This window comes from Mustelus asterias, chromosome 25 (assembly GCF_964213995.1).
Source record: "Mustelus asterias chromosome 25, sMusAst1.hap1.1, whole genome shotgun sequence".
NCBI classification, from domain to species: domain Eukaryota; kingdom Metazoa; phylum Chordata; class Chondrichthyes; order Carcharhiniformes; family Triakidae; genus Mustelus; species Mustelus asterias.
In genome coordinates this window covers 22,364,918-22,509,096 of record NC_135825.1, presented here as the reverse complement: position 1 = coordinate 22,509,096, position 144,179 = coordinate 22,364,918, and the positions used below count along the sequence as shown (strand labels likewise).

The 144,179-nt window shown below is 44.7% G+C and overlaps 1 protein-coding gene across 1 annotated transcript; it reads left to right on the top strand.

The window, feature by feature from the left end:
- Nucleotides 1–63,941: 63,941 nt before the first annotated feature.
- On the top strand, nt 63,942–128,345 carry cd34 (CD34 molecule). The gene is made up of 5 exons (XM_078242265.1): nt 63,942–64,250; nt 91,547–91,621; nt 93,754–93,953; nt 117,813–117,953; nt 125,242–128,345. Exons 1-5 carry the CDS (start codon nt 64,181–64,183, stop codon nt 125,440–125,442), a joined length of 687 nt encoding a protein of 228 aa, XP_078098391.1. The 5' UTR covers nt 63,942–64,180; the 3' UTR covers nt 125,443–128,345.
- Nucleotides 128,346–144,179: the final 15,834 nt, after the last annotated feature.

Sequence of the window (144,179 nt, the reverse complement as noted above, 5' to 3'; positions counted from 1 at the left end):
CCTAACCTGGGGCAACAGTCGTCGGAACTCTGCAAACAAGTCACTCATTTTGATTAAACTTAATGCTTACTTTAAAACTCACTTGGCTCAGAGATTTGTACCGGGATTTGTTTAATTCATAAAACATTTCCGTAAATCCTTTGCTGGATGGCCCCGTGAACAATGGTGTAACAAATTCCTCTCAAGGAACTGGAACATTTTGATGTTGGAAGTTGTAATTGGGTTATCGCATTATTTGATAAGGTGGATCCTTTCTCGAAATAATCTCTAATTAAACATCTTTCTTGTTCAGTTTAATCAAAAAATATAATAGATGATCCTCCCGGAATTTCATGCATATTATCATCTTCCCTAATTTAATTCTTCATTTGGTGGAATTAGATTCCAGCGGAAGTGGTATCGATATCAGTGAATAGAAAAAACACACACATTAAACACACAGAGTACATTTATGCTGCTAACCACAACTTGAACCCTGAGGAATAAGAATATTTAATTTTCAGATCTTTGGTGGTTTGAAAAAACAAATCCAACAACTTTTCAAGAATTGGCTGCAAGTGTTTGATTTTTTTGATTTGATTTATTATTTTCACATGTATTAGTATACAGTGAAAAGTATTGTTTCTTGCACGCTATACAAAGCATAGCGTTCCTCAAGAAGGAAAGGAGAGAGTGCAGAATGTAGTGTTACAGTCATAGCTAGAGTGTAGAGAAAGATCAACTTCATGCGAGATAGGTCCGTTCAAAAGTCTGATGGCAGCAGGGAAGAATCTGTTCTTGAGTCGGTTGGTATGTGACCTCAGATGTTTGTATCTTTTTCCTGACAGGAGAAGGTGGAAGAGAGAATGTCCAGGGTACGTGGGGTCCTTAATTATGCTGGCTGCTTTTCCAAGGCAGCGGGAAGTGTAGACAGAATGGATGGGAGGCTGGTTTGAGTGATGGATTGGGCTACATTCACGACCTTTTGTGGTTTTTTTGTGCCAAGAAATAAGCATGACTCTTTAGGGTGGCATGGTGGCACAGTGGTTAGCACTGCTGCCTCACAGTGCCAGAGGCCTGGGTTCAATTCCAGCCTCGGGTCACTGTCTGTGTGGAGTTTGCACATTCTCCACGTGTCTGCGTGCTTTTCCTCCGGGTACTCCGGTTTCCTTCCACAGTCCAAAGACGTGCAGGTTAGGTTGATTGGCCATGATAAATTGCCCCTTAGTGTCAGGGGGGGTTAGGAGGGTAAATATGTGGGGTTACAGGGATAGGACCTGGGTGGGATTGTTGTTGGTGCAGGCTTGATGGGCCGAATGTTCACCTTCTGCAGTGTAGGGGTTCTATGATTTTAACTATGATTCTGAAGCTTGTGAGATGGTTTTCTTACCTCGTTATCTTCACCTTTCATTCTGCTGCCAAGTCCGCATTGCTTGATGTGCTTACTCATTGGGACCAGAGGATAAATATCATTGCTGAAAATGAGATTAATGAGAAGTAACCAATAACCTTTCCTTACATTTACTATGGGTGGGATTTTCCGGCAGTGCTCATCCCAAGTCTGGAGAATCCCACCCGAGGTCAACAGACCTTTGTATGTTCCGTCTCCTGCCTGCTTCGATTCCCATAGTGGGCAGGATGGGAAAATTCCACCTGAAGACTCAGTTTATCTCACTTGTTGCCACAGGAAACTCCCGAGTACAAACCTTGATGTTTCAATTGACTGATATATTTTGTGGATAACATATGCAATGCTATAAGGAGGTTGTGCAGGTGTAAGTAACGGGTAATGATCAGGTGCCACCTCATTGCCCCGACTTTAATGAAATGCACAACGTAGAATATTAGATTCAGGAACAGTTCAGATTCGTTGGAAAATTTCAACAGATCTGACAGCATCTGTGGTGAGGGAATAAAGCTAATGTTTCCAATGGGTATGTCTCGGAGGTACCTATAATCCTGGGCGGATTCAAAATATGAAGGGTGGAACATTAATTGGAATCCATGTGGGCTAAGTCAAAGCTTGGGACAATCACTAAGGAAGGAGATGTGAAAGCAAGTTTTGGTAAACATCTTATTAAACACGTGGTAAAAAATACTAAGTAATGAAGGTGAAAGAGACAAACAGAAATCCTGTCAGAAAGAAGAACCGAATTTTTTCAAGATAGGCATTCCTGGAAAATAAGTGGCAGTGAACTAAGCACTAACATAAATAAATAAAATAGCATTGATGCTGTAGATCTGAAATAAAACAAAAAATATTGGAAAAATGTTGAGTTCTGAAGAAGAGTCATATAGACTCTAAATGTTCCTCTCTCCACCTGACAGACCTGCTAAATTTTTCCAGCACTTTCTATTTTTATTTCAGATCTCGAGCATTCACTTTTTGCTTTTATTAAAGAATGGGTACTTTCTCATGAACATACCAACACAATTGAGATACGTCTCACAACCCTGTGTATCACACTTCAGGCACATATGTAGCATTACCAGAACAGTTACAAAATATCTCCCAGCTTTCCAACAGGCTCACTTCTCCCCACCTTGATATATCAAAACTCCTAGTGTCATTCAAAAATTGTTCCACTCAGCTCTGGTTTTCTGGAACAAATTTTCACTAGCAAGGCCTGTCTTGGTGACTTCCTGTTCCTTGGATCTCTAAGAGTCCCAACTGTTCTCTTCCTTTCAAACAGAAAACCAATTCTTACCAGCATCCTGCTTGGTTGTTAACACAAGAATAGTCCTTCTCTACTTTTCCACAACGGCATCTTCTTTGTCTCTCTGCCCCAAAAATAGCATTAAAATTATCCTTGTTCTGAGAGACACTGTATATGAAAGTTGTTATGGCTGTCACCTGACATTACAAGAGGTTTCTGTTTGAGTTTCACTCCCTCATGACAGCCAGATCATATGGGCATGCCTCCGAGCAGATGTTTATTATTTCCCACCTTAAGTTAAATGGGACATTTAAAACGTGACTGCCATCCAAAGCTCAGCATGCATGATAATTCGCTATTCAATTCACTTTTTGTTTTCTCTGCCTTTTGGCTAAGATCAAGTGCAGTATGAAGAGGATGCTGCGCTTGGTTGCGGTCATTAGGTTACATTTAAGCTTCATTTTCATATGAAGCAATTTTTAAAAGCGGCATCTCGGCCTTTTGGCTAAGATGCAAATGAGATCAAGCCTTGGAGGAGGTGAGTCTGCACCTACTCCAATCAGCTTGGCTCACGTAGATCAGGCCAAAGACAGGTGTGGAGGCCCTGTCTTGTCAGCTTGGATCAGAAATGTCTCAACTTGTTGAGACTCTGAATTGGACTTGATTTGATTGAATTGGAAAAGTATTTTAAAAATAGCTGCACTTCAAGGTTTTAAACATAAAATGACCTCACGGTGTGATTCTCAATATGCTCACTAAAGACAAGACAGACTTTATGAAGGCGTGAGAGAAATCTAGTAATTAAAATGAATTAACTGATGGTGTTTCCCCTTTTGTATAATCCAGCACATCACTAAAAGTCTCACCTGGATCTCAAGGGTAGGATAAACAGTCTGGAAGATACAGGCATTTGGGATCTACTGTGATATGTTATATGAGAATAAAGTAATTTAGAGCTAGGATTCTAGGAAAGAACCAAAAATATTAAGAGGAATATCCTTTGCTGAATATCATAAGCTGGTCACATTTATAGGTAAACTATAACTATAGCAGATTTATGTATTTTATACCCAGCCTGGAACTGCAGTGCATCAATATTGTTTTCATATTATTATCTGCTCAGATCTTATTTTATCTTTTCAGCAGAAAAGCCAGTTTTAGTAAATCAATATTTGTTTAACTATTTTACTTTTTTATAAAGCAAGGAGCCAATATACTGATAATTCCAGGATATAAATAAAGCAAACATTCTTGACCTGAATTGCAGAAAGAACAATTAACAGCAGTGACCTGCAAGAACAAAACAGCCAAAGCCAGTATTTTGCCACAAGCACACATCTCTGAAATGAAACAGCGCAGATTAACCTTTGTGGTTATTGACTGTCTTCAGAAACTGGTCTATTCCTTCACTGCTAAATGTGATTGTGACGTCCAGTTCAAACCGTAAAGAACAGCACTTGCCCCGAGCATGTTTTTTGAAGCATTGTTGTTCATTAGAGCAACAGCTGTAAAAGATAAAGGGTGGTGTTACCCTTTTAGGGAATTGTAACAAGAGGCTCAATCCACAGGAGCGCCCTGCCCAGATGCATTGAGCTGCCATGTTGGCAGTCTTGCTGGTTTCCACCACAGATGTTAGATCCAGTGGGGCTTTCTTCAATACGGTTCATGTCCTTTTGTCTCCACTTTAACAAGAAGCATACCGCATCATTTCCAACCACAAGAAAGTTCATCTTGTGTTTGTTTTTCGAATTTTTGAACAGACCAGTGGCCAGGTTATATTGGACATGTGAGGCAGTTTGGTTCTGCATTCACACAAGCCACTGTGTGGCAATTAGCTCCTATCTAATTGCGCAGAGTGCAATTAGATTAGACGTAGCTTCACACCATAAGGCTCATCTTAACTCCATTCCAGTGCAAAGTAAAGATTGAAGCATTTGCTGGCAATGTAATGAAACAACTTGGAATTTCTTCAACTTGATTTAAAGGTGTATATTGCCCCCGGTTCATTGGTGTTACTTTCGAAGAAGTCTATTTGTAGGAAGCATGAAGAACATAAGAACTAGGAGCAGGAGTAGGCCATCTGGCCCCTCGAGCCTGTTCCGCCATTCAATAAGATCATGGCTGATCTTTTCGTGGACTCAGCTCCACTTACCCGCCCTCTCACCATAACCATTAATTCCTTTACTGTTCAAAAATTTATCTATCCTTGCCTTAAAAACACTCAATGAGGTAGCCTCAACTGCTTCACTGGGCAGGGAATTCCACAGATTCACAACCCTTTGTGAAGAAGTTCCTCCTCAACTCAGTCCTAAATCTGTTCCCCCTTATTTTGAGACCAGGCCCCCTAGTTCTAGTTTCACCCGCCAGTGGAAACTACCTCCCTGCTTCTACCTTATATATTCGCTTCATAATCTTATATATTTCTATAAGATCTCCCTCATTCTTCTGAATTACAATGAGTATAGCCCCAGTCTACTCAGTCTCTCCTCATAAGCCAACCCTCTCACTCCGGAATCAACCTAGTGAATCTCCTCTGCACCCCCTCCAGTGTCAGTATATCCTTTCTCAAGTAAGGAGACCAAAACTGTACATAGTCCTCCAGCTGTGGCCTCACCAGCACCTTATACAGCTGCAACATAACCTCGCTGTTTTTAAACTCCGTCCTTCTAGCATTTGCCTTCTTAATTACCTGCTGCACCTGCAAACCAACTCCTTGTGATTCTTGCACAAGGACACCCAGGTCCTTCTGCACAGCATCATGGTGCAATTTTTAACATTTTTATACTCAAGTAACTTGAATCTTTTCAATGTTAGTGGAGATCCAATAACCTGTTAACTCAAGGTTTTCTCTGCGTTCTTCTTCGGAACCCAGGCATCAGGGTCAGCTGGGGGTCAGAGGTCCACATTGTGCGGCAAAAGGTCACTCATTGTGATTTTTCTCAGACTGGCCAGTTAATGCTTTGGGGTCCATCAGAGGCCTTCCAGAAAGCAGCAACAGGATACCATGGCAGGTAAGTGAAAGAGAGACAGAGAGAGAAAGAGGGCACCCCAACATGGAAATGCCCTCTCCCCAACTTTTGAGAATTTGAATTAAAAAATAGATTTGGCAGCCAGACCAGCACCGTGGTTGCTTGTTTCTTTCTTTGGGCTGTTCTTACATTCTGACCTCGAAATTCATATCCACAGAGGATGTTCAGAGACCAATTCTCCGACCGCAGCTTCAAGGCAAGCAATGTGTCAGGTGTCTGAAGACCCAACAACCTGTAAACTCAGGGTTTTCCCTGCGGGTTTCCCCACAAGCAGGCTTCGATTAACAATTAATTGCAGGCATCTCTGAAGGGTTTGTGAGGAAAGTCTGTCACTTGCTGCAGCCACAGCTTCATGTACGAGCAGGGCAAGGATCACATTGCCTGAGGCTATCGAAGTGACTGGCCCTGAATTTCAATGTACCTGCCAATGTACCTGGAGGGGGTGCAGAGGAGATTCGCTAGGTTGTACCTGCCAATCTGCTGCCGGACATAACTGACATCGGAGGTCGCTGTCTACACGGAGACATCGCCTTTCTGCTGACCATGGGGGGATAGGTGGACTGAGAAGGATTATTTGCCAGGATTACAGGCACCCCCCAGGGTGACATCAACTATATGTTGCTTTTTGCACATGTCTACACTGCCATGGATCTAAACCAAAAGAGATTCCACTCCCTCAGTGTGCAGCTCGTGTGTCGTCCGAATGCATAAATAAAAGCCAACAGAAAATATGCTTTCCAGTTCCCGTATGTAAAATAAATCATGCCACCGTGAATACAGTAATAAATTAATCGCTCTTGTGCATTCCTTTAGTGCCTCGGGTCCTACTTCAACCAATGGCTACAAAATGGGTGGTGGAAAGCTGTTGGCTTTTAGTGGAAAATTGTCTAAACGGTCTTGGGGAGGGAAAAGAATCTCAAACAGTTCCAGAAGGCCGGGTTGCACCAATCTATTAACCTTACTTCTCATTTCCATGCATTCACACACATGCACACTCACCCTGAAATAGGTTCTTTTACTTCTCCCTTACTCTGATCTTATCTAATAACTTACTATTGCCTACTCTAGTTCTATCATGCTCTCTAAATATTCTATTTACCATGATACTACTCTCTGATATATCCTCCTTATCAGTTAATAATTCCCAACTTTGCACTGCTGCTTTTTCTCCGCTCCACTCAACTTTCTCTCAAGTTCCCGTCCAATGTCAAACCTATTTCTTGCAGGAATTTGAAGACTGCTCTCATTGGATGGTCATAGAATCATCAAATCCCCACAGTGCAGAAGAGGCCATCTGGCCCATCAGGTCCACACCAACTCTCTGACAGAGAAACTTACCCAGGTCCTCTCCCCCGCCCTATCCTCATAACCCCACGCATTTTCCATAGCTAATCCACCTAACCTACACATCTTGGGACACTAAAGGGCAATTTAGCATCGCCAATCCACTTAACCTGCACATCGTTGGATTGTGGGAGGAAACTGGAGCACCCGGAGAAAACCCACACAGACACGGGGAGAACTCGCAAACTTCACACAGACGGACACCCAAGGCCGGAATTGAATCCGGGTCCCTGGAGCCGTGAAGTAGCAGCACTAACCACTGTGCCACCGTGCCACCCTAACGTTCTTTCCTTGATGAACCATGTGAGAGAATGTCATCCATTGGGAATATTGTTCCTTCCATGCCTTCCAGGGTCTGACTCATCGTTTTGGAATATCTCAGGTATAGAAGCAATTCCAAATGGTAATCTGTTAAAATGATAACGACCAAACCGGATGATAATAGTGGATAGTAATCTGGATTCTTTGTCCAGATACAACTGTCAAAAGTTTCTGTTAGCCTTTTGCCCCAATGGCGAGACTTACACCCACTGATGCCATCGGGTGGCTCTTGCGCTCTTCTGATTTGTTTGAGTTACGTCTACGCAAATTCTAATAGAAGCATAATGCTTTGCTATAGTGATCAACCCAGAACACAACTTCGTCAATGTGACTACTGGAGAGACAACTCCTTGTTGGAACATGCGTTCAATCTATCTCTGGACTCTGTCTAAGAGTGGGTGAGTGACCACCCTCATTGTGAAGAGATATATAGGCTTAGCATTCCCCTAGGGGGATATGTAATATTCTGTTTCCAGCTTTCCAATGCTTGAAAATAGGGATGGAAATTCCTTTCTGAATACAGGGGTCACGAGAAGGCCCTGGCAGGTAGGATTAAGGAGAACCATAAGGCGTTCTATAAATATGTGAAGAGTAAAAGGATGAGACGTGATGGAATAGGGCCTATAAAAGGTGAAGGCAGGAAAGTCTATACGGAACCAGTAGAAATGGCAGAGGTGCTCAATGAGTATTTTGCTTCGGTTTTCACAGAGGAGAAGGACCTGGGTGGATGTACTGCGGGCGTGCGGTAGACTGAAAGGATTGAGTATGTGGACTTTAAGAAAGAGGTTGTGCTGGAATCTTTGAATGGCATCAAGATAGATAAGTCGCCGGGTCCGGATGGGATGTACCCCAGGTTACTGTGGGAGGCGAGGGAAGAGATTGCAGAGCCTCTGGCAATTATCTTTGCGCCGTCGATGGAGACGGGAGAGGTGCCGGAGGATTGCGGATGTGGTTCCTATTTTCAAGAAGGAGAATAGGGATAGCCCAGGTAATTACCGACCGGTGAGTCTAACCTCAGTGGTTGGTAAACTGATGGAGAAGATCCTGAGGGACAGGATATATGAGCATTTAGAGAGGTTTAGTATGCTCAAGAATACTCAGCATGGCTTTGTCAAGGGCAGATCGTGCCTTACGAGCCTGGTGGAGTTCTTCGAAAATGTGACTAAACACATTGACGAAGGGAAGGCGGTAGATGTGGTTTATATGGATTTTAGCAAGGCGTTCAATAAGTTCCCGCATGCAAGGCTTCTAGAAAAAGTGAGAGGGCATGGGATCCAAGGGGCTGCTGCCCGGTGGATCCAGAACTGGCTTGCCCAAAGGAGGCAGAGAGTGGGTATAGATGGGTCTTTTTCTAAATGGAGGTCGGTCACCAGAGGTGTGCCCCAGGGATCTGTTCTGGGATCCTTGCTGTTTGTCATTTTCATAAATGACCTGGATGAGGAAGCGGAGGGATGGGTTGGTAAGTTTGCCGACGACATGAAGGTTGGTGGGGTTGTGGATAGTCTGGAGGGATGTCAGAAGTTACAGAGGGACATAGATAGGATGCAAGACTGGGCGGACAAGTGGCAGATGGACTTCAACCCAGATAAATGCGTCGTGGTCCATTTTGGTAGGTCAAATGGGATGAAGGAGTACAATATAAAGGGAAAGACTCTTAGTACTGTAGAGTATCCGAAGGACCTTGGGGTCCGGGTCCATAGGACTCTGAAATCGGCCCCGCAGGTGGAGGAGGCGGTTAAGAAGACGTATGGTGTGCTGGCCTTTATCAATCGAGGGATTGAGTTTAGGAGTCCGGGGATAATGATGCAGCTATATAAGACCCTCGTCAGACCCCACTTGGAGTACTGTGCTCAGTTCTGGTTGCCTCACTATAGGAAGGATGTGGAAAAGATTGAAAGGGTGCAGAGGAGATTTACAAGGATGTTGCCTGGATTGAGTGGCATGCCTTATGAGGATAGGCTGAGGGAGCTCGGTCTTTTCTCCTTGGAGAGATGAAGGATGAGAGGAGACCTAATAGAGGTGTATAAGATGTCGAGAGGTATAGATCGGGTGGACTCTCAGAGGCTTTTTCCCAGGGTGGAAATGTCTGCTACGAGAGGACACAGGTTTAAGGTGCTGGGGGGTAGGTACAGGGGAGATGTTAGGGGTACGTTTTTCGCACAGAGGGTGGTGGGCGAGTGGAATCGGCTGCCGTCAGTGGTGGTGGAGGCGAACTCAATAGGGTCTTTTAAGAGACTCCTGGATGAGTACATGGAGCGTAATAGGATGGAGGATTATAGGTTGGTCTAGAAGGTAGGGATGTGTTCGGCACAACTTGTGGGCCAAAGGGCCTGTTTGTGCTGTAGTTTTTCTATGTTTCTGTGTTTCTATTACTGGACTGCTCATCAGTAATTTCATCAACCTTATAAATTAGCTTCGACTGCAAGCATGCATTTCAGCTCAACAATGATAAATCTTGGTTCTGTATAACATTCCAGTTCAATCATTTATTTATCTTCCTATCTTAATCTTGCCATATGTTAGCCTATTAGCTGTGCTGCAGTCCCTCCTGCACCATGTAACTGGATTGTGGAAGGATGCAATGTGATTTTTTTTAAGCTATTTTACTTCATCGGATAATGCTGAAACATTGCAGCTGCTTAAATTCTGTGTGGTCATCAACTTCTAATTTAATGCTGCAATAATGATTTTCTGTTTCGATAAGTTCTCAGAAGGAGATCATTTGTTTCTTGTAGTGACACTTCCGCCTCTTAGATTTTACTTGGTTTCATTGTTACCTCTTCCTTCCTGAGCTGTGCGAACTTTGGATCAGTGAGTATTTTTAAACTGTCGTTTTTTCTAATCCTTCGTGGGACGTGGGCATCACTGGCTAGTCAGCACTTATTGCTCATCCCTAGTTGCTGTTGGAGGGCAGTTGAAAGTCAACCACATTGCAGTGGATCTGGAATAACATGTAGGCCAGACCGGGTAAGGACAGCAGATTTCCTTTCCTAAAGGATATTAGTGAACCAGATGGCTTCTTCTGGCAATTATTTCAGAGTCATCATTAGATTCTTAATTCCAGATATTTTTTATTGAATTCAAATTCCACCATCTACCATGACGGGATTCGAACCTGGGTCCCCAGAATATTAACTGAGTTTTTGGATTAATAGTTTAGCGATAAGACCACAAGGCCATCACCTCCCCTAACCTCCACAGTTACGATACTCAGCTCCCCCTGCTGGACATTCTTCTCACTTGTGTCGGGATTTCCACCCTCACACACAAGTAGCATCTCAAGATGGCAGCTGATGTGCTTTTTCACAATATTATGGGCTTTTGCATCATTATCCTTTCTCGTTTTTGTCCAACATGTTGAATTGCATCACTCGTTATTTTCCAAGGGATATCACGGGGGCGATTCTCCCAAAAGTGCTGAATTGGCGGGAAAACTGTTCTAAGTCCTGACTGTTTTGTCAGTTCAACTTCTCACCTGAATCTCTGCATTCTGTGCAGTGCAGAGGTCCCAGTCGTGAATCTCATTAAAAACCCGGGGAGGGGGCGGGGCCTATTCTCGCCGAGTTTGACAGTTCTGGAACTCTGGGCATGCGCAGTGGCCCCGATCTGTCAGACTCTCCATTTGCTGGCTAGCTCAATTGCTGGCCAGGCCGGGACCCCCGCAATGCTGCCCCTCCAGTGCCCCCCACAGCCTGATCGTGGCCCCTACAACAATTCCCGAGCCAGCCACAACTTGCCCCCCATCCCGGAGTGCCCCGATGCACAGCTCACCTGCCCCCCCAGCAGTGGCAATTCCCCCCCTCACCCCCACCCACATTACTCCGGCAAACACCCCGCCGCTGACACCTCCTCTTCCCCGGGGTCAGACCCCTCCTGGAGACAGGCCCCCCGCAGCAGACCAATCCCCCCAGCCAACCCCAATCGCTGCCCTCCCTCCATCCCTGACCGATCCTGTCTGCAGAGTGGCAGTGGGACCCCTCACCCCACCCACAATAGGCCCCGTTCCCTTGGCACTGCCCGATGCCCGATGGGCAGTGCCAAGGTGCCCCCTGGGCATTGACACTTTGCCCCTTGGGTAGTGCTGCGTGCACAGGCTGGCACTGCCAGGGTGCCCATGCCCATGGAGCACCACCCCCCTGCCGCCCAACCCCCTGGGGGGGCTCCGATTGCCACTCCCTTCATTCCGGTGGGGTCTCCCGCTAGCTCCCAAAATGTGGGGAGCTACTCTCAACCCCGCTGGAATGACGTACTCCTGGCGGGGAGGGAGATTCAATCGGGACCTGAAAGGTCCCGATAATGAACTAATAAACATATTTAAAACATATTTTTAAAATATTCAAATTACTTACCTGCCCGCCGGTTTCCAGCGTGGTCTGACCGGCAACTGTTCGCCGGCTCTGGGAGATGTGCATGTGTTCCCGATGCATGTGCAAATCCCCGTTCAAGACTGGCGACGCGCATCTCCCACCGCAACCTGACAGAAAAGTTGCGGGTCACGATGGGAGAATCACGGCCCACATGTCTCACAAACAACTGTTCTGCTTACCTTCTGCACTCAGATATATCATGCTCTTTGTACTGTCTTTATGAGCTAAATCTTCCCTTGTTTTCAAAAGGTCAAATAAAATCACATCTAAGACCCCAACTGCTATATAATCATGTATTAATTCATCTTTGAGGATTCCATAATTGCAATCTATGAGTCTGCACAAAAATTAACCCATTGGTTCAACTGGCTTGTGCCTCCTCTTATTAAATTTGCTCTCTCAATCATCAAATTTTTTTGAACGCTTGGGTATAAATCAAATGCCTGGAGGACTTCCACATATGAGATTGAAGCTTCATCCATGACCTGTTTTCCAATAACAGCATCTTCAATGGCTCCTATTGAATAGAGAAATACAGACTCAAATAAAGCTCGGCACATTTCAGATAAAGCTCGGCATTTTTCAGATAAAGCTGAAAGGTAGGGCAGTTGATGTCATATACATGGATTTTAGTAAGGCGTTTGATAAGGTCCCCCATGGTCGGCTTATGATGAAAGTGAGGAGGTGTGGGATAGAGGGAAAGTTGGCCGATTGGATAGGTAACTGGCTGTCTGATCGAAGACAGAGGGTGGTGGTCGATGGAAAATTTTCGGATTGGAGGCAGGTTGCTAGCGGAGTGCCGCAGGGATCAGTGCTTGGTCCTCTGCTCTTTGGGATTTTTATTAATGACTTAGAGGAGGGGGCTGAAGGGTGGATCAGTAAATTTGCTGATGACACCAAGATTGGTGGAGTAGTGGATGAGGTGGAGGGCTGTTGTAGGCTGCAAAGAGACATAGATAGGATGCAAAGCTGGGCTGAAAAATGGCAAATGGAGTTTAACCCTGATAAATGTGAGGTGATTCATTTTGGTAGGACTAATTTAAATGTGGATTACAGGGTCAAAGGTAGGGTTCTGAAGACTGTGGAGGAACAGAGAGATCTTGGGGTTCATATCCACAGATCTCTAAAGGTTGCCACTCAAGTGGATAGAGCTGTGAAGAAGGCCTATAGTGCGTTAGCTTTTATTAACAGGGGGTTGGAGTTTGAGAGCCATGGGGTTATGCTGCAACTGTACAGGACCTTGGTGAGACCACATTTGGAGTATTGTGTGCAGTTCTGGTCACCTCACTATGGGAAGGATGTGGAAGCGCTGGAAAGAGTGCAGAGGAGATTTACCAGGATGCTGCCTGGTTTGGAGGGTAGGTCTTATGAGGAAAGGTTGCGGGAGCTAGGGCTGTTCTCTCTGGAGCGGAGGAGGCTGAGGGGAGATTTAATAGAGGTTTATAAAATGATGAAGGGGATAGATAGAGTGAACGTTCAAAGACTATTTCCTCGGGTGGATGGAGCTATTACAAGGGGGCATAACTATAGGGTTCATGGTGGGAGATACAGGAAGGATATCAGAGGTAGGTTCTTTACGCAGAGAGTGGTTGGGGTGTGGGATGGACTGCCTGCAGTGATAGTGGAGTCAGACACTTTAGGAACATTTAAGCGGTTATTGGATAGGCACATGGAGCACACCAGGATGATAGGGAGTGGGATAGCTTGATCTTGGTTTCAGATAAAGCTCGGCACAACATTGTGGGCCGAAGGGCCTGTTCTGTGCTGTACTGTTCTATGTTTCTATGTTATGTTTCTATAAGCTCGGCACAACATCGTGGGCCGAAGGGCCTGTTCTGTGCTGTACTGTTCTATGTTCTATGTTCTAGTAACCTGATCCCTTTGGCTCTTTCTTTATGCAAACCTGAAGCTGTTCAATATTTGGAAAAATCTCTTCTTCCAATTGTCTCAGCCTATTGCCAGCCTGCAGTACTTCGAATGTTTCTGGGAGTGGCAACGCATTCTCCATGCTTACCCTAAGCTTCAGTAGCTTGGCTTGTAGATTGTGATCTGTAATCATGTTGTCTGAACTCTGGGTCTAATTGTCCGCTTACACCTGCAGTACCCATAATTTTCCATTCTCAGGCAAGTCTTCAAATCATTCTTCTTGTCCCTTTTCCAAGGAATGATAGGTCTTTCAGGTCTGCAATCTTTACTAGGAGATTTTTTTGGTCTTTACACTCTGTCTGCTGCCATCATGTTTTATCTTGAGTTTGAGGTCCCGATGGTATTTCTAAGATGGATACAACAGATTGCTATTCATAAGAAACAATGTTGTTTATTTACAACTCTGTAAACATTTCAGTACTCTGTGCAAGTTTGTATTTCTGTTTCCACCAGATCTCAGTCCCTTAGTCATGTGACATTGCATCGGAGTTACATTAGGAATTACACCAGTAGCGGCTGCTCCTGATGTTAACCCTTTACCGCTCAGTTATGGATGGACTGAGGAAGATGGGTCAGTGAGAAAGGGGCAGTTGGTAGCAAGAAAATACTTCACTATAATTGTTCAATAGGCTGAAGAATAAAGATATATATTGAAATGTATAAAAAATGACAGTGCCTTAAGCATTAATCATAGAATGCAGAAGGAGGCCATTCAGCCCATCCAGTCTACACCAACCACAATCCCACCCAGGCCCTATCTCCATAACCCCATGCATTTACCCTAGCTAGTCCACGTGACACTAAGGGGCAATTTAGCATGGCCAATCCACCTAACCCGCACATCTTTGGACTGTGGGAGGAAACCGGAGCACCCGGAGGAAACCCACGCAGACACGGTGAGAATGTGCAAACTCCACACAGACAGTGCCCCAAGCCGGGAATCAAACCCGGGTCCCTGGCACTGTGAGGCAGCAGTGCTAACTACTGTGCCACCGTGCCACCCTTAAATGATCTATTACTGGAATGTTTGCACTTCTGATGAGCATAGTAATTGGTCCTGTTCATTAATGGAACCCAACAGCAAACCCTGCCCCCTCCCCTAGTTAAATCAGTTATTAAACACCTATTAAAAATTGGACATGAATATCAATAGTCGCTTCCACTTCATAATATAATTAATTGAGCTCAAAGTTGGAAATGATCAATAAGTCTACAAAATTTTTATTTTATTAGATCCTACCTGTTGTTTAATTTGTGCAGTATTGATTAGTCTGGCTTCATAAATAAAATGAGAACATTTCCACTGTTAAAAGTGCAATTAACTTAATCCATTCAGTCCTCTATTAAAAAGGAGTGTTAATTGTCACGGTGCCATGGATGCTACAACTCAATTGCTAAATATATGTGAATGAGATGCCATTGGTTTATCATCATTCATGAGTATGTGGTACAGTTTTTGCTCCTAACTCATGCTAGGGAATGAATACACTAATGCCAGCAGTGTTCCAGTCTCTCGCCATGGTGATGTTTCATCACACATGAACCTAGAGAGAGTGAGTTAAATTATCCATAAGACCATAAGATATAGGAGCAGAATTAGGCCATTCAGCCCATCAAGTCTCCTCTGCCATTCGATCATGGCTGATAAGTTTCTCAACCCCATTCTCCCGCCTTTTCCCCGTAATCTTTGATCCCCTTACCAATCAAGAACCTATCTATCTCTGTGTTAAATACATTCAATGACTTGGTCTCCACTGCCTTTTATGCCAATGAATTCCATAGATTCACCATCCTCTGGTTGAAGAAATTCCTCCTCAAGGTCATCCCTTTACTCTGAGGTTGTGCTGTTGGATACTAGTCTTTCCTACTAATCCACTCTATCCAGGCCTTGCAGTATTCTGTAAGTTTCAATGTGATCCCCCCTCATTCTTCTAAACTCCATCGAGAACAGACCCAGAGTCCTCAAACACCCCTTTTATGTCAAGCCTTTAATTTCTGGGATCATTCTCGTGAACCTCCTCTGGACCCTCTCCAAGGCCACCACATCCTTCCTTAGATACGGGGCCCAAAACTGCTCACAATATTCCAAATGTGGTCTCACCAGAACCTTATACAGCCTCAGCAGTACATCCCTGCTTTTGTATTCTAGTCCTCTTGAAATGAATGCCAACGTTGCATTTGCCTTCCTAACTATCAATTCAACCTGCAAGTTAACCTTAAGAGAATCCTGAAGCAGGACTCCCAAGTCCCTTTGCACTTCCAATTTCTGAATTCTCTCCCCATTTAGAGGATAGTCATTTGCCTCTGTTCTTCCTACTAAAGTGCCTCACACTTAACCATGTTGTGTTCCATCTGTCACTTCTTTGCCCACTTTCCTAACCTGTCCAGGTCCTTCTGCAGTCTCCCCGCCTGCTCAATACTACCTGTCCCTCCGTCTATCTTTGTATCATCTGCAAACTTAGCCACACTCCCCTCAGTTATCATTATCCCCCCTACATGTCGAGCACTGCCTGCAGTAAATCCGGATGAGAAGCTCAGGCACCTAAAGCAGAACTTGCCTGATGTTCCATCCATTAACATTAATGTTTGGAAGAGAAAAATGAAAATCTACCACAGTGATTATTGGTGGGTTATTTAACGTGCACCCACTTTGTCATCTTCAAACTCGTTGGACTTTGGAAAATCTCCACAAGATTGCATCATCACTGATTGGGATATTTCCGAAAAACTTGGTGTGATAACCAAGATTCCCTGGGAAAATGATCTTAAATAATTTACTGTCTGGTTCAGGACCACTAATTATGTTGTATGGTTGACAGAATTTAAACCCCAGTTGCTTACTAACAGAATGAAGTCACAAGATTCTACGTTTTTTAAACAAACAGAAGTATTTTACAATACAAGAGTCAACAAAGCGAATAGTCAATACAAAGAACAAAGAACAGTACAGCACAGGAAACAGGCCCTTCGGCCCTCCAAGCCTGTGCCGCTCATTGGTTCAACTAGACCATTCGTTTGTATCCCTCCATTCCCAGACTGCTCATGTGACTATCCAGGTAAGTCTTAAACGATGCCAGTGTGTCTGCCTCCACCACCCTACTTGGCAGCGCATTCCAGGCCCCCACCACTCTGTGTAAAAAACGTCCCTCTGATATCTGAGTTATACCTCGCCCCTCTTACCTTGAGCCCGTGACCCCACGTGATCGTCACCTCCGACCTGGGAAAAAGCTTCCCACTGTTCACCCTGTCTATACCCTTCATAATTTTGTACACCTCTATTAGGTCTCCCCTCATTCTCCGTCTTTCCAGGGAGAACAAGCCCAGTCTACCCAATCTCTCCTCATAGCTAAGACCCTCCATACCAGGCAACATCCTGGTAAACCTTCTCTGCACTCTCTCTAAAGCCTCCACGTCCTTCTGGTAGTGCGGCGACCAGAACTGGACGCAGTATTCCAAATGTGGCCTAACCAGCGTTCTAAACAGCTGCAACATCAGACTCCAGCTTTTATACTCTATACCCCATCCTATAAAGGCAAGCATACCATATGCCTTCTTCACCACCTTCTCCACCTGTGCTGCCATATTATCTAGATATTATCTATCTAGCATGTTAACATCCAAAATCAACATGAGGTAAACAATAACTAACAGGCAAACTATGGTTGAACACAAACCACAAACTGAACAACAAATTGCAGACGCAACCAAGATAAACTCCATGATTTTTCTCTCAGCCCATCCAGACATCAGTGACAACTGTGAGTCATAAAAATATCCTTTAAACTCAGTCTTTCTCATGAAGGATTTCAGCTCCTTTCATTCAAGGATATTGTCTCTGATTTCCCTTCAATAATTGTCCCAACTTACACTGCCCAAATGACTACTCGCCGCGCAGTTGCTCAATCTCTTCTCCCATGACTGCATCCCAGTGGATTCACAAGGCTGCACCCCAACATCTAATCACTGACATGATCGCAGCTCTCCAGTTACGTTGACCAGAATACCACTGCTTGCACTATTTCTTTACCCCAACTCCCAGCTTCACAGAGCAAACACCACCTCAGCTACACTGAACTGACACTGTTTGTGATCCTCCCGGAGTCCCAGGTTCCCAGTTGCGCAGTTATCAACTACTTATTGCCGACTTATTTGTGCCAAATCCTGTCCTATGAATGCTCTCCTTGCTACGTTGCACACAATCCTGTGATAACATATTTGCACTGCACAATGTTTCCCTGGTTGTGTTTATGCACCATCTCTGAGCTTGTGTGACCTGTCCCCCTGCCGCTGTCCATACTTACACTGGAGGTTGAGAATGCTGGGAGTTGTAATTCTTGGCTCTGAAAACACATAACACAAACCCAGAAACACAGAGTCCCTCACAATAATGATCCTTCTTCCTTATCAAATAATATAACAGAAAGAAACGTCTGTCTCAGATGACCTAGTTTATAAATTACAGACATATCTGCATCATATTTGCACGTAAGAAACAATACTTTTTGTTGTATTCCAATACATGTTACAATAATAAATCAAATCAAGTTTATTTCATTTTGATTAATGCAACAAGATCCTAGCGACCCCTCCCTTGATATATTCCTATTTAACAACCCCCTCTGCTCCATCCAGTCAAAATTGATCATAAAGGAGCAACATTCTGCAGGAAAACATGGGTGACTCATTGGGTGTGTCTGAAATAATTTAATGTAGTTTAAGCATTTAGAACTTTAATTTTCAAAAGGTCAGAATGCGAAAGATGTATGAACTCACCTCACAAATGTGACAGATGACATCATTTCCCTCTAACATCTGATGTATGTGAATGGTTTTAAAAACACTTCTCTCTTTATACAGCCAATAGTAGTATGTCTGTAAAACATTCACAGGGCTTTTCTTTATTCATTCGTGGGACCTGGCTGTTGCTGGTTGGCCAGCATTTATTGCCCATCCCTAGTTGCCCTTGTTCAGAGGGCAGTTGAGAGTCAACCACATTGCTGTGGCCCTGGACTCACGTGTAGGCTAGACCAGTTAAGGATGGCAGATTTCCTTCCCTTAAGGGACATTAGTGAACCAGATGGGTTTTTCCAACAATCAACAATGATTTTGTGATTCTTACTTGCAGATGTTTTTTATTGGATTCAAATTCCACCACCTGCCATGGCGGGATTTGACCCAGGACCCCAGAGGTTAAATTGGAATGAAATGGCTAGGACATTTTAGAAACTCTTTGTTGGTTTCAATGCTGAATCACAGTATCTTTAGATTGCAGAAGGAGGCCATTCGGCCCATTGAATCTGCACTGGCTCTCTGAAGGGGCATTCCACCTAATCCCACACCCCAAACTTACCACTTAACTTTTCACATTATTTATTTTCAGATAGCAATCCAATTTCATTTTGAATGCCTTAACCGAACCTACGTTCACCATCCCCTCAAGAAGTTCATTCCAGACTCCAACCACCCTTTGGGTGAAAAAAGCTTTTCTCTTGTCGCTTCGACTCTTTTTACCCATTCTTTGAATCTGTGCCCTCTAGTTCTTGATGCTCTCTTGAGTGGGAACAGTTATATTTACCCTGTCCCTACCCCTTCAGGATCTTGAATACCTCTTTCAAGTCTCCTCCCAGTCTTCTTTTCTCCAAGGAAAATGGATGCCTGGATTTAAAACACGGGAAATAAAAGCACAAATAGATCATGAGGCCTCTATGGCTATTAAATCAGGTCATGACGGAACAATTCCTACGTCAGCTTCACCTTCCTGCGCTATCCCCAATTCCCTGGCTTCCTTTTGTACCGAAAGTTTTATCGATTATTTCATTTTCTTTGAAAATTCTGTATAGCCATTGTATTGGAAGTTGCCAACCAGCTTGGTAAATGTATCCAGGATGCAGAATTTAATTTGCATAGAAAGTACTTTGTGTGCCAGGTGTACCTCTGCCAGATATGATATAAAGCTACTCATCCATTCGAACAATGCGCCCACAGTGCCAACTTCAGAGGCCCTCCCTCAACCCTCTATCCCATGTTCTGCCATGCATCATACCAGCAATCTTTGCAATCTACTTTAAGGTTATTTGGCAGTACTAACGGATAAATTATTCCAAGCAATGCTTAAACCTGAGGAACATTGTTCAATTGCTTCAACCAGTGTAGCACTTAAGTTGGGCACAAATACCCAAAGAAAACATGGATCTTCCTCGCTACTGATCTAAATAAAAGGCCATTGGTTTTATATTCACCTGCGCACCAGCTGCAGGAGACCTGGGCTGTTGGAACCAGCAGCTGAAGATCATTAGAAAAGACAAATTGGGCAGGTTAATATTGTTAACTTCACTTGAGCTTAGTGTCGACTGGGTTCACTGTGCCTCAAACCCTTACGCCCACTAAATACATTTCACCCTTCAGTCCAGGCTGGATGAAAACACAAGCTGCAGAATTGAAATGATATTTTGCTCACATTATAACGCAGGCGGGTAATCAAAATGGGCTCCCGCCCGCCAAAATATGCCGTAGGGAGGGCAAAAAGTCCCATGGCATGAAGAGCAGGGGAGTTTTCACAATGTCCTGGCTAATGTTTAGCCCTCAGTCATCGCCACATAAAATAACTCATTAGCTGAAAAGTGCTTTGCAACATCCTAAAGACGTGAACGGTGTTTTTAGAAATGCGAGTTCCTTCTTTGTGACAATCACTTTAATGTGCTGGCTGTGGTTGAGTGTCTGTTTGGACTGTGCAAAAGCTGTGATTCTCTGACTCTGTAGCATGTCGAGTTAATTTAATCTCCGTTGCTATGGTGCAGGGTTCAATCCATATGTGTTTAACATTTGCATTATTCTGCTTCAGCCTGTGAGATCATGCCCCCAAATGGGACCCCATTGTATCAATGAGAAACAGCTGTTTTAGGCATGATGCAATGTTGCTCACATTTATTGGAACAAAACATTCACAAATGCTCACGTAATGCGTTTGTGATCTCCTAGCGCAGATACTTTCCCATGTTCTTGTCAACAGCATGGGGAAGAATGGCAGCCATTTTATCTTGTATTTCTCACCACAACATGCTTTCCTTACCTATTCCTCTCACTTCACACCAGGAACAACAGTTGGATCCCTGCCTCTGTCTTTCTTTCTCTCTCCTTCTCTCTCCCAACTATCAACAATTACATTCGGCATGGCATTTACTTTTCTTTACTGAATTTGGAACAGCACATTTTTTAAAAGGTGAAATGAATCCAATTGTGAAATTGCTATTTTGTAACAGATATTGTTAAATCTGTTTTACTGAGGTTTCTCCTCAATAACTGCTCCACAGTCAGGCGTCAAGTAATACAGCTCTTTATTCAGTCTACTCGGTCCACACTCCAAACAGTGACTGTCCACACGGGGCAGTTCTCTAAAGCTTACCCCACACCTGTGGTCACATGAGCCATCCCCTTAAACATACATAACACTGAACAAAGAACAGTACAGCAAGGAAACAGGCCCTTCGGCCCTCCAAGCCTGTGCCGCTCATTGGTCCAACTAGACCATTCGTTTGTATCCCTTCATTCCAAGACTGCTCATGTGACTATCCAGGTAAGTCTTAAACGATGTCAGCGTGTCTGCCTCCACCACCCTACTTGGCAGCGCATTCCAGGCCCCCACCACTCTCTGTGTAAAAAACGTCCCTCTGATATCTGAGTTATACCTCGCCCCTCTCACCTTGAGCCCGTGAGCCCTCGTGATCGTCACCTCCGACCTGGGAAAAAGTTTCCCACTGTTCACCCTATCTATACCCTTCATAATTTTGTACACCTCTATTAGGTCTCCCCTCATTCTCCATCTTTCCAGGGAGAACAAGCCCAGTTTACCTAATCTCTCCTCATAGCTAAGACCCCCATACCAGGCAACATCCTGGTAAACCTTCTCTGCACTCTCTCTAAAGCCTCCACGTCCTTCTGGTAGTGCGGCAACCAGAACTGGATGCAGTACTCCAAATGTGGCCGAACCAGCGTTCTATACAGCTGCAACATCAGACTCCAGCTTTTATACTCTATGCCCTGTCCTATAAAGGCAAGCATACCATATGCCTTCTTCACCACCTTCTCCACCTGTGCTGCCACCTTCAAGGATTTGTGGACTTGCACACCTAGGTCCCTCTGTGTTTCTATACTCCTGATGGCTCTGCCATTTATTGTATAACTCCCCCCTACATTAGTTCTTCCAAAATGCATCACTTCGCATTTATCTGGATTAAATTCCAGATAACTGTATCATCATAACTCATCACTGTAAGCAACAACCCCCACCAAATATCGCAAACATGTCATTGAGCTTATCCAAGGTAGCTCCCATGGTTGTCGATTACACACAAATCATTTCTGGCCACTTCGAGTGTGCATCATCGGCCACCAACAGCATCTGACCTTCTACTAGTCCCACAAGATTTATGTGAACATGCTCCCAAGGCCCCTATGGCCATTCCCATGTGTGCAATGGTGACACAGTTGCTTTTCAAATCTCGGCACACAAGCCGCACAAGCCTGCTCTCTGCTCAATGCAGGCGTCTATTTTCAGCCTTGACACATAACTGTGGGCCACCTCTTTCATTTGCACCACCCCTGGGCGCCCTTGATGCAATTGTTCCAATGCTCTCCACCTCAAAGACTAGGAAATGATGACCGCATGCCCCACAACAAACAACCATCTTGCGCTGACAATTCCCACTGTCGACTTACATGTGGGGCAGGATTTTGCCTTGCTCAAGCGAGACTGGAAATTCCGACCTGAGGTTAATGGACATTTCCATTGTCCACCCCTTGCCCGCTCTGATTCCATGGTGATGGGGCAGTCAAATTCCGGCGATGGGTTCAGTTTTGGATGCTTTAGTCAGCTTGTTAGCCCACTGTTGACCAAATCAAGAATTTGACTCAGTAGCTTGTTTCACGTTAGCAGCTGTCATTTGCTGGTACCTTATCCTCTCGTGAGAAATACATGATCTGGATAAGCTCGTCCAAGGGGCTCTCTCTGACACAGCAACAGTAGTCTGGATAACTCATCCGCATTTGCATGCTGTTCCAAATGTTGACAGTGCATTTCATACAAGTTGCCCAGCAATATCAATGCCCACCTCTGCAACCAAGCTGAGTTGGGCCATAGATGGAATCCCCAAGTGAGCTCCCAAAATCTTGGTCAGCGGTCCATGGTCTGTCAGCAAAACAAAACTTCCTGCCACACAGGTAGTGGTAAAACTTAGTGATGCTGAAAATGATACCCAATACTTCTTGTTCTATCTGAGTGCAGTTCTTTTCCGCCTTCGAGAGTGATCTCAATGCAAATGCAATGGGCCTCCTTTCTCCATTGGGCGTCACATGGGATATCACCGCTCCTACACCATACAGCGATGCATCACAGGCCATCTGCAGAGGTAACTTGAGTTAAAAGACCCCAGACTCCTTCAATGCCTTCTATGCCTTCTCATGCTCCGGCACCCACTGCCATGCCTGTCCCTTCATCAGAAACCGAAACAGGGCTTTCAAAACTGTCACCAAATCAGGCAAAGATATGCCATAATAGTTTGAGTTCCAGGAAAGACCTCAACTGGGACAAGTTTTCTGGTCCTGGCACCTTCATTATGGCTCCTAGCTTCTTTAGTGCCTTATGCAACCCATCACCGTCGTTAACTTGACATAAATACTCAGCCGAGTCTTCAAATATTTCGCACTTACCTTTCCTAATCTGCAGCCTCTGTTCCTGCATCTCTTCAAAGTCTCTTTTTGATTCAACAAATGTTCCTCATCTGTGGAACCCATCATCAGGATGTCATCCAAGTAACTTTGGACCCCTGGAAAACCACTCAACACCTGGTCCATTGATCTTTGAAAAATGATTGGGGCCGACGTGATCCCAATAGGCAGTCATTTATAATGGAATAACCCCTTTTGGGTAATAATGGTTAACGTTGGCTGGGAGTCTTGGTAAACTTCAGACCTCCAGCAAGGCCATTAAAAGGTCTTCAATAAAGGGCAACAGTGTTGATCCACTCATAAGTCAGGGTTCACTGTGACTTTAAAGTCTCCACATAGCCTCACTGAATCATCGGTCTTCATTACAGGGACGATGGACGTGGCCCACTCTCTCATGGTCACTGAAATAATATTTTTTTCACGTCACAGGTGGATAGGGTCGTAAAGAGTGCCTTTGGTACATTGGCCTTTATAAGTCGGAGTATCGAGTATAAAAGTTGGAGTGTTATGGTAAGGTTATATAAGGCATTGGTGAGGCCGAATTTGGAGTATTGTGTACAGTTTTGGTCACCTAGTTACAGGAAGGATGTAAATAAGGTTGAAAGAGTGCAGAGAAGGTTCACAAGGATGTTGCCGGGACTTGAAAAGCTGAGTTACAGAGAGAGATTGAATAGGTTGGGACTTTATTCCCTGGAGCGTAGAAGATTGAGGGGAGATTTGATAGAGGTGTATAAGATTTTCATGGGTATAGATAGAGTGAATGCAAGCAGGCTTTTTCCGCTGAGGCTAGGGGAGAAAAAAACCAGAGGCCATGGGTTAAGGGTGAAAGGAGAAAAGTTTAAAGGGAATATTAAGGGGGGCTTCTTCACGCAGAGAATGGTGGGAGTGTGGAATGCGCTGCCGGATAAAGTGGTAAATGCGGGGTCACTTTTAACATTTAAGAAAAACTTGGACGGGTTCATAGATAAGAGGGGTGTGGAGGGATATGGTCCAAGTGCAGGTCAGTGGGACTAGGCAAAAAATGGTTCGGCACAGACAAGAAGGGCCAAAAGGTCTGTTTCTGAGCTGTAATTTTCTATGGTTCTATGGTTCCAATACCCCCAAACCTACTAATCTCTTGAGTTTGGCCTCCACTTTAGGTCTAATTGCATACGGCACAGGATGTGCTTTCATGCTTTTCGATTATGTACCTGTTTTCATTTATAGACTCAACTCCTTTCATCTCTCCCAGGTTCCATTAAACACCTTCTTACATTTTTCCAAGATGTCATTCAGACTCGAACGAGCCTCAGTTGATTCACCTCTTCCCAGTTTAATTTCAGTTGTATCAGCCAAGATGGTCTGAACAATACGAGATAATCACCTTTCACCACAAACAAAGGCAGCTGCACACACTGGTCTCTCAGCTGTACCTTGGCTGAGACATAGCCTTTCAGAGGAACTAACTGCTCCGTATATATCCTCTGGATGATGTTTGTAGGCTTCGGGGGATGGTACTGCGACTTTGCTTTGTATATTGACTCTGGAAGCAATGACACAGCCGCCCCCGTGCCCACCTCCATCTTTACTAATTTGCCATCAACTTTTGGCATCACCCAGAACCTGTCCACTTCACCTCACACTGACGGGATATTTAACTTCAACTGTGGCTTCTCAGCTTGCTCTGTTCTATCTGCAGACCCCATGGACTCCTGGGCCTCATCTCCATTGGCCACTTGCCTCTTCCTTCAGGGTTTGCCTCCTGACCGTTTCAACTTTGCACTCTCCTGGGACATCAGTACTCCACAGTTTCAGGCAACTTAACCTGATTTCTGGCAGTTCCAGTACTGAGCTCCTTTTGCCCAATAACTGGACTCTTCGTGACATCCATGACAACAAAGGAGATATTCCTTGGTCCCTGACTGGCTCCTCGGTGCTTCTGATACCTTGTGTACCCTGGTATTACATCCTAAATGTGTTCCCTCCCTACCAGCCTGTTCCATTTAGATGGCAGTCTCCAACACCTTCTTCAAATCCAACCGTGGTTCAGCCAACAGATTGCTTCCTACTGGAGGCCACATACAAGCCGGTCCCAGAACACATCTGACAAGAAAGCCCTGAAGTCTCAGTGCTCCGTGAGGCTCTGCAAGGATGCCACAAATTTAGGGATGGTCTCACTCTCCATCTGGTCCTATTTGTAAAACCTGAACCGCTCTGCAATCGGCAGCGGTTTTGGTGCAAAGTGCCTCTCCAGTACTGTACACAATTCTTGAAAAGATTTTCTGGCTGCAGCAGGCATCTCAAAACAGCAAATGTTTTGCTCCCCATTGTGTTCAAAAAGACCGGCACCATACGGTAATCTGCCACCCTATTCGTGGTGACAGAAATGCTGAACCACTCAATGTAGGGCCATCCAGAATTATAGCCCCTTCAACGAATGTCCCAATCGACCTGAATTTTCCAGCCATTTTGTTTTATCGATGGCAGGAATTTTCCCACCCCCGGATTAGGCCTGAAGCCTGTTTTTCCTGCGTTAACTCCTGCACTCGCTTCTCCCGAGTGCTCGGTATTCCCACATCTGCCGACTGAGTCACTTCGATCACCCGCAACTCGATGCCACCAATGGTCATGCGGACTGACTTTAAACCTTTGACGGCTTCCGAGTTTGTCCACTCACTGTCTCCCACCATGCCCTCTTAACCTCGTGGTCCTACCCATTCTCCGAGGGTTTCCTTCTCTACTGTGCACTGTGGATCTCCAGACGGTCCTTGTTGAAGGTTCCTGTACTTCACTTTATAGGCCGTCGAAACACGCCACCTTTGTCGCCAGTGTTCAATCCTGTCGTACTGAGGCTCCTTCTCAATAACTACTCCATAGTCAGGCGTTGGGGAACACAGCTCTTTATTATGTCTACTCGCTCCACACTCCAAACGTTGACTGTCCACATGGGGTGCTTCCCAACAGCCCACCCCATACCCAAGGTCACATGACCCATTTCCTTAAAGGGGCTTTGCCCCAACATACATAACCGATATGGTGAAAGTTATTGTAATGTACAAGTATGGAAGCCTGGTGTTTATAGCACTGGACTGGCAACCCATGGAAAATCGGGGCGCCAAATTCAATAGAAATTCTGTTATACCAGGAAACAGAACCAGAATGGTCATCCAGATCACCTTCATGAACCAGGTGTTTGGTTCATTAGCTATAAACCCGAGGCCTAACACCTGTTGGAAGTCCTTTTCCAGTGGCCTGTTAGAAAATGTCACCTGGAAAAGGAAGTTAAAAACATGGATGTGGAAAGGAAAGGAGCAGCAATGCCCCACATTGAAACTGAGGGCAATTCAGCTTTCTTCATTATTCAACTTCTTGAACAGAGTAAAATTTGTTACTTTGTTCTTCATGCCTTCCTCAACATTCCCAGTCGCCCCACAGAATTCTCCTCGATCTGACCTCCATCTAATTTCAAGGATAAACTCCTCTCAATGTTAACAATGATTACATTAAAGCATCCTCATATTTTTGCCACATCCTTTCTCTTTGTTGTTTATTCCATTTCATTTCCTTCATGTGTTTCCTATAATGGTGGTTTGCCTAAAACTGACCTCTGTAGACTTCCTTTGACTTTCCATGTCTGTTTTCCCTTGAAAGCATCAATGCTATGATCACTTGGCCCAGAAGTTCCTTTGTTACCACTTAATTTATTGCCTCCTATTTTTCAGGTCATGTTGAATCTAGTATTCGAGTATTGCCCCTTGCCGGTTCACCCGCTCGCAATTTCACAAGCAAATTCACAGAAAGAATAAAATTCAAAGTCCATCTAGTCCACTTTTTACCATCCTGGCAATTGCATTATACAATGTTCATGGAGACAGTTACTAATTATAGCAATCAATTTTTATCTCTAGACAACAAACCCAAGCATGAGGATAATAAACATCTACTGATAGAGAGCTTTGGGAACCATAGCTTCAAGGCCACCTATTTTTTGTTATTTACCAAGGTGGGGAAGGGGCCTGTGATTATAGAATCCCTACAGTGCAGAAGGAGACCATTCGCTCCATCGAACCTGCACAGATAACAATCCCAACGAGACCCTATCTCCGTAACCCCATGTATTTACCCAGCTAATCCCCACAGACACCAAGGGGCAATTTAGCGTGGCCAACCCACCCAACCTGCATAGCTTTGGACTGTGGGAGGAAACCGGAGGAAACCCATGCATCATGGGGAGGACATGCAAACTCTACACAGACAGTGACCCCAAGCCGGGAATCGAACCCAGGCCCCTGGCACCGCGAGGCAGCAGTGCTAACCACTGTGCTACAGTGCTGCCCCAAGGGGGGAGCATTAAGATGGGGAAGGGGACTGTGATTCTAAAATGTGAACCTTCTAAACGCAGGGATCAAAGGGTGAAATTGAGATGATGTGATAGTTTTTACCAGCCACCATAGAACTCAAGCAATGGTGTTCATGGGCCTTTTTTATCTGAGCATAAGACAAGACGAAACAAGCTAGTAGACGCAGCCTTCTCATCAATTCCTCCTCAGATCAAAGGGCTCTGCGTACACCCGCAGCCCCAGGTATCCCATTAACCCGGTAAGTTGCCATTTACTCTACTTCGCATTTTGCTCTGATCCATTGAATTTTAATTCTTTATCGGTTCAATTATTTAATAAAAATTACACTTTTCAAAGTATTATTACAAATATGAAATTCATAATGCGAAAAGGTGAAATTCAGTTGCCTGAACGGAGTGCAGTGTGTGGAACAGATTTAGGGCTATGAATGGTCAGAAATAATTGAGCAGATTTTGAAATTGTGTCTATGCTCGCTGTCGAAGGCGGTGTATTCTGTGATGGATTTGAAACATTAATGTATTTGATCCTTATTTAGCTTGTTGTGTGCACTATGTTGCAAACCCTCTACTAAGAAACCCAACCATAGTAAATGTAAGTAAATGTGATGTTAATGAACAATCGATTCAGTTCCAAAATGACAGGTGTGCCGTGGAATTGTTTGTCTCACTGAAGTGCGCCCATGTTACTGAAAAGGCTGGTAATCATTGCTCTAGCTTACTTCTAGAATCATAGAATCCCTACAGTGCAGAAGGAGGCCATTCAGCCCATCAAGCCTGCACCGACAACAATCCCACCCAGGCCCTATCCCCATAACTCTCTGTATTTACCCTGGGACTAAGGGTCAATTTAGCGTGGCCAATCCATCTAACCCTCACATCTTTGGACTGTGGGAGGAAATCGGAGTACCTGGAGGAAACCCACGCAGACACAGGGAGAATGTGCAAACTCCACACAGACAGTGACCCTAGGCCAGAATTGAATTTGGGTCCTTGGCGCTGTGAGGCACCAGTGCTAATCACTGTGCCCCTGTTTAACTTGGTATGAATTACAAGAACACCATTTCATACTCCTGTTTGGCCAGTTGAATACTTCTCTTGCCTTTCTCAGCCTCGATTCAATTCCTTGATGGTTTGCATGGATGTGCTTCAACATCTCTCCTCTCAGCTCCTCAGGGATGATGACTCTGTTTCCTTTGTATAAGGTACCATCTTTGGCTATCAACTCATCTTGGTATGCCCAACATGTTCTTATAACCACAAGTGCGTCCTTGATGTTTTCAGTCCTTCGATTCATCACTACCTCCTGTGACAATTGGAGACATTCCTGAAAGGCATCCAGACTGTAGTTGGAAACTATTGCTTTCATCCAACTTCACTTTCCAGTAACTGTCTTTCGCATCTACGATAGTAAAGATCTTTGCCTTAGCAAGTTGTGGCAACATTTCTTCAATGATTGGCTTAGAGTAGTGAGATCTCTCCAGTGTTTTATTTAGATTCTTAGGTGAAGTTTTCCTGATCTGCCCGCCACGGGAATTGTAGCGGACGGAACAGGACCATACAAAGGTCTGTTAACCATGGATGGGATTTTCTGGTCTTGTGGCTGGAAAATCCTGCCCTTAGTATTTAAGCACACTCTAAGCTTTCCAGGCTGTTTCACTGCAACCCTGCTGCTAATCCAGTCTGCAGGACTTGTCACTCCTTCAATTACTCCCTTCTTTTCCAGCTCTTCTATCTGTTTTTATAGGTTTGTCTTGAGGGCAGCTCTTCCCGGCAAATGCTGAATTGGTCTGACACACTCATCTACTTCAAGATGATGTTCTCCGGGTGGACATCCAAACTATGTAAACACATCTTTATACTCCTCTTGGATCTGATCAGCAGTCAAAGATTTTGTGTGCTGTGACACATTGTAAATCTCTGTCGGCTTTTAGGGTTACCAGTCCAGACTTTAGATTTGCTCCAGCTGAGATGAGCAGCTGTTCTATATTGCCTGTAATCTGGAACCCCAGATCTTCATTCTTGTCATTACATTAGGCTCTCAGACTAATCTTTCCTCTCTGTATGGGTATTGTACCATCATATTGCCTCCATCTTGTTCTCAAGGGCTTCGTTTTTGGGTCACCACGTTGAGCCGCTTTCCATAGATCTGTGAAGTTCACAATGATGCATAATGCATGATGTCTATCTGACCTTTCATGATGTCTCGACGCTCCCCCTCTGTGGTCATCATTCTGACAGACACAAACCATTTATCACCTGTAGACTTGACGTGGACAACCTGGTGTATTATGTATAGTCCTCATCAGACTCTTGTGCTGATATCTCTCCAATGGCTTGTCTTGCTTCTTTCTAGCCAAAAACCTGTGTGCAAAATGATTCAGTTAAGCTCCTTGCAATTAAACATGGCTTTCCTCTCACTAGACAGTCCTTCTTTTCATTTGTATTATGTCTTCTGCAGTATTTGCATCCTACCCTTTGTCCGTAATTGTTCTGCTCTTTTGGTCTGGAATGTCTCTCAGCGTCATGTATCTGCTGGTCTGTTCTGCTGTACATACGCTCTCTTGATTTTCCACAACCTCTGTGTTTCTGCATGCCCACTTTTCTTGAGAGTAAACTTGCTCTCACGGTTGGATCTGTTATGGCACGGCAATTCTACCTTTAATGAGATCATCTTTTAATTGCCCCAATTGACATGATTCTGTGAGCTCTTACTGAAGTCACATACTGATCAATGGACTCATTTTCACCTTGAGCTCTGATGTTGAACACATACCTTTCATGAGTTACGTTCACTAGAGGTTCAAAGCGTGTTTTCAAGGCTTTCAAAATGTCCGCAGTCTTTTTTTCTGTTCTTTGGATATATTTAGGGTGGAATATGACTCGTGGTAGACTCTCTCTAGCAATGTTAAAAATGTTGCTACTCATATTGGATCCAGTTTGTTATTTAAATATTTTGCAATCTCATAGTTTTGCCATTGCAAGCGGAAAATGTCCAGTTCTGCCACATATTTTGTTTATTTATTTAACCTTTATTTAAGCAGATAAGTCAATTGAGAATCAATTCTCATTTACAATAAAGACCTGGTCAAAAGGTTAACATCACAGCAACAGAAATTACACAACATTACGATTCATTTAAATACTAAAAACAATGCAATATAAAGTAGCAGTGAGCTAGATTTGCTTAAAGCCAGATAAATGACAAAATAACCATGACAGACAAGACAAACAAACCAAAGGTGCTCTCATTTGTCATTGGGAATTCTTACAGTGAGGAAAATACCATCAACTCTCCACCCGATGCCACCATTCCTCTGAGCCAGTGCCCATTCTGGCCACACTCTTGGTGTCAGCGCTGCGACCACTCCCGATCCCAGTGCTCTGGTCACTCCCGGGGCCAGTCCTGCTCCTGCTGTCAGTGCACTGGTCATTCCCGGTGCCAGTCCTGCTCCTGGTGCCAGTGCACCGGTCACTCCTGGGGCCAGTCCTGCTCCTGGTATCAGTGCTCTGGTCACTCCCAGTACCAGTCCTGCTCCTGGTGTCAGTGCTCTGTTCATTCCCAGAGCCGGTCCTGCTCCTGGTGTCAGTGCTCTGGTCACTCCCGGTGCCAGTGCTGCTCCTGGTGTCAGTGCTCTGGTCACTCCCAGAGCCAGTCCTGCTCCTGGTGTCAGTGCTCTGGTGACTCCCGGTGCCAGTCCTGCTCCTGGTGTCAGTGCACTGGTCACACCTGGTGCCAGTCCGGCTCCTGGTGTCAGTGCTCTGGTCACTCCCGGTGCCAGTCCTGCTCCTGGTGTCAGTGCTCTGGTCACACCCGGTGCCAATACTGCTCCTGGTGTCAGTGCCCTGGTCATTCCTGGGGCCAGTCCTGCTCCTGGTGTCACTGCTCTGGTCATTCCTGGGGCCAGTCCTGCTCCTGGTGTCAGTGCTCTGGTCATTTCTGGGGCCGGTCCTGCTGCTGGTGTCAGTGCTCTGGTCACTCCCGGGGCCAGTCCAGCTCCTGGTGTCAGTGCTCTGGTCACTCTTGAGGCCAGTCCTGCTCCTGGTGTCAGTGCCCTGGTCACTCCCGGGGCCGGTCCAGCTCTGGGCGTTGGCGTTCCGGCCGCTCCTGGTTACTCACCCATTACTTTACTTTCAATCTTTAACTTGTGTTAGCTTTTCCTTGTCTGTGATTGTTTTAGCAGCTTATAGCAGTTTGGGACAATTCTGTGTCCCTCTTTCAGCAGCTGTGACATATCTTACAGCTTCTCAAAACTCAATCTTAGCTTCACTAATGACATCATGTTAACGAGTTCCAATTCTACAGTCTTTCTCGAGTGGTGCCTTTATGGAAGTGAATATAAGATGGCTGCCAGCAGTGAGTCCCTCATGGCAGGTCCAATGACGACAGCAAGCCAGATAGAGATGTAGTAATGATCACATTTTAAAACCCAAACAACAGCCACCTGCAAACACCCATTTGCCGTTGCATGTACAGAGCATCTCGGGTTGAGACCAATTATTTGTAACCATGGGATCTCACCTGACCCCGAACTCAGTTTCTGACTCAATGGGCAGGATTCTCTGGTTGTGCGCATCCCAAGAACGGAAATGCTTGCCCGACTTCAACAGACCTTTGAATGGTCTGCCAAATTTTCCGTTTTGCCCACTATGATTCCCGCGGTGGGTGAGATGGGAGAATTTCAGCCGATATCTTCTCCATTACTGAAACTACCTTTATAACATCTCTGTCTATACTCCTGCCACAGCTCATCCACCATCTGAAATCATAATCCTTGTCTTTGCCACCTCTGGACTCAATCATTCCAATGCTTTCTTGACTGACCTTCCATCCTTCAGTCTCCATAAACATCAGCTCAGCCAAAACAGCTGATCACCTATCACAGACTGTCACAATCCATTCACTGCAATCTGCCCTCAACCTGAAGCTTCCACTTTAAAATTTTCATCACAATGTTCAAATCCTTTATTCCCCTGCTACCCTCTATCCCCGTTATCTCCTCCTGCCCGACACTATTCCAAGGGAACTTCATTTATCCATCTCTGATACATCCCCCATTCCATTTTCTCTAACACCATCTATAAGCTATCACCTCTCACATTTTCTTCTGTCACCCATCTCTATCCATCAATCTCTCCTTCTGGGAGACCTCTTTGATTAAACCTTTTAGTCGCCCCCCTCCTAATATCTCCTCCCTTGTGTCAATTTTTGTTCAATTACATGTCCTGGGACATTTTCCTATGCTAAAGGATGTAAGGTATTGTTGTTGAAGAACCAATATGGCAACACAAAGAATCTCGGAAAAATATATTGTTTTTAGAACATAGAACATAGAAGAAATACAGCACAAACAGGCCCTTCGGCCCACAAGTTGCGCCGGTCATGTCCCTACCTACCTAGGCTTATATATAGGCTTACCTATAACCCTCAATCCTATTAAGTCCCGTGTACTCATCCAGAAGTCTCTTAACCCTATCGAGTTTGCCTCCACCACCACTGACGGCAGCCGATTCCACTCACCCACCACCCTCTGAGTGAAAAACTTACCCCTGACATCTCCTCTGTACCTACTCCCCAGCACCTTAAACCTGTGGCTTTCTTTTTGGCTTTCTTTATGTGAGATAATGATTTCCAATTGTTGGATTCCTTTTGAGTGAATGAATATAAATGCTTCTGTTTATCAGTCATTACTCCTTCGTGGCCAAATATTTTTTTCCATCTCAATTTATTATCATTTCATTTTTGGCTTTCGCCACCTATGTTATTCCGATAAGTTTCTTACTTGTATCTTAGCACCAATCGCCTGTATTCCTGACTTCATTGCAATTAGAAAATTATGCATACTGCTATCAGAGTAAGCTAAATTTATTTATTATTGTCACAAATAGACTTACATTAACACTGCAATGAAGTTTTGCCACACTCCAGCATCTGTTCGGGTGCACTGAGGGAAATTTTAGCTTGGGCAATGCACCTAACCAGCACATCTTTGGAGTGTGGGAGGAAACCAGAGCACCCGGATGAAACCCACGCAGACACAGGAGAATGGGCAAACTCCACACAGTCAGTCATCCAAGCTGGGAATTGAGCCCTGGCACTGTGAGGCAGAAGTGCTAACCACTGTGCCACCGTGGCGTAGTTTATGTGGAGCCAGTTTTATTTGTGTGTCTCTGACAAAATGTTTTCTGGAGTGGAAGTCTTTAGTTACATCAGATGATGGAATTTGAACTCAATAAAAAAAATCTGGAATTAAGAATCTACTGATGACCATGAAACCATTTTCGATTGTCGGAAAAACCCATCTGGTTCACTAATGTCCTTTACGGAAGGAAATCTGCCGTCCTTACCCGGTCTGGCCTACATGTGATTCCAGGGCAACAGCAATGTGGTTGACTCTCAACTGCCTTCGGGGACTAGAGATGGGCAATAAATGCTGGCGAGCCAGCGACACCCATGTCCCCCTTGCTGTGGGCTGGATTTACTGGCCTCTCTGCAATGTATTTTCCAGTGGCAGAGGCAGCCCACCATTGGCCGGCAGTGGGATCTTCCAGTCCCGCTGATGTTGACAGGGCTTTTCACTCCCCTCACCCTCTGCTGCCAGGAAACATGTTGTGGAGGAGGGGAGTCAATATCGGTGGGACTGCAAGATGCCGCCAGCTGGAAGGACTGGAAGATTTCGCCCAGTGAATTTTTAAGGAAGAGTTACAGCAGTCAGCAAAATTTGGGAAAGGAAAACAAAATGACAACAATTGTACTTCAGAGAAAAAGTGGCAAGATTCAAATGGGAAAACTTCCATCGTCATTACTAGAACAGTAACCTGGTGAAGTGAATGGGGCAGCAAAATGGCACAGCGGTTAGCACTGTTGTCTCACAGCACCAGAGACCCTGGTTCGATTCCAGCCTTGGGTGACTGTGTGGAGTTTGTATGTTCTCCCCGTGTCTGCGTGACTTTCCTCCAGGTGCTCTGGTTTCCTCCCACAGTCCAATGACATTCTGGTTCGGTGGATTTGCCATGCTAAATTGCCTCTTTGTGTTCCAAGATGTGTAGGTTAGGGGGATTAGTGGTGTAAATATGTGGGGTCACGGGGTAGGGCCTGGGTGTGATACACTGTCGGAGAGTTGGTGCAGACCTCATTGGCCGAATGGCTTCCTTCTGCCCTGTAGGGATTCTATGAAAGCCACTGGAAGCTAAGATTGTGGGTGTTCTGTAACACATACTCTGCCAGTTTACTGTCTGAGTGGTAAAGGTGAATATTTCCCCCATTACCACACATTGGTTAGAATGACAATCTTCGTTACAGTGAAAATTCTATTTTTTCTCCACTCCCAGGTAGTTTGTGATGCGCGATTAAATCACTCAGGAGGCTAGATTGTACCCGGGAAATAAAGGCTTTTATTACTGACAAGAATGGAGCACACTATATACAATACAATCCCAGACTAAAGGGTCTCCAGGCAGTGCAGTGACCTTTATACTTCCCCTGGTAGGCGGAGCCAACTGGAGTGTACCACAGAACAATATCAACAGGTAGAACAGCCCAACCCTAACCCCAACAGTGACAACAGTAACATATCTACAAACCCCATAGTGCTGACCATCCATGGCTCAGCACTCATAGTGGTAACCAACTATGGTTCACCACAGTTTGTGAGGCTCAAAGTTAAAAATCAGTGCTTTAAAGTGTTTCAAGAAAGTTTGTTTATTAAAGATGCTTCAGCTTTCCACATGGGACAACCTTTTCAAATCCCAGATCAAAATGACTAATTTCCTGATTGCATGTGGTTTTATTCATCACAAAGTGCTCCATCTGTCTGAAGCACAACTCCCCTATGTTTAGGCTTGTTTCCCAATTGCAGCTTGCAGCTGGAAATGTGTAAGGACTGACTTTCACAAAAAAAAGCCATTTAGGTCCAAGTTGAGCTTTGCTTTTGGCCAAGACCATTCAACCAGCCAAGCTAGGATAAGCTCATATTTCTGGCCTAGATTAAAACGTATTCCCAGCTGGTATTGATCGTGTTGTGTTAACCACCTAACTCTTCTCAATAACTGAGTTCTCAGCTGGGACATTGGGCGCAGTTTTCCTATTCACCCAGCAGAAAGGCGCAAGCTCAGCATATCAGAGAGTCGCTAGTTAAATTGCCTTCCCAGCTGAAAGGATTTAGGGTCAAAGTGGGAAAGCTGTAAATTAGAAATATAACTAGCAGAACTACAAACAATAAGCAAACGTTATTAGCACAACCATAATGGGCCAGTTCAACATCGACTATGAGTGGGATTTTCCTGTTGCTCCCAACCAGAGACCAAAAGTTCCCACCCAAGGTCAACGAACCCTTAAATGGTCCACCAAATTTTCCATTCTGCCTGCAATGATTCCTGCAGTAGGCAGCACCAGAAAATTACCCTAACATTTTTAAAAATGTAAGTTTTATTTAACTCTCAAAATGACCTTCATCCATCAAGGTTACTTTTTGAACAAGGGAAGAGGGTACTCAGTAGAGCGCATACCTCTACCATGGTCTTTTAACTCAACATTCTCACAATTATATAACACTTCCTTGATGAGTTCCCCTACTTATTTGATTCTCTGTAACTGCAGAGGTGAAAAAGGGAATCATTTTATTAAGAGCTTCCATCTCACCGAGGGGGCTTCAGGCCAATCCACATCCAACAATCTGCTCTGAAAACTCTGCTCACATTTTGACAGCTCAGACAATCCACAACATTACCTCCTCACAGCTTCCGTGGAGGAGATAACTGAAAACAAGGAACTATGAATGACTGATGCCTGGATACCCTGAAAACTAAAACGATCCCACTTTTTGAATCCTGCAGCAATTATGAGTTTGCAATTATATCACTGTCACTGCTGTATGGTATTGCAAGAGGATTTGAATACTTGAGTAAAGAAGCCTTCCTGCACTTGTATAAAGCCTTGTGAGACCAAACCTGGAGCAGTATTGTATATTGTTTTGGTCCCTTTACCGAGGGAAGGACATACTTGCCATGGAGGGAGTGCAGCAAAAGTTCACCAGACTAATCCTTGGGATGTGCGATTGTCCCATGAGGAGAGATTGAGGAAATTGGGCCTATATTTTCTCGAGTTTAGAAGAATGAAAGGTAATCTCATTGAAATATACAAAATGCTTGACAGGGTAGATGCAGGAAGCATGTCCCCCCTGGCTGGGGGGCTTCTAGAACCAGAGGACATAGTCCCAGAATAAGGAGCAGGCCATTTATGACTGGGATGAGGAGGAATTTCTTTCCTCAAAAGGAGGTGAATCTTTAATTCAGAGGGGTGTGGTGGATTAGCCATTGAGTATATTCAAGACAGTGACCGATAGACTTCTAGATATTAAAGATATCAACGGACATGATGATAGTGTGGAAAAATGGTGTTGAACTGGAAGGTCAGTCATAATTTTGTTGAATGATGGAGCAGGATCAAGGGGCCGAATGATATTCTCCTGCTCCTATTTCCTATATTCCTATTCTTTTTATGCTCTCAATTAATGTTTGAATCCCGACATCAAAGCAACTTTCTTTTGTTTATTAATATGATATTGGTGTCTCTGTCAAGGCCAGAATTTATCGTCAACGCTAATTTATTGTCAAACTACAACAAACAGCATGCTGCAGGTGCACCTACCGTGCTGCTAGGGAGGGAGTTCCAGGATTTTGACCTAGTGATGATGAAGGAATGATCAGAAAGTATCGTAGAATCTTAACAGTGCAGAGGCAGGCCATTCGGCCCAGCGAGTCTGCACCAACCACGATCCCACCCAGGCCCTATCTCTGTAACCCTAGCTAATCTCCCTGACACTAAGGGCCAATTAATCATGGCCAATCCACCTAACCCACATATCTCTGGCTGGACTGTGGGAGGAAACCGGAGCACCCGGAGGAAACCCACGCAGACACGGGGAGAATGTGCAAACTCCACACAGGCAGTCACACAAGCTGGGAATCGAACCTGCGTCCCTGGCACTGTGAGGCAGCAGTGCTAACCACTGTACCACCATGCCGCCCGTGCCGATGATATACTTCCAAGTCAGAATGATGTGTGACTTGGAGGGGAACTTACAGGTGGTGGTCTTCCCATGCGTCTACTGCCATTGTTCTTCTAGGCAGTAGGCATCACAGGTTTGGGAAATGCTGTCAAGGGTGCATTGAGGTGTTTCTATGGGGCATTAGGCAGATGGTACACATTGCACCCGAAGTGCAACAGTGGTGGATGGCGTACCAATCAAGTGGGCTGCTTTCTCCCAGATGTTGTCGAGTTACACTCATCCAAGCAAGTGGAGAGTACTCCAGCATAATCCGGACTTATATCTTGTAGATGGTGGACATGCTTTGGGTGAAGGAGGTGAGTTACTCCTCACTGAATACTTAACCCATGATCTGTTCTTGTCACCACAGTAGTCATGTGGCTGGTTCAGTTAAGTTTCTTGTGAATGCTGAATGTCTCACCCTCCCCAGGATGCTGATGGTGGGCACGTTCAGTGGTGGCATGGTGGCACAGTGGTTAGCACTGCTGCCTCACAGCGCCAGGGACCTGGGTTCAATTCCGGCCTCGGGTGACTGTCTGTGTGGCGTTTGCACATTCTCCCCGTGTCTGCATGGGTTTCCTCCGGGTGCTCTGATTTCCTCCCATACTCCAAAGATGTGTGGGTTAGGTTGATTGGCCATGCTAAATTGCCCCTTAATGTCAGGGGGATAAACAGGGTGAATATGTTGGGTTACATTGATAGGGCCTGGGTGGGATTGTTGTCGATGCAGGCTCGATGGGCTGAATGACCTCCTTCTGCACTGTAGGGATCCTATGATTCTATGATTCTATTCTAGGATTCTAGGATTCAGTCTTCAAATGTCAAGGGGTGTGGTTAGACTCTCCATTGTTGGAGATGGTCATTAGCCTGTCACTACTTGTTCTGAACATTGCTACTTGTCAGCCCATGCCTGAACGTTGAGGTCTTTCTGCATGCAGATATGAACTGTTTAATTATCTGAGGAGTTGCAAATAGTACTGAACATTGTGTAATTACCAACAAACATCCGCACTTCTGATGTTGGAGGAAAGGTCATTGCTGAAGCGAATGAAGAAGGCTGGGCCTCAGCACTATGCTGATGAACTCCTGCAGCAAAGTCCTGGGATCTACAACAGCCACAACCATTTTCATCTATGCTAGCAATGGCTCCAGCCAGTGGAATGTAGTTTCCCGATCCCATTCGCTTCAATTTACAAGGATCTATGATGTCACATTCGGTCAAATGCTGCCTGATGCTTAGGGCAATCATTCTCACCTCATCTCTGGAATTCAACTGTTTTGTCCATGTTTGGACCAAGTGATAATGAGATCTGAAGTTGAACACTCTTGCCAGAATCCAAACTGAGTTATGTTGAGGTTATTGGTGAGTCAGTGACACTTGATAGCACCACTGAGAACATCTTCCATCCTTTGGCTGAAAACTGAGAGTTTGACTGATGGGGCAGGGACTGAATAGTGTGGATTTATGCTGCTTTCTGTGGGTAAGACATACCCAGGAAATTATTCACATTATTGGGTAGAAGCCAAACTTGTAATTGTACTAGGACTGGCGAGAGGCATGGCTAGTTCTGAGGATAAGTCTTCAGCACTACAATCGGATATTGCCAGGGCCCATTGCCTTTGCTGTTTGACGTTTCGTCACTATCCGATTTTAATCACCCCAGCACTGTTGGTGTGCCTTCAACTGACTGGGCCATAAACTCTAGAATTGCCTCTCTAAATCTCTCCTCCCCTTTACCTCAATCTTTTCCTCAGAATAGAGCTTTTGCCCATCTGTCCTAATATCTGTCCTAATATATGTTCAAGCGATTTGGTGTTAAAATTTTCCCATTAAACCTAAATAGCTGAGGGCACTCCCTAACAAGGTTTAGGACAGGAGCTGTAGAATTCAAGGTATATAAAAATTGTCCAACCAAGGCACACACCAATAAGAAAAGAAATAAATAAAATCTATGATACAAAAGGGTCCAGAGGGGCACTTTTTTCACACAGAGATTGGTGAGCGTCTAAACAACCTGCCAGAAGTGAGTACAATTTTGCCTTTTAAAAAGCGTTTAGACAGTTACATGGGTAAGATGGCTATAGAGGGATATGAGCCAAACGCAGGCAATTGGGACTAACTTAGTGGTTAAAAAAAAGGGGTGGCATGGACAAGTTGGGCCAAAGGGCCTGTTTCCATGCTGTAAACCTCTATGACTTTTTGACTCTACTCTAATTATCTTACACACTCGGGAAAATAAAGCATCCAGAAATTTGCGCTCTCATTGTTTAGAAACATTAATGGAACCCATGTTCTGTATTATGTTGAATTAAAACTTGACATTAATAACTCAGTCTCGTTGCACTAACTCTGGAACCTGAACATTGTTGTTAGAGTCCATGGTGCCTTCAGAATCCCTTGGCTAAATCACAGTCTATCACGGTTTATTTAACAGTCAATATTCTTTCAATGAGATAAGTTCAATAGCCTGAATTTTTCACCCATCGGGCTTGCACACTGGGTGGTCGCTGAAACGGGTGTGGAACTCGTTCCTCGTCATAGAATCATAGAATCATAGAAACCCTACAGTGCAGAAGGAGGCGATTCGGCCCATCGAGTCTGCACCGACCACAATCCCACCCAGGCCCTACCCCCACATATTTACCCGCTACTCCCTCTAACCTACGCATCTTAAGATTCTAAGGGGCAATTTTCTTTAACCTGGCCAATCAACTTAACCCACACATCTTTGGACTGTGGGAGGAAACTGGAGCACCCGGAGGAAACCCACACAGACACGAGGAGAATGTGCAAACTCCACACAGACAGTGACCCGAGCTGGGAATCGAACCCGGGACCCTGGAGCTGTGAAGCAGCAGTGCTAACCACTGCGCTCCCGTGCCGCCCTTGGTCATGGTTGGCCCCAGAGTGCAATTTCACACTGGCTGGCCAATTAGTGGGCAGGCAACGGGTGCGAGGAAAGGCTGAGCACTGCCAGGGAGAGTGGGAAGAGGGCGGGTGCTAAGAAAAGGACATGGGGGCAGGAACTTCTAATGTGTTCCCTCGGGGGTAGTGGGGATGGGGGGGTGGGGTGCCGGGGTGGTTGAGGGTGCAGGAGGAGGGAGACACTCACTGCGGAGCTGCCTCAGGGAGCTACAGACCCGGGAAAAATCAATAGCAGCAGAAACAAAATGATGCAAAGAGTGCCTCGTCAACACATTCAAACACAAAACTCAGTCCCCACACACATTTTTAGATTTTATTTCAGCCCGGCCAGTTCATCCCCATCCTGCATCAAGGTTGAAACCGCAATGTAGCGTAGCATAGCATCCTACAGTGCAGAAGGAGGTCATTCGGCCCATCGAGTCTGCACCGACCACAATCCCACCCCGACCCTAGCCCCATAACCCCATTCATTTACCTTAGCTAGTTCCCCTGACACTAAGTGGCAATTTAGCATTGGCCAATCCACCTAACCTGCACATCTTTGGACTGTGGGAAGAAACTCGAGCACCCGGAGGAAACCCACGTAGACACGGGGAGAACGTGCAGACTCTGCACAGACAGTGACCCAAGATGGGAATCAAACCCGGGTCCCTGGCACTGTGAGGCATCAGTGCTAACCACTATGCCAGTGTGCCGCCCAATGTAAGGGCTGCCTGGCCAATCGGCCCGTCCGCCAACTGCAAAAGCAGACGGGCCACGTAAAATGGCGTCCAGGCTAAATTGCCATCTTAGTATTTTATGGGTGCATTTCCGACTCACGCACTCATTCTGACCAAATATTGCACATCCCGAACAGCATTAAATTCTGGCCAGTACTCAGCCAGTAAAAGGAAGGTTTCCACTGCACGCTGGCTGCAGCCAACTTGTGAGCATATCTTATATAAATATCCTTATACCACATCTCGTACACAGAGGAAGCTTCTCCCTGTGATTCTTTTCTCAGTAAAATGTGATGTTCTTTGTGCCAGTTAAATATTTCTGTTCCAACATATTAATTTTGGTTTGAGTCTGCCAGATAGTGGCACTTAGAAGGATCGTAGCTGCGGGATAGATTTCTGATTCCAGTCATTTTGTTTTTACAAAAGGAGTTAAATATTTTAAAAGCAGGAAGTAAGATTGTAAAGGGATTTTGTAATCCCGGATGTAGGGTTTGGGGGGGGTGGGCGGGGAGGGAGGGGGGGGGGGGGGGTGGGTGCCCATTGTAGCAATGCCGAGCCTTAAGTTGGTCATAAAAAAAGACATTGCCTTAAAAGGACAAAAAAGAAAATCAGTTTAACATCCAGGATAAAGAGGAAAGAATCAGAGGAAATGACTGCAAAGTGGTGGTGAGACAGCATCTTGCCAATCGCCTATATTAGTGCTCTAGTCATGTGGGTAGCCATAGGTGGGCACAGGCTGCCAGTCAAAAAGGGCAACTCGGTGGGCCTGATAATGCAGACGTTGCAGTGAATATAGTGCAGGGAGTGAGTTAAATTAAAATCCAATGTGATCAGCCCGGTGCAGAGGCTAAGAGATATAAAGGATCCCAACAGCAGATTAAAATCAAATGTTTGGCTCGACCTCTTTGATGTTAATCATAATCACTCTGCGATTGCAAATCACCATTTGAATTTCACAAGAGACATCGTGTGTTCAAAAAATATAAGGCAAGCTAACTGAGCCGTGATGGTACGAATTAGCAGAATTCCATCCCCACCCCCCCGCAAAATTACAGCTCCCCCCATTCTAGACTCCTTTACAGATTATAGTAGATCTGGATGTGATCATTCCCGGTAAGACAGTCTCTTCTGCAGGTATGCAACTTTTGGTAGACCCTTACTTTGTCCAGATATTAATTCTGGATTGCTGATAGTTGCTGCGAATAAGGGTTAGTATAAATCTGGACTTTGGGCACGGATCCAGAAAGCCTTGTTTCCATGAACCTGAATCCAAAGTTTTTAACATTACATCAGTGAGCAATAAACCACCACGCAGTTAACATCTCAAGTCCATCCTGAGAGCATATGTGGAAATAATTGTAGTTTTGACCATGCTTCTTACCATAGGTCCAGCTCTTTTATAAAGCCATGGGCACTTTGGGATCAATAAACATTCGATCCCTCCATCACTTACGAACATTAGCAGCCTTGTGTACCATCTACAGGATGCACTGCAGTTCAACAATGCTCCTTAGGCAATGCTTTTCAAACCCACGACTGCTAAAGGGATGAGAGCAGCAGATAAATCGGAACACCACCACCTGGAAGTTCCCCTCCAAGCCACTCACTGTCCTGACTTGGAAACATATCGCCGTTCCTTCACTGTTGCTCAGTCAAAATCCTGGAATTCCCTCCCTAACAGTGCTTACACCACAGGGACTGCAGTGTTCAAGAAGGCAGCTCGCCATCAACTTCTCAAGAGCAATTAGGGATTGGCAATAAATGCTGGCCCAGCCATCGACGCCGACATCCCACAAATAATTTTTAAAAAATCATTCAGAAGGGACGCGTAACAACAACTTGCATTTATGTAGCGCTGTTAATATAGAAACATATCCTAAAGTGCTTAAAATCAAGGTAGACTCCAGTGCAGTACTGAGGGAGTTAGCATTGTTGGAGGTGCCATTTTTGGATGAGACTTTAAACTGAGGCCTTGACTTCCCTCTCAAGTGGATGTGAAAGATCCCATGGCACTATTCTGAAGCAGATAGCTTTTTGATTTACATGTAAGACAAGGGTTATGTCAAGCAGTCAGAAGATTGAAGCTAAGGCCACAATCAGATCAGCCAAGGCCTTTGTAATGACTTCAATCAGGCTATTGAAGTTGGCCTATTGGAATATGAACTCCCTGATTAAGGAGTTAATTGATGGACCAATCAGGGAATCTTTCCTGAGTATTTAACCGGGAGTGTCTGTTCCTCTGGCACTCCTGAAGGTAAACCGCTGACTGATAGCACTCTGTGTACTGCTGTTGGAATAGTAAATAAAGGGATTTTGGTGAAGGGACTTCTGCCTCTGCAGACTTATTACAGTCTTATTAAAAGACAGAGCAGACTCGAGGGACCAATTGGCTTACTCCTTCTCCTATTATGTAAAGAACTTACCCCCAGTGTCCTGACCAATTTCTATTCCTAAATCAACATCACTGAAAGTGACTGTCTTCTGGTCATCAGCGTATTGCTGTTTGCGGGAGTTTGATGTGTCCAAGTTGCGGCATTGGCCATATTACAATGGTGACCACACTTCAAAAGATACTTCATTGGTTGTAAGGGGCTTTAGGACATGCTTTCCTTGTGGAAGGAGCTATATAAATGCAATCTTTCTTTCCTCACAGAAGCATTATAGAATGAAAATCAAGTAACCAACTTGTGAACTGTGTGCTACTCAAGATAAATGAATATAATAATAGGTAGTGACTCACTGATTCCTGTTCACTTCCCCCACACTAAACTGCCTGGAATAAAATTAATTTCCAACACTTCATTGTATGCAGGAGATGGTGGCACAGTGGTAATGTCGCTGGTGCTAGTAATCCATGCTAATGCTCTGGAGACATGGGTTCAAATCCCATTATGGCAGCTGGTGGAGTTTAAATTCAATTAATAAAATCTAGTTGCATTCATGGCGATTGTGAAATTATCAATGATTATCATAAAAACCCATCTGGTTCATGAAAGTCTCTTAGAGAAGGAAATCTGCCATCCTTCCCCTGTCTGGCCTACATGTGTTTCCGCTCCCACATCAATGGGGTTGACTCTGAACAGCCCTCTGAACTGCCACTCAGCTTAATGGCAATTAGTGATGGGCAGCAAATGCTGTCACTGCCATGACGCTCACATCCCTTGACAGAATAAAATAAAATGTGCCTTCTCTACACCAATACCCAGGATCAATCATGTGTTTATCTCCCTCTTTTACCTGGACTCAGGCATATTGCCATAAGCAGTTAGACTCTGCCTCATTTAATTGTGGGAGCAATCACACTATTTTCGAGTTACGTGTCAGTTATTGCTCCACCCTTCCCACTAGAGTGAGTTAATTCCACTCTACATACCGTGAACCCTTTGAATAAGGTGACGTTCCATGCCTATGAGTTAACCAGATTCTCCAGTGAATGAGTTGTTTGCTGCACTCACGCTTCCTGTGGTTCATACTATTTGACCATTGGCAGCTTGGATCAACGTTCCTCGATTTATTTCCTTGGAGGTTCAATTCCACTTCTGTAATAGTCAGTGTCCTCTTGATCAGCCTTGCTGGGCACGTTTATGGCTCGCCCAAGTAGAAATTGTTTTGCTGCCCAGAGCTGGGATTTTGTCCACTCATATATGGACCCATTTTCATCCACCTCGCGTTTCTCAGGTTTGTGCATTTTGATCAACATTTATCCAACATCCTAATGGGTTCAATCGATCACAAATCCATCATGCAAAAAGCTATGATTAGGTTCCAGGACCATAGCCTGTGATACATACTGTCTACACTTCAGGAAGGAGATTGGCAATGCATCAAACCATAAAGGATTAATCACAGCACTATGCATTACTCATTTAGAGAGAGCTTTCAGCCTAAAGGTTATAGTTTCTTCTTTATCTGCGGGAAGGTTAATTCGTATTAGGTAATAATGATGGAAATGACAGACCTGAATGAATTTTACACAGTTTTGGAATGAAGTGATTTCATTACTGGGTCAATAAACAATAAAATCAGTCAATCATAGTCAAAAAACCCTGTTACATTTCACAATTTCACACAAGGCACCCCAATGCTGCGTAAATGCTGGAAGTTTGGTTAAATTTGTTTGGAGTGCACCAGATTTGTGCAAAATGGCTAATCAACATTTTTAACCCATGAGCCCATGGGATTGTTCTCTGCTACCGTTGTCAGAACTACTCAAAAGACAAGAATATTTTTATTATTCTGAGATGTTCTAATATTTTCCTATGAATTCCTGCCGGGATCACAGTTTCCAACTGATCCCTACCTTTTCCTGAATGTCTTTACAGCCTTGTGTGATAACCCTACATAATAAATATATGTTGATATGCATTCACAGAAAAACTAGAAAATTAGGACATTGTTCAGGAGTTGAAAATAAATTCATTTAACATGTGAGTCATTGTGATGACTAATACAATAGCTCAGGCTGGGGCGTGGACTTGACTGATCTAGGCCTAAATCCCACTTTCCTCTGTAGTTTGGACTCATCAGTACTTTTACATTTCATCTCTCCAGCTCATAGTTTCCTATTCCTCATTCTTTAATCCTTGATCCTTCATTCACTTCTCTTTGGCCTCCCAGGCTCCCAGTCTGAGTACAGCAAACATCTTATGCATTCAACATTAAGTTTAAGTTCATTTATTAGTATCACAAGTAGGCTTACATTCACACTGCAATCAAGTTACTGTGAAAATCCCCTAGTTGCCACACTCCGGAGTCTGTTTGGGTGCACTGAGGGAGAATTTAGCATGGTCAATGCAACTAACCTGCACATAGAACATAGAGACATAGAAAAACTACAGCACAAAACAGGCCGTTCGGCCCCACAAGTTGTGCCGAACATATCCCTACCTTTTAGGCCTACCTATAACCCTCCATCCTATTAAGTCCTATGTACTCATCCAGGAGTCTCTTAAAAGACCCTATTGAGTTCACCTCCACCACCACAGACGGCAGCCGATTCCACTCGCCCACCACCCTGTGTGAAAAACTTCCCCCTCACATTTCCCCTGGACCTACCCCCCAGCACCTTAAACCTGTGTCCTCTCGTAGCAGCCATTTCCACCCTGGGAAAAAGCCTCTGAGAGTCCACCCCATCTATGCCTCTCAAAATCTTATATACCTCTATTAGGTCTCCCCTCATCCTACGTCTCTCCAAGGAGAAAAGACCAAGCTCCCTCAGCCTATCCTCATAAGGCATGCCACTCAATCCAGGCAACATCCTTGTAAATCTCCTCTGCACCCTTTCAATCTTTTCCACATCCTTCCTGTAATGAGGCGACCAGAACTGAGCACAGTACTCCAAGTGGGGTCTGACGAGGGCCTTATACAGCTGCATCATTATCCCCGGACTCCTAAACTCAATCCCTCGATTGATAAAGGCCAGCACACCATATGCCTTCTTAACCACCTCCTCCACCTGCGGGGCCGATTTTAGAGTCCTATGGACCCGGACCCCAAGGTCCTTCTGATCCTCTACAGTACTAAGAGTCTTTCCCTTTATATTGTACTCCTTCATCCCATTTGACCTGCCAAAATGGACCACGACGCATTTATCTGGGTTGAAGTCCATCTGCCACTTCTCCGCCCAGTCTTGCATCCTATCTATGTCCCTCTGTAACTTCTGACATCCCTCCAGACTATCCACAACCCCACCAACCTTCGTGTCATCGGCAAACTTACCAACCCATCCCTCCACTTCCTCATCCAGGTCATTTATGAAAATGACAAACAGCAAGGATCCCAGAACAGATCCCTGGGGCACACCACTGGTGACCGACCTCCATTTAGAAAAAGACCCATCTATACCCACTCTCTGCCTCCTTTGGGCAAGCCAGTTCTGGATCCACCGGGCAGCAGCCCCTTGGATCCCATGCCCTCTCACTTTTTCTAGACTTCTTCACATCTTTTGGACTGTGGGAGGAAACCGGAGCACTCGGAGGAAAGCCACGCAGACACGGGGAGAACGTGCAGGCACAGACAGTGACCCAAGCCGGGAATCGAACTGTGGTCCCTGGCACTGTGAGGCAGCAGTGCTAACCACTGCATACAAATCAAAAGCTTTCCCTCAGAGGAGCCATGGTGGCTGTTGGGCTGTGTTGAGTCATAGTTTTGTTTTATTGTTTTTTTGTCCAATGGAAAGTAGGTGTAGGGTTGTTCCCCTTATGTCTGAGTGTCTATATATTATTGCTTATTGTATATAATGTAATGAACAACATAATGGGTAACTGAGTTGTATAGTACCGAAGACATAAGGAACAAGCAACATGAAGCCAAGACAGTGAGGTCAAAATAAAATATTAAAAGGGATAATACAATAGAGTTATTTGCTGCAACTTGGAGGTCTTGTGATGCAGTTGATTGGGTCACTGCCTCTGAGCCAGAAGCTCCAGGTTCGAGTCCCACCCCAGGACCTGATGGTCAAGTAAGGAGCGTTCATAATGTGGTCAAACAGGTTGATTGCCAACCTGCAAAATCCTTCCAACATGTGGCAATTGGCAGGTGGTAAGAGTGGGAGAGACTCCTGGTCAGCCGTGCTTGATAAGGAGTGGCGCCCTTGAAGCTATAAGCCTCTGACGACAGACTAACATAGAACATAGAACAGTACAGCACAGAACAGGCCCTTCGGCCCACGATGTTGTGCCGAGCTTTATCTGAAACCAAGATCAAGCTATCCCACTCCCTATCACTAGCGACCTGTTTCAGCGATTTCTAGCTATATAAACAGATGAAAGTCTGCCTTAGAGCGCCACTAGGTGCAGGAAGAAGAAGAAAACTTTCTGCACCTGCATGCTGACTAATGCAGGAATGCTGCAGTGATTGCAGTGCGCATGCACAACTATTTCTGACACCTTTCCAATTGATGGTAAGTGGGAATTTTTGCCTAAAGCCTGGATTACTCTGACACTTTTGATTTTGTGACTGGTAGAAAAACTATAGAAAGTGAACTAACAATTCATGCCCCTTGCAGGGTGGGGTGGCACAGTGGCACAGTGGTTAGCACTGCCGCCTCGCAGCGCCAGGGACCTGGGTTCAATTCTGGCCTTGGGTGACTAGCCGTGTGGAGTTTGCAAGTTCTCCCCGTATCTGCGTGGCTTTCCTTCGGGTGCTCTGGTTTCCTCCCATAGTCCAAAGATGTGCGGATTAGGTTGATTGGCCATGCTAAATTGACCCTTAGTATCAGGGGGTTTAGCAGGGTAAATATGTGTGGTTATGGGGATAGGGCCTGGGTGGGATTGTTGTCGGTGCAGGCTCGATGGGCTGAATGGCCTCCTTCTGCACTGTCGGGATTCCATGATTCTATGTATCTGGGGTGGGGTGGAAAAAGGGCCAACAGCTGGCAAACTTGGCGGTACAGATTTCCCACAATTCCTGCTGGATTTAATGACAGGATCTGTTTTGAATGTTTTGACTCAATTTCCCAGTCAACAGTGAGAAGAAAGGCAGCTGCTGAGCTGTAAGGCCTGTGACATCAGGCTGCAGCTGGAGTGTCATCAGACTGAAGGAAAGATGTGGCGGGGCTTGGGTGGGTGTTGGGGGCGCGGTGGGGGGGGGGGGGGCTGCGGGAAGTGGGGGGGGGGGGCGGGTGGATGTGGGTGGCATGGCACCATAGAGAAATGAAGAAGAGATTGAGAGGTCACAATTAAAAAAAGATCACAGAGGAGATCAGGCGACCTGTTGGAAAGAAGCAGGAGAGACTGGGGGAGCATTTTTGAATATATCTAGGTTACACAACAACAATTTCCAGACAGTCTGTTCCAAATCTGTACAGAAACGTGGCAACCTGGCATCAGAGTACTGTTTAGAGAGAGAGGAAATGGGCCCAAGTTTGAGCAATGTTCCCACATAGTGATTGTCAGTCCCATCCGTTCCAGGCCACAGAACAAGGAGGCAGACACCAAGTAGAGTAATAAGGGGGGAAAAAATGCTGAACAACAGTGCAGAAATGCCATGAGCTATTCCAATCTGTCGAATCCTGTGAGAATTGTCAACAAGTCCCTTCCTTCAACTGGAGCGCCAATTTCCTATTGCATATGTCAATAATTATTTACACTACTAAGTTTAGCTTGTGTACTGGAATCAATCACTCAAAACAGGTCCCTGCTGGTAAAATGTAGCTCTTAGGCACAGCTCTGCTGAAATCAGATTCTGATTTGGATGTAATTTATTCAGGTATAAAACTTCGATTTAATTGACAGTGTAAGTGCAGCTCTTATCACACCAGGTCCCAGTCCTTTGTGGCAAAGGGTTGTTCATCTTGACACAACTGAGAGGTGCTGTCATTATTACCCTTTTGAAAATGATGCAATGAAAGAAAAGTTTACTCCTTGCCTGTTCAATTGATTCCTTTCTTTAAGAATTAATATCACTTCAGCAAGGGCTGATGACATTTAAATAATTGTATTTCATTTACACAATGAGTGCTGATGACATTACCAGGGGAAGGAAAGAGTGGCATGCACATTAACATGCACAGTTGAAGCTGAAACCCTTGCAAGTCACTGACTGCATCTTTACCAATGTTAAATCAGTTGTCACATTGTCAGCCTCAGTAATGAGAAAGGCAGAAATGAATGAAGAGCGTGGAGGAAAATACTTTTGTGTGATGTTATTGCCAAATAGTCTTCCTATCCATCTTCCTATCAATTAGTGAGAAAGAAAGACATACATTTATATAGCGCCTTTTCCAACCACAGGAGATCCCAAAGTGCTTTACAAGCAATGAAGCACCTTTGAACTAGAGGGCATAGGTTTAAGGTGAGAGGGGAGAGATACAAAAGTGTCCAGAGGGGCAATTTTTTCACACAGAGGGTGGTGAGTGTCTGGAACAAGCTGCCAGAGGTAGTAGTGGAGGCGGGTACAATTTTATCTTTTAAAAAGCATTTAGATAGTTACATGGGTACGATGGGTATACAGGGATATGGGCCAAATGCGGGCAATTGGGATTAGCTTAGGGGTTTCAAAACAAATAAGGGCGGCATGGACAAGTTGGGCCGAAGGGCCTGTTTCCATGCTGTAAACCTCTATGACTCTATGACTCTAAGTGTGATCACCGTTCTACAATGAGATACATAGTGGCCAATTTGTGCACAGCAAGCTCCCACAAACAACAATGCGATACAATCTGTTTTTGTATTTTGATTAAGGAATAAACATTGGTCAGTTTTGGAGGGCGTTCACTCGACTGATTCCTACGATGAAGTCTTATGAGGATAAGCTGTGTAGGTTGGGCCTATCATCATTAGAGTTTAGAAGAATGAGAGGTGATGTTATTGAAATGTATAGGCCAGAATTCTCCGGCTGTTCTCACCGGCAGGATTCTCCAGTCTCACTGGCAGCGCATCCCCGTCCACGGGTGTGGGATGACGTCAATGGAAATTCCCACTGACAGTGGCGAGATCAGAGAATCCCGCCGCTAGCAAACAACGTGCCACCTCCTGCCGGCGGGAAATATTTTTTGATTTGATTTGATTTATTATTGTCACATGTATTAACATACAGTGAAAAGTATTGTTTCTTGTGCGCTATACTGACAAAGCATACTGTACATAGAGAAGGAGAAGAGAGAGTGGAGAATGTAGTGTTACAGTCATGGAGAATTAGAAGGTATGCTGGCACAGCTTGAAAAAGGTTTGAATGCTCTGGTGCCGTCTTCTGAGTACGCGTGGCTGGGAGGCGGGAGAATCTCACCCATAGGATTCTGAGAAGGTTTGGCAAGATGGATTCTGAGGGAATGTTTCTCCTTGTGTTAAAATATAGATATGGGGAGCACAGTTTAAAAATAAGAGCCACCAGCTGTATCTTCTGGATCAGAAAATTCCGTCCAAGGAGTCTCCCATTTAAGATGGAGGTGAAGATGATTTTTTTCCTCTCAGGAGGTTGTTAGTCTTTGGAATTTTCTTCCACAGTGGAAGTTGGATCATTGAATACTCAAGGTTGAGTTGGACAGATTTTTGTCCCATAAAGGAAAAGGGGGAAAGGCAGGAAAGTGGAGATAAGGCAGCAATTGTTTCAGCCATAATCTTATTGAATGCCAGAGCGGGCTTGCTGGGCCAAATGACCTCCTCTCCTCTTTCTTAAAATTTATGATCTAGAACTAGAATTTATGATCTAGGGGCGGCACGGTAGCACAGTGGTTAGCACTGCTGCTTCACAGCTCCAGGGTCCTGGGTTCGATTCCCGGCTCGGGTCACTGTCTGTGTGGAGTTTGCACATTCTCCTCGTGTCTGCGTGGGTTTCCTCCGGGTGCTCCGGTTTCCTCCCACAGTCCAAAGATGTGCTGGTTAGGTTGATTGGCCAGGTAAAAAAAAAAAAATTGCCCCTTAGAGTCCTGAGATGCGTAGGTTAGATGGATTAGCGGGTAAATATGTGGGGATAGGGCCTGGGTGGGATTGTGGTCGGTGCAGACTCGATGGGCCGAATGGCCTCCTTCTGCACTGTAGGGATTCTATGATTCTATGAGAACTTCAGGAATAACTGTCCTACTCTTCTTCAAAATTGTTCCATGGGTTTCAATAGTTTATGTCCACCTGGGAGAGCAGACTTTGGTTTAAGGTCTCATCCAAAAGTTGACAGCATCAACTTTCATCTTATTTTTGAGCTCCTGGGATGGATGTTGAATCCACAAACGTCTGACTCCAAGGTGGGAGCTGCTTGCTCTTCCAGATGGTCCACAATAGGGGACATAATGGCTCAGAAAATTATTTATGTTGTGCCTGTCCTATTGATGTAAAATTTGGTGTCTAACTATCCAATATTGTATGTGCCTTTTCCATCCACATAACATACCAAGTGCACCCATGGCTACATTTTAAGGCCATGTTTATTTGTACCGCAACAGAAGAGGCAGTATTTCCAGCACATGCATAGTGTCAGCTGATGCATTGAAGGTATGAAGTGTCAATCCATTTCCGAAGGTTTTACTACAAGTCACAAAATCAAGACAGCTTAAAAATCAAAGTAATTATCCAGGATTTAGGCAAAGATTCCACCCTACCAACAACTGGAATGGCATCAAGATTGGCATCAAGAGTAGTTGCGCATGAGTTGAGGTGAAAGTGACAACCCTTGACATCAAGGCCGCACTCGACTGAGTGTGGCATCAAGGAGCTCTAGTGAAACTAGAATCAATGGGTATCGGAGGGCAAACTCTCCGCTGGTTGGAGTCATACTTGGTATATAGGGAGATGGTTGTGGTTGTAGAGGGTCAGTCATCTCAGCTCCAGGACATCTCTGCAGGAGTCCCTCAGGGTACTGTCCTAGGCCCAACAATCTTCAGCTGCTTCATCAATGATCTTCCCTCCATCATAAGGTCAGAAGTGGGGATGTTCGTCGATGATTGCACAATGTTCAGCACCATTCATGACTCCTCAGATACTGAAGCAGTCCATGTTCAACTGCAACAAGATCTGGGCAATATCCAGGCTTGGGCTGACAAGTGGCAGGTAACATTCACACCACACAAATGCCAGTCAATGACTGTCACCAATAAGAGACACAATAACCATCACTCATAGAATCATAGAAACCCTACAGTACAGAAAGAGGCCATTCGGCTCATCGAGTCTGCACCGACCACAATCCCTCCCAGGCCCTACCCCCATATCCCTACAGATTTACCCACTAATCCCTCTAACCTACGCATCTCAGGACACTAAGTGCAATTTTTTTTTTAGCATGGCCAATCAACCTAACCCTTGTCACTCCTTGACATTCAATGGTGTTATCCTCACTGAATCCCCCACTGTCAACATCCTTGGGGTTACCATTGACCAGAAACTCAACTGGACTCACCACATAAACCCAGTGGCTACAAGGGTCAGAGGCTAGGAATATTGCAGCGAGTAACTCTCCTCCTGATACCCCAAAGCCTATCCACCATCTACAAGGCACAAGTCAGGAGTGTGATGCAATACTCTCCACTTAGCTCCAACAACACTCAAGAACCTTGACACCATCCAGGACAAAACAGCCCACTTGATAGACACCACATCTACAAACATCTATTCCCTCCACCACAGACGCTCAGTAGCAGCAGTGTGTACTATTTACAAGATGCACTGCAGTAATTCACCAAAGATCCTTTGACAGCACCTTCCAAACCCACGACCACTTCCATCTAGAAGGACAAGGGCAGCAGACACATGGGAGCACCACCACCTGCAAGTTTGTCTCCAAGCCACTCACCATTCTGACTTGGCAATATGTCACCATTCCTTCGCAGTCGCTGGATCAAAATCATGGAATTCCCTCCCTAACGGCATTGTGGGTCAACCCACAGCACATGGGCTGCAGCGATTCAAGAAGGCAGCTCACCACCACCTTCTCAAGGGCAGCTGGGGATGGGCAATAAATTCTGGCCCAGCCAGCGACACCCATGTCCCACGAATGAATAAAAAAAACACTGCAACTGCCGCAGGAGTCCCTCAGGGTGGTGTCCTAGGCCTAACCATCTTCACATGCTTCATCAATGACCTTTCCTCCATCATAAGGTCAGAAGTGGGGATGCTCATCAATGACTGCACAATGTTCAGCACCATTCACGATTCCTCAGATATTGAAGCACTCCATGTTCAACTACAACAAGATCTGGACAATATCCAGGCTTGGGCTGACAAGTGGCAAGTAACATTCACGCCACACAAATGCCAGGCAATGACCATCACCAATAAGATGCAATAATGCATTTGTCTGTATGAGGGTGCAGTATGTAATTAGGAAGGCAAATGGCATGTTGCCCTCTGGTGCAAGGGGTTTGGAGTACAAGAAGAAGAAAGTCTTCCTACAGTTGTATAGGGTTTGGTGAAAGCACACCTTAAATACAGTGCACAGTTTTGATCTCCGTATTTAAGGAAGGATATACTTGCCTCGGAGTCAGCACAGTGAATATTCACTGGTCTCCTGGGAAGGGAGGGTTGTCCTCCAATGAGAGGCTGAGTAAATTGGATCTATATTCTCTGAAAGTTAAGAGTGGGAGGTAATCATCATTATAACAGACAAGATTCTGAAGGAACTTTACATGGTCGACTCAGAGAGATTGTTTCCTCAGGATAGGGATCCGATCATTTAGGACTGAGAAGAGGACGAATTTCTTCACTGCAAGGGTTGTGAACCTTTGACAGTCTGTACCTCAGAAGGTTGTGGATGCTCCATCATTGAATATATTTAAGCTTGAGATAAACAGATCTTTGTTCACTCAAGGAATCAAGGGATACGGAGAGCAGATGGGGAAATGGATTTGAAACCAAAGATCTGCCATGATCGTAATGGCAGAGTAGTCTTGAATCATCATGTGGACTACAGCACAGTGGCACAGTGGTTAGCACTGCTGCCTCACAGTGCCAGGGACCCGGGTTCGATTCCCAGCTTGGGTCACTGTCTGTGCAGAGTCTGCACTTTCTCCCAGTGTCTGCATGGGTTTCCTCCAGATGCTCTGGCTTCCTCCCACAGTCTGAAAGGTGTGCTGGTTAGGTGCATTGGCCATGCTAAATTCTCCCTCAGCGTCCCTGAACAGGCGCCGGAGTGTGGCGACTCGGGGATTTTTCCAGTAACTTCATTGCAGTGTTAATGTAAGTCTACTTGTAACACTAATAAATAAACTTTAACACTTGCTCCTATTTATTATGTCCTAATGTTCTTGCTACTCAATCTGAGCCCCAAAATATGTCAAAGCAAATTTCGGCCCCACTATATTTGCTATTAATGGGATCTGAGCCAGTCACAAATTAACTATTAGGTTGTAAGTTGTCATTTGTGCTGAGGGTCTTTCATGCAACTTTTAATCTCGGCAAGAAAAGCAAAGAACAGACTTGACTCAATTGACACTACTTTTTCAAAACATATGATCCAGTATTTTCCATTAAATAAGACTCTCCCACACAGTCGCATTCTCCTTCAACATAACGATGATTGCCTAATAGAATTCCAATTTCACCATAGGTTGTATCTTCCACTTTGATTGTACTGATGCTTTTAATGTCGAAAGCAAAGGAAGACTTGCAATTACATAACACCTATCATGGCTTCAGGCTGCCCCCAAGGATAGTCCGTGAAATACATTTGCTGTGTAAGCCACTGTTGTAATGTAAACATTGAAATATAGAAACATCGAAACGAGAAGCAAGAGTAGGCCATTTGGCCCTTCGAGCCTGCTCCACCATTAGTTTTGATCATGGCTGATCATCAAACTCAATATCCTGATCCCGCCTTCCCCCATATCCCTTGATCCCTTTAGCCCCAAGTGCTACATCTAATTTCTTCTTGAATTCACACAATGTTTTGGTGCCAACTACTTTCTGTGGTAGTGAATTTCACAGATTCACCACTCTCTGGGCAGGGGGCTGTATGTAGAAACTCTATTTAGGATTCTCGCCGGAATTCTACTGCCTTTGCCCGCCACAGAATTGGAGCAGACGAGGGACGGACAAAGGAAATGTCCGTTGACCTCGGGCAGGAATTTCTGTCTCACTCGAGCAAGGCCGTAAAATCCCAACCAATATGTAGAAACATGGCAGCCAAATTGCTCAAAGCAAATGGCCGTGAGGTACTTTTAGAGATGTTGCATGTGGGGTGAATATTGGCCAAGATACTGGGGAGAGGTTTTAATGTTGCATTTGTGGCCAAATGTTTCAACTACTCCAGTGTCACCTTATCAGGAAACAGGTCAGGAAAAGTCCATCCCATGTCCTGTTTTCCCTTCTCCATATGCCTGTGATGGCAGCTGCCTCGTCCTGAGGCTGGACTGAGCGGAAGTGAGGCTGCCAATTTGTCAACAGGTAATTGGTGCAAATAGCAGTTAAATCAGCAAGAGAATTGGGCTGCAAGTTTGCATTTCAAGGGTGGACTCTGCCAGCTAGTATTTCAGAAAATGTTTGTGGAAACAATAGTGTCAACCTTTCCTGAAAGGAAATGAACATCCTCATTAATAAAATCCTGAAAGAAATGAGGAAGAGTCTGTTTGGGAAAGACGAGAAAAAAAACATACTTCTTCAGTCAATGTGGGTTCCAGGGTGGAACATGCAGGAACATTATTCTTCCTCAAAAATTTGAATTAAAGGCTCCTCTGAGCTACTTTGAGTTTAATCTCATTCGTTTGCATCTTAATTTTTGCTATGTGTTTTGTCATAACTGTGGTAGCATGGCCCCTTTAAGGGGGCATTCCCTGAATGCCACTCAATCGGAGCGGACCCTGGGGGCTTTCGAATCTGGAGCAAAGGCTAATATCCTGGTCGGGATGGTCCTGTTGTTGGAGCCTGGGAGGAGAGTTGTATAGTCGCATAATTGATTCTGTCTGACCCTTTGTTATAAATATTTATTTATCGTTTGGAATAAATCCCTTTGATTCACATCGAGTTACCCTCGATGTTTTACATTGGCGATGAGGAAAAACTTTCCAAGTCGCCGGAGATTGCAGTGTGCAGCTAGAGGGGGAGGAGACTTGAGTATCAAGAGTATGAAGAAGCAAGGCACTTACGCATGTTAAAAAGCCTTTAATTAGAAAGATTGAACCATTTGAAGCTGAAATGGAAAATTGGGGACAATATATTGAAGGGCTGTGTTACCTCTTTGTAGCAAATGAAGTAACAGCTGAAAAACAGCGAAAGGTTATTCGGCTCACAGTCTGTGGCCCACCAGCTTAGAGAGAAGTCTTACATTCCCAGATGTTCCAGACACAAGTCCCAGAATCAGGGCGGGCGAGGCTCACAGAAGGGCTCAGGTGGGATTTTACGAGCTTTGCCCAAGCAAGGCCATAAAATTCCGGTAAAGGTTTTTTGACCAGATCGTTGCGAATAAAATAATTATTTCAACCCCCGTCCCTCAATCATTATTCTGAGATAAAAACTTCATTTGGCAATCTGGGAGCCAGGGGAGGTAGTCTCGGGCTTCATGGTCAGACTGAGAGGGTTAGCAGAGCACTGCGAGCTCGTCCCAGCTTTAGGAGAAATTTAAGAGACCGTTTGGTCTGTATAAGCAGTCTCATCGTACAAAAGAAGTCACTGGCTGAGACCAAAACCTCTTTAGAAAAAGCTGGGGAATTGGCCCAGGTGACTGAATGTGCTGAGCAGGGTCTAAGCAAGTCACAAGGTGTGCCAAACAAGGAAACCATTTTTGGCGGGAAACAGCTGTTACGAAGAGAAACCTGGCTGTAGGCACAGCAGACCCTGAGGGAGGGAATACGGGAGTGACGGCTGAAGCTTGTTTTTGATGTGGAGAAGGACACTCCCCAGAATGTGGCCGATGCAGGAATTATATGCATTTTAGGTGCAACAGAAAGGGTCATTTAAAAGTGTGGTGCAGAGTAAAGCAGTCAGAACAGAATGTGCAAAAAACCTCCACAACGGTTAGTTTAACTCCCTTAAAAAATTTGAATGGGGAGCCCGACAAGGGACCCAAGACATTCACCCTAAACCAGGTCCAACTAAGTAAAGTGGTCCCTTTAGAGGTTACCTTGATGGTAAATGGCAAATCTTTAAAATGGAAATTGACATAGAGGCTGCAGCCACAGTCACAGTCAAAAGGCCTCCAACCATTGAGATTGAGCGTGTCAGGAGCCATATTGTCTACATATACAGAGGAGACATTGAAGACCTTAAGGGCAGCAACAGTGGCAATGTCCTATAAAAACCAAATAGCACAGCTACCTGTCCTAGTAATTGAAGGTCATAGACCTTATTTAATGGACCATGATTTTATATATATATATAAATATTTATATATATATATATTCAAGCAGATAAAATTAAACTGGTTGGAAATATTAAACCTACGGAATGGACTTTTTCAGGAGCTGCAGTGTAAATAATCAGAGGTCTTCCAAAATGAGCTAGGATGAATAGAGGGAGCAAAAGCCAAAATTTATCTGAATCCTGATGCAAAGCCCTATGCACTTCATCATAAGGTTGAAGTTGAGCTCGGAAAATTGGAAAGTGTAGGTATTACAACACCCGTACAACTCTCCGAATAATCCCCATCCTCAAGCCAGATCATACTGTAAGAATTTGTGGGGATTATAAACTAACAGTCAATTGAGGAGCTCAGATAGACAGATCCTCATTCCTAGAATTGAGGACCTCTACGCCTAACTAGTTCAGAGTTTAAAGTACACTAAGTTAGACCTCAGTCACGCCTACCAGCAGCTAGAGTTTGATGACAAAGGTTGGTTACTATCAACACCCACAAGGGTTCATACCAGTATACATGTTTGCCTTTTGGAGTCTCATCAGCCTGTGCCATTTTCCAGCGTACAATGGAGAGTCTATTACAAGGCAGCCCAAATGTAGTGGTTAACTTGATGATGTTTTAATTACAGCAGCCTCACCTGAAGAACATAGGTCAAATTTGGAAGTACTGTGAAGATTTAAGGAAGCTGATGTTAGATTGAAATGGGAGAAAAGTACGTTCTGGGCAGAGGAGGTTACATATTTGGATTTCAGTATAGACAGAAAAGGGTCACACCCTTTGGAAGATAAAGTTAAAGCCATTTAGGAGGTTCCACAACCCAAAAATCTATCAGAGTTGAAGCCATTTCTTGGCAAGATGAACTATTATGGTAGATTTTTGACAAAATGCATCTACCTCCTTAGCCCCATTCCACCAGCTGTTAAAGAAACATCAGTGTTGAAGGTGAGGACAACAAAAGGAAGCCTTCATAAAAATTAAGCAGGTTCTGCAGTCGTCAGCATTATTGGTGCATTTCAATCCAACCAAATCTTTCGTCGTTACCTGCGATGCATCACCGTATGGAATGGGAACAGTTTTGTCCCACTGGACGCCCGATAGAGCGGAAAGGCCAATTGCCTTTGCGTCTAGAATGTTGTCAGATGCGGAAAAAAAAGTACTCCCAGGTAGATAAAGAAAGATTGGCTGTCATTTATGCAGTCAAAAAGTTTAATCAATATATTTATAGACCGCACTTCGCAATAGTTTCAGATGACAAGCCATTGTTAGGTCTATTCAGAGAGGATCAGCCAGTGCCACCAATTGCCTCTGCAAGGGTACAGAGGAGCGTCCTATTGTTAGCAGCGTGCTGTTATACATTCCAGCATCACCCAGGGACACAAATATCAAATGCAGATGCACTCAGCCATTTGCCCTTGCCGCAGACAGTAGCATCACCACCAGTCCCACAAGTGGCAGCGCTGGCACTGCACCTGATAGAGACTTTGCCAGTCTCTGCTAAACACATAAAGATGTGGACAGAAAGTGACTCAGTGTTAATTAAAGTTAAAAAGATGGTAATACAAGGGTGGCGCTATGAGAATTCAGAGCTGCTTAAACCTTACCGACACAGAAGGATGGAAATGAGATAACCTGTGAAGATGGGGTGTTGTTGTGGAGGGCTGGAGATATTGTCCCACAGTCAGAGTTTTAACAACACCAGGTTAAAGTCCAACAGGTTTATTTGGTAGCAAACACCATTTGCTTTCGGAGCGCTGCTCCTTCGTCAGATGGAGTGGAAATGTGCTCTCAAACAGGTGTTTGCTACCAAATAAACCTGTTGGACTTTAACCTGGTGTTGTTAAAACTCTGACTGTGTTCACCCCAGTCCAATGCCGGCATCTCCACATATTGTCCCACCCCAGGGAGAGACAACTTTTATCACAGGAATTGCATGACTTCTATCCAGGACAAAGCAGGATGAAGGCACGAGTCGGACGTTAGGCCAGGCTTTGATGAAGAAATCGTTAGTCAATTCCCTAATTTTGTAGATCAACAGACCTTGCCACTGTTGGTGAATATGCACAGTAAGAAGTTTAACAACACCAGGTTAAAGTCCAACAGGTTTATTTGGTAGCAAAAGCCACACAAGCTTTCGGAGCACTAAGCTTAGAGCTCCGAAAGCTTGTGTGGCTTTTGCTACCAAATAAACCTGTTGGACTTTAACCTGGTGTTGTTAAACTTCTTACTGTGTTTACCCCAGTCCAACGCCGGCATCTCCACATGGTGAATATGCAGCCATGGGAGTGCCCTGGTAGACCCTGGCAAGAAAACATATCGACTTTGCTCAACCATTTATGGGTCATATGTTTCTTATATTAGTAGATCCAGAGCAAGATTTTCCACCACTCTTACCCCAAAAACAGAAAATCCTACCCAAGATCAACGGACCTTTGCATAGATCCCCCCGCCCGCCCGCCAAGATTCCCATGATAGGCAGAATGGAAAAACTCCTCCTCCCCCCTCTCGCTCTCACACACACACACACAAACACTCTCTCTCTCTAAGCGGTTGGATGTGCAGTTGATGAAGCCCACAACAACCACTATCACCATTGACATTTGAGGAAAATGTTTGCTATTCATGGCATTCCAGAATTCGTAGTGTCACACAATGGCACATCATTCACAGCGGAGGAATTCCAAACATTTGTCAAATCAAATGGGATTCGCAATGTCAGATCCAAACCTTACTACCCAACCTCAAATAGACCAGTGGAACGTGCAGTGCAAACGTTTAAGTCGGCGATGAAGAAACAAGTCATTAGGCCTCTCCCTTTAATTATAGCCAGATGTTTGTGTCTTGCAACACCACACCAAATGTGACCACGGGGATCACACCAGCCATGCTACTAATGGGATGCTGCTTCAGGATATGATATTCCCAGATTTGGCAGGGAGGGTGGATGAAGCCTCTCAGAAAGCAAATCATGATTCAAGAAAAAAAGACAGAGTATTCCAAGTTGAGGATTCAGTCGTGGTCAGAAACTTTGCAGCAGGAATGGCATGCATGGCTGATAAGATTGTGGAGAGAATAGGACCGGTCTTCTATGTCATGCAGACACAAGGTTGTAATCTCAAGAAGCACGTTGATCATTTGCAGAGGAGAGCAGTGACTTATACAGGGAATGAACTGGCGACCCCTGCAGTAAATTCGAAATTGCCAGGATGGGTTACCAAGATCCCAGTTGTAAATGAGTTTGCCTTTTGCATCCAACCAGCCTGATTCTTCAAATTCTGAACAGCCCACCACAGAACTGAAGTGTTCGACCAGAATTCCCTGAATTAACTAAACTTCTGATGAGTTTTTCCCTCATGTCTTTTAAAATTTGGTTGCCTATACTCATTGTGATAACCACGAGGTCCATGGGGAATCATTGAGCCCTTTGGGGCTCGCTGAGTACGAGTTCCCCTGGTAACAGGCAGTGGCCTGCCCAGCTGGAACTCATTACCTCAGCCTTTTATAAGACATGCCTAGGACTGGGCCTGCTGAACTGCAGGTGGTTTACTTTGCATTCTGTAATAAACTATGCTCCTTCCAGTCGAGCTTTCTGAGTCATTACACTAAAGATGTTCTTTTGTTTCATCTATAAGTGAATTTGGGCGTTGGGGGGGGGGGGGGGGAAGGAGTGTGGTAGCGTGGCCCCATTAAGAGGCATGTGATGAGGCTGGACCCCTCCACTTTCTCAGAAGATTAAGGAACTTTGGCATGTCATAACAGATGCACTATGGCAAGCATTCTTTCTGGTGGTATGGATCTTGCTCTGCCCAAGACCGCAAGAAACTACAAATCAGCCTCCCATCCATTGACTCTGTCTACACTTCCGCACTGCCTTGGAAAAGCAGCCAGCATAATTAAGGACCCCACGCATCCCGGACACTCTCTCTTCCACCTGCTTCCATTGGGAAAAAGATACAAAAGTCCGAGGTCACAGACCAACCAACTCAAGAATAGCTTCTTCCCTGCCGTCATCAGGCTTTTGAATGGACCTATCTCACACTAAGTTGATCTTTCTTTACACCCTAGCTATGACTGTAACAGTACATTCTGCACCCTCTCATTTCCTTCTCTATGTACGGTATGCTTTGTCTGTACAGTGCACAAGAAACAATACTTTTCACTGTATACTAATACATGTGACAATAATAAATCAAATCAAATCAAATCAAATTTATGGACTGTCGTGGAGGGAAGCTGAGCCAAACGGGAGCAAGAGTGCATATCTCGGGTCAGAGTGGTCCCATTGTTGGAGTCTGGGAGGAGAGTTGTTTGGTCGCATAGTCAAATCTGTCTGACCCTTTGTTGTAAATACTTATTAATCTTTTGCAATGAGCCACATCAAGTTGTTCTCAATTGATTACAATAACCATCATTTCATTGATGTGAATCAGAGTGATCAAGAAGGATGATTATCATCAAAAGTAAAAGATATAAGATGGAAAATTGGGCTCTGTGGCATTTGTAGTTTTGGCAGTTACAAGGACTGTTTAGGTACCAATATGGCCCTTAGGTGAGAAAAGTGAAAAATGGGGATTTCTGCCTGTCCGTGTTGCCCATGTGCCATCCGGGCAACGTAAAATTCGAGTCAGTTGACCTTTTAGTTACCTTAAGAACAGTGTATACCATGATGTTGAACTCATAGGGCTCGATTTTACCATCAAGTTGCATCCGGCCCGGGAGTGATGTGGCAGGGGAGCCGCATTCTATCAGTTTTTTTTCTACGCATGCACAGTTGGAGCTCCGATCAGAGCTGCAGGGTTTCGGGCGTGAAAACTTGGTAAAATTGGGCGTGAGGTGAGTAGCTTGATCTGCGCCCGCCTCTGCACCGGTTCCCCCTTTATCAAGGCCCAAAAATGGCCGCAATCGGGACTGCGCCTGAAACGGGCGTGATGGCCATTTAAATGCATTTGCATGCATTTAAATTGACTTAATGGGCTGCATGCCCAACCTTACCGGCACTTCCCCCTTTACCACCACATTCGCATATCCAAAATTGGTGCAAAACAGACATACTGTACAAATGTCTGATTTGGGAGGAGGTAAGTGCCGAGCGTCCGACGGCTCTCTGCCTGAGGTCAGTGGGAGAGGAAGGGGGGTCCACTGCCACTCTGCCTGAGATCAGTGAGGGGGAAAGGGGGGGGTCCGCTGCCACTCTGCCTGAGATCAGTGGGGGTTAGGGGGGCTATGGGCCCGCGATCGGTCTGGGTGGCGGAGAGGGTAGGGGGGATAAGGGGTCAGTAATGTTGTGGGGCTGGGGCAATGTCTGTGGGGGCCAGGGGGAGGCATTATCCGACCTGGGAGCGATGTGGCAGGGGAGCTGCATTCTACCATTCTTTTTCTGCGCATGCGCAGTTGGAGCTCCAATCAGAGCTGCAGAGTTTCGGGCGCGCCCACAGCCTTCGGCAGCGCGATTCATAATCGCTGATATTTTTTCAGGCAGAGTGCATATGGGGTCAACTGAGAACGGGCCTAAAAGTCAGATACGAAACACTCCCAGTTTCAAGTCCGCCCAGCACTTCGAATCAAAATGGTAAAATAGGGCCCACAGTTGCAATATTAAGGCATGTTTCAGATTTGTTCTAAGGGTGTGGCTGACGTAGCAGGGTAAGGGTTAACAGAGACACAGTTAACTGAAGCACACTACACTGGTCAAATCCCAAAGGAAATGAACCAACACAGAATCCAAGGGAAAACGTGTTTCACCAAAGGATGTATAAAACAGAGAAAGCCTTCATAACCTAATGTTTCTTTGTTTTTTTTTACTGTTTCCTGATGTTGCTGTAGCTATCCACATAGCAATTACAAACATTTCCCCTTTACCAAAGGCACTCTGGACACGGAGCTTTGCTTGTCGATATCCTAGTTCCTGAATGCATTTGTCACTCAAGGAGGTGGGGAGAATGGGAGGGGGCTATCAATAATTCAGTATAAAACCTCCAGTCTCAACAGGACCTCTCCAAAGCACAGTATGTGTAACGCAGGGCACTGATTTTACAGACTAACCAACAAAAAACTGCAGCACGAATTTAGCTTTTAAACATCCAAGTCAATCATGTGGAGTTTGGTGAAGATTTCAAAAGGACAGCAGGTCTCCCTGATACTATGCGCACTGTGTGTGATTGGTGAGTAAACCCATGGAAATAATTGCCAGCTTCTGATGAAATGAAAAATATATTGCATTAATTTCCAACTACAACAAGGAATATAATTTTTGTTTTAATTATATTTGTTCAATATTTCCTCCCTCCTAAATGTAAGTACTTATTCATGAAAGGGAAGCAAGGCTAATGCTAGATTTTTAAGTGCAGTCAGAGTTATTTTAGAAGAAAGTCTATTGACGATCACACCAGTTAAAATGTGTATGATAATGTAGAGAATTAAAACCATGGAAATGATCAATGTTCATAAAGCAAACTTCTCGCATTGAGTTGCTGATAAGAATTCTGACCTTAAACTTTTGTCCACCTTATATATGGTCAATTTATTATTGTTAATTATTTATTAGTCACAAGTAGGCTTATATTCACAAAGCAATGAAGTTACTGTGAAAATCCCCTAGGCACCACACTCTGGCGCCTGTTTGGGTACACTGAGGGAGAGTTTAGCATGGCCAATCCACCTAATCTGCACAACTTTGGACTGTGGGAGGAAACCGGAGCACCTGAAGGAAACCCACGCAGACAATGTGCAAACTCCACACAGACAGTGACCCAAGCCGGGAATTGAACCCGGGTCCCTGGTGCTGTGAGGCAGCAGCGCTAACCACTGTGCCACCATGCCGCCCCTATTATTAGAATTTGCAATTTAGTCTGAGTAATGTGTTTCTCCATTAAAGATTCAGACACACCTTATAATTCACAATCGTTTTAAAAGAGGTACTCCCTTGAAATTTTGTGAAAAGTTTATCAATGTCTCAAGGTTCCGTCAAATGCTCCATTGTTTTAAAACCATACAAAGCTAACAAAATTGTGCCGACTATTTCAACTGTAATAAATTTCTAGCAAGTTTTGTCACAAAATGAATTCCACAGAACAAATGAACTAAATCATTACAATCAATTATGCTATTGATCACGTTATCTTCATAATGTTCAGGGCTCCGTACGAAAGTCAAGGATTTAGATAATAGCTAATTTCGTTTTTTAAAAAAAGGTAATTATGCATGGAAAAAGAAATGTGTTGCAATCTGGGAGATAATGGGTGGGATAAACAGAGGATGCAGTGGGGAAAAACCCTGAAGAATGAATGAATGAATAATTGAGAGTGCAATACTTAGGAGAATGTCGGTGGAATTTCTGTTCACATGTGGGAACAATTAAGCGTGCTGTTTTAAATTGACTGGAGATGGAGCAAAATCCTATTGTTCTCTCAGCTCCACCATGGACAAGATGAGCCGAACATCTATGTATTTTGATGGGCTTTAACTTGAATTTACAATATTGAAAAATGGTAGGATTACAACTGGTCAGGAGTAGGTGTAAGGAGATTTATACTGTGACCCGTGGTTTCCCCTGGGCCAAAATAGATCCTGCGCACTGAAACATGTATGACTTCTCATTTATTATTGTCTGATTCTTTGCTGGTTGATTTTTTGAAGTCATTTAGGCAGCTTACCAAGTACAAGAGTCTCTAAACAAACCAACTGAGAAAATCAAATGAAGCGTCCAAAATGGGGAGCAGAATCTTCCCCTGCCTCACACTCCACTTACTGAGAGCTTAGGCACAAATGAGCGGAGCTAAATCTTAGCTAGTTTAACTTGCCAAGATGGCACATCATGCCAAACAAAGCACTGGTAGACATTCTGCAGCAAGAACCCATACTACGGTACCCATAGAATAGAATCCCTACGGTGCAGAACAAGGCCACTCAGCCCATCGAGTCTACACTAACTCTCCAAAAGAGCATCTTGCCCAGGCCCACCACACCCCACCCTATTCCGCAACCCTGCGCATTTACCATGGCTAATGGTAATGGGGAGGCAATGACAGATATGGTATTATCGCTAGACTATTAATCCAGAAACTCAGCTAATGTTATGGGGACCCGGGTTCAAATCCCGTCACGCGAGGTGGTGGAATTGAAATTCAATAAAAATATCTGGAATTACGAATCTACTGATGACCATGAAACCATTGTCAATTGTCGGAAAAACCCATCTGGTTCACTAATGTTCTTTAGGGAAGGAAATCTGCCGTCCTTACCTGATCTGGCCCACATGTGACTCCAGAGCCATAGCAATAGGGTTGACTCTCAGCTGCCCTCTGAAATGTCCTAGCAAGCCATTCAGTAAGGTTAACTAGGAATGGGCAATGCTGCCAGCCAGCGACGCCCATGTCCCACAAATGAATTTTAAAACTCCACCTAACCTACATATCTTTGGACACTAAGGAGACATTTAGCTTCACCAAAGTTCTTCTTCTCCAGGTAGCATCCTTGATTATCTGAGAATTGCTGAACCATGGCATATGCATTGATGGTGCTATGTGGCAGGGCAAGGAGTTATGCCCCAAGTCTACCTCAGTTGGAATGAGGGAATTGAACCCGGCACTGTAGATATTATTCTGAACCGTACACTAGCCATCCAGCTAACTGAGCTAACTGGCTTCCTGGATGTAAGATGCCATATTCTCATAACCACCTTCAGGTAATGTCTCCCAGCATTTGTTATCCAAAGCTCTAGAATTTCCTCATGGAGTAAATGGGGTGATGGAGTCTGATTATATATCTGTGCAATATCCCGGAAGGTGACAATAGTTACTAGCCATTGTAAACCTCTTTTTCATACCTATTCCGTAGAAATTTGCCATCAATGGAGTGGAAGAGCCTAAAAAACTTAATGTCCTGGATTCCCAAGTTCACACAATGTACCAGCCTATTCATCACCAGTTGTACAATCCCGATCCCTGTGTGAAGGGCTTTAGTGAAGAACTCGGTTACCCGTGAAGCTGACTTCAAAATGCTCAGTAAGAAGTTAATGTGGATCAGAACTCTCCCTCCTGCAAATGCGACCCACCCTTGCCCAAAATTCACTTCAGAGAGAATGCACTGATCTGAGTGATTGGGTAGAAGGGATACACTGCAGTCACCACAGAGTATAAGGTGCATCTATGTTAAGCACAGGAGGATAAGAGCAATGGATTCACATATTTTATGATGAGTTGTGCTGCTGCTCATACCGCTTATGAGTAGTTCCTTAAACGAGTAAGAGTGATTCAGTAACTCCCAGCTTGCAACTTGTGATTCATCAATCCTTTCAATTCCCGAATGACTATGATTTACTTGCTGATGAGTTGTGCTGTTGCTATGCGGCTCACAGCAAGTTCCTGGCACCTGCTCTCTCTGTAGTGAAGGCTCAAGCCCAAACAAATAATTATGTTGCAAAATGCCTCACTTCTTTAGCAAAGGCAGTGCATTCCAGACCATCACTACCCTCTGCTTAAAAAGAGGGGATGTGAGGAAAAATATTTTTACCCGGAGGGTGGTGACGGTTTGGAATGTGCTGTCTGGGAGGGAGGTAGAGACCTTTAAAAAGTACCTCAATGAGCATTTGGCACATCATAACATTCAGGGCTATGGGCCAAGTGCTGGTAAATTGGATTAGGTGGGAGTTCAGGAGTCGGTGCAAACTCGATGGGCCAAACGGCCTCCTCTGATTCGATGATTCTAAGTACATGAAAGAATATAAAGCTAAGAAGACTTCACGGTAATTGGTGAAAGAATTGTAAGATGAGAATTTGTTTTACACAATATTCTGTTATGATCTGGAGTGCAGTGTCTGAAATCAGATTCCAAAGTAACTTTGAAAGGGAAACAATCGGAGGGTTACCGGAAAAAGACGAGGAATGGGATTAATTGGATAGCTCTATCAAAGAGTCAATGTAAGCGGAGTGGGCTAAATTACTTCCCTCTGCGCCGTACGATTCAATGATTTTATAATTAAGTGAAGACTTCACCACTGCTGGAAACCATTTGCAGATACTTTAGGGAATAGTTCAACTTTGAATTGCTCTTGGTGGCCTGAGAGTTAATGATCAGTGAGGCAGCTGCTAAACGTCAGTGGTGAAAATTTGTTCCGTTGCTTGCCCAGTGCTTTTCCATCTGTCAGTTCCTCATGCAACTAAAGGAAGGGCATCTTTACAAAGTTTCCCAGATCAATGATGTTGCCTCTGTCCTATAACCTACACAACACAGTTTCCTTTTCCCGGTGCAGCCTTGGCTCCTCAGTGACTTGTGGCTGCAAAGTTCACGCCCATTTCCTGCTTGAAAATTTACACAAATGTTAAATATTTGGGTCAGCATATGTTCTCACCCGAGTGGAATCCTGTCCCAGATAATGCAAAAATACAGTGTGGTAAAGTACTGTTGGCTTATTACCTGTATATGTGACATGCCTGGACACATCCCTGCCGGCCCTACCCGAGACTCCTCCCCCGCCTGGTCCAGGTATAAAGGCGACTGCTCCCCACCCCTCCTGCCTCAGTCTGGACCAGTTCATCGGCATGGGTGTGCTCCCAGTCTTTTGCTAATAAAAGCCTATTTTTTCTTGCATACAAACTAGTCTTTGCTCGATTGATGGTGCATCATACAGGTAGCTTGAACTAACATTAATCTAATTATCCATTGAGTTCTGTACAAATGTAGACAATGTCAAATGTTCAGCGATCACTGCGTTCAATTTTAAGATGTAATCATCACCAGCATATCCGATGTGATAGTTTCATAGCAGAGAAATTTGTTACTGGATCTTTTTATTTTAAACTATCACTTTTAATGCTACCTGTATTTGCCATAACACAATCACTTTGATTCTCTTGTTTCTTATATTATTGGTATTAAGGGAACAATCTGCTGAGATATCAGTTAAGTGTTAGGAAGAGACTTAGAATTTAGGAGCAATGTACAAATGAAGCAGTTAAGCTAAAGACAGAATTAGACAGTTCCCTAAGTCAAAACACTTATCTCTCTGGAAGCAGTTTGAATCCAACTCAGATTGATGGAATTGTCTCTTTCTGCAGTAATAAATACAGTATGACCAGCATGAAATGGGCTTGCAATCTCACAAGCGTGATTCCACAGCACAAAAAAGTTTTGTGCAGGCTTAATCACTGCCTGAGTTAGCACAATCAGAGCACTGTGTGTAATCAGGTCATGCAGGCAACCTCTGATCCCGGTGAGTTAGTTGCACACAGCTGGAGTAGCCTGCTCCCGCTGCCTCAGAAAAGCAGCCAGCATAATCAAGGGCCCCCATGCAATCCGGACATACTGGCCGGAATTTCCCATCTTGCTGGAGTGAACAGAGATTTGGCTGGTCGCCACATTCTCCGTCTTCGCTGCAGCAGGAGTGTGGTGTGAACGGGTGGTAGGATCGCGCCCACTCTCTTTCAGCTTCTTCCACCGGTGAAAAGATACAAAGATCTGAGATCGCTTACCAACCGACTCAAGAATAGCTTCTTCCCTGCTGCCATCAGACTTTTGAATGGACCTACCTTATATTAAGCTGATCTTTCTCTACACCCTGGCTATGACTGTAACACTACATTCAGCACTCTCTCATTTCCTTCTCCCCTATATACACTATGAATGGTATATTTTGTCTGGATAGCACGCAAGAAACAATGGGGGCGATTCTCCCAAAGTGTCGAATTTGTGTAAAACCTGGAGTAATTCCCGCTGGATTTTTCAGTGGGAGTTTCAAAATGAATTTCCCACACTCTAGTGCACGAGCGTAAATCAGTCCAAAAATCAGGGGGCCTATTCCTGTTGGGGAGGTCAGCAGCACAGCACTGAGCGGGCCACTGCGCATCCGCCGATCTGCCAGCGCTGAGATCGGCACATGTCTAGTGGCCCCTGTCTGCTAGCCTCAAGATTGAGCTGGCCAGCCCCATGACTCCCCCATCACTGACCCTCACACTACCCCCACGGCCCGATCACTGGCCCCCCAAACATACCCAGGCCAGCCTTGACCTCCCCTCGCCCCAATTCACCTTGATGTCCCCCCTCCTGAACCCCCACAGCCCCGGCCCCCCCCACTCCCACCGGCAGTCTCGACCCCCCCCCCCACAGAAGGCTGACTCCCCCCCCCCCACCCTGATGGCCAACCCCGATCACTGGCCTCCCTCCCTCTGTCACTCAGCCCAAATGCAGAGTTGCAGCAGGACCCCCTACCCACACTCACCCACAGAGGAACTTCCCCCATCAGGCCCTGCCCCCTTGGCGCTGCCTGATGCCCGACGGGTAGTCCCAAGCTGCCCCCTGGGCATTGACACTTTGCCCTTTGCTCCTCGCAAGTGGGGAGCTATACTAAACTCCGCTGGAGTGAACTACTCCTGGCCGGGGTGGGGAGAGGGGGTGGGGGGGGGGGGGGGGGGGGGGGGGGGAGACTTCAGTGTCGAGCCAGCTAATGTTGTTAAAATTGTATTTAAATTGTAATTTAAGCAATTAATGCAGCTCTGGGTCAGAAATTGGCACGGAGCTGATGCCATCAGACACGCGGAGGCTGTGGCACCCAGCGGGTACCCGCAGTAAGGCCTCCGCTCAAGTTTCCCGGCCCGCTGCACTATAAAGGCAATGCAGCGGGATGGGAGAATCGCTTCCAATGCTTTTCACTGTATCCCAATACATGTGACAATAATTTTTTTTTATACTTTTCCAATTCAATCAAATCAAATCCAATTCAGAGTCTCAACAAGTTGAGACATTTCAGATCCAGGCTGACAAGACAGGGCGAGCGACCAAACCACCCTGTCCTGGGCCCGATCTACATGAGCCAAGCTGATTGGAGAAGGGGGAGGTTCCTCCTCCAAGACTTGAGCTCATTTGCATCTTAGCCAAAAGGCCGAGATGCCGAGAAGCAATAATTAATCAAATCAAATTTGCAGCCGCACGATTGACCTCAGTATTTCTGGGTGCGGAGGCTTTGATTATCATCCAGGGTTCTCTCTCTTGGTCACAGTGAATGCGCTGAAAATGCACATTGGTGGATATTAAGTGAGTGCAGGGTTGGGCTCAGTAATGATGATCCACATTGGACTAACAATCGCCACTCAGGCTCACACTTAACGCCATCATTATTTGGTTGAGGTAATAGATATGGATCAGTGCCCTGGAATCAGTGCTTATGAAAAGTAGGGAAATTAAAAGAAAGAAAAGTTATAGATCCATAGAGGGTGATGCTCTACTTGCCTTGCTAGATAGGTGAACAAAGAACAAAGAAAATTACAGCACAGGAACAGGCCCTTAGGCCCTCCAAGCCTGCACCGACCATGCTGCCTGACTGAACTAAAACCCCCTACCCTTCCGGGGACCGTATCCCTCTATTCCCATCCTATTCATGTATTTGTCCAGATGCCTCTTAAAACTCACTATTGTATCTGCTTCCACTATTCCCCCGGCAGCGAGTTCCAGGCACCCACCACAGTCTGTGTAAAAAAAACTTGTCTCGTACATCTCCTTTAAACCTGGCCTCTCACACCTTAAACCTATGCCCCCTAGTAATTGACTCTTCCACCCTGGGAAAAAGCTTCTGACTATCCATTCTGACCATGCCCCTCATAATCTTGTAGACTTCTATCAGGTCACCCCTCAACCTCCGTCGGGCAGTTAAAATTGTCCAAAGTACTTGGGTTCCCTGGAGCCACTGCAAGCTGGTTCTGAATTTCACCCATCCTCCTGGACAGTTGGCAAGGACATCTGCTCAAAGTTGATTTTAATGTCTGCATGATGGTGGCGGGGAGGGGGGGGGGGGGGGGTCAGAACTAGGGGTCATAGTTTGAGGATAAGGGATAAACCCTTTAGGACTGAGGAGACGAGAAATGTCTTCACCCAGGGACTGGTGAATGTGTGGAATTTGTTACCACAATAGTCGATGCCAAAACGTTGTGTGATTTCAAGAAGGAATTAGATGTGGTTCTTGGAGCTAAAGGGATCAAGGGATATGGGGGGGGGGGGGGGGGGGGGGTGCAGGAAGTGGGATCAGGATATTGAATTTGAAAATCAGCCATGATCAAAATGAATGGTGGAGGGGGTTCGAATGGCCTACTCCTGCTTCGAGTTTCTATGATGAGTCCTGATTATAAGGTTGAGGCCACTTCCTATTTCCCCTAGCTGACCTGATTAATCCACAGGAATGATCAAGTTTCCCATCAGGCTAATCCTGCAGGGAAGAGGATCAGGGCCAGAAGATGCCTAAAGAGTTAAATTTTTACATTTGACCTTGCCCTCCGCTAACAACGCCAAATGTATGTCGGTGCCTTGTGAGAATGGTTAAATGACCTGAACAATCTCATACTATGTCGGTTTAAAGGTTAAGCCACAGGCTGCATCTGAATAAACATCATTATGTAACAGCTATAATTATTTCTTAGTCTTATTCATCATAGATTGGATGACATGTTTATGGTAAAAACACAGTTCAGCCAGACTTTCAAGTGCATCCTGCCACTTCTGCCATAAATTACGATCAAAGGAACTCAGACAATGCAGATCATTTGTTTTTTTAGAGGAATTTTACTTTTTAAGCGGCCTAATGTGACTCCCGGTACAATACTTCTGTCCCTTCGTGTGTATATATTTGGCACTAATTGAGGCTATAACGTCCCAACGATCACATATTCTGGTTACAAAAAAGACTAAATTGTCCAATAACTCACTCCTCCTTTTGAAAGTATTGGACAGATCTTGCTGAAATGGGAATCTCATGCCACGTACCATCAATTAGGTCTCTTCTGCATCATTCAGCTCAGAAAAGTATTGTACCATAATTTGCTGCCAGTATAACTTTTTAATCAAAAAAACGTGATGATTGAGAAAGTGGGACAAAGGAGAATGAGTGTGAATTAGAGCCACAAGAACACATGGGAAGACAGATAAAGAGAGCCAAAGAAGGCTTTCACTGAGAAGGAAAAAACAAAACAAACATTAAAATTAAGGAAAGTTAAAATTTTACATTCGACATTTTCTCTCACAATTTACAGTACGCAATATTTAGCGTTGACAATATAAATTGTTCCCTTTCTGAGCCAGAGAGCTTATTGACATTGCCTTAACAATAATCCTGTCGTTACAAAAGTGCTTACACTCTTAATTACCAGACTTAACTATCTGTAAAGAGTTTAATGTTAATTAAAATGCAAATCCAACAAGTCTTTAAAAATAATGGGGAGGCTAAGGGCCACGCAAACAGCAGAGTGCCGTAAATCAACCATCAAGTTCTGAAGATTTGCAAATCATGGCAGATCTCTTAATCTCCAGAATTTATGGGCTAATTTGTGCGGTGATAATGGCAAATGTTGTTTATACACCATTGTACTTTCAGCATGATATTGCTCACCATCGTACAAACATGTTTCAGGTCATCAGTGTTTGAGAATTTTCTGATTATTCAACAATTGTTGAAACCAGGCAACAACAAGCTAAAGGTTGTTTTATTTTTGTGAGAGATTTCATAGTGGTAGGAACACCCCACAATACAGATTTTCTGATTAAATAGTACAACTTCCTCACCAGGAAATTGGGGGTGGAGGGAGAATGGAGGAAGGGGGGCTAGATTTTATTGTCCTGCCCCAGTGTTTGATTGTCACCTGAGGAAACTGGTAAAGTTGGGTGTCATGGCAATGCCCACTGCCTCCCCACTCCCCCCATCCCACCACAATTTTACCAGATTTGGGTGGGGAGGTGTCAGGAGGCCTGCCTGCCCATGGGCCAATTGAGACCTCCCCCCCACTGCTGCTGGGAGTTAATAAGCGGCAAGAGAGGCCCATGCCAAGCATCCAGCCCGATAGCTTTCATTCCAACCATTGGTGGCAAGAAGGCGGGGCTTTATAAATGGACCTGCCAGGCTCCACAGAGGCCTTCCCCTTAGGCCTCCCGTCCACTTTGTTTTCTCCTCCCCTTGGGGAAGGTAAAATCCAGCCCCAGATATTCATAGCAAACTTACATTAAAAAAAGCAAAATACTGCAGATGCTGGAATCTGAAACAAAAAAAGAAAATGCTGGTAACTTTCAGCAAGTCTGACAGCATCTGTGGGGAGAGAATAGAACCAGTGTTCTCTTTCACCTTGAGCACCGTGTGGAGGACTTCAGTTGTGTGTGTTTGTCCTGCCTGGACACATCCCCTACCGGCTCCTCCCCTTGTCACCTAGTATAAAGGTGGCTGGTTCCTCCCCCTTGTTCAGTTTGGGTCGGTTGTCTGTTGGGATGTGCTCCTAGTTCTGTAATGAATAAAAGCCTACAGTTGTATTGGCACACAAGTAGTCTTTTGCCTAATTGATAGCGCATCACACCGTCACTGCCTTCCATTTCCCTCCTAGTGTTTGACAAGGTGTTTACCAAAACTCGCTTTCACAGCCAAATTTCCTTCCTCGGTGACTGTCTCCATCTCCGACTCACCCCACGTGGATTCCAAATGAAGTTCCACCCATTGTCTTTCAAATCCACCCAGGAATACAGGTATCTCCAGGACATACAATTCTCTGACAAAGGGTCATGTAGACTCGAAACGTTGGCTCTATTCTCTCCCCACAGATGCTGTCAGACCTGCTGAGATTTTCCAGCATTTTCTGTTTTTGAACAACTTCCGTCAGCTCTTCTGCCAAATGTGACTAAATACAATATCAAAAATGCTAAAATGGACTATCAAAGGAAGCTAGCTGAAAACATAAACACTGACACCAAAAGTTTCTACAAGTATATAAAGAGGAGGAGAATCGTGAAAGTAGATGTTGGCCCTTTAGAGAATGGAAGTGGTGGGGTAATAATGGGAAACTCGGAGAGGCACTAAACCAATACTTTGTCCCTGTCTTCACCGTAGAAGATATTCTGTCCCAAAAACTGCAGTTAATACATTGGAACTTGGTGAAATTACTATAGCCAGGGAGAAGGTACTCAGTAAACTGAAGGGTTTTAAAGTAGATAAGTCCCCAGGACCTGATGTCCTACACCCTAGAGTGTTAAAGGATGTAACAGCAGAGATGGTGGATACATTAGTTATGATATCCCAAAATTCCCTGGATTCCAGAAAGGTAGTACGAAGTTTAACAACACCAGGTTAAAGTCCAACAGGTTTATTTGGTAGCAAAAGCCACACAAGCTTTCGGAGCTCTTAGCCCCTTCTTCAGGTGAGTGGGAATTCTGTTCACAAACAGAGCTTATAAAGACACAGACTCAATTTACATGAATAATGGTTGGAATGCATTCCAGAAAGGTACCAGTGGACTGGAAACATGTTAATGTGAACGTCCTTATTCAAAAAAGGAGAGATGCAAAAAGTGGGAAGCTATAAATCAGTCAGCTTGACCTCTGTGGTGGGAAAGTTGCTGGAGCCAATCATTGAGAATGAAGTGACTGAGCATCTGGAGAAGCAAAGCTCAATTCTCAGTGTCAGCACGGTTTTGTGAAGAGCAAGTCTTGATTGACAAACCTGCTGGAGTTCTTTGAGGATGTAACCAGCAAGGTCAATAATGGGAGTCCTGTGGATGTGATCTATCTGGAATTCCAGAAGGCATTTGATAAGGTGCCACACAAGAGACTGATCCAGAAGGTTAGACCCCAAGGGGTTGGGGATAGATTAATGGTTTGGATTGAGGATTGGCTGACTGATAGAAACCAGAGGGTTGGGATAAATGGGATCTTCTCCAGTTGGTGATCTATAATGAGTGGGATTCTACAGGGTTCAGTTCTCGGACCACAAATATTTTCAATGTATATCAATGATCTACAAGCAGGGACAGAGTGTAAAATTTGCTGATGATATGAAAATAGGTGGGAAAGCAGGCTGCGATGAGGAGATAAAAAGTTTGCAAATGGATATTGGCAGGCTAGGGGAATGGGCCTGAATCTGGCAGATGGAGTTTAATGTGGATAAATGCCAGGTTATCCATTTCGGCCAGAAAAACAGAAGGGCAAATTACTATTTAAATGGGAAACAGATTCAAAAGGCGTCAGTGCAGAGGGATCCGGGTGTCCTTGTGCATGAGTCTCAGAAAGTGGGTATGCAGGTGCTGAACGTTACAAGGAAGGCAAATGGAATCTTCGCATTCACTGCAAAGGGTCTAGAGTATAAAAATAGAGAAGTGCTGTTACAATTGTATAAGGCATTAGTGAGACCACACCTGGAGTATTGTGTTCTGTTTTGGGCACTTTCTTTGAGGAAGGATGTGGTGGCACTGGAGGTGGTTCAGAAGAGGTTCACTAGATTGATTCCAGGTTTGAAGGGGCTGTTGTATGAGAAGTGGTTGAGTAGTTTGTGCTTGTACTCACTGGAGTGCAGAAGAATGAGGGGGGATTTGATTGAGGTATATAAAATACTCAACGGGATTGATAAAGTAAATGTTAATCAAATGTTAGCAAACCTCCCTTTCTTTCACCTTAGGAAATGTCACCAAATCCTAGTGTACACATAAGCTGCTGTTATAAACAGCATAATACTTGATAATATGTCACCATTTGATAGCACTGGAATAAGATATTTTCTGCACCCTTATCTTCCTTATGCAAGTTGGAACGTGCACTGTCCAGCCAGTAAGACCACTATTTTCACAGAGATCAAATAGTATTTTACTGCTATTACTTGAACTGTGAAAACATAAGCTAATAGGTGAAAAAAAGACCCGGTCAAATCCAAGTTTTTAAGAATCATTGCAGCGCATTTTGGATCAGAAGTAATGTATGATAACGTGAAGGCCAGCAGTGGCAGTTTGATACAATATTGGTGGTTACATTGTGATCAATCATTTTTCTCGAGTTGTTATCCTACTGACTGTGGAGCCATTGCTGTGAGGACACTGCAAAAGAGGCTCATGTGAAGCAAACTAATGTGAAACACAGATGAGAGATGGATTACTGTGCGAAAGTACGCCCATTACACAAACCTCCCAATTGGTAACATCTGTAATTTCGAAAACAGATGTAATATACACACATACCAGCTTTATAATGTTTTCCAAGACCCATCGTTTACCTTTCCATAATTACTTTGCCATACTTGCGCGCAAAAAATAAAATATTAGTTTGAAATAAGCCACCTGTTCATCATAACTTTTAAGGCATCCCCCAGTATTTCTACAGAATTACATTTGTCATTGCACAATGTCCAATGTGAATCTTCGAGCGTATAACATTCAGTTCATATGTCAAGTGACAGGAACAAATACAATACAAATCTTTGCATTAAGAATGATCCCAGAAAATGAAAAGCTTGAAGTAAGAGGAGCATTTGAGGACTCTGGGTCTGTACACAATGGAGTATATAATGAAGGATGAGGGGGAGATCTCATTAAAACTTACAAAATACTGAAAGACCTGAATAGAGTGGACGTGGGGAAGATGTTTCCATTAGTAGGAGAGGCTAGGAGCTGAGGGCACAGCCTCAGAATAAAGGGAAGACCTGTTAGAACCGAGATGAGGAGGAATTTCTTCAGCCGGGGGTGATGAACCTATGGAATTCATTGCCACAGAAGGCTGTGGAGGCCAGGTCATTGAGTATAGTTAAGACAGAGATAGATAGGTTCTTGATTGGTAAGGGGGATCAAAGGTTATAAGGAAAAGGCGAGAGAATGGGGTTGAGAAACTTATCAGCCATGATCGAATGGCGGAGCAGACTCAATGGGCCGAATGGCCCAATTCTGCTTCTATAACTGATGGTCTTTCCCAATCAGTTCAGTTTCTTGCTTTTTATATCACATCACTATTGGCTCATTGGTTAAAAGATATTGTTTAAACCTCCATATCCATCCTTCATCTCCAATAAGATATTAAGAAAGTGCCTGTGGAACTTGGATTGACCAGTTTACCGATAACACCAAGATACTTTTAATGTCAAGAATTTAAATGTACTTTGTTTATAATCAATGTCCATCTTATTATGTTCCAAAACTCAAGAATTTATATGTATTTTGCTTTTTATCTATGCCCCTCTATTATTATTTTCTAACCAGTTAAAATTATCAGTCATAGTTTAGCACAGAACAATCTAATCTGACGACTATAAGAAGCAAACTGGCCTTGTTAGATTCCACACCAGCATTTCTATTCTCAGGCTGGCTTTGTAATCAGCCTCTTCTTATCTATCCCTTTCAACCCTGCAACTATCCCGCTCCATCCCATTAATGTAATCCCCAATGGACCTGCCCTTGCATCTGTGGTTCTATATCTAAGTCCAGTTCCCAATCGCATCCTGAACCTTGGTCCTATCGACAGCCTTGGCTCTGAACTGCCTCATAAACCCCATGTAATTTTACAGCAACTCCCTCCAACCACCGCTTCTTGGTTCATTTTGCTGACAGCCATGGCGCTCTGTAACCCGGCAACAAATCATGTTGGCATGTTCAACACCCCCCCAACTCAGAGTGACTTCTTACAGGTAAGCAAATACTGTGTGGAAAGCAAAATCCAGAAAAAAAACTTGTAAAGACAACTGAATTATTGTAAACATTCAAATACACAGGCTGAAAAAATCAGGTAGATTTATTTGCTGGTTATATTTGGTAACTGATCTCTACATTTATTGGCATGCAACTGCAGCTTGCATAGCACCTTTAATGCAGTAAATTGTCTCAGGGTCATTTCATGGGAATGTTATTAAATAAAATTTGACACCCAGCTGTATAAGGAGATATTAAGCAGATAGTCAAGTCCTTGGTCAAAAGATAGAATTTAGGAAGTGTCACAAAGAGGCCTGAGAGGTGGAGAGTTTAGTGAAGGAATTCCAGAGCTTAGGGTTGAGGCAGCTGAAGGTACAGACACCAATGGTGATGTGATGAAAAATCAAGAATTCACCAATCAGATAAGCAATGACTGAATTCAGCTCCATTAAGTCTGCTCCTTATATCAAAATAACAACGGCACCCTCACTGACTTTTTATTTTCACTGTCACTTAATAAGTATATTTACATTTTCACAGCGAAAGGTGAGGTGCTTGAGATACTGGATGGGCTAAAAGTTGTTGAAGAGGTGGTATTGAATGGGCTAAATGTACTTAACGCTGATGAGTCACCAAGGTTGGATGTGATGCTTCCGAGGAAGCTAGGAAGCTGGGGTAAGTAAGGTGGAAGCCATAACCTTCCAATCCACCTTCGTTATGGAAGAATTCCAGAAGACTGGAGAATTTCCAGTTTGTTCGAAAAAGGATAAACCCACAAATTACAGGACTATCAATTTAACCTTAATGTTGGAAAGTTTTTCGAAATGATAATCCCAGGACAAAAATAACAATGACAAGAGTGAATTATTTATGGAAAAACCGGTGTGGATTTGTTAAAGGCAAATCTATCTTAACTAACTTGATTGAGTTTTTTGATTAGATCCCAGAGAGGATTGATTAGGGTAATGTGGTTGATGTGGCTTACATAGACTTGCAAAAGGAGTTTGATAGAGTGCCCTATAATAGGCTTGCCAACAAAATTAAAGCCCACTGAATAAAATAGTCTATGGCAGCACAAAATCAAATTGGTTGAGTGATGAGCAATAGTAACGGGGAATAAGAGTTTTTCAGCCTGGAGGAAGGTTTGCAGTGGGGTTTTCCCTGGCTTTACTTGGCATATATTAATGACCCACACAAGGGTCGACAGGGCATAATTTCAAAATTTACAAACGCCACAAAACTTAGAAGTGTTGTGAGCTGTGAGGAGGATGGCAATAGACTTCAAAAGGACAAAGCCAGGCTGCTGGAATGAACTTACACTTGGCAGATGAAATTGAACACAGTGAAGTGTGCAGTGGTATGTTTTGTTAAGAAGAACTAGGAAAGGCAATATAAAAGGTCTTTCCGGCAACAGCGGTGGCTCACCATCAACCGCCGGAAAGACCATTCAGTCCTGCCAAAATCAATTATGATTTACATCCCTCGCCAGTGCTGCCATCGGGGAACCCATGACAGGACTCAACTTTGTTAGGACTTGAAGATCCTGTCGATGGAAATCAAAGAATCCCTATAGTGCAGAAGGAGGCCGTTCGGCCCATCGGGCCTGAACCAACAACAATCCCACCCAGGCCCTATCCCCGCGACCCTACTTTTTACCCTGCTAATCCCCCTGACACGAAGGAGCAATTTAGCATGGCCAATCAACCTAACCTACACATTTTTCTAGTTTGGGAGGAAACCAGAGCATTCACGCAGGCATGGGGAGAATGTGCAAACTCCACACAGTCATGTGAGGCCAGAATTGAAAGCGGGTCTCTCGCGCTGTGAGGCAGCCGCATTACCCACTGTGTCACCGTGTCGCCCGGACTGGAGAATTCCACCCTGTTGGTCAAATGGCCTCATTCTTTGCTGTAACCTGTTCTATGATTCTATGAAATGCATTTATTCACAATTTGGTATTTTGTTTTATAATCCAGCATATTTATAGGTAACAATATGAATAATTTCAAATTATATATTCTCTTTTATTCACATTAATATGTAGTTGGAAAATGTGATTAGTTCTCTCTGTTACACTGATATTTATTCATTGCACCCGATATTGTAAATTCTCTTTGTGAATGATGGTCATCTATTCATTTCTAATGATTTTATAACAAGATACAGCCACAGCTGAGAGGCAGACGTTGAATTTTGTCGGCTTTGTTCACACAAGAAACATATTTATCTATCCAAGTACAATGAGTGTGTGTGCATTTATTTATTTCTGTATTCCATTTTTCATTCTTATTAAAACAAAAACCATGAGGAATGCCCTTTGAGATTGATCAGTTTTTCAAAAAGTTTCAATTGGAATAGGGCAAAACTCTAATTATTTGCAGTTTTCAATATATATTTACCAGTGATCATTAGGAATTGAAGAACATTATATTGAAAAGTAGCTTAGGGTCTAAATTATCTCTTTAAAAACTGAATTACCTCAAGCCTACTGTAAAAGGGGCTGTACAGGACATTTGGTTTATTTTAAGCTATAATCTCTGAATGTAAAATTCCTATTCAGATTCTATTTGCATTGCGCATTAGAATAACCATTGCTTATTTAAGCAATTTGCAGTGAGGTGGGGGTTGGAGTGTTGGAGGATGAGGTGGGACCTGATAGAGGTTTGCAAGATTATGACAGGCTCGGATAGAGTGGATAGTCAGAGCCCTTTTCCCAGGGTCGAAGGGTCAATTACTCGGGGACATAGGTTGAAAATGAGAGGGGAAAGTTTAAAAGAGATGTAAGAGGCAAGTTTTTCACACAGAGGGTGGTAAATGCCTGGAACGCACTGCCGGATGAGGTGGTGGAAACAGATTCTATAACAATGTTCAAGGGGCATCTGGAAAGATACATGAATAGGTGGGGATAGAGGGATATGGACCATGTAGAGGCAAGAAAATATTAGATTAGACAGGCACCGGTGTTGGCACAAACCTGGTGGGCTTGTTCCTGTGCTATACTCTTCTTTGTTCAATTAGCAATGCATGAAAAACCCATATCAAGCAAATCTGCAACATTCTTTTGGGTAGGTAAAAAATAGCCTTTATGGTGTTTGGTTCCACTGTGTGTCAATGAGGTACATTCACATGATGCATATTGAGTAGTAAGTCTGCGTATCACTGTTATGATTTGGATACTCTTCAGATACTATTTCATGTGTGCAACACAAAATATTGCATCCAGAGGCAAGTCCTTGTATCCTATGAACTGAAATGTGTTGCGTACAAAGCAATCAGTGAGCAGTGACCTTATATACCTTCAATAATGTGCAGGAAATAAATGGATTTGATCTTGACTTTTAGAAGCTGATTGACTTGGCCACCATCACGTTTGAAAAGTACAGACAGTGATTCCCTGACAGGCTGTGTATATATCAGATCAATAAATGGCCAGTGATCAATATTAACTTTTTTAACACTTGGCTGAACTTTGAATTTAAAAGAGTTCATATAGACAGAGGTGAGTCCTTACCATTGCTCTGGTATTGACACATGAGAAGGATAATGTATACACAGTCAATAGTAATACTAAAATCCTACAAAAGAATATTGGAAGTATAGAATCCTTCACAGTTTAAAGCAAGATGTATCTGTAACGCTGTCTGCTTCTCAGACACCTCAATCATGCAGAATGTGGACTGGCACCTGGATATTACTTTATGTTGGATTATCAACAGATTTCTTTTCACTGCTTTGGCTTCAGTTTCTTCTGAGCAACTCAGGCTGGTGGTGAGCAGTAACCACTAAAAAGGTTTATAGACTGGTCTGACTTTCACACTACAATGGCATATTTTCAACTCCCTTTGGCCGGACATGCCATTCATTTCCATCGATTTGGCTATTTTAACCCTGTGTTTAGATGAAAATTGGTGACATATATCACTTTGAAGAAAAGATGGCACCAGAGTGAGGCAACTTCTAGCAAGCTGTCCCAAGCATACTCTCTAAATTAATCTTTTATTCTATATTGTGCACCCTATTGTCTTCCTTTTCCCCTATGGAATTATTTTACCTGTATAGTGCGCAAGAAACAATACTTTTCAATGTATCCCAGTCCACGTGACAATAAATCAAATCAAATCAAATAGAAGGAACCCCATTGTTATTTAACTGCCGAATGAGTGGGCTATTGCCACAGACGTCCCACTTTCAAAACGTCACCTCCCAAAAAACACCCCCATCCTCCCCATCTCTCCCAGAACCTTACCCTGCTTACCAAAAGAGAAAATGCAAGAAAATCTCAGCAGGTCTGGCAGCAACACACCACCAGCCTGCTTACCAACATGGCCTGCTCAATTTCCATCAGCATGGATCCAGAAAGCTGCTAGTTTCAGCTGGTAAGTCGGATGCAGGGTGAAGCAGGCCCATTCATCCGACCAGATTCTCACCAGGAGTTAAAAGCTCCCCTTATTTGTACTTTTTAAAAAGTCTACTCCTTTTGACCACAGCTGAATATCTGTCAGGAAGAACACAAGCTCTCTATCTGGGGCCTGAGGTGTGTAGCGAACTCGATACCGACCTTTCAACCCTGGCTTTTGAATTCAAATTCGATGCCCAATTGCTCAATGGGCTGAAAATCCTCTCCGTCTGTTGCTTACGTGATTTGCATTTGACCAGTCTCCAGCCAGTTCCTCTGAGACATGGGTAGTTTTTCCACACCCCAGAGCTGTCCTCAATGACAACAAATTTGGCAATCACTTTGGGAGGTCATGGGATAGCCGGTGTGTGGAGGAATTAAAAATATAATTTGTTGCAGTAATGATGCAGAGCAAATTGCCCAGCCAATATGGAACCTGTCCAATTTTCATTCCATGAAATCGAAGAACAGGTGAGGATCAACTCTGCAAGGTGAACACTAGATAGTAAAGAGGACAATTGACCCCACTGCTGAGGTCAAACCGAGACTCTGAAATCACACCACGCGACACTGATAAATGAAAACCAGTGTTATCGCCTGAAGTTACCTGGCCACTTCTACAGTTTGAGGCTCCAAGATTTTTCCGATCTGGGTGTGATCTTACTGGCCATTCACGCCACACTCCCGTTACAGCAAGGTTAGAGAATTTGGCTTCCAGCCAAATCTCCATTCACTGCGGCGGGAAGGGAAAATCCCAGTGGCGTGAACAGTCATAACGTTCTGGCCTCTGTCATTGTGATGTACACTGGGACGTACCTGGGTCAGTGTTCCTCCATAAAGGTTAATTACTCATTACTGTGGCTTTGGGGTGGCACAATGGTTAGCACTCCTGCCTCACAGCGCCAGGGACCCGAGTTCAATTTCTGGCTTCGGTCACTGTCTGTGCGGAGTTTGCATGTTCTCCCTGTGTCTGCATGGGTTTCCTCTGGGTTTCCTCCCACAGTCCAAAAGATGTGCTGGTTAGGTACATTGGCCATGCAAAATTCTCCCTCAGTGTACCCAAACAGGTGCCGGAGTGTGGCGACTAGGGGATTTTCACAGTAACTTCACTGCAGTGTTAATGTAAGCCTACTTGTGACACCAATAAATAAACTTTAACCTCTCCCATGAGCTTAGCGCAAATTTCATGGTGAGTAATTTACTTTTCAAGAACCAAAGTGTCCAGCTTCGGTGGGAGGCTGCCTGAGGTACATTAAGAAGGAAGGTTTGTTTAATTCGTGGAATATTTTGCTCCATGTTGTGACGGCAAATTCTAATCTGCAAATGGTTCCTCTGTGGATCAGGCCATAGCCAGTGTAAATATGCTTCAGGCCTGCAAAAGATCTTAAGCTTTTGTCGACACGAAACAACATTTGTCAAATTAGTCCTTGTGATGAACATACTTCACGTGGATGCCTAACAGGGGATAATCATTTAAAAGATTAATTAAAGAGACAGGAATGTACTGTAAGCTATCTCTCAACCACTAGCTAAGCATCTTCAAAGGGAAATATTTATCTTTGGCAGTGCTTGGCATTTGCTGTGCAAAATGGTGCTTTACGACAATGATTATTTTGAAAACAAGATGGAGCATTGGAACATTGAAAGGTTGATCCACCCGTAAAGATAAAATGGAAAACACTGATGTTCCTGTCCAGATTTTGTTCAGCTAGCTGTTTCTTGCAGAACGCTACAATCTAGTCCAAGGACATCTGCAACTTTATTGTAGCTCGTCAATGGATTCAAATTTGCCAACTATTTGCTAAGTAGAATTTGAGAAACATGATGAAGGCATTACATCAGTACAATTAGGTAAGATTTTCCAGGGTGCAGCTGGAAAACATAATCCAGTCAAACCACTCCTAAGAGTCTTCTTCCATCCCAGTTTCAACATTTTAACTCTGTGTGGAGTATGATGGTGTTTAAAAAAAACCAAGATCTTTGAAGTGGAATTTTATGGCCGTTGATGTTCTCAAACTTGTGGGTTGGCAGTCAAGTGTTTTGCTTTATTTGGTTACTCAAAGCAATATCTGAACTGAAAATTGTGGTCACGCACTGACAAACAAATTCATCTATTTATTTAACCCCTTGTTTACTTGTAATTTTTTTAACCAAGGAGAAGGATCCCGTTGGTGAGTCGAGAAAATGTATGGGCCGGAATTTTCCAGCCATTCATCCCGGTGGGATCTTTCAGTTCTGCCGACGGCTCACGTCTGCCTCGGATTTCCCGGCAGCAGGGGGGGAAACCCTGTTGACAACAGTGGGACTGGAAGATCCTTCCAATGGTCAGTGAACGGGGCTGCCCTCGCCACCACGAAACACATGGCGGGTTGCCCAGAAAATCCTGCCGATGGGCTTCGATTTTATTGTCCTGGGCTGGGGGAGGTGACGGTTGAAAGGAGGTATGTAACTTATCACCTCTGTTTACAAGAATGGTTCCAGGGATAAGAAACTTCAGTTGTGAAGATAGATTGGAGAGGCTGGGACTGTTCTCCTTGGAGGGGAGAAGGCTAAGAGGTTTGATAGAGGTGTTCAAAATCATGAGAGGGCTGGACAGAGCAGATAGGGAGAAACTGCTCCCGCTCTTAAAAGGATCAGGAATGAGAGGGCACAGATTTAAAGTGACTTGCAAAAGAAACATACATGATGTGAAAAGAAATGGGTCTGGAACCCTCTGCCTGGAAGTGTGGTGGAGGCAGGTTCAATCAAGGCATTCAAAAGAGTATCGGATGATTGTTTGAATAGAAACAATGACAAACATTTCCGGCCCTTTCCACTGGTGGGATATCCTGGTCCTGCCGCCGATGGCAACCCCAAGCTGTGGGTTACTTAGCAATGGAGGGTGCAAGTAATGGAAAAAGCTTTTGACATTGGCGGGAAGATCCCACCGCCAGCCAATGGTGGACTGCCTCCACAAAACACACCATGAGGTGGGGGTGGGATTCCTGCCCAAAGTGCAGGGTTATGGGGAAAAGGCAGCAGATTGACAATTAAGTCATGCGCCGGAATTCTACCGTCCCGCCCTCCAAGGAATCGGAACAGACAGGGGGCAGACAAGAGAAAAACCCATTCACCTCGGGCGGGAATTTCCAGTCTCACTCGAGCGAGGCTGTTAAATCCCACCCATGATGTTCATTTGGAGAGTTGATGCAGACATGGTGGGCCAAATGACCTCCTTCTGTACCATACCAATTCTGTGATTCTGTGATTCCGCTGCTCATCAGTTGTGTCCTGAGTTAATCTGGTATTTTAAGCAGGAGAGACGGAAGTCAGAGGGCTCCCTTTTATGTAGCTTGACATCATCAGGTCCCTACAGGCAGTTTTAGTTGGAGGCCCGAGTGGGGGAAGCAGACAGCCTCCTCATATGACTTGACCTGCAAGGAGGTGGATCCTGCACCAGAAGAGGCCCACAAAGGTAAATTTTATGTCCCTTCAGGTTCAGGAAGAGCAAAAGAGCTGTTAAAGGCCTCTCAAAGGCCTTTTTAACCAGTATTCCTTCACTTCACTCTCCCTTCCCCCTCATCAATCGCATAAAGTGCTTCTCCACCTCCTGTTGACTGCCAGGAATCATTTTTACAGGCCCTCGGCTGCAACCTCTTCCTGCCAAATTCCAGTTACCCTCGTCAGTCAGGTAGTGGATCTGGCACCGTTCAAATGGGAATTGGAGAATATTTACAGAAATGAGGCCCAGCAATTAAAATCGGGCCTGGTTACGTCCAAGAATTCTTCAGGACTGCCGCACCCCATTCCCTGCTCTTACCCCATTGAAATCAGGACCATGAATTAGTAAAGATTACTGGGTTGATCAGCCAGTTCCTGTTAACCCATGTGTAACTGTACACTGTGACCTACATAATTCCCTTACTTCAGACTTGGATGTGTTCCAATATTTCTGTAGTTGTGCTATTATCATGAGAAAGAAACCTGAGTTGTATCTGAAGCCAATTTTATGTTGATTCTGAGCGGCAAAAAAAATTATGGACCAAATCTTCTGGTCGCTGGATTGTCAGAGAACAGACATATGACTGAGATGCACATCAGGACCCTAATGAGCGGCAGATCTCCATGGGAACTGCCCAGAAAGTTTCAACTTCCGATGGGCAATACCCCAGCTCCACATAACCCTGTGTGAACGTTTCCGACTCTGAGCTGGAGTTGGAAACTTAACGTGTTCTGACGTAGTTACCTGGGTGTTTACCCAGGAAATATGAGACAGATTCAAGCCTGGTCCGACATCTATCTAACTACAAAACTGTCCTCCTAAGCACCCCACTTGATGCCCTGGCTATACACCCCCGACCACCCAACTACTGCCCAACCACCCGTCGGCCCGAGGCCCAGCAACCACCTGACTACCCTCTGACCACCCACCATTCACGCCGATGGGACTTTCCCATTCCGCCGCAGTGAACGGAGATTTGGCTGAGCACCAAATTCTCCAACTTTGCTGCAGCAGGAGCGTGGCGTGAATGGCCGGTAAGATGGCACTCAAAGATTTTTTATAATTTGTTCATATATTTAGGAGCACTACTATCAGCATGCCACCCCTAATCCTTCCTTCTCAGTCTTAGAATTCTAGAATAATTTAGCATCATACAGCATAGAAAGAGGCCACTCAACTCCTCATGCCTGTACGGAACCTTTGTCCAAATTACAAGCGTTCTACTCCCTACTCTTCCCACATGGGTCAGTAAATTTGTTCGCTTAAGTATTCATCTAATTCCCTTTTGAAGATTACATTATTGAATTTAATTTCCCCATGCTTTCAGGCATTGTGTTTCAGATCAGAATAACATGCTGTGCAAAAAGGAGCAATTGTAGGATGCGTTTTACTTTTATCACTCAAGATTTACAATTGATCTCACAAGGGAAACACTTGTTAGACATGATTACCCAAGATGATTGATCAAAAATACATTAACCTTTAGGGTGCTTAATATTCTCAGCACTTCTCCGGTTAACCATCTGCTTTCTTAATACAGCCCTCGCTGTGTATGCCGGCACTGGGGCAGTGCAGTAGCACAGTGGTTAGCACTGCTGCCTCACAGCTCTAGGGACCAGGGTTCGATTCCCACCTTGGGTAACCCTCTGTGAGGAGACTGCATGCTCTCCCCGTGTCTGCTCCAGGTGTTCCGGTTTTCTCCCACAGTCCGAAAGATGTGCAGGTTAGGTGCATTGGCCATGCTAGATTCTCCCTCAGTGTACCCGAACAGGAGTGTGGCGACTAGGGGATTTTCACAGTAACTTCATTGCAGTGTTAATGTAAGCCTACTTGTAACAGTAATAAATACTGGAAACAGGGCTGAAAAATAAACCTACGCATAAAAGCTTTTGGAAAAATAAGCACAAGCATGGCCGTTTTTTTATGGTAAGAAGTCTCACAACACCAGGTTAAAGTCCAACAGGTTTATTTGGTAGCAAATTGTATTTGTATCATGGTATTTGCTACCAAATAAACCTGTTGGACTTTAACCTGGTGTTGTGAGACTTCTTACTGGGCTTCCCCCAGTCCAACGCCGGCATCTCCACATCGTTTTTTTATGAGCATTGTAGTTGCGAGTACTTTGTGATGTTGGGATTCATGTTGAATAAGATCATACCCAATAATTTACACAATGTGTTGATTTCTGCTATGAGCATAAGGAAGAATAAATACTTATTCCAGCTTTCAATAATCAGTTAGAAAAAAACAATACAAGTGAAGTGGCTTGCCACATCTTAGCAGCATGCAACGGTATTGTGTATAGTCTGCAAAGCTGCAAATTGTTGGCTCCACATTACAGTCTTAGGACTCTAACTCCTGGCACCACTTTAACTGGTTGGTTTAGGCCTCCTAGTCAATGATTGTGGAACTGTTTAGGGAACATTCACTTTCCGATGTTGGAGTTACCGTAGTGCGCATGAGAAGGGAAATAACTTGTGGTGTTTAAACATGCAACATGCTCTGCTGTTTACACAAAAGAAACTGAGGTAATAATATTATTTTAAAAAAGGTACGTGTGTGCCAACATCTCCATTCCTTTCTTGCTGCCCTGTTCTCTGTAACTCGCACATACTGCAATAGCAAACGTTGTCACTGAAGTTTAAAATGTGTTTCATTCCTTTTCCGCAGTTCTGAAACTGGTTTATGAATGAGTTAGTTTGCACAGATATAAAGTAGAAATCTAGTCAGCAGGCGATAAGGAATTATGACATTTTATTGTTGGAAAAATTGTAACTATACAACATTCCAGGATAATTGTTAATTATACATGTAAATTGAGCCCCATTTGGAATGCCTTAGGGTAGAGTTGAAAAGGATCTCATCTGTTGGACTGGAGCCTGGTATTCTATCCCTTGGGATGTTAATTTCTAACTAGCTGTAAAAAGAGGAAGTGAAACTCAGATCCCCATGAAGGAGCTTCCTGTGGCCTTACTCTCAAGCAGAAAAGCAGAGAGAGCAAGTCAACAAATGTCATCACCACATTCTGTATGGTAGTGAGACCTGAACAGTATGTCAGTGACATATAAGAGTGGTGGAGAAATTCCATCCACAGTACTTCCGTGACTCCCTCTGGATTAAATGGGAAAACAGTCGAACGAATGCCATTGCCCTCCTTGAAGTCAGCTCCACAAGCATTCAGGCAAAATTCCTGCAAAATCAGTTTTGATGGATTGGGCACTGTCCAGATGATCTAAGGGCATCTGCCCCAACAGGTCCTACCCTTCCTGGCACAGTGTTAACACCACTGCCTCACAGCTCCAGGGGCCTGACTTCAGTTCCAACCTTGGGTGACTGTGTGGAGTTTGCAAATTCTCCCCGTGTCTGTGTTCCAGTTTCCTACCACTATCCAAAGATGTGCAGGTTAGGTGGAGTGGCCAGGGTAAATTGCTCCTCAGTGTACCAAGATGAGTAGATTAGATGGATTAGCCATGGGAAATGTGTCGGGTTACAGGGATAGGGTGGGGAAGAGGTCCTGGGTAAGATACTCTGTCAGAGAATCAATGCAGACCCGAATGGTCTCTTTTGCACTGTATGAATCCTATGATTCTATGAACTCAACTTGCTGAGAAAGAAAAGGCTTCATAGACAGTCTGCACTCCACTTAAAGTTCAACAGCATTGGTGTTAATGACTGGGAGGAGTTTGTTACCAGTCATTCAAAATGGCGGCAACTTGCCTATCGAGCTGCATCAAGCTTTGAGTGACAGCATCTTAATGATGAGGCACGGCAGGGAAGAAATGAACAGGAAGCAAAAATTGCACTCTGGATCCCAGTAGCTCTTGGGACATCCTGCTCCATGTGCCCAAAGATCTGTGGGACAAGAATTGGCCTGTTCAGTCACATGGCAGAAACTCAGGATCTCAAATAGATGCATCCTCAAATTGAAGGACAGCCACCAACGATGGCAGTTCTCCAGTCTCCGTACAAGATGGATGTTTTCAATTGTAATTCAGGAGTGTGTGTGGATATTTTGTTTCAGGTAGATGAAGATGCAGCTGAACAGTTTACATCAGAAAACTCAGTACAATAGATCCTCTTTAAAATGCGACCTGTATGCAAAGAAAACTGTCTGAAAAATCAATCATAGATTTGCCTTTTGCGAATTTGAACCTGCGCCTCCATTGTCCAACTCTTCATATGATTTAAAGTAGATTTCCAGATTTACCTTTTCCATAATAATATCTGTCTTAAGTATAAGATCATCTCTCCCCTGAAGGCTAAAATGGACGGGTTTTTCTAGTCTTTCTTCAGAACTTGGACTTCTAACATTTGGGTTCACCTACGTGAAGTTTATTGTTCGCAGTTTGCATGGAAAGAGCAAAATATGAAAGTTAAGCTTTACCAGAAATTAGAGGCAATAAAAGTGAAATTCAATTTTGACCTCAGTAGATTGTCCGGTTTCTCCCATCTATTGCAGTTAACTTTGATCAGAGTAGATTGGCCGTTTCTCATAGGTATATAGGAATTAGGAGCAAAAGTAGGCAATTCAGCCCTTTGAGCCCACTCCGCCATCATGGCTGACCTCTCTGCGAGAAGTAGTTCCTCCTCATCTCAGTTTTAAATCTACCGTCTCTCAACCTGTACCTGTGATCTCTTGTTCTAGATTGCCCCAAAAGGAGAAACATTCGGTCTACGTTTACTCTATCAATCCCTTTTAGTATTTTATATAGCTCGATCAGATCCCATTCTTGTCCTTCTAAACTCCAGCAATTATAAGCCCAAACGGTTTAATCTCCCCCTCATGCATCAACCCTTTCATCCCTGGTGTCAACCTGGTAAACCTCCTCTGAACTCCCTCCAAAGCCACCACAACCTTTCTCAAATAAGGAGACCAAAACTGTACACAGTACTCCAGATGTGGTGTCACGAAAAACCTATATAATTGCAACAGCACTTCCCTACTTTTATACTGCAGTCCTTTTGCAATAAGTGCTAACACCTCATTGGCCTTTTTTATTACATGCTGTATCTGCATACTGACTTTCTCATCTATTGCAGTTCATCTTGCCCTTTTCATGTCCCTGGATAAAGCTAAGTTTCATCCCTAACTTTTGGGGAAGATCAATGTGATACAGATTTAGTTCTGTAGCAAAGCAAATGATGCCATCTTATTAAGGACTTTTTGATATTTTTTCAATGTAGACCAATGGAGTTGTCACAGTTCAGCTGTAATCACGACAACCAACCCTCCGGAAAGAAACAATAGTACACAGTCAGGTGAGTTTAATTCATTATTATACTTAATAAATCAGTAATCTGAGTATAATTCAATCAAATTTATGTTTTCAAAGGTCACCAGTGACTCATACTTATGCTAAAGGTACAGCGAATAATTTTGTCACCAGGAGAATAATTGGGTAGATTTTAACTTGTCAGCTACATATTATAGACATTGTCCTGTTTGTCTTTCTATTGATTTGAACACCAGCTATGGCCCAGGTCCCAAATTGAAAATCTACTCCAAGTTCTTCAGATTTATTCTCTGGTGTCAACTGTTTCTCACTTGTCTCTCGATGTTGCCAATTAGCCCCAGAAGTTAAAAAGATTTTCTTAATTGAATAAACAATCTTAATTTTGTATTTCTACTGCTACATATATTTGGAAGTGAAAGATTGGACTGTGATGTTGTCACTGAGGATGGCACGGTGGCACAGTGGTTGTCTCACAGCGCCAGGGACCCAGGTTCAATACTGGCCTTGGTGGCTGTCTGTGTGGAGTTTGAACGTTCTCCCTGTGTCTGCGTGGGTTTCCTCCGGATGCTCCAGTTCCCATCCACACTCCAAAGATGTGCGAGCAGTGACGAGGGCAGTGATGAGCAATGCCAAGGCACCCCTGGGCATTGCCGGGGGCATAAGCTGGCACTGCCAGGGTGCCAATGTCATGGGACACCACCCCCCCACTGTCCGACCCCCTTGTGGGGTCCTGATTGCCTCCCCTTCACTCCAGTGGGGTCGGGCCACTAGTTCCCCAAAAGTGGGAAGCTCATCTAATCGCCGCTGGAGTGAAACACTCAGAGACTTCAGTCGTGGGCCCGCTAATCTCATTTAAATTATATGGAAATGATCATTTTAATGGTCTGTGCTACTCCTCGCTGATTTCTGGCGCAGATGCCACTGGAAATCTGCACTGGAGACGCAAGCGGGACGCGAATGCCCGCACAAACCCCATGAATCGGCCACCATGGGATCCTCCCGGCCTGCTGTGCTAAAACATCAGCGCAGCGGGATGGGAGAATCACGGCCATATTGTTGCTCCTTCACTGTCGCTGAATCAAAATCCTGGAACCCCCCCTCCCTGACAGCACTGTGGCTGTACCTACATCTCAGGGACTGCAGTGGTTCAAGGAGGCAGCTCAGCATCACCTTTTGAAGGGCAACTAGGGGCGGACAATAAATACTGGCCTACCTAATGACACCCACATCCCATTTAAATGTAAATTAAAACACATACACACCCACACATTCATATACATACACATCACATGCACACACAGACACATGGTTACACATGCACACATTCACGTATGCCTAAATATATTGGTTTTATTTCTGCTGATGGCTCTGTCTTCTGTGGAATTAAACTGACTATGCCAGCAGCTCTGACGCCTGCTCGGTGCTGAGTTGGCTATTTCAATTAGGGCTGCAGTTAATTCACTTTAAGAAGTTTAACAACACCAGGTTAAAGTCCAACAGGTTTATTTGGTAGCAAAAGCCACACAAGCTTTCGGAGCTCCAAGCCCCTTCTTCTGGTGAGTCAGAAATAATCACCTGACTCACCTGAAGAAGGGGCTTGGAGCTCCGAAAGCTTGTGTGGCTTTTGCTACCAAATAAACCTGTTGGACTTTAACCTGGTGTTGTTAAACTTCTTACTGTGTTCACCCCAGTCCAACGCTGGCATCTCCACATCATGACGTTAATTCACTTGCCTTAGCACCTCTGCATTTGAAATCAGAAAAACACAAAGACAACTCTTTACTGCTCCCAGAGATGAAGAGAGTGCAGTATATGTGAACTTTGGGTGAGAAATTCAGCGCTGCCACAATCTCACTTGTATAAAACTGCTTGCCAACACTCACTGCTTATACTCACACATGCCCCAGAGGGTTATCAGAACTCCAAGGAGAGGCAGGAGTCTTTGGATGCAGAAAGGTTCAATGAGAAGAAGAGTGGTAAGCAATATTAGTTTCTTAGTTATTTAATACAATAAGTCACATCAAAACTGAGATTTGAAACTCCGTGACATTTCCTGATCAGATTTCTTATGCCACTCCTAGCCTGTGAATAACGGAAATACCAGCCATGGAGTCAGTAGAATTCCTTTAACAATTCCATCTATTTGTATGCTCACAGACATCAACCAAGGGGATTTATCTGGGGTGCTCAATAACTCTACTGAGAACATTACACAACCAACTGACGAAACAACAACAACTTATCTGACCCATACCACTGAGCCAGCAAGTCAGCCAAGTCACATTGAAACTCATTTCAGTCCGACAATAAATTCAAAATCCAACAACTGGGGATTTGGGACAAAATCTGAAATGCAGGTAAGTGAAATATTTTGTAGCTTTATTCATTCCATTCAGGTGAAAACTTGCTGTGTTGTAAATAAAACCACTTCACACTACAGAACTTGAGTGTTGCCGAGAAAAGAGACATGCTGTCAAAACTTTTCGTCTTGCACTCATCAGGACAGAGGCAGGAATGGCAAATTTCAAAGCAAGCAGCAATTTATACTCTCTGAGGAACAGGTGCTGATTAGAGTCATAGAGGTTTACAGCATGGAAACAGGCCCTTTGGCCCAACTCAAAGACTATTTCCTCGGGTGGATGGAGCTATTACAAGGGGGCATAACTATAGGGTTCGTGGTGGGAGATATAGGAAGGATATCAGAGGTAGGTTCTTTACGCAGAGAGTGGTTGGGGTGTGGAATGGACTGCCTGCAGTGATAGTGGAGTCAGACACTTTAGGAACATTCAAGCGGTTATTGGATAGGCACATGGAGCACACCAGGATGATAGGGAGTGGGATAGCTTGATTTTCATAGAAATCATAGAAATCATAGAAACCCTACAGTGCAGAAGGAGGCCATTCGGCCCATCGAGTCTGCACCGACCACAATCCCACCCAGGCCCTACCCCCACATATTTACCCACTAATCCCTCTAACTACACATCTCAGGGACAATTTTTAACCTGGCCAATCAACCTAACCCGCACATCTTTGGACTGTGGGAGGAAACCGGAGCACCCGGAGGAAACCCACGCAGACACGAGGAGAATGTGCAAACTCCACACAGACAGTGACCCGAGCCGGGAATCGAACCCGGGACCCTGGAGCTGTGAAGCAGCAGTGCTAACCACTGTGCTACCGTGCCGCCCCTTTTGGTTTCAGATAAAGCTCGGCACAACATCGTGGGCCGAAGGGCCTGTTCTGTGCTGTACTGTTCTATGTTCTATGTTCTAACTTGTCCATGCCACCCCTTTTTTAACTCCTAAGCTAGTCCCAATTGCCCGCATTTGACCTATATCCCTCTTTACCCATCTTACCCATGTAACTGTCTAAATGCTTTTTAAAAGACAAAATTGTACCCACCTCTACTACTACATCTAGCAGCTTGTTCCAGACACTCACCAGCCTCTGTGTGAAAAAATTGCCCCTCTGGGCCCTTTTGTATCTCTCCCCTCTCACCTTAAACCTATGCCCTCTAGTTTTAGACTCCCCTACCTTTGGGAAAAAATATTGACTAGCTAGCTGATCAATGCCCCTCATTATTTTATATGCCTCTATAAGATCACCCCTAAGCCTCCAACGCTCCAGGCTGGTCTATCCAGCCTCTCCTTATAACTCAAACCATCAAGTCCCAGTAGCATTCTAGTAAATTTTTTCAGCATTCTTTCTAGTTTAATAATATTCTTTCTATAATAGGATGACCAGAACTGTGCACAGTATTCCAAATGTGGCCTTACCAATGTCTTGTACAACTTCAACAAGACGTCCCAACTCCTTTATTCAATGTTCTGACCAATGAAACCAAGCATGTTGAATGCCTTCTTCACCACTCTGTCCACCTGTGACTCCACTTTCAAGCAACTATGAACCTGTACCCCTCAATCTCTTTGTTATGTAACCCTCCCCTATGCCCTACCATTAACTGAGTAAGTCCTGCCCTGGTTCGATCTACCAAAATGCATCACCTTGCATTTATCTAAATTAAACTCCATCTGCCATTCATCAGCCCACTGGCCCAATTGATCAAGATCCCGTTGCAATCCTAGATAACCCACGTCACTGTCCACTATGCCACCAATCTTGGTGTCATCTGCAAACTTACTAACCGTTCCTCCTATATTCTCATCCAAATCATTAATATAAATGACAAATAACAGTGGACCCAGCACTGATCCTTAAGACACACCACTGTTCACAGGCCTCCGGTTTGAAAAACAACCCTCTACAACCACCCTCTGTCTTCTGTCATCAAGCCAATTTTGTATCCATTTGGCTACCTCACCCTGGATCCCGTGAGATTTAACCTTATGCAACAACCTACTGTGTGGTGCCTTGTCAAAGGCCTTGCTAAAGTCCATGTAGACAACATCAACTGCACTGCCCTCATCTACCTTCTTGGTTACCCCTTCAAAAAACACAATCAAATTTGTGAGACATGATTTTCCACTCACAAAGCCATGATGCTGGCTGTCCGTAATCAGTCTTTGCCTCTCTAAATATCTGTCGATCCTGTCTCTCAAAATACCTTCCAACAACTTACCCACTTCAGATGTGAGGCTCACCAGGCCTGTAGTTCCCAGGCTTTTCTCTGCAGCCCTTCTTAAACAAAGCCACAACATTTGCTACCCTCCAATCTTCAGGCACCTCATCTGTGACTTTCGATGATTCAAATATCTCTGCCAGGGGACCTGCAATTTCCTCCCTCGCTTCCCACATTGTCCTGGGATACACTTCATCAGGTCCCGGGGATTTTTCTACCTTGATGCGCTTTAAGACTTCTAGCACCTCCTTTTCTGGTATATGTACACTCCTCAAGACATCACTATTTATTTCCCCAAGTTCCCAAACATCCATGCTTTTCTCAACAGTGAATACTGATGAGAAATATTCATTTAGGATCTCACCCATCTCTTGTGGATCCACACATAGATGACCTTGTTGATCCGTAAGAGGTCCTATTCTCTCCCTAGTTACTCTTTTGCCCTTTCTGTATTTGTAGAAGATCTTTGGATTCTCCTTTGCCTTATCTGCTAAAACAATCTCATGTCCCCTTTTTGCCCTCCTGATTTCTCTCTTAACTCTACTCTTACACCCTCTATACTCTTCAAGGGATCCACTTGATCCGAGCTGCTTATGCATGTCATGTGCCTCCTCCTTCTTCTTGACCAGGCCCCAATATCCCGAGGTTGGTTGGTTGGCAAGTCAACTCTGATTAGCCGAAGTTTTGCCATAGAGAATGCACGGGGGAGTTATTGTCCTCCATGGTTTAGTTTAATTCAAAAATGCGCAATGCCTGGACATGTTTTTTTTGCCTGCAGGGGACAGATCTCTGTGCATGATTACAAGTGAACTACATTGTTAGCCCAATTGATAATCTTAATTTGATTGTTTGTGTAATTCTCAGCACACTCAGGAGTGTTCAACAAGTGTTATTCAATCAAAGTATCATATCTAACTTTAGACACTGGGCTGAATCATCCATTCTGAAGTCCAAGGGTGCAATTTAACAAGAAAAATTTTAAAGAGCGAGAAAATTGGAGGGTTTCAAGCTCATTTTTTGGGCAAGTTTGAAAATGCAATCTTATGGCATTTAGTGCAAAAAAGTGCCAGGGTGCAGTTCTCACCAGCAGGGGGCAGGGGGGAGTTGGGGGGTGGAGCCTGAGCTCCACCCCCACTACTGAGCTCTAGGGGCACCACTGCACAGGTGGAGATTTCCTGTTGGGACCCCCCCTACGATGATTGCCCCCTAAACCAGTTTCCCATGGACATCTCCATGCCCCTTCTGATCCCCCCATCTGTAGAGTAGTATCTCTCCTACCCCAATTGCCACCCCTTCTGCAGAGACTGCTCCCTCCCACCTCTCTGCTGATCGCTCCCCTTGCAGAGTTCCCTTCCCTCCCCGTTGCTGATTGCCTCCCGAGCAGAGTTCTCTCCCTCTTTCCCCGGTCATCCCCCAGCAGAGTTCCCTCCCTGCTAATCACCACCCCGGCAGAGTTCCCCCTTCCCTCCTACCTTGGCAGAGATCCCCCCTTCCCTCCCCTCCCACCAGGGCAGAGTTCTCATCCCCCCCCAGCCCTGCAGACTTCCCATTGCCTCTTGCACCACTCCACAGGTTCCACCTCCACTCAGGCCTCAGCCCATTGGCACAGGTCCTGGCATGGTTATGGTGTAAGAGTTTTAACAACACCAGGTTAAAGTCCAACAGGTTTATTTGGTAGCAAATGCCATTCGCTTTCGGAGCGCTGCTCCTTCGTCAGATGGAGTGGAAACCTGCTCTCAAACAGGGCACAGAGACACAAAATCAAGTTACAGAATACTGATTAGAATGCGAATCTCTACAACCAACCAGGTCTTAAAGATACAGACAATGTGAGTGGAGGGAGCATTAAGCACAGGTTAAAGAGATGTGTATTGTCTGCAGACAGGACAGCCAGTGAGATTCTGCAAGTCCAGGTGGCAAGCTGTAGGGGTTACTGATAATGTGACATAAACCCAACATCCCGGTTTAGTCCCCCACAGGGAGCACTTCAGCGGTCACGGGCATTCACCCTCTGATCTTCGGGTAAGCATTCTCCAAGGCAGCCTTCACAACACACAACAGCGCAGAGTCACTGAACAGAAACTGATAGCCAAGTTCCGCACACATGAGGACGGCCTAAATGGCCTAAACGGCCTAAATGCCACTCTACCCTTCCCTGCTGGTGCTTACCCTATTGTCCTGCCTTCATTTATATTTGCTAAAAGCTACATATATTTGGCATTTAATCCTTCAACTATTAATCCAGAAACTCAGCTAATGCTCTGGGGATCCGGGTTCAAATCCCGCCACAGCAGATAGTGGAATCTGAATTCAATAAAAACAATATCTTGAATTAAGAACCAACTGATGACTATGAAACCATTGTTGATTGTCGGAAAAACCCATCTGGTTCACTAATGTCCTTTAGGGAAGGAAATCTGCCGTCCTTACCTGGCCTGGTCGACATGTGACTCCAGACCCACAGAAATGTGGTTGACTCTCAACTCCTCCCGGGCAAAGTGGGATCGGCAATAAATGCTGGCCAGCCAGCGACGCCCATATCCCATGAATGAATTTTTTAAAAAATTCTCAGCAGGAAGAAGGATCATGTACAGACATCGTGCCTTTTTTGTATTGCATTAATGCATGGAGGACAATAGTTCCCTGCTGCATTCTCCATGGCAACACCTTGACCAATCAAAGGCACTCATTTCTCATGCAGTATAACTTGTTGCTCTTTTGAAATTTGGCTTTCTTGCATCTGGGAGGCGGCATGGTGACACAGTGGCTAGCACTGCTGCCTCACAGCGCCAGGGACCCAGGTTCGATTCCTAGCTTGGGTCACTGTCCGTGTGGAGTTTGCACTCTCTCGCCGTGCCTGCGCGGGTTTCCACCGGGTGTTCCGGTTTCCTCCCACAGTCCGAAAGACGTGCTGGTTAGGTGCATTGACCCAAACAGGCGCCAGAATGTGGCGACCAGGGGAATTTCACAGTACCTTCACTGTAGTGCTAATGTAAGCCTTACTTGTGACTAATAAATAAACTTTAAACTGTCCTGATGAGCGCAAGATGTAAAAGCTCTGACAGCATGTCACTTGTTTCAGTTAAACTGCAACGATAGTCGGAATGGTAACACCTGCATAGATGAATGTAAACTTGATAGTGATACACAAACTTTGCTTTTCATTTTGCATTTGTGATTTGAGGAGCCATTCGTATTACAGTATGCATTGTAAACGTCAGAATTGAACAGAACAAGAAGTGAGGAAATGAGTGAAGAGCCTATCTTCTGAACAAATCCATCTTTCCAAAGGCTTGCAACCGAAAGGATAATTAGTCTTGCTCAACCAATCTTTGGGTCGGATACTCTGTTATGATCTTCAGTTTTTATGTGAGTGCTTCAAAAACAGGAAGCACACTTCTTCTATCATTTCCTCACTTCCCACATATTAACAATAGATCTATGGAATATTCACATCCACTGATGGCTTGCGAGAAGAAAAATGTTAACATCCTTTCTCAAGAGAGAAACAGTGTTTCCTGGCGTTGAGGATTTGCTATTAAATCACATTTTGAAGCAAAGTGAACATCCTTCATCATCTAATTCCAGAAGCCATCGGTTCATCCAGAAGACTGTAAACATTTCCTCTTCTTATGCCAGTCTTCTGCGCTATGTTAATAGGACAGAGCCCGATGCCACAAACAACTTCAGCCACAGCACTGTTAGATCATTGAGTTGGTGTGGTTGGTTAAGCCAGCACAGAGAGCCAGCTCTATTTCCGCACAGCATCATTCATTCCTAGTAAAGCCGGTTCTGCAACATTAAGAAGCTATGACTGTAACATTACCATAAGACCATAAGACATAGGAGCGGAAGTAAGGCCATTCGGCCCATCGGGTCCACTCCACCATTCAATCATGGTTGATTTCAACTCCATTTACCCGCTCTCTCCCCATAGCCCTTAATTCCTCGAGAAATCAAGAATTTATCAATTTCTGTCTTGAAGACGCTCAACGTCTCGGCCTCCACAGCCCTCTGTGGCAATGAATTCCACAGACCCACCACTCTCTGGCTGAAGAAATTTCTCCTCATCTCTGTTCTAAAGTGACTCCCTTTTATTCTAAGGCTGTGCCCCCGCGTCCTAGTCTCCCCTGTTAATGGAAACAACTTCCCTACATCCATCCTATCTAAGCCGTTCATTATCTTGTAAGTTTCTATCAGATCTCCCCTCAACCTCCTAAACTCCAATGAATATAATCCCACGATCCTCAGACGTTCATCGTATGTCAGGCCTACCATTCCTGGGATCATCCGTGTGAATCTCCGCTGGACCCGCTCCAGTGCCAGTATGTCCTTCCTGAGGTGTGGGGCCCAAAATTGCTCACAGTACTCCAAATGGGGCCTAACCAGTGCTTTATAAAGCCTCAGAAGTACATCCCTGCTTTTGTATTCCAAGCCTCTTGAGATAAATGACAACATTACATTTGCTTTCTTAATTACGGACTCAACCTGCAAGTCTACATTCTGTACCCTCTCCTTTCCTTCTCTATGAACAGTGTGCTTTGTATAGCACGTAAGAAACAATACTTTTCATTGTATACCAATGCATGGGACAATACTAAATCAAATCAACTTCAAGATTTCAAGATAAATACTGTGTAATTGGTCTGGGGGTGGTGTGCGGGGGAGCGGGGTGGTGTGCAGTGAGTATCACTTTTATATTTCTGGAGGTTTCAGCTTTAAGTATTGATGGAGAACTATCGCAGGCTCATGTGATATCCTTTCTAAACTGCCAAGTGTATCTATACATCCCTTGAGTATTTGCTAAATAACTTAGGTGCATATTGAATATGGCCTTGGTCTGAATAGATTACAAGCACCATCACAAACAGAACACAAACATGGATTCATGCTTGAGGTCCGCCCTCAGTGTGTAGTAGATAATGTTGCTCTGTGGAGATTAAAATGAGATACAGCCAGAGAGAGTGATGAACGGGGCATATAATTTATATTACACTGTAGTAAATCATTGCTTTCTGTTCATGAGTGAATTGTACAGGTCATTGAGACCTATGCACTGTAACTGTACCTCATCCAGGACCATGGCATTCTGTGGAAAAAAATTGATGTTTTTTCCCCTTTGACTTAATTGGTTAAAAGGTTTCTTGTTATAAACTTGGTGGAGGGAATGAATGGCCCTGTTAGTGTGCTGCCAATTTAAAATGGAGCACAATATTTAGCCGCCTGATGGTAATGAAGCAGAGAGTCTGCACAACAAGCATTGCTATTCTATGTATAGTACAGTTTAGTGTATTTAATTACCCAAAATAACTGATTCAATGACATTTTAAATTACTAATCAAGCATTGATATGTTGTTTATGATCAAGCAGAATATAGTGTAGTGTGAACAATCTTGAAAATATGAGTTCTTCCTGTCTCATGTTTCTGGAATATTAAGATATAGAGCATTTGAAAAATGTGCTATGAGTGTGTATAATTTATTAGAAATCTTCTTTATAAGATACACTTTCCTGTACTTGCCATATTTAATTCTCATAGCACTTTCCTGTCATAATATTTTTCAACATTCTGTTTTCGTCCTGCTTGCCTTGGTGTCTCAATTTTCCTTCATTAATTTATAGTTATTCACTTTACTAATCTTCGAACTGAGATCTCCATGCTTAATCCGCAAGATCTGTTATGTTCCTTTGAGGCTTCCCAGTTCCATCTCTAAGTTAGGTGATGCTGTTGTCCACAGTACCTTTGAGCTGGCAAGATCTCTGGACCACTACTACCTGCTGTAAAGTAAAGTGTTAACCCTAACACTACTCGAACGATAGCTGCTGAGAATGTGCATATAGAACTGATGTTCCTCTGGTAGGGACGAGTGAGAAGAAACTGAGAAAGGAGGCAGTAGCTCTGTCCTAATGTTCTGTGACCATGTATGCAGTTAGTTTTGGAAATACATTTGCTTTGAAGGAAGGAGATTTGCCTCCCACCAGACATCCAGGTCAAAGATTTCTGGGTGCTTCCGCCACTGGGATCTTATGGTTCTGCCAATGGCAACTCCCCCGACGCAGATTCCCCGGCAGCAAAGGGTGTGAACAATGGGAAAATCCATTGAAAATCCCACTGCCGGCCAATGGCAGGCCATCTCTTTTACCGCAACAAAGATGTGCGGGTTAGGTTGATTGGCTATGCTAAAATTGCCCCTTAGTGTCTTAAGATGCGTAGGTTAGAGGGATTAGCGGGTAAATATGTAGGGATATGGGGGTAGGGCCTGGGTGGGATTGTGGTCGGTGTAGATTCGATGGGCCGAATGGCCTCTTTCTACACTGTAGGGTTTCTATGATTTCTATGATATGCACGGGCGGGGTGCAGAAAATCCCACCCTCAGTGTGTCCCCAGACAACCCAACAATAATGGTGGCAGCAATGACTGTGTTTGCAAAGCAAAAAGATAAACATTTTAAAGGAATCTCTCTATAAGAAATACAGGAACCAGACAATAAGGAAATTGCCTTCCTAGGGGGAGTAAAAGAGCAAACAAGCAAATACTGGAACATTGACATTGAAGTCAATCGGCATGGTACAGAATTTAAATTGGACAAAGGAACTGGAGTCTCAGTTTTATCTGATAGAATTCAAGCAGCTGCAGAAAATCACTCTGCAACCTTCCTCATCCAACCTTGAGATCCAGGAGGAATCAAGCTACAAGTCCAAAGATGTGTGGGTTAGGTTGATTGGCCATGCTAAATTAACCCAAGTGTCAGGGGATTAGCAGGGTAAATATGGGCCGAATGGCCTCCTTCTGTCCTGTGGGGATTCTACGATTCTATGAAGCTAACTGTTAAACGTCAATTTGATGCAATCCTAAAGCATAAAGATAAGAACATCTCTGTGACACTGTGGGTGCAATTCACCCAAATCAGTTCGCAGTGCCCATATCAGCAGCAACATTGGAGTGTTTCCCGCTGGTGTTAGCAGCAGCTGCGAGGTGGGATCTTCTCACGTTAACCATTTATATTTATGCAGTGCATGAAACACACCCCACCAGCCCAGCTGTTGGGCGCGGCACAAGCAGCTGCAGGCAACTTCGAAGCAGCAGAGTACTCTCAGGTCCTCCTTTGTATAAACATTGAGGAACAATGGATTGGGGTGGGGGGTACTTGAGGTGTGTTCAACCATGAAAGGAAAGATCAACAAATAAAGCTGACTGCATGCTGTCTAAAAACCATTAAGCTGTCAATCAAAGGAGAGTTAAAAGGACTGGGCTGAAATTGAATGGAAACAAGGCTTTTCAAAGGATTTGATGGGATTTCCAAGGCTTTCAGCTTTCTATGAAAACTCAGAGATTTAAAATAAATGCTGTGTTATAGAGTCATAGAGGTTTACAGCATGGAAACAGGCCCTTCGGCCCAACTTGTCCATGCCGCCCAGTTTTTACCAATAAACTAGTCCCAATTAAAAGAATCGGGCTGTGTGAGCAGCTGTGGAGAAGGGAATTCCCCACCACCCCCAGTGAAAGTGAAATATTCTGGTAGAAAACCATGGTCATACCTGACAAAGGGAAGAATGTTACAGAGCAAATCAAACCTGCACTTGCAACCAATGGCCTTCCCATTCTTGAAGGGAAGTGATGGTGTGGATTTGAGGCCAGCAGCAAGAAGGCACCGCAATGGAGAAGTTACAACATCCGCGACCATATCTGGTCCAGTCAGAAACAAGCATCTCCGAAGATATGGGAGTGCCTTGATTTCAATGAACAAGAAACCATGAGTAGGATGGGCTGCTTACCCTTATCCTCAGGAGAAGATTAAGCCTACCAAACTAACAAGAGAAACAAGGAGTGATAACCCTCAGGGAACGAGTTCAGACCCTCAATCGCTTCAGAAAGAATTCCACACACATTCAAGGAGGTTTGTGAAACCACCCAGGAGACTGTCTCTTTAAAAGGGGAGTTGTAGAACAAAGGGTTAACTCTAACACTACTCCAATAATAGCTGCTGAGCATGTGCGTAAGCATAATGATGTCACTCTGAGAGAAAGACTTAAGTGAGACCCTAAGAGAGGATTAGTAGTTGCCAATATACTGTCATCTTGTATATAGCTGGTTATGTATATAAATGTACTTTGAAGGAAAGAGCTTTGCCTCCAGCCAAGGATTCCACAATCCCTCTCCCACTGTTAGCAGTCTCCATCCTACTCCTCACACCCATATACAAAGCAAACCCTCTGAATGCTGCCACACCACCACGGTGGCACAGTGGTTAGCACTGCTGCCTCACTGCTCCAGGGATTTGGCTTCGATTCTCGGCTTGGGTCACTGTCTGTGTGGAGTTTGCACATTCTCCCTGTGTCTGTGTGGGTTTCCTGTGGGTGCTCCGGTTTCTTCCCACAGTCCAAAGATGTGCAGGTTAGGTGCATTGGCCATGCTAAATTGCCCCTTAGTGTCCCGGGATGAGTAGATTAGGGGGATTAGTGGGGTAAATATGGAGGATGACAGGGATAGGGCATGGGGGGATTGTTGTCAGTGCAGGCTCAATGGGCCGAATGGCCTCCTTCTGCACTGTAGGGTTTCTATGCACGAGGCCATCACAGCCATGATTCACCCAAACTCCACCCTCTGCATCCTTTCTCAGTAGGCCTGCATCCTTGGAAACCTTTAGAGTACAAGCAAAGACTTCCCCAATCTTTGTTCCCAATTCCTGTCACACCATTTCTACTTCTATCAAAGCTGATACCCTCTTGACATTACTTTCAAATGTCAGGACACCAATCCTACTGTGCCCACATCCTAGCACTTCCATCCGTGCTCCCATTCACTGGAATAGCCCCAGCTTCCACTCCTAACCTGATCCTCATATCCCTCTTCCAGTGCTGCCAACTAGTGGCGCTGCCCATCCTAATGTGCCCACAGCCCCCTTCCCAGTTTTCCCACACCCCCATGACCCATGTCCAGACCCTAGTACCACACTCCTAATGCCACTAATCCACATGGCTTCCTAAATCCTCCATATTTCTTGCACAGTTCTACCTGCATCTTAGGGAGATCTTCTCTATGACTTTCCTCTGCATTCTATAACTTTAAGAAAAGCTAATAGAAATCATGTTCATTGATTTACAATTTATGTGTAAATCATACATGACCATGCAAATTGAATCTGAAAGTATCATTGTCATCGTTATCTTGCATCGAAGAAGTCAAGTGTTATTGCAATCACTGCAAGTCAGTGGCCCTAAGGATATACTGTTTGTTCCAGATCTCCAACTCATCATGAGCAGTACCAGGGGAAATAATACAAGCAGTGTGCATTACAAATAATACCGGATTACAAATATTCTTAGATGATTATCAGTGAAGTTAAGTTTGTACTTTGAGGGTCACCTTTTGAACATCAAATTGATTCAGAACTCTCCAATTCCTTCTCTCTATCACCCTCAATTTCAAACATTTTTTCAGTCCAATATGTTGTGATGGAAGTGATTACGAGCTTTCATTGCAAAATTTATCATTGTTAATGGTGTTGGCATCTTTAATGGTAATAAAAGTATTGCAAACATTTGACAAGTGACGTTTGACGGCATTTGAAGGAAGACATCTCGTTGACTTCTGCTGTTCTTAATGCTTCTGAGTGAATGCGACGCTGAATGTAAGAATTACAAACTACAAAAGATCATTTTTATTTATTTTTGTTACGGGAATGAAATCTGGAGCTTTAATTCAGCCCGGGAGAGCACTCAAATAAGCTGAGGTGCAACTACTGTGAATTAACCATTGTTCCGCAGCAATAATCATCCAAAGATAATTAATCCTGACCCAGACATAAAACTCCTTGCCAAACAAGTCAGAAGCTTGTCACGCTTCAAATACTGTATATCTGTAAAGGAAATAGTCTGGATGACAAGAGTTTCCACTGTGTAAAAATATTTATGTGGGTTAAAATATTCAGATCATATCCTGTTTGCTGGGCTTCTTGTTATTTTCCATGAAAGAGTTTATTTTCCATAAGCAGTTTGAGATACGACTGGTTATTATTTCTTATAGTTTTCCCATAGACATTTGCAACATTTTTGGTCCAGAAATGAAATAGATTTCTGATTTGCATTCATTCTCAATGCTAAGAATTCTCTCTTGGCAGTTGTATGTTTCCTGAATAATTTTTACCTGACTATAAAAGCTGGAATTATTCAAAACTTATTCCGGGGATTTATTGACAAAGGGATATCATAGTTGATGGTGGGATGAGGTTAAGAAATTACTGATCCATCTCATTGACTCCGCAATATTATTCTGGAAAAGGTCCCTGACCTGAGGGTTTTTCACAGCAAGACAGGAGTGCAAGGGTGGCAGGCTGACACAGTGGTTAGCACTGCTGCCTCAACGCGTCAGGGACTCAGGTTCGATTCCAGCCTCGGGTCACTGTCTGTGTGGAGTTTGCACGTTCTCCCTGTAACTGCGTGGGTTTCCTCCGGGTTCTCCAGTTTCCTCCCACAGTCTCAAAGATGTTCAGGTTAGGTGGATTGGCCATGCTAAATTGCCCCTCAGTGTCACAAAGATGTGTAGTTTAGGGGGGATTAGTGGTCTAAATGCATGGGGTTATGGGGATGGAGCGGGGGTTGGGTCTGGGTAAGAAGGTCTGTCAGAGAATTGGTGCAGATTCGATGGGCTGAATCGCCTCCTTCTGCACTATATGAATTCTATGAATTGGGAATTTTCATGGCTACAGCGTTAACCCCATTTAACATATGCTTTCTGCATCACCAGTGGGCTTAGTGCATGAGGTGGACTAGGTCCCACATTCCAATATCTTCAGTTCATTTAGTCGATGTCCCAATCTGACACCAGTCTAGAAGTCACAATGGATAAGTTACATTCTGCAATCGATGCTGGGGAAGTTTCACCTCTGAATAGTGTTCTTTGAATCTTACCCTTGCTAAAGAAGCAAGATTAGAAGACACCGGTGCTCACCAAAGGTCATGCTCAGCAGAAACAATTGCAGGCATGCTGGGATGGGTGGCAGGCCCAAAATAAATGGCACTTCAAGCAAATGCTCCAAGCCAATTAAATAATTTCCCAGCAACACCCTGACCATTTGCTGATGGCGTGTCAAATTTGTGGACAATAATATCCTGTGGGATAAAAAAGGTCACAATGACCAGGGGATATTGTTGTATGTTGGAGCTGTAGCATAATTCTTTATTGAGGCTCCATTTTTGTTTTGTCGATCCTATCCTAGATATAGAATTTGAAAAATAAGCATTTGAACATTGAAAATACAAATTGCACAAGTTGCAGCAAAATTATCACATTTACCTGCCCAATGTTTATTCTTCAGTGGAATCAGTCTCTGGAGATTTGGCTCGTTCAGAGTCCTGAGTTTCCCCAAATGAAGCAGTTCGGTCCACAGCTCCCAGAATGCACTCATGTTGATTTGCAAATGCTCCGTGGACACAATTCCCAGAATCCCTTTTAAGGTGGGGGAGGGGTGGGGTGGTGGGGAGCATGAGACTTTATGCGGGGGTGAGCAAGGCCTTGGACAGGAAGCCTGCCTTGGTCCTGATTGAGGTCCTTAAGTGGCCTTTTCCCACCCAGCCCCAATTTCTAGGCTGGCGGGGAGATTGAACTTCCATAGGGGAAGCTCAAAAAAAGAGTAGAGTTACAAGTTTTGCGGGAAGGGAGAGTGCCTTCATCAGAAGCCCCCTTCTGAATTAGTCACCCCTCCCAGCCTAAGGTCCAGTTGCCTCCAGATCTCCCTTTCACCCTGGCTTCCCCTCAAAACCCCAATTGCCTAGTTTTCACCCCTCAGGTCTTCCCTACCTTCCCCACCCTGGGATCCCTTGAACTTACTTGGATTTCTGAAGGTCAGACATAGGTTCTGATGTCCTCCTGCATTTCTATTGTCCACTTCAGCACAGTCGTTTCAGAGACTGGAAAGCCGGCGGCTTATCTGATTAGCTGGCACCTTTCCAAGTGGGACTTCCTCCCAAGTGAAGGGTGGAAGCCCCATCTGCAGTCACTTAGCATGGAAGAGCTGTGGAATACTTGGATTCGGTGGGTCTATGTTTCTCTGTTCCTTCTGGGTCTAATGGGCAACATCCCACCTTGAGAATTGGGCAGTACATAACATGCAAATTTTACTTTAAAGATTAAAGTAAAGAACATGAGCCCATCACAGTGCAGGTTTTGTTATTCGCAAGTATTCTTCTGTGCAGAAGAATAATCTCTCAACACTCACTGTTGACTTGGCAGTGGGTTACAGATCACTCAAGGAGTCTGAGTTGCTCTGACGCATATACATATGTTTGTAGTGATGGATAGTGATGGACAGTAACATTCCTTCGATCACATGGCTGACCAGGAATCTCTCCCGTTCTTAGTGGCTGCCAATTGACATGTGTTGGAAGGATTAACAGGTTGATATTTAACCTGTTGGCCATGTTATGAATGCACCTTCCTTGACTGTCAAGTTCTGGGGTGGGACTCGAACCCAGAACAACTAGCTTAAAGGCAGGGGTGTTAGCCACAAGACCTCCTCCATTGTTGTGACTTAAACATGAATAATGACTATTTGGGTAAGATATCAGCAGTGAACATTGTTCCTCAGCAAGCGTTAATTCACTCAGAAAAGTGAGAAGACAATTGACAAGAAATTATACATATATATATATTTTTTCAGATATATACTGATTGATATAATAAATCTGGATGAAATTTGCTTTTCCAAAGTGTGCCAGTTATATAAGATGTAGAAATGAGTATCAGAGAACAGTATTCACCCCTGTTGTTTCATGAAATGGAAAATTATCAGAGATATAATTTAGCTGTCATAGTGCTTTCTTTTAGCGATGAAACTGTTAGTTGCTGCTATGATACTCCCTAAGTGTGTGAATCCTGATAAAACACAAAGCTTATTCTTTAATTAATTACTGAGTTCTGCAGTGTAATAAAATCTCATTGTTTGAGATAGGGGAAGGGAATGGATGTGGAAAAGCACATTGTTAGGGTCGTGACCCTTCATTAAAACCATGCAGGTGTGGACATCATGTGAGGACATTCATGACTCACTGTTCCCTTGTGTTTGACTTAACAGCTGGCTTTCCCATTCTCTGTCCATATGGCTGGTCAGTTATATTAATGACCCTAACCTTCATTGAACTATATCCTGGCAAATCATCAGCTTCTCGTATAAGGGAAAGGAAAAGATGACGCCTTTTTATTTTGTTCCTGTAATAATATAACAATTGGCATTTTTAAATGATTCTATCCGTCCATGGATTTTGTTTGTTGAAACTTTCTAACTTTTTTATAATCTAGGGTAACAATATTTAGACATTATGGGTGGAATTTTACCATCCCGTCCGCCACGGAAATCGTAGGGGGTGGGGGAGAGGGGGGAGTTGGTGCGGACCATGTAAAGGTCCATTGATTTTGGGCGGGATTTTCCGGTTTTGGGGCGAGCACGGCTGGAAATTCCCGCCCTATATGCCCGATCTTACCCGCCATTCGCGCCACCCTCCTGCTGGAATGAGGTCGGAGAATACAGTAGCCAGCCAAATCTCCGTTCACTGCAGCCGGATGGGAAAATCCTGTTGGCATGAACGGCCATAATACTCCGACCTGAGGGTTTTTTTTTGCCCGAATATTGTGGTGAACCATCGTTGGTTCCCACTAGATAGTACTGAGCCAGGGTCTGGCCAGTACTACAAGTATGTATATATGTTGCTGTTGGGGTTAGGGTTGGGTTGTTACACCTTGTATTAGAGTTATTGTGGTACATCCCAGTCGGGCTCCGCCTCCCGGGAGAGGTATAAAGGTCTCTGCTCTGTCTGGGACCCCTCAGTCTGGGATCGTGTATATAATTAGTAGCTGCCTTGTTACAGCAAATACAAGCCTTTATTTCCTGAGCATCAAGCCTCGTGTGTGATAACGTGCATCAATTTTATTTGCTGTAAATAAACTCTCGTCGAAAAAAAGAGTATGGAGCAGATACTGGAGCCTGAACGCCTTACACTAGATCCACGTGCGGTGGGCGCCTCTAACACCTTCGACCACTGGTTGAAATGTTTTGAGGACTACCTGGCAGCCTCCGCAGCGGTCACCACAGATGATGACAGACTCTGGGTCCTCCATGCGAGGGTAAGTGACACCGTCTACCTCGCGATCCGTGCGGCCACCGACTACACAAAGGCCCTCGAGCTTCTTAAGAAGTGTTATATTAAACCGCCCAACGAAATACACGCTCGTTACCTCTTAGCCACTCGACGACGGCAGTCCGACGAAACGATGGAGGAATACGCGAACGAGCTCCTACAGCTAGCCAGGGGCTGTAACTGCAAAGCTGTGTCGGCAGAGCAGAATATGAACGACCTCGCTCGAGATGCGTTTGTGGCGGGAGTCGGATCATCTTACATCGGACTCAAGCTACTGGAGAAAGGTAATCTTGACCTCACCCAGGCAATAGAACTAGCGGAGATGCTGGAAACGGCCTCCAAAAGCCTAGTATTGTATCCTGAAGACCACGTGGAGACAACGTGGCAGGAGCAGTCGCCAATCCCTCCTCGTCCCTCGGGTTCGAAATGCTGCGTGATGGCGTGCTCACACTCGGGCCAGACGACGGCAGCAGCTCCGGGCGGCCCGCGGTGTTACTTCTGTGGGGGAGCGAAGCATACTCGGCAATGGTGTCCCGCTAAAGCTGTGTTGTGCTCCGCCTGCGGTAAGAAGGGGCACTATTCGAAAGTGTGCCGCTCTAAATCGGCTTCTCGGAACAGCAGTGCGGCCTGCGATTCCTCAGCGCCCGGTTCTTCGTCGTCGACATCGTCGAGGGTTTCGTCCACGTGCGAGGCCAGGACGACACCATTACGGTCGACGGAGTCGGAGATGTGTGACCACCAGGGGTCGCTGAGCTTGGCGCCATCACCCACGTGCGACCTATGGGAGTGGCCATGTTGGTCGGCACCGACCGCGAACGACCAGCAGGAGTCATCCTCGTCGATTTCAGCTGCCTGCAGTGGCGCTCATGAACCAACGGTGGTGTCGATCATCCTGGACCAGGCCAAGCCTCATAGACTTGACAAGTCTATGATGGACATTCAGGTAAACGACCACTTGATTTATTGTCTGTTTGACAGCGGGAGCACTGAGAGCTTTATCCACCCAGACGCTGTGAAGCGGTGTGGACTCCGGATTCAACCTGTCAAACAGACAATTTCTATGGCATCAAGGTCCCGGTCTGTCACCGTGCTAGGGAGTTGCGTGGTAACTTTAACGGTGCAAGGCACAGTTTACGAGCGTTTCAAGCTCCTAGTGTTGCCGCACCTTTGCGCGCCAATACTTCTCGGACTAAACTTCATGGTCCACTTGAGGAGTGTAACCCTACAGTACGGTGGGCCACTCCCTTCGCTTTCAGTGGGAGAACAGCAGCCTCCAAATTGCCCAACGCCTGTAGCCTCTCGACGCTGAAGATTACCACACCCTCCCTGTTCCAGAATCTTGTGCCAGGCTGCAAGCCCATTGCGACTAAGAGTAGGCGTTACAGCGCTGAGGATCGGATCTTCATTTGATCTGAAGTTCAGCAGCTCCTCAAAGAAAGGATCATACAACCCAGCGCTAGTCCGTGGAGAGCGCAGGTCATGGTGGTCAAGAGTGGGAACAAACCCCGGATGGTCATTGACTATAGTCAGACCATTAATAGATACACGCAGCTGGATGCGTATCCCCTCCCGCGCATATCTGACATGGTCAATCAGATTGCGCAGTACCGGGTGTTCTCCACCATCGACCTCAAGTCTGCCTACCACCAACTCCCCATTCGCCCAGAGGACCGACAATACACGGCTTTTGAGGCGGATGGTCGCTTGTATCACTTTCTCAGGGTTCCCTTTGGTGTCACCAATGGGGTCTCGGTCTTCCAGCGTGCTATGGACCGAATGGTGGACCAGAACGGGCTGCGGGCCACCTTCCCGTACCTGGATAACGTCACCATCTGCGGCCATGACCAGCAGGACCACGACACAAATCTCCTGAATTTCCTACGCACTGCATCTTGCCTGAACCTGACCTACAACAGGGAGAAGTGTGGGTTTCGTACGCGCCGTTTAGCCATCCTCGGATACGTGGTCGAAAACGGGGTCATTGGCCCTGATCCAGACCGTATGCGCCCCCTCTCTGAACTTCCCCTGCCCACTAGTGCAAAAGCACTGAGAGGATGCTTAGGCTTCTTCTCTTATTATGCACAGTGGGTTCCCAATTACGCGGACAAAGCCCGTCCGCTCATTAAGTCCACTTCTTTTCCCCTAACACCAGAGGCCCGATTGGCCTTTGATAAATTAAAAGCCGACATCGCAAAAGCTACGATGCACGCTGTTGATGAGTCCATCCCCTTTCAGGTGGAGAGCGATGCATCTGATTTCGCCCTGGCCGCCACACTTAATCAGGCGGGCAGGCCCGTCACCTTTTTTTCCCGCACCCTCCAAGGCCCCGAAATTCGGCATTCAGCGGTGGAAAAGGAGGCCCAGGCCATTGTGGAGGCCGTCAGGCACTGGCGCCATTACTTGGCGGGGAAACGGTTCACCCTGATCACGGACCAGCGGTCCGTGGCGTTCATGTTTAATAACATGCTGAGGGGCAAGATCAAGAATGACAAGATCTTGCGGTGGAGAATTGAACTCTCCACCTATAACTATGACATCATGTATCGTCCAGGGAAACTCAATGAGCCCTCGGATGCCATCTCGCGTGGAACATGCGCCAGTATACAGGAGGACCGTTTGCAGGCTCTCCATAATGACCTATGCCATCCTGGGGTCACTCGGCTCTACCACTTTATAAAAGCCCGCAATCTGCCCTACTCGGTGGAGGATGTCAGGTCCATAACAAGAAGCTGTCGGGTATGCGCGGAATGCAAACCGCACTTTTACCGACCTGACCAGGCACAATTAGTCAAGGCCACTCGTCCCTTCGAGAGACTGAGTGTCGATTTTAAGGGCCCCCTTCCCTCAACAGATCAGAATGTGTACTTCCTCAACATCATTGACGAGTACTCGAGATTCCCTTTTGTTGTTCCCTGCTCTGATACATCCGCCGCCACGGTTATCAAGGCATTCCGTGATCTTTTTACCCTGTTCGGGTACCCCGGCTACATTCACAGCGACAGGGGCTCGTCGTTCATGAGCGATGACTTGAGGCAATACCTGCTCTCATACGGGATTGCCTCTAGTAGAACCACGAGCTACAACCCTAGGGGTAACGGACAGGTGGAACGTGAGAATGCTACAGTCTGGAAGGCTGTCTTACTGGCGTTGAAGTCAAAAAACCTTCCAGTCTCCCATTGGCAAGAGGTGCTCCCTGATGCGCTCCATTCCATACGCTCACTCCTGTGTACGGCAACCAACGCTACTCCCCATGAGAGGATGTTTTCATTCCCTCAGAAGTCTTCCTCTGGGACCTCATTACCATCTTGGTTGACGTACTCAGGACCTGTCCTCCTGCGGCGACATGTAAGGGCCCGCAAGTCCGACCCGTTGGTCGAACAGGTCCATCTCCTCCACGCCAACCCTCAGTGTGCCTATGTGGCATACCCTGACGGGCGAGAGGACACCGTCTCGATCCGAGACCTGGTGCCAGCAGGGGACGTGGAAACCCCTGTCGCTCCCATACCCCCTGTTACAAACCCCATAACTCTTGTTTCCTCTCCGGACACGGCGCGGGCAGCATCGGGACCATTACTTAACCCTTTTACTCCCGTGTACAGCTTGCCTGAGTCCAGAGGATGGTCGCCACTTCAGGGCGTGTCGGAACTCCATGGATTACCATCATCTCAGGGTCAACCGGCCCGTGAGTCTGTGGAGGAACAATTGGACATCGCCTTGGGGAGAACGCCACCGCGAGTGCCTACTCCGGTGTCATCGCCGGTATTGAGGAGGTCACAACGACGGTGCGGTCCCCCTGACCATCTGAACTTATAGACTGATGACAAATTATTCTGTTTTTTTTGTACCCCGCCGGCCTTTGTCTTCAAAGGAGGGGTGAATGTGGTGAACCATCGTTGGTTCCCACTAGATAGTACTGAGCCAGGGTCTGGCCAGTACTACAAGTATGTATATATGTTGCTGTTGGGGTTAGGGTTGGGTTGTTACACCTTGTATTATAGTTATTGTGGTACATCCCAGTCGGGCTCCACCTCCTGGGAGAGGTATAAAGGTCTCTGCTCTGTCTGGGACCCCTCAGTCTGGGATCGTGTATATAATTAGTAGCTGCCTTGTTACAGCAAATAAAAGCCTTTATTTCCTGAGCATCAAGCCTCGTGTGTGATAACGCGCATCAAATATAAATATACAATCACATGAATTCGGAGCAGGAACAGGCCATTCAGCCCCTCAAGCCTGCTCTACTATTCAATAAGATCATGGTTGATCTGATTGTGTCGTTAAAATATGTCTGTATTGCTGACTGTTTCCATTAACATTCACAAACAAGCTCAAGCAGCAACAATGAATGGTAGTTAGAAAAAACCCACTGCGTACATTAAATTTTCCAAAGGAAACCATTTTTTATACTTGCCAAACTGCTGAGACTTTGGGGATTTATTCTCTCCCCCATGTGTGTTCATTGAAAACACTTGGCAAACACGTGTTTCAGACACGGATGTATTGTTAGGCACCTCAGGGCTTTTCTGGAGTACTTCGGGCCGTTGCTTATTCGAATCCTGTTTTTCTGAGCAGCCTCTCATTTTAAGTTGTTTGTCCTTTGCCAATAAACCTGCAGTGTTTGTTGTATTAGGTGTCAGCATTGGCTCAGCAGTAAGGTTTTCACCTCTGAGTCAGGAGGTTGTGGTTTCAAACTCCACTTCAGCAAGCTTGAGCACATAATCCAAGCAGCGCAGTGCAGAGGAAGTGATGCACTGTCAGATTTGGATGAGATGTCACACCAACAGAGAGGGGACCCCTAAGGAGACTGTAAAAAAAAACCCTTAAAGAACTACTCAAAGAAGAGCAAGGTTGTTCTCCAGGGCCTTAACCAACATCACTAGAACAGATTATTTGGTTATGTATCCCATCACTGTTTGTCAGAACTTGCTGTTCACAAATTAGCTGCTATGTTTTCCTGTATTTAAATATTAACTACACGTCAAAAGTACTGTTGTTATTTTAATAAAGAGAAATATGATATCCGCTGTAAAATGCTTTGGTATATCTTAAAGGCAATTATTTTTTGCTCTTACATGGGATGTGAGCATTGATGTCAAGACCAGCATTTATTGCCCCTGGTTTATTGCCCCTCGAGAAGATGGTGGTGAGTCACTTTCTTGAACCGCTGCAGTACATTTGGTAATACGTTGATTATATCAGTAATTTGAGATTTTTAAAAGTTAACAATCTGAAGCAAATGTTTTGTTGGAAAGATTTTATCTTTGTATATAACGGGAGTGGTTAGCACTGCTGCCTCACAGTGCCAAGGACCCGGGTTCAATTCTGACCTTGGGTGACTGTCTGTGTGGAGTTTGCACATTCTCCCTGTGTCTGCGTGGGTTTCCTCCGGGTGCTCTGGTTTCCTCCCACAGTCCTAAGATGTGCGGGTTAGGTTGATTGGCCAGGGTAAAGTGTCTCTTAGTGTCAGGGGGATTAGCAAGGTAAATATGTGGGGTTTTGTGGAAAGAGTGGGATTGTTGTCGGTGCAGGCTCGATGGATCGAATGGCCTCCTTCTGCACTGTACGGATTCTGTGATATTCTGTGAATAGTTTATTTCACTGTGCGGGAAAAATGTAAAGCAATGTATCCCATCACTGTTTCCTGTTTGCTTTTCCTACCTGTTCTATTATTGGTATTGCTTGCATATATTAGCATATTTACTAATCCATTCATGCCTTTTCTACCTCTCGATTTGACTAATCCAAAATACTCCTTGCTAATGTCTCCCATTCAACCCTCTGTGAACTCGAGATCATCCACCACTCTGCGGCCAGGTCCTTACTCACATGAAGACCCATTAACCCGTTGCTCCTCTGCTCACTAACCTACTCTGGCTCCCATTCAAGCAATGCATCAATTTTAAATTCTCATCCCTGTTTTTAAATCCATCTATGGTCTCACCTCTGCCTATCTCCATAAACTCCTCCATCCTGACACCTCTCCGAGATACATCTAAGCATCTAAATCTAACCAATTTTAATTGTTGCATGATTGGTGGCTGTGCCTTCAGTTATCTAGCCCCAAAACTCTGGAATTCTCTCCCTAAATCTTTCTGCTTCTCTTTTCCTTCATTTAAGGCTCTCTTTGAATCTTATCAGGCATCTGCCCTAATGTCACCTTATGAGGCTCAGACAAGGAACCAGGTTTACCTGCAATGGAAGTGATGAGCCATTGGCGTTCATCCCACTAATGTCTGCAGGCTTTTTCACAGCTCGTCCACCCCTCTGCTGGGGAACTTGTCGTGGGGGGGAGTCAACTTTGTTGGGATCAGAAGATCCTGCTGGTGGGAGGGACTGGAAAATCCCATCCTCAGCATCTAATTCTAATTCTAATTGGGCGGCACAGTGGTTAACACTGTTGCCTCACAGTGCCAGGGACCTGGGTTCAATTCCGGCCTCGGGTGATTGTCTGCGTGGGTTTCCTCCGGGTGCTCCGGTTTCATCCCGCACTCCAAAGTTGTGTGGGTTAGGTTGATTGGCCATGCTAAATTGACCCATGTGTCAGGGGATTAGCAGGGTAAATATGTGGGGTTGCGGGAATAAAGTCTGGGTGGGATTGTGGTTGGCGCAAACTCGATGGGCCGAATGGCCTCCTTCTGCACTATAAGTTCTATGATTTTATTCTATGACTCTAATTTATAACTCTGCTGTGAAGAATGTTGGGACATTTTAGTACACTAAAGGCACCATGTAAATATATGTTGTTTTTGTTTTAATGTCTCTTGTATTTATCTTTATGGATTTGAAATTTGCAGCTGCCTTTGACTGTGTGGCCAGAATTTTACTGACATTCCATAGGTCTGGACGTTTCAGGACCGGAAGTGTCTCCCAGAGCCCAGAGCATACACGCTCCAGTGATTGAAGGGGCGATCCCTCCGAAGGGGGGTCAGAGCCACCAGGGTGTGTACGGTTTGTCAGGTGGTCCTGCCTTGGACCATGGAACTCCCTGAAAGCAAGGCTCGCCCCTCCTACCGACCGTGCACCATTCCAGCTGGCAGATGCACCACACGGTTCCAAATTTCAGAGAATCCCAGTGGAGTCATTAAGTGGCAATGAAGAGGCCAAATAATTGGATTAAATGGCTGCAAGTCCCTGGTAGGCAATTGGCCAAACTCCTACAATTCCTACCTTTGAAAATATCAATTCCCTCTCAGCACTTTGCACAACAATTAAACCAACCTTCTCACCTCCTGACCTGTCTTGACAGGGTTGGTAACCTTTAGCCCTGTGTACTACGTTGATGATGGTGGTAAATTAAGGCAATGCTTGACTAAATGTGTGGCATTAAATGCCCAATGGTGTATGAATGAACTTACTGCTACAGAGATATTTAAAAGCCCCATAATGCTGGCACACCACCTCATTAGCATTTAGAAATTTAACATGCTTGATATCCAACTGTTACTCTTTGTGGGCTATTGAAATAAATATTGTCACACTGAGATTATATTTCTTTCATTCCAGAGTGATAAGCCGTATTCCAAAGCAGGCCCACCTAATGTGCTAATCGCATTACTTGTCTGTGGATTAGTTTTTGCTGCAATCCTTCTGGCTGTATACTATCGGATGAACAAACGATCTTGGAGCCCGCAGAGCAAGAGACTGGTAATTGTCTAAAGTGCAGAGAAGATTTACTGACATTCAGTAACAAGTGATAAAAACAGAGTGGGAATCTTTATAGTAGATTGTATCTTTGACACTGGGATGTCTTGCTGCTGATGAGAGTGTAAGTGGGAAGAGTAAGGTGTGTGTGTGTATGTGTGTGTGGGCAGAGAACAATTTGTGTGAAGTTCATCATTTCTGAATCTGCTGTCAGGTTTTCCAGGGGAGGCTCATTCGCTGAACACCAGTGTCACTCAAAACATCACATTATGTAATGGAAAATTTAGTGCCTGTGTTTGAATCATAGAATCATGCAATCCTACAGTGCAGAAAGAGGCCATTCAGCCCATCGAGTCTGCACCAACCACAATCCCACCCAGGCCCCATCCCCATAATCCCATGCATTGGGGCAATTTAGCATGACCAATCCACCTAACCAGCACGTCTTTGGACTTGTGGGAGGAAACCGGAGCACCCGGAGGAAACCCACACAGACACAAGGAGAACGTGCAAACTCCACATAGACAGTCACCCAAGCCGGGAGTTGAACCTGGATACCTGGTGCTGTGAGGCAGCAGTGCTAACCACTGTGCCATCGTGCCGCACAATATAGAAGCCTACCAATATGAACACTGCAAAACAATTGATTGTTCGGAGCAGGGCGGCACGGTGGCACAATTGTTGGCACTGCAGTCTCGCGGCGCCAGGGACCCAGGTTCGACTCTGGCCTTGGGTGACTGTTTGTGTGGAGTTTGCATGTTCTCCCCGTGTCTGTGTGGGTTTCCCCCCCGGTGCTCCCACAGTCCGAAAGACGTGCTGTTTAGATGCACTGGCCATGCTACGTTCTCCCTCAGTGTACCCGAACAGGCGCAGGAGTGTGGTGACTAGGAGATTTTCACAGTAACTTCACTGCAGTGTTAATGTAAGCCTATTTGTGACACTAATAAATAAACTTAAATGTAGCTAACACAAATACTTGCCAAATAAGTGAGGAGCGAAATTGGTGCCAAAGTAAATGTTTCCTTTAAAAGACCACCCATCAATTGGATGCCGATGAATGGTTTCGGACACTACCCTCAATGATCGACAATGTTCAACTCAAAACCTTTGTGTTTTAAATTGTGTAATGCATGTTATGTGCAGTTACTCTTTTTCATGGAGTGAGATAGTAAAGGGGAAGGGCAGCATAACTATTTGAAGTTTCTTCACTTCTTTCTAATTGCAGAGGCCGTTTATTTAAGTTTGTGGGGAGGCAATGGCCTAGTGGCATTATCGCTAGATTATTAATCCAAAAACTCAGCTAATGTTCTGGGGACCCGGGTTCAAATCCTGCCATGGCAAATGGTGGAATTTGAATTCAATAACATATATCTGGAATTAGGTGATCAAGAAACCATTGTCGATTGTCAGGAAAATTCATCAGGTTCACTAATGTCCTTTAGGGAAGGAAATCTACCATCCTTACCTGGTCTGGCCTACATGTGACTCCAGAGCCACAGCAATGTGGTTGACTCTCAACTGCCCTCTGGCAACTAGGGATGGGCAATAAATGCTGGCCAGCCAGCGACACACATGTCCCACGAATGAATAAAAACAAAAGTTTACAAAAATCAATCTTTGATCATTTTTATTGGTAAATATAAGGCAGGATTAGAATATTAATGTAAAGCTTTGAACACAACCACTAGAATAAATATATTGATATTGATATTATCAATAATATTGATATTAAACTCTCCCCACGCTGGCCATCTGGAGAGGAGAGGAGAGATTGAGGTTGAGGTGAATGTCCGCAAACTGATCCCCAACCAATGCCCTCATCACCTTTCTGACACAAGAAGTGTCCCTGATATATATAACAAAGTCTATCCATGACACAGTAAACAGAGTATGAGTTTTAACAACACCAGGTTAAAGTCCAACAGGTTTATTTGGAAGCAAACACCATTAGCTTTCGTAAACTGACACAGAGAACACGCTCTGTCTGTGGCACGGAGAACACGCTCTATTCATGACACAACATGTTATATGCACGATGCAGTAAATGCAGTCTATCTGTGACACATAGAACATGTTCTCTCAGTGACACATGAACCATGCTTGTTTCATGACACAAAACACATTCCATTCATGACACAGTGAACACACTCCATCTCTGACACAAATGCACTCTATTTGTAAGACAGAGAACATGTTTTTTATCTCTGGTGCAAGGAGCACACTCTTCCCCAACCTAACAACAAATTGTATTTATATAGCCCCTTTAACTGTAGTAAATCATTCCAAGGTGCTTCACAAGGATATTACTCAATGAACGGTATTAATCCATGAACAGTATGCTTTGTCCGTGTAGCTCGCAAGGAACCATACTCTTCACTGTATCCCAATACATGTGCCAATAATAAATCAAATCAATTCTATCAAACAAAATTTGACACCTAACCACATAAAGGAATATTGGCTCGGACCTGATGTATGATCCAGGTTATTGGCACCCCACAATAGTCCTGATGTCATAGATAGATCATAGAATCTTACAGTGCAGAAGGAGGTCATTTGGCCCATCAAGTCTGCACCCACCACAGTCCCCCCCCCCAAGCCCTATCCTCATAACCCCATGCATTTACCCTGCTAATCCCCCTGACACTAAGGGGCAATTTAGCATGGCCAATCTACCTAATCAGCACATCTTTGGATTGTGGGAGGAAACCGGAGCCCCCGGAGGAAACCCATGCAGACATGGGGAGAATGTGCAAACTCCACACAGACAGTGACCCAAGCCGGGATTCGAACCCGGGACCCTGGTGCTGTGAGTCAGCAGTGCTAACCACTGTGTCATCCTGCCCCCTATGATGTGCTGACAACATGACAATTGTCCAGGAAGCTTGAATTTCCATTGGGCAATTCCCATGCTCCTGTAACCCTCCAAAAAAGTCTCCAACTCTGAGCTAGATTCAGAGACTTTGGGCAGTTCCAATTTACTTACCTGGATAGTTATCCAGGAAACTTTAGACAGAAAAATCATGGTCTAACTCCTGGGTAACTATATAACTGACACCCAGTCACTCACACGGCCTTACCTCAACTTTGAGTCCCTTAATACTCCCAAACCTCCTGATTCCACAGACCTAAGAACCCCACCTGACCCGACCTGACTTGTCCCCACCACCTGACTATCCTGCCACTCGACCTGGCTAGCCCTAGACCTGACAACCTCTCCCAACCCATCCCAACCATCCTGCTGCCCACCTGCCACCCTACCCACGTGCCACCCTACCATGCTGCTCACCTGCCACCTTACTCCTGCCCACTTACCGCTTTACCCACCTGACCTTCTTACACAGTGATCTCACCCTCCAATCCATCCTAACCACTATTCACTCATCCACCCAGCCGTTCATTAACAATCATCTTAGTGCCGTAAAAAAGCGAGAGAGTATCCTCAGTACCGATTCTCTTCGCTACTCCCTTCCTGGATTTCTATGCTGAGCAAATTCTTCCACATCATGGCCTTTCTAAACAAACCCAGGTAAGCGGGGTAGCTTTTTGATCTGATCAGATAGTGTGGTTCTGAGTCTAATCAGAAGGTTTGTGTCATTAGGTCAGATGACTTAATGCTTGATTAAAGAGGTAGGTTTTAAGAAGCATCTTAGAAGAGGAGGGAGATAGAGAGGTTTAGGGAGGGAACTCCAGAGCTTAGGTCCAGGCAGCTGAGGGCCAATAGGAAACCTCCCAATTACCTAATAAGTGTTTAACACAAATTCGCCAAAGATCCTTAGACAGCACCTTCCAAATCCACGGCCACTACCACCTAGAAGGAGAACGGCAGCAGATACATGTGAACACCACCACCTGCAAGTTCCCCTCCAAGCCACTCACCATCCTGACTTGGAAATATATCGGCATTCCTTCACAGTCGCTGGGTCAAAATCCTGGAATTCCCTCCCTAACGACATTGTGGGTAAACCCACAGCACATGGACTGAGGCGATTCAAGAAGGCAGCACGGTGGCACAGTGGTTAGCTCCAGGGGCCTGGGTTCGATTCCCAGCTTGGGTCACTGCCTGCGTGGGTTTCCTCTGGGTGCTCCGGTTTCCTCCCGTGTCCAAAGATATGTGGGTTAGATGCATTGGCCATGCTAAATTGCCCCCTAGTGTCCCGGGATGCATACTTTAGCAGGATTAGCTGGGTAAATATGTGGGGTTACGGGGATAGGGCCTAGGTGGGATTGTCGTCAGTGCAGACTCGATGGGCCAAATGGCTTCCTTCTGCACTGTAGGGATTCTATGATTCGAAGGCAGCTCACCACCACCTTCTCAAGGGCCACTAGGGATGGGCAATAAATGCTGTCCCAGCCATTGACGCCATGTGAATGAATAGAAAAAAGTTGGCTCCAGCAAAGCCATGGACATTTGACAATTCAGCTCTTTAAACCCGACCTCTTAACCTAGTATTTAACCATCTACCCTAATACCATCCTGTGTGTGTTGACGTCAGATGGTGTTTGAAAATACTCCTGCAAAGCACCTTGGGATGTTGTACTGCACTTAATGCAAAATGCTACACAGATACAAACCTGTGGAGAGAGATGCAGCGCAATTATTACAGGTCGATGAACTTGATCTGCTGAGTATTTTCCAGCATTTTCTGTTTTAATTTCATTGCAATTCTCGGTTTAAACTAATATTTTCAGCTGTCAGTGTTTGGTCATTTTACTCTGTGTTAATGGAAAGGCAAAGCAGAAACTTTCAGCCCAGAAATTCAGTGGGGAGCTTGTGTAAAACTATTAAAATGTTCTCATTAAACCATTGCTTCTAAATTCCTTGTGCACAGATGGCTGGAATACTGTGCACTAATTATACCCAAGGGGGAAAAAGGAAGAAAATCCTGAACTATTGTACGTTTGTGGAAAACTGATCATACATTTCATTCCTGAATGTTATAAAGTCAAGAGAGTCCACCCAGCCCCTATTCTGCCCACAGGGGTTAAAGAACATGACTACTGTGAGCACCATTCTGTCTGACAGAGTGTTAGAGCACCGTTTCAAATGGGGGCGTTGGTGGCATAGTGGGAATGTCACTGGCCTGTAAGGAAGCTCTCACTACCTATCAACTGCACAGGCAGTGAGAGCCCTCTGGTGGTCACCGCTATATTTACAGATCAGAGTCAATTGGCCTGATTCTCAAACCCAAAGGCAACCAACCTTTAAACAGTGCATTGAATTGTCTGTCCCGCCTGCGATGATTCCCGTGATAGATGGGGTACAGAAGATTTACCCCAATGACAATCACATAACCAGAGCTAATGTTGCGGGGACATGAGTTCAAATCCCACCACAGCAGCTGGTGGAATATAAAGTTGATTAATAAATCTGGAATATAAAACCAGTTTCAGTCATGTGACCATAGCTATCATTGATTCTTGTTCAAAAGAAAAACATCTGGTTCGCTTCAGGGAAGGAAAACATGGAATCATAGAATCCCTACAATGCAGAAGGAGGCCATTCGGCCCATCGAGCCTGCACCGACAGCAATCTCACCCAGGCCCTATCCCCTTAAACCCATGTATTTACCTTGCCAATTCCCCTGACACTAAGGGTCAATTTAGCTTGGCCAATCAACCTAATACACACATCTTTGGACTGTGGGAGGAAACCAGAGCACCCGGAGGAAACCCACGCAGACACGGGGAGAGGGTGCAAATTCTACACAGACAGTAACCCGAGGCCGGAATTGGACCCGGTTCCCTGGCGCTGTGAGGCAGCAGTGTTAACCCTTACCCAGTCTGGCCGACATGTGACTCCAAACTCAGAGCAATGCTGTTGACTCTTAACTGCCCTGTGAAATGGCCGAGCACACCCATTGGCCACTCTGTTTGAGGGCAATTAGGGATGGGCAACAAATGCTAGCCTTGTCAGCAATACCCAGATCTTGTAAAAGAATAAATGAGCTAATGATTAGCAGCATGTCTGGAAAGACCAAGCCACGATCACATGTTTGTGAATTCAGTTCCTTTCCCCCGCAACTGCCAAGCTCCATGAGCATTGTCATTATCGGCTAACGTGGGATGCATCAGAAATCTAAAGAGGATGGAATAGTTTTATATGGGCTCCTGATTGATGCTTTTGGTGTCACTAATGGAATGGAGTAAAGCTTTGTCCAGTTAGTTGGCCACGTTCATGTTCTGTGGCTAACTTAGCAAACCCAAGAACTAATGTAGATATGAGTGTTCTGCTTTTCTTCCAATGTGACTTGGTGTAAATTAATTGTGCTGTTCTCTACTTCAAACTGGGAGGAAGGGTAGGTCAGCCGCACAGGTAGTGAGAGCCCTCTGGTGGCCTCCACTGTATCTACAGATCAGAGTCAATGACAATCATGCAACAACCATTACCGTATAGGCCCTATTGTATCGCTTTCAAATTGACTTGTTCATCAGTTTGGCACAGTGGTTAGCACTGCTGCCTCACAGCGCCAGGGACCCCGGTTCGATTCCCAGCTTAGATCACTGTCTGTGCAGAGTCTGCACATTCTCCCTGTGTCTGCGTTGGTTTCCTCTAGGTGCTCCGGTTGCCTCCTGATTAGGTGCATTGGCTGGGTAGGTGCATTGGCCATGCTAAATTCTCCCTCAGTGTATCCGAACACAGGAGTGTGGCGACTAGGGGATGTTCACAGCAACTTCATTGCAGTGTCAATGTAAGCCTATTTGTGACACTAATAAATAAACTTAAGCTTAAATAAATTGGGCACCGAAGTTCTATGTTAAAAAATTACTACAATTTGTTTCGTACAGGTCATCAGTTATTAAGGTATAAAATAAATTTATTTGTGTTTTAAATTTTTTTACTCCATTGTTAAAGTTTCAAAGCCAATGCTCTGAGTGGACTAGGCAAACCCGAATCCATCTCCTTGCTTGCTCCAAAATCCAAATTCGAGTTCCAATGGAATCCAATTCACGGTCCTCACAAGAGAGACAAGGAAGAACCAAGTTAACAAGATAAGGCATTGCACCCCATCTTGGGCTTGATATTCGTCAAAATGATTAGTTAAGGAAAGAAAACTAAGGCCATGATCCGACCCAACATCCCCCATTCAGTTTGTGTCTTGGTAAAAATCAGCTCTCCTTCAAAGGTGTAGCTCAAAAAAAGCCCTCTGTGTAAAATCACTGGCCAAGCCAAATTCCATGGCGGCTCAGTGCCAGTGGTCTCAGCGACACAGAGCAACCAGCTCTGCCTGACCTCAGCTCAGCAGCCGTGCACTGGCTGACACATTCAGCTTCTCCTTTCTCTTTTAAGGATGAGGAGCCCGATGCTCAGGATCAGCATGACAGCACAATGTTTTCTGTCGCTTCAGAGGACCAATCAGATGCACATGAGAAGCCAAAACTGAACGGGGAAGCGCAGGAGAACGGGGAGAACCAAATCGCTGCGTCAGGAGCAGCAACGGGCAATGGCCACCAGAGGAAGAAAGCAGAGGAGGCGGACACAGAACTGTAACCCACAATGGAACGAAATCACTGCCCAATTCGCTAATTTATGACTCTGTGCCAGGTACTATACGTTTGGCTGACAGAACTGAAAATAAATCATTTAATTTCAAAATGAAAATCAAGACAGTTGCTCACACAAAAAAAATGCCAAGGTTGCCCTTTAACTGTTTGACCCAGTTTACAATTCGGTGTACGCAAATGTGGCGTGAAAGTTGCCTTTTCTGTGACAGATGGTAATCCTTGCAGTTGAAATCAGTTCGTACAAAAAAAAATCAACCAAATGATTGAATGCATATGAAATTAATATATACTGCTTGTGCGGTGGATGGTAAGAGGTGGTTCATAATTATTAGGGTAATGTGCAGGGTGAAATTCTAGATTGTATCAGTGCTGACTGCCAGTACTTGATGTAAGATAGTGAAATATTCTGTTCCCCATCACTGCTGTGCCTCAATTTGGTGATTACATTTCCAGAGAGGGAAATGACATGTCACATCACATTACATTCATTCTGATGCAAACATAAGTTTATCAGATATGCCATTCATTCAAATAGCTGAGGTTCCTGGTCGTACAGACAGATTTCAGAAGGCAATCCATATACTGAAGTTGCTGAAAAGACAAGGGAAAAGCATAAGAAAAATGTTAGTTTGTACAATCAAAATAGATGCAGGTATTAGTTTATAGTTTCAATTATAATGTTATAGTTTGTCCACCACTGCCACTCCCCTCTTCCCACCCTGCCCATGTAATTCCTACAGTGCAGAAGGAGGCCATTTGGCCCTTTGAGCCTGCACTGACAACAATCCCACCCAGGCTATCCCCATAACCCTACATATTTACCCTGCTAATCCCCCTGACACTAAGGGGCAATTTAGCATGGCCAATCAACCTAACCTGCACATCTTTGGACTGTGGGAGGAAACCAGAGCACCCAGAGGAAACCCACACAGACACGGGGAGAATGTGCAAACTCATACAGTCACCTGAGGCCAGAATTGAACCTGAGTTCCTGGCGCTGTGAGGCAGTAGTGCTAACTACTGTGCCACCCCCCCCCCCCCCCCCCTCCCGACCTCCATGCCACCATTCCTGTCGGGAACTGTCTGACTTCCTCTCAATAACTTAGCAGAAAATTCACACTTTGTGTGGAACTAGAAAAGACTAAAACGCAGGAGAAAAATGCAATTATCTTCATTACATGGATTCGAACAGCCTAACGGTTTCCTTCTGTGCCGTAACCACTCTGTGGCTTTATATCCTGTTCTTTGAGCTCCTTGAGTAATTAGTCTGCTCTTCATGGGTGTAAGGAATTTACATAACGATCCACAGAAATCTGGGAATACATCCCCATGACAGGCGAACATTGTTTCTAAGCTCATGAAGCCAAGGTGGTAAGTGATGAAAATGAATGAAATGCCGGCTGGCTGACACATGGAAATGAAGTCGGCTTAATAAAGAATTCATAACAGCCAACTAGATAAATCCTCAGTGACATTATTGGGCAACACCTTATTGTGCACAGTACATTAAAAGCACTGAATGAAAACAGTTGCCCTCCAAAATAGCTTTGTCCCCAACAATTCTAAATTAGCTATTCCTTCTCACTGCGCTCACTGCAAGTATTCTTTTCGAGTGTGTCTGCAATTCTGTGGCAGTGGCAATTGTAGGGAATCTTCCTGTTGTGTTTACAGTACCTCACTAAACCAATGAACAAAGGTAATAATCTCCACTGACTCACAGAAAGGATTCACTCCCGTTGCGTTCTGCCAGTTATTTTTTTTTCCCCTGCATTCCTGTCAGAGGGGCGTTTGTGTCATTTTTGTTGACTTTCCATTAGATTGCTGGGTTGAATGACTCCAATCGGTTTACATTAAAGCTGCCACTGTCAGAGGAGGGCCATTGCTTCTGGAACCTGGGACATAAGCATCCTACTGCCAGCACAAGTGCAGATTTAGGGAGACCCGTTCAATTTCCTTTTTGAAAAGAAATGTTTTTCCAAAAGTCCATCTCGTTCTGAGAGTCGACCCATAGTACCAGATTCTGTGACAAGAAGCAGATTGGAATTGTAGTGCATTCTACATATAACATTCCATCTGGGAGCCGTAAACATGTGTTATAGCATACTGTAGACAGTTAGTTTTTAACCATCACATTAGAATGTTTTAGTTTTAGTATATAAGGTGACTTAAAGATCACAATGTATTTTTCTTTATTGTGCTAATACTACACAACGTGATCATATAACCATAAATGGCAGCATCCAATATGAGGTATAAATAAAACAAGTGATGCTTGCATCCGATATGATCGACCAGAATAAATAAAACAAGTGGTGCCTGCGTCAGTGAACTATATTTTGAAATGGTGAATTTACATTTACCTGAGGCGATCTGAAGGAGTATTAATGTCCCAATTTATCAACCTCCATTGCAAGATTTTCAGTGTCCCTTAAATACTGAGAAACGGATGCGATCTTTAAAGTGTTTGGATATCGATATACAGTAAAATGTGTTGGTACATTTACACCTTGCTACTGACACCGTGGACCTCAGATTTCGCAGCAACTATGTCCTAACATGTGCCTCTGAAATCTGATCTTCAGATTTTGGGATATTTGAAAATATGAAATACGTTGTGGAAAATTTTGTTTTTGCATTTTGTTTTGGATGCCTTTGTTTAAAAAAAAAGTTAAGTGCATGTTTTTGATTAAACATTGACAAAACATTGTTGAAAGAAAAATGTTGAATGTAAAATAACCTGTGTATGTTTTGCCTCATTTTACAGTTTCTCTAAAATTGCAGTGTTAAAATTACTAACATAAAGCTCACTGTGGTAAGGTGTTCAAAATGTTTTAACATTTGTCTGATAAATATGATTTATACTACAAAGCAAAAATAATAAAGATAGTTAAAACAATGCAAGTTTTTGATGTTGCATAGAACTCATTAACTGCCGAGAAACATGGTAGCATTGTTTATTATTTATTTATTGGTGTCACAAGTAGGATTACGTTAACACTGCAATGAAGTTACTGTGAAAATCCCCTCGTCGCCACACTCTGGCGCCTGTTCGGGTACACTGAGGAAGAATTTAACACGGCCGATGCACCTAACCAGCACGTCTTTCGGACTGTGGGAGTAAACCGGAGAACCTGGAGGAAACCCACACAGACACGGGGAGAACGTGCAGACTCCGCACAGACAGTGACCCAAGCTGGGAATCGAACTCGGGTCGCTAGGGCTGTGAGGCAACAGTGCTAATCAACGTGCCATCATGACACCACTTGAATATATTCACAGTGAGATTAAACATCAAATCTGTGCACACAACACAATTATTTTTTTGCTATTGTTTATTGAGATAATAAAGCATATGTTCATATGCCGGCACATCACCATTAATCGACAGGAGCAGTGGGGCCTCGCAGCCACAAAGCCCCTTTTTTCCAAACACCGCTCTATTGGCAATGTGCCACACATGGAAGCATTGTGATGATTTACATTGCTAGCCAGTATGGTCCTTCCCTGGCATAGGGCAGGGTCAACAACCACCAAACTGAATGATACAAAAGGGATGTAGAAACAACGGTGGGTGCCCAGTTATTTCATTATTGCCTTTGGTGCTCAAAAATCCCACCCTCCATGTGAACAGGACTAACTTCAGAGTAATATAGTATTCATAGAAACCTTACAGTCCAGAAAGGGGCCATTTGGCCCATCAAACCTGCACCACCAGCAATCCCACCCAGGCCCTATCCCCGTAACTCCATGTATTTACTCCGCTAATCCCCCTGACACTAAGGGGCAATTTAGCCTGGCCAATCCACCTAACCTGCGCATCTTTGGAATGTGGAAGGAAACTGGAGCACCTGGAGGAAGCCCACGCAGACACAGAAAGAAAGTGCAAACTCCATACAGGTCAGTCACCCAAGGCTGGAATCGAACCCGGGTCCCTGGTGTTGTGAGGCAGCAGGGCTAACCACTGTGCCACCGTGCCGCCCATTATATGGAATTGCTAATGGAAGTGGTTCTGTCGCCATTGCTTTGATTACTTTTTTGAAAGTCTGAAATGACCATTAATAATATTTAGGAACTTTCTGGGTCTCATTTAAAACAATGCATTAAATTCATCTAATCTCTCGATAACCGAGGGGCATTGTAACTTCAAACTTAACCCAAACTATCCAACAGAAAGAACTGAGTTTTGTACCCTTAGTCAAACAAGTTTGTCCAATTCCAATTAACCATCTATGCCCTAAAATATAAAATTCAGCTTCAGTGATGCATCCTATAGACGCAGAGGTAAATTTCCCATACATTGCGGAGATTAAATATGTCAGCCATGTTGTTATTGCCATAAGATCATACAAGTTGGAGTAGGGTTAGGCCATTTATACAGCTCCTCAAGCCTGCTCCACCTTCCCATTATGGTTGTTCTTTGATTTCAACTTATTTTCCCATTTGACCCCCATACACATCATGAAAATCCCAGATCGTTTTGAGGTTTATGTTGAGTTAGCTGATCCCTGCCAGGGCATCACCATTACAGATTTGTTCATGCCACTTTCATAAGGAAAAAATACAATCTACGATAACTAATCATAGAACCCCTACAGTGCAGAAGGAGGCCATTTGGCCCATCGTGAGTGCACTGACTCTCTGATAGAGCATCCCACCCAGGCCCTCTCCTCTGCCCTATCCACATAACCATTTACTATGGTTAATCCACCTAACCTACACATCTTTGGACTATGAGAGGAAATGGGAGCACCTGGAGGAAAGCCATGCAGACACTGGGAGAATGTGCAAACTCCACACAGACAGTCAAGCAAGGCTAGAATTGAACCGGGGTCCTAGAGCTGTGAGGCAGCAGTGCTAACTACTGTGCCACTGGGCCAATCATGTGTGCTATCTAGTGGCTCTAGATAGAAGGTGACTACTGGATGCTGGATAAGGACATGTTTAAGTTGACCTGCAATGCTGCAATCTCAATGTAACTCATGGAAAGCATCTTTTTTTACATTTATTTGTTAGCGTTGCAAGTAGACTTACATTTACGCTGCAATGAAGTCACTGTGAAAATCCCCTAGTCACCACACTCTGACCCCTGTACGGGCACACTGAGGGAGAATTTAGCATGGCCAATCCACCTAACCAGCACGTCTTTTCAGAATGAGGGAAGAAACCAGAGCACCTGGAGTAAACCCATGCAGACACAGGGAGAATGTGCAGACTCCGCACAGACAGTGACCCGAGCTTGGAATCGAACCCGGGCCCTTGGCGCTGTGAGGCAACAGTGCTAACCATTGTGCCACCATGCCGCCCTTTAGCAATAAGCTTTAAAATTGTTGTGACAGTGCACAACGCAATGCTATAATTAATATCGTCATATGTTGGTAAACACAGTTAAACAAAAGTCTACAGGCAATTTGGCGACAGGTCTAAAATGCAAATGATAGCTGGTGCCTGTGGAATGATCACTTTGCACAGTAATTATTAAAATTTATATCCTTGGTTTCCTAATCACTGCATGGTGTCACTTCTCCCAACTCTGTAAACTCCTCCAACCCAAAAAACATCTGGGATTCCTGCTTTGCTGCAATTCTGACCTCAATCTTATGCATCTCCCAACTTCATTCTTTTTTTTATACTTTTCCAATTCAATCAAATCAAGTCCAATTCAGAGTCTCAACAAGTTGAGACATTTCCGATCCAAGCTGACAAGACAGGGTATGCAACCCCTACCCTGTCTTGGGCCTGATCTACATGAGCCAAGCTGATTGGAGTAGGTGGAGGTTTCTTCCTCCAAGGCTTGATCTCATTTGCATCTTAGCCAAAAGGCCGAGAAGCCGCTTTTAAAAATTGCTTCATATGAAAATGAAGCTTAAATGCAACCCAATGACCTCAACCAAGTGCAGCATCAGCAGACCACACTTGATCTTAGCCAAAAGGCCAACTTCATTCACTCCTTAATTGGTGACTGTCTAGATCCAGAGCTCTGGAATTCCCTCCCTAAATCTCTCCAGCACTCCACCTCTCCTTCCTACTTTAAGATGCTCCTTCAAACCAACCTCTTTGACCAAATGTTTGGACACCTCCCTGAATATCTTCTTATGGCTTGATGTAAAATGCTGTTTTGATAGTCATTGCTGGAAAGCACCTTGTCATGTTTTGCTATGTAAAATTTGTTATGCAAATGCAAGCTGTTATAAAGAGATAAGGTGGGATTTTCCTGCCCTTCCCACCGGCAGGATCTTCCGGTCCCGCCGAAGGTGACCGCACCCCCACCTCCCCGCCCCCCCCCCCAACCCGCCGCCTCCCCAGTGGCTTCCATGGCAGCAGGGCAGGCGAACCATGCACAACGCCATAGACATTGGCAGGACCGGAAAAATCGCACCATTGGATTTCTGTTAGCTCCTGTTATGAGACCATTAGACCATAAGACACAGGAGCAGAATTAGGCCACCATCGAGTCTGCTCCGCCATTCAATCATGGCTGATATTTTTCTCATCCCCATTCTCCTGCCTTTTTCCCATAACCCCTGATCCCCTTATTAATCAAGAACCTATCTATCTCTGTCTTAAAGACACTTAATATCTGGCCTCCACAGCCTTCTGGGGCAAAGAGTTCCACAGATTCATCACTCTCTGGCTGAAGAAATTCCTCCTCATCTCTGTGTTAAAGGATTGTCCCTTTAGTCGTGCCCTCTGGTTCCAGTTTTTCCTACTAGTGGAAACATCCTCTCCACATCCACTCTATCCAGGCCTCGCAGTATCCTGTAAGTTTCAATAAGATCCCCCCTCATCCTTCTAAACTACAACGAGTACAGACCCAGAGTCCTCAACCGTTCCTCATATGACAAGCTCTTCATTCCAGGGATCATTCTTGTGAACCTCCTCTGGACCTTTTTCAAGGCCAGCACATTCTTTCATAGATATGGGGTTATGGTGGACTATTGACTCGAAGGTTTCGATCTTAGCCTTCCTCCGATGAAGCAATGATTCATATCTGAACATCCAATAGAATAGTTCTTATTAAAACATCATTTTTGTTCTTGACTTCAAAGTACCCTTTCTGAATTACACACTTTTCTATAATTGGCTTTAAATAAATCAGAATCCTTTTTTAATATGCCTATGCTTTAGACTTTCAAAAGGTCCTCAAAGTGTGAATAATGCAGTTCACCTTATGTATCGCTGAAAAATGGCATGCTGTCGAAGCTTTTAATCTTGCACTCAACAGGACAAGTACAAGAATACCAAATTTCCAAGGGAGCAACAACTTATACTGCATGATAAAATGATGCTGATTGGTTGGCAAGTGGATTCTGATTGTTTGGGGTGTTGTCACAGAGAATCCACCAGGGAAAAGTTGTCTCCCATGCATTTCTTTAATTGAAAAATATGCAATGCCTGGATATGTTCTTTCAGTTTATAGATGACAGGACCCTGTATATGAATATATGTAGCTTCTAGCAAGCATAAGTGAGCCACAATATGAGTCCGACTGATCATCTTAAATTAGTTGCTTGTGAAATTCTTGGGATTGTTCAATAAGCGCTATCCTATCTTGGAATCACACCAAATGTTGGACACTTCTGAATTTTGCAAAAATGGGCTGGTTGAGTTAGGGCTTGCAATGTGGCCCATTCACACTTGCTAGAATCTATATCTGCAGGGCACTATCCTCTGCAAACAGAAACTATTAAACAAGAGCATGGAAGAAAATCTTTCCCTCATGAATTCTCCATGGTAATGCTTTGACCAATCAGAGTCCACTTGCCAACCAATCAGCACCCTTCTCTCATGCAGTATAAATAGTTGTTCCTTTGAAATTTGATTTTCTTGCACCTGTCCTGATGAGTGCAAGATGAAAAACTTTGACAGTATGTCTCTTTTTATAGCAATACCCAAGTCTTGTGCTACAAAACATATGTATTCACATATTTTTTAATGATTTACTATTTGACCGTATGTAGGCAAAGGGACCATGAGGGACTGATCTGTTGCAAGTTGAGAGCTCCAGACATACTTCCACTCATACGAGTGACCTTGACTTATAATGTTTACGATCAAAAAGAAATGTGTAGCTCAGCATCTTCAATAATGACACATCCTTTGTTTAATCTAACAGTTCAGTCAACAATGCAGTCAACTTGTGTTGCCAAAGGTTTTGTGTCAGTGCTCCCAGATCCTGCTCAGGCCTTTGCCAAAGTTTGTGTGTGCAGGCTTACAAAGCTTCCTGTGCACTGTCATTAATTAAAATGTCTCAATAGAGTATGGAAATATTAACATTTTGTTGCTGAGCGGCCAATGTGTGTGCTGCATGTTTATTAGTGCAAGGGTAATTAAGCCTTTGAATCTTGATCTTTATTACACAGGACGTTCGATGCTTCGGTTAATCTCAAGCACAATGTCCATAAGTGCCATCCCACTAGGTGTCTGCAGTAGCACATTCATTATTTTTCATGGTACATTTGTGATGCTTAAGGCATTTTTACCTTTCCACAATACAATATGGTAGCCAAGTGGATGGAGAGGAGGGAGAAGCGAATTCACCTTCTTTACATTAAATTCTATAACTTCTTTAAACAAAGGAATTTATCGTGGTGAAAGGTGTAAAATAGGAATTGTGTGTGCCATGTCTTGTTTTAACATGAGAGTTTGAAGGTTATCAATATTTGAACTTGCTACAACAGGCACCTGCGGAACCATTGAATAGGCACAGTTTTCGAAGAGCAGGATATGTGGGCTCCACACACCCATGTCCACTGAAGGTGTGCAGTGTTCTGGCTGACAGACAGCAGCAAGTCTTGGGATGGATTGGGGACCAGGTGAGTGGGTGCACAGACTCTCAGACCATCACTCGTGGTCCTGGCGGGGGAGGTCCAGAGGAAGAGGGATCTTTGCAGGCAGTTATTGAGTCCATAAGAACATAAGAACATAAGAAATAGGAGCAGGAGTAGGCCATCTAGCCCCTCGAGCCTGCCCCGCCATTCAATAAGATCATGGCTGATCTGATAGTGGTTTAGTTCCACTTACCCGCCCGCTCCCCATGACCCTTAATTCCCTTATTGATCAGAAATCTATCTACCTGTGACTTAAACATATTTAACGAGGTAGCCTCCACTGCTTCAATGGGCAGAGAATTCCAGAGATTCACTACCCTCTGAGAGAAGAAGTTCCTCCTCAACTCTGTCCTAAACTGACTCCCCCTTATTTTGAGGCTGTGTCCTCTAGTTCTTGTTTCCTTTCTAAGTGGAAAGAATCTCTCTGCCTCTACCCTGTCTAGCACCTTCATTATCTTATATGTCTCTATAAGATCTCCCCTCAGCCTTCTGAACTCCATCGAGTACAGGCCCAATCTACTCAATCTCTCCTCATAAGCTAACCCCCTCATCTCCTGTATCAACCTGGTGAACCTTCTCTGTACTCCCTCCAAGGCCAATAGATCCTTCCACAAATAAGGGGACCAAAATTGCACACAGTACTCCAGTTGCGGCCTCACCTTGTACAATTGCCGCAAGACCTCCCTGCTTTTATACTCCATCCCCTTCGAGTCCATCCTGCCCTCCGATCCTCTCTACTGCACGAGCTGACCCCCCTCTGCCCTCCCTATATCCTCCTCCCATTCCTCCTGCAGACCAAGGAAAACTTCTAGTAATATGCCAATGACTAAACATTTCCTTTCTCCTATTAAGAATTCTATAAGATAGTATAACGCAGTACTTATTCCTTTTAGGCAAAGTCTCCAGTGAATTTCCGAAATTAATTTTGATGATGTGGTGGTGAAGCCTGCCAAAGTGTTCCAGAAAGTCTACCAATGTTTTCTTCAAACCTCCAGCAGCAAGAGAAAAGTATCATGAATCATAGATTCCCTACAGTGCAGAAGGAGGCCATTCAGCCCACCGACTCTGCACTGACTCCCTGACAGAATATCTTACCCAGGCCCCCTCCCCATAATCCTATACATTTACCATGGATAATTCATCTAAGCTACACATCTTGGGACACTAAAGGGCAATTTAGCATGGCCAATTCACCTAACCTGCATATCTGTGGGAGGAAACCGGAGCACCCGGAGAAACCCAGGCAGACTCGAGGAGAATGTGCGGACTCCACACAGACAATCTCCCGTGCCAGAATCGAACCGAGGTCCCTGGCACTGTGAGGCAGCAGTACTAATCACTGCACCACCGTGCTGCCGCTTGTCCTTATATGCCCTGAGAGAGCACTTAAAACCCTCTTCATTGATTTATTTATTCTCAGTCATCTGGCCATTAGAATGCATTAGGTCAAGATACTATGCAGTCCCCTTAATGAATGCGAGCTGACAGCTTAAGATGATCCTCAGGGCAGATCCTGGTGTGGGCTTCAACTCCTTCACCAACATGACGTCTTGCCCTAAACGTAGGCTAAACCAGTGCTTCAGTTCAAAACACCAGCTTGCCCCCCTCAGAGTCCCCCTAACACCTAAAGTATCTGAAGAAAATTACTCCCAAAGGACCATGTATTGCATTAACCCAATGGTAATCAGTAGAGTAACTAAAGAAACTGCTGCACATCTTTAATGTGACAAAACTCCAGAATTAAGTGTTTATTTAATTAGGAAAGAGAATTCAGTTGCTCTCACTGCAATGTTCACCTTCAGAACCAAGCAACCTGCTTCCACCTAAGCACCAGATTAGCATCATACAAAAATTCTAGCAAACGCATTGCGGAGGTGGAATATAGTTTTTTGCTGGAGCACAAATATAATTTGGTGGCAAGATATGAAAAACTTTGTCCATTTTGTTTAACTGTGATGCTGAATACATACAGTAATGATGAAATGCTGGCAATGAGAAAAGGTGATATTATTATGAATATTCTGATGAAACAGAGGGGGCAGAATTTTCAAAAAAAATGGCAGAGGTTCTGACTCAAAACTGGGGTGTTTCCCTCCAGTAGCACAGCCAGGTTTTCTCACCAGATCTTCTGACACTTGTAAAAATATAATACTCCCCCCTACACACACACACACACACACACACTCTCCATGCCCACCCTCCATTCACAGTATCCGTCCCTCCACCCCAATGCAGGCACGTCCTCCCCCCTCCATCAACCATCGGGCTAAACCCCACCCCCCACGCACACACATCAGGCAACACCCCCCCTCCCCTCCCAGAGAGCCTGCCCTGGCAGTGCCAACCTGAGAGTACCTGAGCACTGGTCAACTATGTCCCTCACCACCTGGGGACTATGCTCACTGCTGCGCCCTGGGGTTGAAGGGGGGCGGGGGGGAGGGCCGGGGTGTCCTCGCAACTTGTTTTCATTTTGAAAACCAGTAGTGATTCCTGCTGGTGCGACATCACACCGGTAGGGAGGTGGAGGAGCATTCCAAAGAGCCGGACGATACGGTTTTGAGTCTTTTTATCATATGTAAATGGTTTTAAACCCATGGAAATCAAGTTCATGCCCTTTCTGGACACGGGCAGGGGTTGGGGAAGATCGCAAACCGAGATCTCGCTGATGCAAATCCCATTATGGTTCTCTTGCGAGATTTAGTGGCCCTAACCAGTATGTGTCTGCAGTACAAAGAACAAAGAACAAAGAAAATTACAGCATTAAGAACAGGCCCTTCGGCCCTCTAAGCCTGCACCAACCATGCTGCCCGACTTAACTAAAACCCCCTACCCTTCCGGGGACCATATCCTTCTATTCCCATCCAATTCCTATACTTGTCAAGACGCTCCTTAAAAGTCTCTACCGTATCTGCTTCCACTACCTCCCCTGGCAACGAGTTCCAGGCACCCACTACTCTCTGTGTAAAACATCTGCCTCGTGCAACTCCTTTAAACCTTGCCCCTCACTCCTTAAACCTATGCCCCCTAGTAATTGACTCTTCCACCCTGGGAAAAAGCTTCTGACTATCCACTCTGTCCATGCCTCTCATAATCTTGTAGACTTCTATCAGGTCTCCCCTCAACCTCCGTCGCTCCAGTGAGAACAAACAAATTTTCTCCAACCTCTCCTCATAGCTAATGCCCTCTATACCAGGCAACATCCTGGTAAATCTTTTCTGTACCCTCTCCAGAGCCTCCACATCCTTCCGGTAATGTGGCAAGCAGAATTGAACACTATATTCTAAGTGCGGCCTAACTAAGGTTCTATAAAGCTGCAACATGACTTGCCAATTTTTAAACTCAATACCCCGGCAAACATGCCTTATGCCTTCTTGACTACCTTCTCCACCTGCATTGCCACTTTCAGTGACCTGTGTACCTGTACACCCAGATCCCTTTGCCTATCAATACTCTTAAGGGTTCTGCCATTTACTATATATTTCCTATCTGTATTCGACCTTCCAAAATGCATTACCTCACATTTGTCCAGATTAAACTCCATCTGCCATCTATCTGCCCAAGTCTCCAACTGATCTATATCCTGCTGTATCATCTGATGGTCCTCATCGCTATCCGCAAATCCACCAACCTTTGTGTCGTCCACAAACTTACTAATCAATCCAGTTACATTTTCCTCCAAATCATTTATATATATTACAAACAGCAAAGGTCCCAGCACTGATCCCTGAGGAACACCACTTGTCACAGCCCTCCATTCAGAAACGCACCCTTCCACTGCTACCCTCTGTCTTCTTTGACCGAGTAAGAAGTTTAACAACACCAGGTTAAAGTCCAACAGGTTTATTTGGTAGCAAAAGCCACACAAGCTTTCGAAGCTCTAAGCCCCTTCTTCAGGTGAGTGGGAATTCTGTTCACAAACAGAGCTTATAAAGACACAGACTCAATTTACATGAATAATGGTTGGAATGCAAATACTTACAACTAATCAAGTCTTTAAGAAACAAAACAATGTGAGTGGAGAGAGCATCAAGACAGGCTAAAAATATGTGTATTGTCTCCAGACAAGACAGCCAGTGAAACTCTGCAGGTCCACGCAACTGTGGGAGTTACAAATAGTGTGACATGAACCCAATATCCCGGTTGAGGCCGTCCTCGTGTGTGCGGAACTTGGCTATCAGTTTCTGCTCAGCGACTCTGCGCTGTCGTGTGTCACGAAGGCCGCCTTGGAGAACGCTTACCCAAATATCAGAGGCCGAATGCCCGTGACCGCTGAAGTGCTCCCCAACAGGAAGAGAACAGTCTTGCCTGGTGATTGTCGAGCGGTGTTCATTCATCCGTTGTCGCAGCGTCTGCATAGTTTCCCCAATGTACCATGCCTTGGGACATCATGTCCCGAGGCATGGTACATTGGGGAAACTATGCAGACGCTGCGACAATGGATGAATGAACACCGCTCGACAATCACCAGGCAAGACTGTTCTCTTACTGTTGGGGAGCACTTCAGCGGTCACGGGCATTCGGCCTCTGATATTCGGGTAAGCGTTCTCCAAGGCGGCCTTCGCGACACACGACAGCGCAGAGTCGCTGAGCAGAAACTGATAGCCAAGTTCCGCACACACGAGGACGGCCTCAACCGGGATATTGGGTTCATGTCACACTATTTGTAACTCCCACAGTTGCGTGGACCTGCAGAGTTTCACTGGCTGTCTTGTCTGGAGACAATACACATCTTTTTAGCCTGTCTTGATGCTCTCTCCACTCCCATTGTTTTGTTTCTTAAAGACTTGATTAGGTGTAAGTATTCGCATTCCAACCATTATTCATGTAAATTGAGTCTGTGTCTTTATAAGCTCTGTTTGTGAACAGAATTCCCACTCACCTGAAGAAGGGGCTTAGAGCTTCGAAAGCTTGTGTGGCTTTTGCTACCAAATAAACCTGTTGGACTTTAACCTGGTGTTGTTAAACTTCTTACTGTGTTTACCCCAGTCCAACGCCGGCATCTCCACATCATGACTTCTTTGACCGAGCCAGTTTTGTATCCACCTTACTAGCTCACCTCTGATCCCATGCAACTTCACCTTCTGCACCAGTCTGCCAAGAGGGACCTTGTCAACGGCCTTACTGAAATCCATGTAGACAACATCTACTGCCCTACCCTCATCAATCATCTTTGTCACTTCCTTGAAAAACTCGATCAAGTTCGTGAGACACGACCTTTTCTTCACAAAACCATGTTGCCTACCACTAATACGTTCACTTATTTCCAAGTGGGAATAAATCCTGTCTCGGAGAATCCTCTCCAATAATTTCCCTACCAGTGATGTAAGGCTCACTGGCCTGCAATTACTGGATTATTCTTGCTACCCTTCTTAAACAATGGAACAACATTGGCTATTCTCCAATCCTCTGGGACCTCCCCTGCAGTCATGCCCAACCGGGATCTTGGGTTCATGTCACACTATCTGTAACCCCCACAACTTGCGTGGACTTGCAAAATCTCACGAGCTGTCCTTCTGGAGACAATACACATCTCTTTAACCTGTGCTTAATGCTCTCTCCACTCACATTGTCTGTACCTTTAAGACTGGATTAGCTGTATTAGCATTGATTAGTTTGATTAGCATTCCAATCATTATTCTGTAAATTGAGTTTGTGTCTCTGTATGCCGTTTGTGAACATATCTCCCACTCCACTTGACGAAGGGGCAGCGCTCCGAAAGCTAGTGGCATTTGCTAGCAAATAAACCTGTTGGACTTTAACCTAGTGTTGTAAGACTTCTCACTGTGACCTCCCCTGTAGCCAGTGAGGATACAAAGATTTATCTCAGGACCCCAGCAATTTCCTCCCTTGCCTCTCTCAGTATTCTGAGGTATATCCCATCAGGCCCTGGGGACTTGTCTACCTTAATGTTTCTCAAGAAGCCCAATACCTCCTCCTTTTTGATCTTCAACATGATTCAAACTATCTACACATCCTTTCCCAGACTCATCGTCCACCAAGTCCTTCTTTTTGGTGAATTCTGATGCAAAGTACTCATTTAATACCTCACCCATTTCCTCTGGCTCCATGCATAGATTCTCTCCCTTGTCCTTGAGTGGGCCAACCCTCTCCCTGGCTACCCTCTTGCTCTTTATATATGTATAAAAAGCCTTGGGATTTTCCTTAATCCTGCTGGCCAATGCTTTTTCATGACCCCTTTTAGCCCTTCTTACTCCTTGCTTAAGTTTCTTTCTACTTTCCTTGTATTTCACACTTGCTTCATGTGTTCCCAGCTTCCTAGCTTTGACAAATGCTTCCTTTTTCTCTTTGACTAGGCTCACAATATCTCTCGTTATCCAAGGTTCCCAAAATTTGCCATACTTATCCTTCATCCTTACAGTAATGTGCCGGTCCGGAATCCCTATCAACTTACACTTGAAAGCCTCCCACATGTCAGATGTTGATTTGCCCTCAAACATCCGCCCTCAATCTATATTCTTCAGTTCCTGCCTAACATTGTTGAAATTAGCCTTCCCCCAATTTAGCACCTTAACTTGAGGACTACACTTATCTTTATCCATCAGTACCTCAAAGCTTACTGAACTGTGGTCACTGGTCCCGAACTGCTCCCCTATTGAAACACCGACCACCTGGCCGGTCTCATCCCCCAATACCAGGTCCAGTATGGCCCCTTCCCTAACTGGACTATCTACATACTGTTTCAGGAAGCCCTCCTGGATGCTCCTTACAAACTCTGCCCCTTTCACGCCCCTAGCACTAAGTGAGTCCCAGTCAATATAGGGGAAGTTAAAACCTCCCACCACAACAACCCTGTTACTTTTACACCTTACCAAAATCTGCCTTCATATCTGTTCCTCAATCTCCCTCTGGAGTTGGGTGGCCTATAGTAAACCCCCAACAGTGTGACGACACCTTTCCTATTCCTGAGCTCTACCCATATTGCCTCGCTGTATGAGCCCTCCGAGGTGTCCTCCCACAGTACAGCTGTGATATTCTCCTTAACCAGTAGTGCAACTCCCCCACCCCTTTTACATCCCCCTCTATCCCGCCTGAAACATCTGTATCCTGGAACGTTAAGCTGCCAATCCTGTCCTTCCCTTAACCAAGTCTCTGTAATAGCAACAACATCATAGTTCCTAGTACTAATCCAAGCTCTAAGTTCATCTGCCTTACCTGTTACACTTCTCGCATTGAAACAAATGCACTTCAGTCCACCAGACCCTCTTTGATTAGCAACCCCACCCTGCCTGCTGCTTCTCTGAATCTTACTGGCCCTACTCTCTGGTTCCCCTTGAGAGCTAATTCACCTTTGCTTTGGTTCCCATCCCCCTGCCAAACTAGTTTAAATCCTCCCGTGTGACACTAGCAAACCTCCCGGCCAGAATATTTGTGCCCTTCCAGTTTAGATGCAACCCGTCCTTGTACAGGTCCCATCTGCCCCAGAAGAGACCCCAATGGTCCAGATATCTGAAACCCTCCCTCCTACACCAGCTGTTTAGCCATGTGTTGAACTGCACTATCTTCCTATTCCTAGCCTCACTAACGCGTGGCACAGGGAGTAATCCTGAGATTACAAGCCTAGAGGTCCTGCTTTTTAACTTTCTACCTAACTCCCTAAACTGCTGCTGCAGGACCTCATCACTCTTCCTACCTATGTCGTTAGTACCAATATGTACCATGACCTCTGGCTGTTCACCCTCTCCTTTCAGAATGCTTTCCGTCCGTTCAGAGACATCCTGGACCCTGGCACCAGGGAGGCATCATACCATCCTGGAGTCTCTTTCATGTCCACCGAAACGCCTATCTGCACCCCTAACTATAGAGTCCCCTATAACTATTGCTCCAGTCCTCTTTGTCCCTCCCTGCTTAACAACAGAGCCAGCTGCGGTGCCACTGCTTTGGCTGCTGCTGCTGGTATCCCCTGATAGCCCATTTTCCCCAACAGTATCCAAAACGGTATACTTATTAGAGAGGGGGATGGCCACAGGGGATTCCTGCACTGACTGCCTGCCCCTTCTGGCGGTCACCCATCTATCTGCCTGCACCTTTGGTGTGACCACGTCTCTAAAGCTTCTATCTATGACTCTTTCCGCCTCCTTCATGTGATAATTGCATCTGGTATTTTGATAGTTTAGGGTTATGAGTGATAAGAAGTTCTGATGCTGGAGCAGCTTTATTGCTGTGAAGCTAATAGTCAGGCCTATCCTTCTGCTGTAAGATAGTATATAGTGTGTGATGCACTATCAATCAAGCAAAGACTAGTTTGTATGCAAGAACAAATAGGCTTTTATTAGCAAAAGACTTGGAGCACACCCATGCCGATGAACTGGTCCAGAGACTGAGGCAGGGGGTGGGGAGCAGTCAGCTTTATACCTGGACCAGGGGGGGAGGAGTCCCAGGCAGGGCCGGCAGGGGCATGTCCAGGCATGTCACACACACACAGGCAATAAGCTAACAGTGGTTTACCACAGTGTACCAAGCCATTGGCACCAAATCCAATGCTAACACTGGTTCATTTTCTTCTTTGATAGGGATCTCCCAGGATGAGGACATTGATAGCAGGGAATGGGACAGCTCAGCACCCATTCCTGTGCACCAGCCCAGATCATCCATTTTGTGGAACTCAGATAGGAGGGTGAGGAAGTAGTACCTGGTAAAGCACTGAGCACCAGTGACTAGAGGCAGGGGGAGGTGCGCCAGCAGATGGGAGAATTAGGGTAATAGACCCCTGGATTTGTGTCTTACAGGGGCTGCATACTAGTCCACACTTATTAAACAGTAGATATTCATGATGTAGTTCTTCAATAATCTCCAGACTCATCTATCCTTCACACTTAGATTATTATAGATTAGCCAACCAGTAGGCAGGAAAAAGCAGCCACTGCAGTAACAGATGCTGCACAAATAATTGCAGAAATGCAGAATCGCCGAGCAAAAACTGATAGCCAAGTTCCACACGCCTGAGGACGGCCTCCCCCGGGATCTTGGATTCATGTCACACTGCATGTGTAACCCCCATCATCTGGCCTGCCTTACAAAATCCTACTAACTGTCCTGGCTTCAAACAATTCACACCTCTTTAACCTGTGATTATCCCTCTCTGCACTTGCACTGTCTGTACCTGTAAAGACTTGATTACCTGAAAAGACTCGCATTCCAACCATTATCTTGCAATTCTGTCTATATATGCTGTGCTTGTGAAACCTACCTCTCCACTCACCTGATGAAGGAGCAGTGCTCCGAAAGCTCATGATTCCAAATAAACCTGATGGACTTTAACCTGGTGTTGTGAGACTTCTTAGCATGCCCACCCCAGTCCAATGCCGACATCTCCACACCATGGCACAAATAATTGTACAGCCACCTTGTCACTGAAGAGGCAGAATTTTAACTGCTAAGGAGGGTCAGGGCATTTAAAAACCTGAAAAGTGCATGGGAATTCAACATGATTCCAGATGCTTCATTGTTTAAGCCAACGGGAAAACTCCCAGGAGCTGTCAGTTTGGTATTTAAATCCCCAATTAACTAAAGATTTAAGCTCAGCATTCTGGCTTTAACAATGGCAGGGCACGGATTTCCTGGGTTGCTTACAGTTTGCCAAGGTCGACCAACTGAGATCACAGAGAGGAATCATTGATCAGTGAAACTGAGAAGCTGAGAAACAGTCAAACAATGAAACTGAAGAGCTGTAGCCCTGTCCAGGTGAGAGTTTACAGTTCACAGTGTTGCTGAGAGTGTGCTTTTCATGCTGGACAGGTGATTTCCAACTTCTTGGAACTTAGTTCACCTGTCTTGAACTTCACCCACATTGATCAGCAATGGGCGGCACGGTGGCACAATGGTTAGCACCGCTGCCTCACAGCGTCAGGGACCCGGGTTCGATACCCGGCTTGGG

What these genes read in the sequence shown, in the direction of transcription:
- cd34 (XM_078242265.1), top strand. Translation starts at nt 64,181, where the DNA reads ATGTGGAGTTTGGTGAAGATTTCAAAAGGACAGCAGGTCTCCCTGATA. An exon ending in ATGCGCACTGTGTGTGATTG is followed by an intron (nt 64,251 to 91,546) that starts GTGAGTAAACCC and finishes TTTTCAATGTAG; the next exon opens with ACCAATGGAGTTGTCACAGT. An exon ending in GGACAAAATCTGAAATGCAG is followed by an intron (nt 93,954 to 117,812) that starts GTAAGTGAAATA and finishes CTTTCATTCCAG; the next exon opens with AGTGATAAGCCGTATTCCAA.